The following is a 144,179-nucleotide window of genomic DNA, read 5'->3' as shown; positions in this document are numbered from 1 at the left end:
ATGGCTGCACCAGGGTCCATGGAGCCCCAGTCTGGCTCATTGCTGGCAGCAGGTACAGGTGCGCCTTGGGGTGGGTGGCGAGGAAGGGAACAGGGCTGAACGGTCACAGCAAAGATCAGGCCCTTTACAGCTTCCTCGCCATCCACCCCTGGCACACCAATATCTTACAAGTTAAGGTTGTGGAGTTTTTTGGCACTTTGCCCAAAAACTTTGCTAACCTGCTTTACAGGCTCCCTGGCTACCGGAAACACAAGTCTGCACGGACTGGCTAAGTGACTACCCACAACACTCCCTCCTTCCTTCCTTCATAGATTCCAGGGTTAGAGAGGACCTCAGTGGGCCATCTAGTCTGACCCCCTGCTCCTGGCAGGCAAGAAAAGGGTCACCAAACCTGGGATCATGTGATCCCAGCCAGGTGCTTGTCCAGTCTCCTCTTGAAGACCCCCAAGGATAGGGCGAGAACCACCTCCCTTGGAAGCCCGTTCCAGATCCTGGAAACCCTGACCATGAAGAGCTTTTTTCTAGTATCCAGTCTAAATCTACTCTCCAGTAGCTTATGGAGATTGTTCTTTGTTGTTCCAGGGGGTGCCCTGGTAAACAGATCATCGCCTACTTTGTGTTGCTCTCCCCTTATGAATTTGTATGCTGCCACAAGGTCCTCTCTCAGCCTTCTCTTGGAGAGGCTGAAGAGGTTAAGGTCCCTGCCCATCTGAAGTCTGAGATGGGACGGACTTGCCACCCCTACCCCTGAATGAGATGCCTGGGCTCAGAGAAAGGGGGTTCAGATATATCCCTCTCCTATTGGCTCCTTCTAGGCACCTGCCTACCGAGCACCTTGGCACACTGGCTCATCTTTAGAGGCAGCCAGCTTTCCCCATGATTGTATAGAGATCTTAAGCACCCGATTCCTTTTTATGAAAAGCAAAATCTCTTTTAATTGTCTTAGTAGAAGTCATATTGGCCATGTAAAGTTACACAAGGGTGCAAGAGTATTAGGTTTTTTAAATCCTGAGATGGTGTCCACAAGGGGTCTACTGTGTGGAGTATTTCATGGATTATGTGAATTCTATTACATGATGATTCCATGATAGCTCTTCCAGTGTAGTCAAATTCTTTATTTTAACTGAATTTAGCTGAAAGTGTTGGAAAAATATTCACAGAATTAATTGATTGGTCTGGAAAGGTTGTTTTTCAGGATGCTTGGATTTTTTTTTCAAAGTTGGATATATTTTTTAGATAGACTTGCTGAAGTCACTGTTTGATATTATTTTGTTAGCTCTACAATTCTTGCCTTGCCTTCTATTCTGAATTTGTACAGTGGTAATCACTTAAAAATCTGACAAGTGCTGATGAATTGAAGACATGTTAACATGACGGTCTAAGTACAAAATGGTACATACCATGGGACTGTTGTAGTGCTTTCTATGCATAAATGCTGTCTAGAGAAGAAACCACAGAAGCAGCTGACCTTGTGCCAAGGAGCTCGCACACTACAGATAAACTGACAAGTAGACAAACAAATGCGAAACAAAAGCTGTTAAACGTCTTCTTTTACCTTCAAATGATCATTTCCTTCTCATAAAAGATGCTGTCTCAGTGCAGGGTCCACTGAGACAAAGGCCTGAATGCGCCAAAACTTCTCTCCATCCCAAATTTTGGATACCCTAGTGTGACAGGAGTATCACTATCACAGCCTTTCCGGGAGTGGCTCCACCCTCCTGTAATGGGCCAACCGCCTGCTTACTTGCCTGCCACACCTTGATCTTACTTGATTAGTAGGTTGTTGTAATCAGCAGGAGGCTGCCCATTTTTCACGCCCTGGTGACAGGGGGAGCTGCAGGTAGCACAGCCCAAGCCTTGCAGATGGTGTTGATGTAGTTTGACCTGGGCCATGTTATATCTTGCCCCTCCTCTTTACTCCTGGGGCTCCTCGCTGCCCCCCTCTCGCTCTGGGGCTGGGGCCAATGCACCCCGCAAATGCTGCACCCTCTCTGGCACCAGGAACCCCCACACTACTGGGGAGTCCCTATGAGGCCTCCTCCAACCCCTAATGGCCTCACCCGGTCCTCTGGTCAAAACGGTGAACAAAAAAGACACAAAGCCCCTGGGCTACAACATAAAAACTAGACCGTCCGGTCAAACCAGATTCACTCCCTACTAGAGAGTGAGGGAGAGTGGGAGGGAGGGCTTCCCAACCCCAGCAGTGACCGGGGGTTGTTCACACCACCAGAGTTCTTTCCTCTGTCTGTCCTAGCTGAGTTCCTACTCCCAAGGCCGCTGGAGAGGAACTGCTCTCCTGGCCTCCTACCTGGGCTTAAGAAGGGCTAAGCCCTGCCCCTTCCTGTCAGCTGGTTTTACTGGTTGCCCCTGGCAACCAGCACCTGCACAGCCCTGGAGACTGGCAGCTGAGCCTCCCACTTCCTGCCACCAGGGATCTCTCCCGAGCTGTCTCCACTTTCAGGCGCAGGGTACCTGAGTGCACTGCGACACCTACCTTGACAAGACTTGCTGTCCCTGAAAAAAATTTTATTCAGTAAAGACAAAACTTGACCCACTGCATTTCTCAGACCATGCTAGCGCTGGTGGAACCTGATTCACCTCAGCAGGCACAAGGCCATGACAGGATTTGCACAAAAACCAGCAGGAACATCTATACCAGCCAACTTTCTCAATGGGTTCTACCCAGGGAAATAGATTTAGTCTCCGTGTGATTACATAACAGCATGTCTACTGAGTGCTCTGGTTTCACAGATGTCTTGGCTATCTCTACCCATTGCATGAGCACCATTAGCCAGCTGCCCTACTGTGCCTGGCTTCGTGTAGACTTCCTGTCTCTAAGACCAACAACTCAGACTGTAGTCTGTCCTTTTATCTGTAGAATGGAATTATTTACACACTCAGTTTGCTTACTTCACATAGAAAGATGCCCTATAAAAATTTTTTTTAAAAAGTGCTCATTACTAGCTGAATGGCACATAAGCTGGTGAGTACAGGGTTGGCCTCAGTAAAAGATCTGTAGTTTTTCAAGTGGACACAAAAGTTTATAGTGGCTTCAATTCAACCTGATCAGATATATACTGTGTAGTTAGTATATTTTCTGTATTTGTTTATGACCAACTAGGCAGAATACATTTTAGAGCACCTTTGCCATATAAATATAATATGTAGCATGGCATATACTATCTTCCCGTTTTCCTCTTTAGTTTTTAGTAAGCACAAGTCAATCAGAATAACTTACTGTAATTCATTAATGATGACACCTTGTGGTTTTTACAGGCAATCTCCAAATTATTTTTCTGATACAACACTGAAATTATCATTTGACTTAAGAGGCCACTGCATTGTTATAAAAACTGCATGTTGTAAAATTCTTGCTTATATATGTAATTGACAGTGTATTGATCCCAATGATTTAAAAATCTGTTTAATATATCTCCAATTTGAGCTGTATCAAAAGGGAGCTGAGAAGAAAACTTTAACTCAGTTTCAATACTCATTTATATTTTTCTTCAAAGCTCTATTTGCTTTCCAAACTGGAACATCTGCTCATTCTTACTATTTCAAATAATTAGCTCTGTAACAATGTTTTAGATGTAGATATGTATCCACTTAAATATGTTAAAAAATATTATTTTAAAGGGATCCAAAACAAACTGTAATAGTATACTGCCTGCTCCTTTACACTATGTCTTTACATACTTTGTGAACTTTCCAGTGATACTGTGTCCAATAAGAGCAGCAGCAGGTAGGAAACTAGGCCTCCCATGTTTGGATTTTTTTAGTATATACAGTTATTTGAGACCCAGCTGTGGCTCCTAGGTTTCTTTGTATTCTTTGCTGGTGTTTAAAGAGTACAACTTATAACAAACCACTAATGTTTGCAAAATGGGATCTATTTCAGAGCATGGAATACTATCTTAGAACAAACTGAACAGAAATTGTTACACATTTTCTAATCCCAGGGCTGGTTTAATGCAATGGAGTTATATCTTTACACTTTGCTGAAGCCTGATGGAGCAAATTTCCTCTCCTTGACAGTAATATAGTCATTAGATGTAGCTATATACCTTGACTGGATACCACTCTCAAGGCTTGTATTCACCTTCTAGTAATACTATTAGTCACTTCAGTTTCTGGAGAAATATCTAATAGCAGGATTAGGAGAGCAGAGGGAGTCCATTTGGAAGGTAGCACTGATTAGTGCCAGAAGAATACAGTAAATAAAGTATACTATTTTCAGCTAATATTCTCTAGGCCAGGGGTCAGCAACCCCTGGCACACATGCCAGCATGGCACACGAGGCCATTTTGCTTGGCACACCACCGCCAGCCCAGGCTCTAAGTAGCTGCTGCCAGCCATGGAGCCCAGGGTGCTCCCAGCAGGCAGCTGGGAGGCTGCAAGTCCTTCTGCAAACAGACTGGGCTCCGTGGGCCAGCTGTAGTCAGGAGGCTGCAAACAGCTGCTCCAGGCTCCAGCATGTTGGCACTCCAGCACCTTCCAAGGTAGACGTAGTTTTTTTGGCACTCCAGCCAAAAAACATTGGCTTCCCCTGCTCTAGGTAGAGATTGAGTCAATATTTTGGGACACATTTTAATTTATAAAATGGTGATTGCCTTTTTGGTAGCACTCATTCAATTAGAGAATCCTCCTTATCCTATCATTAGCCCAATTTCAATCCATTTTCAAAGAGGGAAATTAGTAACTCAGTAATGAAGGACTGAATTCTGCTCAAGATTTCAAAATAAAAATTATGTATGGAATGACAAAGCCCTAGCAGCCCAAATCTGTTATTTTAATAAATTAATTAGCCCTAAAATAGGGGTTTGTAATTAAAAATTAAAATAATAATTTTACGAACACCGTTCCATTGAGACTTTAAAGTATTTAGGTTGTTCTCTAAAATTGAAAATAAAGTTAATACTTGTGCCTTATTCATTTTGCAGTTTTCCCGATTGCCACCTCTGTGGAAGTGCAATGATAGTGAATTACAAGGCTAAACAATACCTATTTTATGCAGGCGTCTAAACAAGACGTTTACTGCACAGTAGACTAATTAGATAGTAAATGTCTTGGCATCTACATGTGTGCCCCTATTAGGCTGGAGTAAACCAATTCACTCTGCAGTAGGATTGTACTTGTATGTACAAGTACTATCCTGCTGTAGAGTAAAAAAACCCCAAACAAACAGATGCTACCCTGGCTGGCTGGGGCATGAGGGGGCTTTAGTGCAGGGGCTGCCAGCTGCTTAGCCCAGGGATGGGCAATTTTGGGCGGAGGGCTGCTTACTGAGTTTTGGCAAGCCATCAAGGGCCGCATGACAGGCAGCCGGGGCAGATAAATATTAATTTTCTGTTCTAAATTTGTTAGGGGCCCCGCAGACCAGATAGAATGGCCTGGTGGGCTGCATTCAGCCTGTGGCCCACATTTTGCCCACCCCTTTGGCTAGCCCCATGCTGAAGCACCCTCATACCCCAGCCAAGCCTGCCACCGTACATTGAGCCAGGTGGGGAGCAACCTTGGGCTGGCAGGCTGATCCTTTGGACCCCCTGCCAGCTGGGGCTGCTCTAACCCGACTTACGTTAAAATGGTATGCCTGGGAGCAATAAACTAACCTATTCCTGTAGTAGGTTATATTTAGGTCTATATTGAGCAGATTCTTTTTGGTATTGGGTGGTGGAACCGGAGCGTGCTCCATCCACTCCATGCATTGACCTGGTATTGCAATGCTTCCAGGACCGGTGCAAAAAAACCCAGAAAAACTCCCAGTGTAATAAACGCCAGAGTTTGCTTTGCATTAATTGCACATGTAGATGTGCCCTGTATCTCTGATTTAGTTGATAAGGTGCAAATCTACTTTGCCTTATGGCTAAATATGCTAAAGTAAATACAATTTAAGTATGCTTAACACCACAGCTGAGTCAGAACATATAGTACACAGCAATTGCCAAAATGAACTTGGAAACACCTGAGACTACTGTATTTCTATGGACACTGGGGAAAAAAGTGAAAACTAAATTAACCAAAGAAAGAGGTGGGGAAAGATGATAACTAGTATTAGATTATAAATTAGTGAAAACAGAATTATCATAATCACCATCACTATTATTATAGCCAAAGTCACTAGGGGGAGAACCACTATGTGCATCAGATTGCCAAACTGAAAATTTTATTTAGTACTTGGCAGTAAAATAATTTCTAATTGAGCAAACAAGCTAGATAGTTTAGTTAATCTCTATATACTCTAAATCTGATTTTGCAAAGATAGGTAGTGGCATCTGTTCTTACCATGTCATAATATATGAACAAGGGGACACATAGCAGAATCCAATTTCACTTTGTGTTCAAATGGCACTTAGCCATGTAACTGCTATTTTTGGCACTTACACATAGTTTTCCATCTTATTACACATACAGCATGGACATGCAAGTGTTTACATGGCTACTAAGTATGTGTAGTAGGCCTAGCACTAGTGGGACAACTACTGGGCAGTTCTGTACATGTGTACCTGGAGGACTGCAAGTCCCCAAAATGTAGCCAAGCAAAAAACCAAGATGGGCAGAAGAGGACTTTCTTGTATTTTAGGCTAGGAGCCTGGTGGTTGGGGCACTTGTGCAGGAAAGAGAAAACTCGGGTTCTAGACCCGCTCTTACACCCATGTGGGGTGTTAACATTCATTTCTCTGACCTCCCAGTGCAGTGCTTCATTGCCAGGCTACAGATTAGGCATTATCCAGATGGTCACTTGGAGCTGCCCCCATTAGGCAGTCTCAACAAAAAGATATGTGGGACCAGGAAGAAGACAGCAAGTTCAAGGTATGTGGCTCAATGGGATGGTTGCTGGCTTAAAAGATGGGGCCTAAGGGAGCTGTGCTCAGATACGGGGTTTCAACCTCTTTCCCGGCTCAACACTGTCTGGTTCCTTGTCTCAAGTATCTTTCTCAGCCTTTCCTCTTACATTTTCCTTCCTACTTTTTTGTAAAAAGCCTTTTATAGTAAGTTGCCAAAAAAAAAAAAAAAGATTGCCTAAAAATTGAATCCACTAAAATTTCTCAGGATATTTTCATAGCTCTTCACTTTTGTTTCCTACATGAAATTTATTTCCTGCGCAGAGCATGAGGTTTTGAATGGGGAAATACAGGAGATGTGTTATCTACCTCCTCATCTTTGAGTAGAGATATTCTGCAGCCTTTGCCTGCCAAACCCCTACATTCTTCTCTGTACTAGTCTATGTGGTGCTGTCCTTGTAGTATTCAGTTTGTGAGACTTTTGTTTGTTTTTTTAAATTTGTACCCAGGGTCAAATTAGCCAAAACTAATTCCAAATGCAATAGTGCAGAACCTTAAGTGGCCCTACTACTGGCAAACATCCTCCACCCACACCTGGAGTTTCAGATATTTCCAAATCCTTTGGCAGGCAGCCTACTTGCAGGCCCAGAGGCTTGGGGTTCATATGCCCCAGAGTTTTGCTTGCCCTTAGCCATAAGGCCCTTGGAGCAAGCTGGAATGGAGACTTCCATTTCCATAAAGTTGGCTTAAAGCTGTTACACCTTAGCGGGTACTGAACCATGCCAGAAGAAGAGCAGTTCTTCTGGGGTACGCTTCTGAAAAACTGCCTTCATGGACACAGATACACAGTATTTCCCCTGCCAAGTTAAGAAACCACTACGCTTGTCCTGAGCCGAAAAGTAGTTTGTGAGACTTCCTCTTGTATTAGTTCAAAACCACTCACGCACAGTTGCTGAAATCCTAGCAATTCTATTGTCCTGAGGGCACTAGCTAATCCCAAACTTGGAGTGAAGTTCAGTCCTTTTAATTGAAATCAAATCCCAATAGGTGTACTTTGCTTCCAACTAGACTTTAATACTAATGTAGTTACTAGATTTGTCCATTTAGCAGAGGGCACTAAAACCAGCTTATGAAATCAAATTTGTACAAGATACAAAAATTACACTTTTCAGATACCATTTTCCTCAGCAACATGGCCAGAGATATAAATACTAGGGGTGTGAGAAATGGGCCGTATTCAGTTAGGATTCAGCCTGAATCGGGGGGGCAGTGACTCGATTAGTGGATTTGGATCACTGTCCCTGATTCAATTCAGCCAAATCCAAATCTGAAGATTTGATGCCAATTTGGAGAATCAGTGATTTGGCCATAGACACAGCTTTAAACATTTTTTCTACATGCCTCAAGGTACCAAGCATGGCTCATGAAGGCTGTGATGGAGGGGTGGATGCTGCAGGAGTGTGGGGAGGACAGGGGGCCCTGCGTGCTTGGCAGCGAACCCAGAAGTGGACCAGAAATACTTCCAGTCCACTTCTGAGTCCACTGGGGAGCATGCGGGGGCCCCCCTGCCTCAGCAATAGGCCATGGGGGGACCCCAGGTTCCCCCCAGACCCAAGAGGCACCAATTGATGAGCCGGGGCACACGGGGGGCACTCCCCCTGCAGTCCCTGGTGGACCTGGAAGTGGACCGGAAGTGCTTCTGGTCCACTTTTGGGTCTGTTGCTGAGTGCACTAGGGACCTCTCCCTCCCCCCCACCCATGCTCCTGTGGGATGCTCTATCTGCCCCACCATCACAGCATTCATGAGCTGCCTGCTACCTTGAGGTATGTAGAAAAATCATTTAAAGCTGTCTATCTGAATTACTGAGTCTTTTTTAATCGATTTGGAGGGTTCTGATTTGATTCGGAGAGATTAACAGGTCTTCCGATTCCATTCAGATTCGGAGATTCAGTCACTGAATTGGGCCGAATCTCTGCCAAACTGGATTAGGGACCAAAGCTTCACACAGCCCTAATAAATACATTGTCTATTGTTAGATAGTAGCAACACATAATAACACTGGCATTTATATCACAAATACAGTAATAAGAACAAGAGCTTAAGTCTAAGAATAGATCAGATTTCTCTTAACAATATAACTGAACAAGGGCATACATAGCTCATATTAATAGTTAATTTTGTTAAATATGTCCCACTGACAATAGAGTAAGATTTCATTGATTTTATTTAAGATGGATATGTAAATTAAGTAACTGATTCTTAGTCAGAATCACAGAGAACACTGAAACAGCTGAATGCTGCATTTTCATGTCATCAATATTATTTACAGCAAGATTAAAGGTAGATTTGGGAACAGAATGAAAAGCATCTGGAATAACAAGGAATTGTACATGTAAGTCAATTTATCAAGTTGTTATAATAACCAAGCAGTATAATTTGAGAAGGTTACCGTATAGTGAACAGTGGTAATGTTTTACACTGCCAGATGCACTGAAGTATGACAACATGAATATGTGCATTGTATACATACACAAATTTATTACAGTGTTGAACTTCCCAATAATATACATATGGTCATCATTATTCTTTTCATTGGGATTAGGCATGGTTCTCTTTCTGGAAAGATTTGATCACGTTTCCTCAATTCCAAGAAAAATCTAGCCAGTGAAACAAATATGTAGTATCTTAATAGCCAAAGGGACAAAAGCTACTGACTGAGTTCTGTTTGGTCTTATTCTTTGTTAGTGTATCAATGTGTTTGACTAGTAGAAACCGTGAGACATCCCTCACTTGAAATAGGTATCTGGCAAACCATCTCTTTCAGAGCTGTCCTAAGCAATGAATAGACTTATCTGATACCCAACGGGCATGTCAACACGTGCCATTAATGAGAAGCAATAAACTCTGGAGTTAAATGCCATTTGAACATGTGCCCAGGAATGCAGCATGTTGAGCTAGGTTAGAGCAGCCCTGGCTGGCAGGGGTACAGGGAGGTCAACCTGCTAGCATGGGACTGCTCCCCTGACTCAGTGTGTAGTGGATGGGCTGGCTGGGGCACGAGGGTGCTTCACTGAAGGGGCTGCCTGTTGGCTAAGCCTATAATGAAGCACTGTTGTGCCTCAGCCAGTATCTACACATGCACTGCTGTATTATTTTTTCCTCTGCAACAGGTTAGTACTTGTATTTGCTAGTACTATCCTGCTGTGGAGTAAGTTAGTTAACTCCAGCCTAAGAGGGACACGTGTAGATGCCGAGATGTTTAATGCACAGCTTATTAGTCTATTGTGCAGTACATGTCTCACATAAACGCACCCAATACAATTTAATTAAAAACTCTTCTAGTATATAAGCAAGACTGAGTCTTGAGTGTCACAGAGCTGGCTGACAGGGTAAACAGAGGTATGGAATTCATTAACAGGACCCAGAATAAGCCAATACAGTCTGCAGCATAGATGCAGTTGGTTGTAGAAGTGGATTTGGCACATCCAGACAACATACTACATCCAAATTTATTGGCTAGACCCTATCCAACCCAGAGATACAAAAAAGCTTCAATGCAGTGACAGACAGCTGTTTGGAAAAAGAATGTCTCTGTTGGAAGAGTGGTGTCCATTGGCATAAAGGGGTTTAAGTGGCACATGTACACCCTGGGCCTGGGGAGGTAAATGAACTCTGATAGAATTGGTTCAATTAATCTAATTCCGGTAACTCATAAAAATTCCAGTAATGAAAACTTCAGATTTCTCAACCTTTTTAGACAGCAGGCACCCCTGAATAGACATGAGGCACTGCTGGATATCCTGGAGGCATCCCTCAAAATGCCAGCTCTTAGTTTTACAAAAAAATAGAGTTCTTGGTTCCAAAATAATACCTTTTAATAGACCAGCTGGAAAATGGCAAGAAAACTGTCTTTTTCTGCAAGCTTTTGAGATCAAAGTTCTTTCATCAGCCTCTGGGAAAAGTTTTAGTTTTTGCTTTTTTTGGCTACAGAAAAATAGAGCAGTTTCTTTGTTGCAAAGAGCTCAGAAAGACCACAACAATGGATTTCCATTTGATATCTCTGGGTTTATCTTATCAGTCATGTTTGCAAACCTAACCATGTTAACATTGTTAAGAGCACCCTTGAAAGGATCTTAATATACCTCTGGGTGTTGTGGCACCCTGGCTGAGAATCACCACTGTAGATCTTGAAGAGACACTGGCAACCTTCTTTCTTCTCTCAGTATAAATGGCAGACCAAAAAAGAGAGCTATCCTATTTTACCCATTTCAAAACTCTCAATGATATTTCTGTCATCCAAGGAGACTTGATTTTTCTTTCCTTTCAAAGAAGACTCCTTCCTGTTTTATTGTCTGTCAGTGCTTGGATACAGGTTACTGCTCTGAGCCAGAAACTTGGAAGATATTTCCAAATAACAGAAACTAACCTGCTGATAATCTGTAACATTTCTTATAGTCAATCCTTGGTTCAATTACTGCTTTTTGTTTTAATGAGCCATTCCAACTTCTTCATGAAACGTATGTCTCTAAAAGGTATATATCAGGTAGGAGTTGAAAAAAAAATATTTCCGACACATTAAATTTGTTACTGTGTTTATATTACTGAAGTATCCAAAGGCCTCAATTAGAATTGGCACCCTTTGCATGAAGCACTGTATAAACATGACCCCTGCCTGAAGAGCTAACAATCTAATAAAAGACAAGATGAAATGACAGTCTGATATAAAGCCCACAGAAGTCTTCCTGTCCATATGGCCCCCATCACATAAATATCTGTGCACCTCCTATTTAAAAACAGAAATAACAATATCAATTTCTTTCCTTCTTCCTTCCCTGTCTGTAGGATAAATGTCTTAATGAGTTTATAATTTTGTCTGCCTGTTTTAGGAAGGCACTGAGAAAAAGCTAAGTCAAAGTGCTAGGGTTTATGAATTTTTTAAAATTCCCTCTCTGACAACAAGCTGTCTTTCAAACCTGTCTGAAATAATACCAATGATTATTTCAATTTTTCTTTAAAAAATTATCTCTGAAATAAAGGTTGAAACAAAAAGTTCAACAAGCTCCTTTGTTATAATTGTCCTGATACTATCTTTCAGCAGATAGATGTAATCCCCTCTCCAGTTATATGGAAGGTCATAGGCAATGAACTTACTGGAAAAATCTAAGAACAATATTTCTTTCACACTAAAAACCAACTTGACTTCATTTATTATGAAAGACTAACTTCAACCAGTCCTTTTGTGCTTGGATATGACATCTTCAGTTATCATGGTAGGTTGCATAGATATAACATCTGTGTAGCTCAGTGTTGAACTCCTCAATTGCATTCAAAAAGAGTAAAATACATAAGAGCTTTTGATAAGCTGGGAATCAGTAGCATAAATGTGGGCTTGGCAAATGGGCCACTGGCCCTGGGTGCTGTCTTACAGGCACCAGAATGGCGGCTCCCCTGGGGAGTTGACATTATGGCAACAGCAGCAGCCCCACGCTACTCCTGTTGCAACAGCAACCAGATACATGGACACCATGCTGCTGCTGTAGCTGCCGCAACTAGAGTGGGCAGACCATGTGGCAAAAGCATCTGGGGACTTGAACTTCCAGACTCTCAGCAGCCCCTCCCCTCTACCTAGTGGCACCTCACCTCCTGTTTTTTTTCCCCCTCCACTAACTCTCCAGCAGTGTTTGCCCAAGGCACAAACCTTATAGAATCACAGAATCATAGAAGTAGGGTCGGAAGGACCTTGTAGATCTTCAAGTCCAGCCTGGGCGGGAGAAAAAACTGGACTCAACTGAGTCCAGCCAGGTAGTCATCAAGCCTCTTCTTAAAGACCCCCAGGGTAGAAGCCAGCACCACTTCCCTAGGAAGTTGGTTCCAGCTCCTAGCCGCCCTAACTGTGAAGTAGTTCTTGCAGATGTCTAATCTAAACCTACTCTCCAATAATTTGTGTCCATTGTTCCTTGTCATGCCAGGGGGCGCTCGGGGAAACAGTGTCTCCCCCAAACCCTTCTGGTCCCCCCTAGTGAGTTTATAGACAGTCACCAGGTCCTTTGGTGACCTTGCTAGTTTATGCTTCTGCCAGGAATCTTGATCTTTCATTGATACAACATCTTTTCACTCTAACACTTGGGAAGTTTATGAAATTCTGAAACAGTATTAATAAACTTTGCATTTGATGTTTATCATTTGTATTCTGCAGAAAGACGTACACAGTTCAGCCTGTCAGCAGCCTAATCCAATCTAATTTTTGTATTTGGGTCTTAACAAAAAAGAGTTTAACATAATGTTCAATTAATATTCCGTTCTTCCTCCTTAGAAGGGTGATTTAGAGGTCATCTTATTCTTATATTGAGTGTACATCAAATACAAGTGACTATTCATGCAATGTTCTATGGCTCATTGAAACCCTCATTTTAGACATATTAACATTAACATCAGGATAAAGTTGGCGAGTTCAGGCTATGCCATGCTCTTCCTCTTCTGATGCACCTTGATCAGCAAGGGTTCTTGCAGATTACTGGTTGCAAGTGGCTTATTGCAGCAGTGACATAGACCCCGTTAAAGTGGAAGAGCTCTCACACCAGGTGGGCACAAGACTAATCAGCCATGAGCAACTCTATGTATGCACCTTGGCATAAATTCTTTGTAAGTATACATGTGGTCAGAGACTTCTGCCATGAAACTGAGGGGTGCATGCGGTATCTTGCATGGTTTCCTGAGGTTATTTTATTAATATGGCATATAGGCAGTGTCAGGTTGTGTTCAGTCTTATTGTTCTTGGACACTTTTACATGTGCTCCAGAGGTGGGGCAGGTAGTGCTTTAATTAGAGTGGTTTCAAATGCTGCTTTAATTAAAGTGCTTTTGTGTCTTGTGTGTATTAGCATCCCCATGCTTATAAATGGCAGCAGAGGTGCTTGAACTAAAGCTCATTTGACAAGCTTTAGTTCAAGAGACCCCACTGCCATTTTTAAGTGTGGGGATACTGATACACAAGACACAGGAGGCTCTGCTCCAATGCACTGTAGTTACAGGGCATTGGAACAGCCTTTGTGCTTGTGTACAAGCACCCTGTAACAGGGTGCCATCCCCAGGGTGGTCAAGAACCCCTGGAGGTGCCCCAGAGTCCCCTTGATTTCAATCCACTTCTGGGAACAGTTTCCTCTTCACTCACCTTCCATGTCTTGATGTTTCTTTTTGTTTCACAAAGGGGAGGCTACCCCAGGGCTTCCCAGATTGGGTCTTCACTCCTGCAGGTGAGGGGCTCCTTTCTTTAGGGCTAATCACACAGTTCCATACCATCCTTACACTGTGCCCCATGCCTTGCAGATGTTACTCAACTGTTGTCACCTCTGTTGGGGCCTCAGCCTATTTGGCCACTGGCCCTTTAATGTGGCTAGGACTTCTAGCCTAGGTCTACTGTGTTGGACCTGGTTTTGAGGTGCTAGCTCTGGCAGGGCTCAAGGCAGTTATGTACCTCTGGGCAATAATGAGGCCTCCAAACCTCCCCCTCAAACCTCATCCCAAACCTCTGGTTTAAAGTACAACATAAACACTAGGCCACTGGGCTATAACAAAGAAAAATAATAGAGGTTACCCCATGGCTCCTTGTTCCCAGGTCACTCTGTCCTGTACTTGCAGAGCTGTTTTCTTCCAGTCTCCTGGCCACTCACAAGCTCACACTCTGCCCCCACCTGGGCTGGCTGCTCACATTGGATCCACCCAGGGTTTATATAGCTCTAGCTTGAGCTCTCTCCTGGTCATGTGACATCCCCCCAGTCAGCTGACTGGCCTGCAGGGCAACCCTTTAACCCCTGCTCTGCTGGCAGACTGTACCCTGAAGACTCAGTCCTTAAAGGGGCCACCCCGCTTTCTAGTAACAGGATTAGGGTTCCCTGTTATACACCCCTTATGCCCCTTATTTGATATCAATATAATTTAGATATATCTTGATATTACAGCCAAAAGTGCTTTAGTGGGGCAGTGATTAACTTAAGTGGTCCTTACCTATTCATGTTCAAAAGAAGCAATTCCTTAAAATCAGCATTTGACAGGAGTCAGTTACTCACGCGTCATCTCCCTTGTGGATGGGCTGTGATGGACAGGATCCAGGCCCTTACACACAATGGTGAATTTACATTCTAAAAGAAGGGGTTGTAAGACTAACACCTGACCATTCAGACTACTGGGGGAAGAGAGACAGTATATTGGATTAGTATTTCACATCTCTGAAAGGATGCCCACATTCTCCCAGTCAGGAGAAAACTTCCCTTATATCAGGAAAAAACTTTTAGTCTGGTAAATACCTGCACCCTTTGTAGGGGCAGAAAGTAATATGCATGGATTCCTTAGAATCTAGTGGGGAGGTATGTTAATGGCCAGATAAGAAACTATATTTCAGCTTTACCTTGAGAGCAGGGTATTGTCTCTAGTCTTCTTGGGTATGTTGGCCTTCAGCCAGGGGCTGAGTAAAGCAAGCTGCCAGGAGAGGCTGGGGCTGCTTTCTAATATGTTGAGCTGGGTAAGAACAGCAGTCCTGGATTGAAGTTGCAGGGTAAGAACAGGGTATTGTTCTGATATTTTCTTTGTTTATTCTTATACCTCTTGTATATTCTTACACCATTTCAACATATGGTTGTGATTGCTTCTGCTTGTTCTTATTTTTATAATAAATCACTTTGTCACCTTTCATAACCACTTAGTGTCAGTGATCATTGTGATTACAGAGCATTTGACCAGATGGACAAGCCTCTTCTAAGGAAGGGAGGGGGAGTGGTCTATTTTTTCTGAACACAGGGCCAGACAAGGATGTGATTCTTCTAGCTGGAAAAATCTCCTTTACTAGGAGCTGACAGGTCCTGGGTGAGATGGTATAACAGAGAGCCTGGGGCTCTCTGTTCATTTAAGGCAGAAACAGGGCAGCCATGGAGCTCTGCAGGCCAGCAGGGTGCAGGTCACCATGGCAACAGGGCAATTAGGCCAATTAGTAGGCACTGCAGGCAGTCCAGGGAATCTGCTGACCCGAAGGGGGTGGACCCTGGGAGGATATAAGCCGGAGGCTCAGGCTAGCAAGCTAGTCTGTCCCTAGCAGCCACAGGGTGAAGAGCTCCTGGAGGGACTGTGGTGCTGGTTATAAATCCCTGGGGAAGCTAGGGGAGCTCACTCTGATGTAGCCCAGGGCTGGGAGGTTCTGCTAGCTGAGCAGTGTGGGACAGTTTTCTGTCTTAAAGGGGAAGAGGGCTGCTTTCTCTTCTCTTGTTTATGTTATAGCCTGGGGGCTTATGGCTTATGTTGCAGTTTATGCTGGCGGTTTGGGTTGGGACTGTAGGGGTAGTATATGGAGGTCCCATTAGTGCCTGTGGGGCATGTGACTGTTTGCCTTGAGCGACTGTTGAACCTAGAGAGAGGCAGAGTGCAAGGCTACAGGGCCACCCAGGGAACCAGTGCCTGAGAGGGGCATGACCAGATGGGGCCGGGGGCCTGGCACCCAAGAGGGCCAAACCAGAGCTAGTGCTTCAAAGCCAGGTCTGGCACAGTGGGGCCTAGCCAGAGTAAAGGGGTGGAGGCCAAGGAGGATGAAGCCTCAACAGGAGAGAACAATACTACAGTAACGCCTGTGAGGCTTGGGGTATGGTGCAGGGAAGGAATGGAGCCCTGCAATTAGCCCTTAAGGCTGTAGGTGCACCACACTGGCACTGTCTAGTGAGGCCGAGCAAGCCACCTGGGATCAGTAGCGGCCAGTAGGGTGCCAAGGAACCCTAGTGAGGTGTTCTTCTAGGCAGGGGCTCATGCCAAGGCTTGTGCGTAGCCTCCCTGTTAATAATCTTCTTATCCCATCAAGGCAGGGTGGGTGAGAAGGGAAGGCACTCTAGGGGCAGAGCGGTGCATGGTTGTGGAGCTACCAGGGGGTGTCACGGCTGCCCCAGGTCCCCATTGTGCTGAGGATGGGTAAAGCTGAAGTTCCACAGACCTGGGAGTTGGCCCCTGGCACATTTCATCCCTTTCTCAGGGCTCAAGCAGCAGACAGGAGAGTGGGGTTTGAGGCAGAAGGGCAACCCTGAAGGTGTGAAAACACCCTGGCAGTGTGTCAGAGGTGTACCTGGCCACATCTGGGGTCAGGGCATGTGACCACTTCTTTGCTATCTTGTTCTGTTTTAATGTATTTAAAAATATGTAGACTGTCAAGGAAAGCTTTATACAGTAGGACTAACATTACTGCTAATTCTAAAAAAAAAAATCACTTGAAAGTAAACCTCATGAAATGTCATCAGTTTGAGTAAGCTTTGGTGCCAATCATAAGCAGCCAAACTCAGATTATTTCTCCTTAGGTCCTTATGTTGAGGGGATCCTTTCCATAACTGCCCTATGCCCACATGATAAGGGAAACAGGAAAAGCTATCTCCCTGCAGCAACATTTTCCCCCTTCCCAACTCCAGCACAGTGCTCACTGATAACTGCAGAAGGTGAATGGGTGGGATAACTGGACTGGGGAAAATTCATATTACACACAATCTATTCATGAGATACTGAGTTTTGTGCAATGGATTCTTACATTAAGGCAGTGGTTCTCAACTTCGATAGATTCAAGACAACCCTTAGGAGCTGCCAGCTCTTAGCTTTCAGCTAGCTAGGTCAAGCTGACTGGCAGTCGGGTGGAGTTGCAGTGGCCAAAGAGCTTATCTTGGGAAATGCAGGTGTCCAGTTCATCCCTATGATGCAGTATTTTCTGAGACAATTTTAGAACTATAGAACTGTCATAGATCCTTATAATACCATTGTCTGACACAATTATATTGTCAGGGATTCATTGTTAAAGGATATTGTACACCAGCAGTGATGAACATAGTTCAACAGCATATTTTAGTTGCCAGATTCCATACTTCAAACTGAAAAAATATGCACTAATTTATCTTCAGAAGCTTCTTAAGTCAGGGCTGATTAACTTCCTAAGCAAAATATTTACCTCTAGTGGAGTGAATCTGTGGAAATCATGTCAAATTAATGTTCTGGGAAGAGCCAAGTAAATCTTAAATTAAACCCAAACAAATTGCTCCATGCCACTCTTCTGCAAAGCTCTGGCAGTTAATCAACATCCTAGCTGTGTTTGTAATACTGCAGTGAGAGTGAACAAGCTGTTTTGTTATTTTTCCACTGACTCCTCTACCTCCAGTGACCTTTCTGCCTGACTGACTGCAGGTCACAGTGCACCTATGATTGAATGTAAAACATCCTCCATTTAAAATGAAGTTAACTAAGGATTTTATATCATTGCTGTGATAATGCTAGAATTCTAAATGCATCTTAAATGTTACATTCATTTAAAAACATGTCCTCCTCTACTTTTGAAAGGTTTATACCTTTGGTATGGTATTATCTCAAGTTGAATATTTAAGAGCTTTCAGCAAAATGCAGGATAAAAAAAATTACTTACCCACATGATTTAAAAAAAATTGAAATATTTAGACTTCCATAGAAGAGTTGAATCAATTCCACCCCAGATTTTCATTTTGTTTTGCTTTCAAAAGATTGCACTTCCTAAGAGGACCACTTCTGGCAGTGTGCCCAGGGATGAAAGCCTTTCAAAATGCATTAATTTTGCTCCTCTCTTCTGTAATGATTATTATGAAAAATGGAAATCAAGAGTTCTGCTGCTTATGCATGTTGTAGTTCCTGCGTATACATGTTGTCTCCAACCTTCCCTTGTTAGCATGGTCATCAAGAAGTTGGCAATGAACAAGCAGAAGTAGTTCTCACAACCCTTACTGTTCTTGACCCTTCAAACTGAGTTTTAGATCAGGGAATAAAATAAAAACAGCACTGGAGTGCTGGTGAATCACCTCTGTTTTGTAGATTCCTAATACTATTTAATTTTAAGAGCAGCAGCAGAGTTGAACATCAGGTACTACTGACATTTCTATAAGCCCAGTTTAGGGTGGGTGGAGTTGTACTGCATTGCTTATTTTTCTTTAGAAGAAGTTGGAGGATTGAGATACTTTATTTTTCTAAAGAGTTGTCTGTCCTGCAGGGCTTATTCCTTCCTTTTTTTAATTTAATCTGTCTCTTAGACCATTAAGGCAGATTGTGATAGTCTTCAATTCCAAGAATAGAACGATGATACTCAGATTCATACTGGGTGCCATACTAATTCTTTACAAAGTGGTTGCAGACAATGTCATTTCCTATTCAGAACCTAGGGAAAAAACAAAAAGCAATTGGCTAAAGCTAAGCTGAGGTAAGATATGGATGCTAAAGATTAATATTGCTCCTGAACACCATCATAACAGTATACCCAGAAATGCCTCTTCCCATTTCAGCTGACAAAACGATTGCACCATTTTCTTTGGTATGTGACATTGTCTCAGGTAATAGTGTTTGCTGCATATTTTGACGCTTACTATGAACAAGAGACCATAATCATATGGAAGGAGAGTGGGGGCTGGCAAATATGATAAAGTTCAGATGAATGAATCAGATGGATGAGCAAAGGTGTTGCTGCTATATTTACTGTATTTCTAAGGAAGGGGACTTGTGGCCTCCTAGGAGACTGCACAGACATCCATATAGATCCAGACTTGAGCACCTAGACAAGCCTTTTAGCTTCATTTCCAGTTGTCGTCCTCCTGAGTTTCATTGGTTGCCATCTTCTGCCTTCAAGGTTCTGAGGTCACAGTGGCTATGATACATTTTTCTTCTTCTTTTTTGCATGTTGCTGGAGACTTGGTATTGTCCACAATTTGCTTTGATTCTATGGATGGCCAAGTGTTGAGACTCTTCTCAAACTCACTGTAAAAAGTACAAGTTTTTCTCCTGGCTCCTTAGTTAATTGTTTAAGCCTCAGGATTTTATGTAGTACATGTACAAGCCTTAGATATTTTCTCCTGAGCTGTATCACAGAGTGCATCATAGTTATCTGTGCCAGATGCTCAGACATTGAGTCATAGACAAGGCTATTTCTTATCTGGATCTGCTTCTGGTCTGAATCTTTTTGTCACCCAGAAACTGTCCTCTAGCTCTGACCAGCTTTTTTTGAGGAGTGATAAAGCATGAATGAAAAAGCTTGCAATGGAAAATGAGAACACAAAGATGGCCATGTGGAGCCCACTTTGCATATGTGAGGAACTTTCTGAAAACCTGAATATTGTATTTTCTCACATACAATGTGCCCTCCCAAATAGGATATTCATCTTGTTTTTGAAAGGCCGAATGAAAGACAGACAGGTAAATGTTTAAGCTACAGGCTGCTGTTACTGTATTTTAGGAAAAAGTTGCATGTTGTTCGCAAGAAAATATGGTATTAGGCATTAAGGTCCATGAGTGTAAGGTGAAGTGCCACCTAAGTGAAGTTTGGGGTACTGTGGGACATCCATTTGAACTGATGCAACTGCTATGCCAGTTCCAGTACTTCATATCTACGCAAGCAGTGAGGTATAGATGACACTCAGAGCAAGTGCTGCTGTAACAGTGCTATGAATGCCTGTGTTCTACTGCAACCACTTTTGTGTGGCTACATTTTGTTATAATGCTTGAGAGTTGCTGCGGTATTGAAAATAACAAAGTTCTCTAGTAAAAAATAATTCTCTGGGTGCTTTGGCTTGACAGATATCTAACAACACCACTTGATAAATCTTGCTGCTTTTCACTGAGTTAGACAATCCTTTCAGCATTGTGACATTCATTAATTGAATTCAAGTAAAAAATAAACAGTAAGACTTGGTGCAATTAAAGTTCCTTCTCTTTTTTTGTTTAAAATATTCAGGCTTTCAAGAGATACTCATTTCACTTAAGAGCTTCAAAATATCTAATTCTGGTTTTGAATTCCTGTCATTTGGATAACTCTAGAATAAAGTGTAAATTTAAACTTCAAATTCAGCCCAAGAAATCTAAAATATTAAAGTACTTAGAGTGGATAAAACACCTGAGCCTCTGTCTGTTATTGCAATATATTCTATATTGATTTTAATATATTTATATTATGCAGTTGGTCAAATATTTGTAAGCATTCTGTATGATTGCTCAAATGAAATACAACTAATAGTATCTGTTGAATGTATAACAATAGAGCAGTATTATTTTTAATTGCTGATTTTTTAGTTGTTTTCAAAGGAATCCTAAAAGTCATAGAGCTATTTGCCCCTCAGGTGGAATAAATTATCCTTATTTACACAGTTTTTGAGCATCCTTAGTGTATGTAGCCTGACAGTCCTCCCAGATAGAGGTGAAGAACTGAGGTATAAAGGGGACTTGCCCAAGGACAGCCAGGACGTCTCGGATGCAACATGTATTGAATCAGAATTGAATCATTCTGTCCCAAATTTCATAGATTTCATAGATTTCATAGACATTAGGGCTGGAAGGGACCTCAGGAGATCATCGAGTCCAGCCCCCTGCCCAAAGGGCAGGAAGTCAGCTGGGGTCATAGGATCCCAGCAAGATAAGCATCCAATTTACTCTTGAAGGTGGTCAATGTAGGTGCTTGAACCACCTCCACTGGCAGACTGTTCCAGACCTTGGGGGCTCGGACAGTAAAGAAATTCTTCCTTATGTCCAGCCTGAAACGGTCTTGCAGGAGTTTGTGACCGTTCGACCTCGTCATCCCTTGGGGCGCTCTGGTGAACAGACGTTCCCCCAGATCCTGGTGGTCACCCCTGATAAACTTATAGGTGGCCATCAGATCACCCCTGAGCCTGCACTTTTCCAGGCTAAAGAGTCCCATGGCTCTCAGCCTGTCATCGTAAAATCTGTTTTCCTGACCTCTGATCAGCCTGTCATCGTAAGATCTGTTTTCCTGACCTCTGACAGGCTAGTACTCTACAACAGCTCTGCTGAAATCATGACTCTTAATTTCAGGGATGGATTTGGCACAACGTATAAATAGGTCTATGTTGCTCAATGCACAGAATATATAGCTGTACTATAGCTCTTCAGCTCTGGAGGTCCTCTTGAGGCCTACCAGAGCCCAAGCCTGGATATCTTTTGGAAGCGACATTAGACCTTCTTCTCCGGGCAAGCATTAAGCAAACAAAACTAAGCTAAAATATTGTTTGGGGGGGCTCAGCTCCATGTGGATATTCTAGTTTCCATGTTGTTTTGTTTTCTTGTCGTATTTCTGTTTTATGAGTTATTCTGTCCTCCTCTTGAAAGTTATTTTATCCTCTTACTGTACTAAGCCTTTGTTGGGAATGGTGACATATAAATCAAATGAATAGGAAAATAAATAACTGGACAAGAGAATATAGAAACCACACATTGCTTACAAAGGTAACATTTCCATAAGTTTCTCAAGAGAAACAAGTAAGCATATATCTGTGTTTGCCAGATTAGAGACTGAAAGAGGACACCCTTAACTGAACATTTTAGTGTACAAAAATACCAACTTTTCATGTCTGAGGGAACATGCCCTCATCTATTAAATGAGAAATAAAACTAAATCAAACACTCCTATTGCCTATCAGGCAAATGAGAAAATGGAGGGTGTATGTACCATGCCTTGAATATCAAGATTCAGGCTGTCATTCCAATTAGGATAGTGAATTTTAGTGCTGAAAATCTTCCACTGTGCACACCACAATCATTATAATTAAGGGACTTTCAGATGACATATGTCAATGACTGTCCGGTGGGAAGAGAGACTGTCTCCAAGGTAGATAGAAGCTTTTTGAGGATTAGGAAGTATTATTGTATTTTTAGGTATGTTGGCAAGTTTGCTTTCCTTTTCAGCAACTCTGATCCTTCATCTGATTTCTACTGTTTTTCTCTTGTGGAAGGCAGTCTTCAGAATTTAAACAACTAATCTATTTTTTATCTATTATCTGTAAACCAAGACTGAGCTCTAGGAAGTGCAAACTTCCCTTATTCATCATCTATGGGGTATTAAGTGTAAAGTCCTGCCTGCACAATCAACATCTCAATTACCTTTTAAAAACACTGTGAAAAAATAAATTTGATACTAGAACTGGAAGCTATCTGATAATTTCTAAGAGTAGACTGGAGTCTGGCCACCATATCAGTAACAGGTATTCACTTGAGACAGGATCTGATTGATACAGGATACCGTAATCTTTCCTTTTATTCAGGCTGATCAAAAATGTAAACTTAATTTAAGCAGATTTTAAAATTGGCCTCACAAACAGTTCTGGAGGGACAGCTGATTACTCCTAACTTATTAAAATATTCACTGTAAACATTCTAATTAGCTATATACATCTAGCTAAGAAGCTGATATTCTATCTGTGTGATAACTAATTTTCCTGAGTCAACTGTGATTATGCCTTGTTCACAGCTATTACATTTATATCCATAATTATCTGGCTACATCTATTATTAAGTTTAACATTTTCAAAATAGCTTATGTACAACTAATTGACTACAAATGTATTATATACTTTTTTACAAAGCCGTGAATTTTTGATTTATTGATAAACAGAAGGGGTTTTTTTTCCATTGCCATTACAACTTATTTTTTTGAAAAATGACATCATATGTGCTTAACTACCATATGACAACATGTGTATTCCCTCATTACTTCTATAATTCTTAAATACATTTTCCTCAGATCTTTAGATTCTTTTTTTGGTTTGCATCCACTGACTGCTTTACAGCTGCTTGAAATCTCTAGCAGATATTGTCATAAATAAGTCATACATATTTATAGTTTTCAAAGTAGAGCTATCTTCATCTGTTTGGCTTTCATGTTTACTATTGGTAGACCCTGCTGGTTTAATAACCACAACACCTGCTAAGCCATCCCTTTCCTTTCTACAGTACAACTACTTGTCAAGTCAGGCAAAATGTAGGGCAGAGTGACCTTTTGGATGACTGTCAAATCAGGATAGGATGATTATCCAACCATTTTTAGATGATCATCATTTACTTTTTTCTCTTTAAGCTCCTTAATTTTTGGCATTAAAGCTTTTCACCTGTTTGTGAAGATTTACCTCTCTCAACATTTGGGGGATACCTTCAGGTCTAGGCCAGAACTACAGGCCCAAGGCTGCAGACCTGCATGTGTTAAAACCAGGAGTTTTTACCCATCTGGCCCCCTGGGCCAGAACCAGATTGTGGGGCTCTTTGCACACTGGATTCAGATGCAGCAGCGCCTGCAAGATGGGCAACAGCAGGTGCCACAGAACTACAGGATTTAATGCAGCAATCACAGCCTTCCCACACCTGCCCTTGGCTCCATTCTCTGCATTTTGGTGTTGGGTCCTGCCCACACTAACCCCACCCCTTGGATGCCTGGTTCCTCCTGGAATGCTGCAGGCTGAAAGAAACACCTGTTTTAAAACTTTACAAGCTGATATATCCCCATATTTCCTTAGCACAAAACTCAAACTCTGAGCTGCCATTCAGCCACTACTCAAATCCTTGGGTCAGCTATGCAGATCTGCTTTAAAAAAAGGGCAGGAGATTTTGCAAATAGATTCAATGTTTGAAGTGGTTTTATCCCACAGATTTCAACACAGAATCTTTCTGGTTTGATTTTGGCACTCAAGCTGTGAGGCCCGAGGGAAGGTTTATTATTATATGAATCTTTTAGTGATCTACTGTCATGTTCCCTCTACTTTTGTTTTGTTTCCTTGGCTTCCCTCCCCTTATATTTTCCCATGGAAAACAGGGAAGAAATTGCGGGGTGCGAGGGAGGAGGGAGAAGAATGAGGCCAGGAAAAAGAAGTGTGTTGGGGGGAAGAATATAGATTTGGGGTTTCATTAAAAGAAATAACCTCAGGAATCAAACTGGTTTATTGTTTCTGTGGTTCCCTCCCCGAAGGTCAAGCCTGGACACGCCAGATTGGGAGGCTCCACATCCTTCCTTCCTCCTGCTGCACCTGGAGGGCCCCTGTCCTGTGGCCCTTTGCTGGCTGCCCTATCCTGTCCACCTTGAGCTTCCTGTCCTGTCACCCAACTGCCCAATTCCGGGCCCTTCTGCTCAGGAAAGCTGAGGCCTTTTCGAATTAGTTATCCTAGATGGGGCAAAAGTTATAGCTGTGTTGGTCTAAAAGTACAAGCAGTCAGTGTGATAGAGGTGAGATCTTTTATTAGACCAACTAGATAATTGCAAAAAAAAAAAAAATCTTTTATTTGCAAGCTTCCAGGCACATAGGCCCTTCCTTAGGCATTGGAGAAATTTTAAAAATTGTAAATTGTAAAATTTCTCCCAGACAGAAGTGAAAATGTGTATTGCATATAAGTGCTGGAGGGCAGTATGAGTTTTCCTGGTTGGGAAAGTCCTTTGCCTTCTCCTATGTCCCAGAAAGGCCACGTGTGCCCGAAACCATGCAAATAAAGATTTTTTTTGGTTGCAGCTGTCTAGTTTGTCTAATAATATGGTGCTATCTTTTAATAATGGGCTCAAGGGGATATCTTTTAACAAAATCTAAATCATGATACTGCACTAGAAGTATCAATTCAAGACAAGGTCTTATTATATTTGAGTCCAGGACCATTTTCTAGTTCACAGCCAGACTAGGAATGTAAAAGTGTAGAGAGCTGAACCAAAAGTTATTTTAATCTTATCATTAGAATCTTATGGAATGAAAGTGCCTGCTGACTGCTTGGTCTAGAAGGTGCATCTACTCTGCATCCTGCCTGGCTTCAGCCCCAGAGGGCTGCCTACCCATCAGCCACCCCCACTCCCTGCACCCAGCACAGCCCCAGGGGAAGCAGAACCCCCCGCCCCCAACATCCAGCCTCATCAGGCCCCGCCCCCAACACTGAGGGCAAAGCGGGCTGGCGGCGGCGCCGTGTCCCTGTGGTGAGCATGCGCCCCGGGTGGCGCATGCGCGCCACGCGTCCTCCAGCATGGGCGCAGGCGGGGCAGCGGGGTGAGGCCGGGTGCGGGGTCTGCTCCGCCGCCGTCGCCGCCATGGGCTGAGGGGCCGCGGCGCGGGGGGGCGCGGGGCGAGCGCCCCTAGGATGGAGAGAGCCATGGAGCAGCTGAACCGGCTCACGAGGTCTCTGCGCCGCGCCCGCACCGTGGAGCTGCCCGACGGTAGGAGCCGCCGGCGCCGGGACGGGGGTCCCCGCGTCGGGTCAGCCCGGAGGGCGGCACGTGCACGTGTGTGGGGCCGGGGCTTGTGCACGTGTGCGGGGGTGAAACAATGCAGGGTAATAATCACAGTAATGCAAAACGCTTAAGTCATACAAGGAAGTCGCACTTTTGAATGTCAGCGGCTAGTTCAGTCCAGGACCCATGTGTCTGTCTGTCTTCCAGCCGCCCTGCGGGACTCGGTCACTAAGGGCTGTCTGTTTGCTTGTGCCTTCCTCTCCCCCAAGCCCCCTTTTTTTAAAAAAAAAAAAAGAAGAGAGGTAGGTGTGTTAGGGAAGAAGGCGGAATAAGTTGTTTCGTGGGGTAACTCAGTGCACGCACGCAGTTAGTGGGGTAACTCAGTGAGACCAAGGCCACGGTGAGCTAATGTTGCATGTGGCAGAGAGGAAAGCATGCACAGAGCTGCTGTCTGGGTAGGGAAACGTACCCAGAGCGGCTGTGCAGGCATGCAGGTGGCAAGGCCCTGCAGAGTGGGGAGGTGACTGTGCAGCTATGGGAGGGCCTGGTGTGCACCTCTTGGCGTGCTCTGGAGGCTCCGTTAGTCTTGCTGGTGACAGATGGCGGCAGTGCATAGGGCAGCCCTGATTGGCTGACCCAGACTGCCTGAGGTCAGCATGGGTTTCCTTGCAGTGCAGTGAGGGGATGGCAAAGGGGAGTCCTCTGGAGCAGTAGAGTCCAGCAAGTAACACTCTCCTGGGGGCAGGGAGAAGGGGAAAGGCTGGGGGGACTGTTCTCCTTTGACAGAAGTCACAGAATGGGCAGATGTTTGCTGTCCCAGCAGAAGTTCCCCCAGGAGAGCTTTAAGTCTGGTTGTGGCCGGGTTATTTTTCTTCCTTTTTGACTCTGGGAGAAAAAGTCTGAACATGTGTATACTTGTGGTTTCTCCTGAGAGAGCAGTTACTTTCCCAGGAGACATTGAATGTCTGTACAAAGCCAAAAAGAGAGAGTACAGACTTTGGTGAGGTTAAAATTCACTTCATTGGGTGCATCGCCCAAACCTGCTTCTCCACTCGAGTTCATTTGATGAGATGCGTTTGATGTAGTGAACTCGAGTTCACAAAAGCTTGTGTGCGTGCTCTCACGCTCTTATATATAGATAGGTGTATGTGAGTCATATCATCTACCAGATGCCATGACTCCGCACTCTGTAACCAGCTCATGAAGTGGCTCTTCTATTCAATGAGCTCTGCATGGGTCAGGTGAGTTTGACACCCCATAGATTGAAGCTGCTGGTGAGGAAGGGGAGCCGTTCGTCATGATGCTTTGCAGTCGAGGGATATGCATCACCGGTTTCGTGCTCTTTCCTGTCCCTGTCAAGTTCTGTAGGCAAATATATCTGTGTAGAGATACCTATATAAAGATACATGCACACAAATCAATAGATATAGGTATAAAGATAGAGAAAATGTGTGTGTGTATATATGTAACTGTAACTGCATGTGTATTACAGGGCAGTGTGCATGTCTGCCTATATTGGGGAAACTGGATCAAGAACTGTGGGTATAGCTAAGTGTTAACTGTTGAGCCAAGTTTAAATATTTGCTGAAAAGCATTGGTACTGGTCTGTTTCATGCTTTTTCCTCACTCCCTTTTTTTCTGCTTGTTATTCCTGGGTTCTTTTACAGGGAGCTGTTGTGAAGATGCTTAAAATTTGTCTTGGAGACTTAACTTATACTCCAGTTTTTCCCCCAGCTTTTCAAAGGCTTTACTCTTCTCTGCTTACCAGGAGGGAAGAGCAAGAAACAGAATCTTTTTTCCAGCTCTTTACACTCTTATATTGCTAGTCTGGCTTTAAATTAGAAAATGGTCCGGGACTCATTTTTTTCAAAAATGATAAGAACTTTTCTTGAATTGATACTTCTAGTTTAGTATCATGATTTGAATTCTGTTTTCAGCATTTTGATTCCATCTTCAAGGTATGCAAGAAGTTAGTGATCAGTCAGTGCATGCTGAGGTTTGCCTTGAAGAACCAGTAGAAAGCCAGCAAGCTTTGAAAAATCTGATTTTGTTTTGCATGTGCTGGTGGCTAAAGATTCACTGTAGTTTTGAATTGAGCAAAGTCATTCTTCACTGCCCTCTGAGATGCTTCTAATTCCTCCGCCCCTCCACATACTAATGTTGTAAGCCACAACTTTGAGTCATCTACTTTATAATGTTCTAAAAGTGATGTTTATTTATGTTCATATTTGCAAGATCCTGCATTTCAGAATTCTGGTGCATGTAGAAGCAGAAAATGGATTATGAAACGATGTAAAAAGCACAATTGAGTAGTGTGGTTGTAGTGCAATTTAGATTTATATTTTTCTTTTCTATTCATAACTTTTATGTAATTGCTTGCCCAAGACTGTAGTGCATCTGTTTGTATGCTTTAGTTGAAGTGCAGTGCACATGCACAAGAATATTCAGAATAAGAAACATTAACTTCCACTTGTTCTGAAGGTGTTAATTCTGATTACTTCATATCTTGTAATAACCAATTAAATTGATTGATTTAAAAAAAATGAAGATCAGCCACTTCTGCTCTCCCTCTCCCCTCTGTGTTTCTTCATGTCTAGATTTATGGTTTCCTCTCTCTTACATGATAAGTATATATTGCCACTGTCTATATGATATTCATCCCTGATCTAACATCTGGCAGTTGGTTAGACTGAGCATATAAGGAAGTTCTGCAGTCAGGCACCTGAGAGATCTTTTGATATTCTTAGGAATACCAGTGCAACCAAATACTTTAGAAAAAGGTGAAAAACAACCCCCCAAAGGCAAATGATATCCTTGGGGAGGGGAAAGAATTATTTGGGCCCCTAACAGGCTACTAGCAGATGCTCTGAAGCCTGAGATAATTCAATTTTAGGAGCATTAGACATCTGCACTTGTCAGTATTGAAACGCATCCTTTTTTTGTTAGCCCACCCCTGTAACCTATCCAGGTTTTGCTGCAGTCTTTCCCTCCCTACTAGTGTGCTTACCTCACCCCAAATTTTGGTATCATCAGTGAATTTAAACAGGTTGCTTTTCACCTCGTCATCCAAATCGCTGATAAAGAAATTGAACAGCGTGGGCCCAAGGACCGAGCCCTGGGGGACTCCACTGCCCACTTCCCCCCAGGTCAAATATGACCTATCCACCACCACCCTCTGAGTACAACCCTTCAGCCAATCTGCAACTCATCTGACTGTGTAGGCATCAATGCCACAGTCACCTAGTTTTTTAATGAGGATGGGGTGGGAGACGGTGTCAAAGGCCAGGCTGAAGTCCAGAAAGACTACGTCCCCAGTGACACCAGCATTAAATGCTTTTGTGACCTGATTATAAAAGGCAATCGGGTTGGTCTGACGTGATCTGCCCCTAATGAAACCATGCTGTTTGCCGTTGAGCATCATCCCTGAAGCCGGCCCATCTCAGATGTGCTCCTTGAGGATCTTCTCAAAGAGTTTCCCTAGGATTGAGGTAAGACTGACGGGCCTATAGTTGCCCATGTCCTCTCTCCTCCCTTTTTTAAAGATGGGGACCACATTGGCAGAATGGACAGTAAAGAAATTCTTCCTCGTGTCCAGCCTGAAATGGTCTTGTAGTAGTTTATAACCGTTAGACCTTGTCATCCCTTGGGGTGCTCTGGTGAACAAACATCCCCCCAGATACTGGTGGTCACCCCTGATAAACTTATAGGTGGCCATCAGATCACCCCTGAGCCTGCGCTTTTCCAGGCTAAAGAGCCCCATGGCTCTCAGGCTATCATCATAAGTTCTGTTTTCTTGACCTCTGATCACGTGCGTGGCTGATCTGTGGACTCTCAAGCTTCTCCATATCCTTTTTGAATTGTGGAGCCCAAAACTGGACGCAGTACTCCAGCTGCGGCCTCACCAAGGCTGAGTACAAGGGGAGAATTACGTCCCGGGATTTGCTTGAGAAGCATCTATGGATGCAGGGTTTTGGTTGCTTTACTAGCTGCTGCATTGCATTGCAGGCTCACGTTCATCTTGTAATCAATGATGACCCCTAAGTCTCTTTCTTCCGTAGTGCTAACTATCGTAGTACTGCCGAGCCTATAAGGATGCTGCAGGTTTTTCCTCCCAAGGTGGAGAACCTTGCATTTTTTGGTGTTAAATACCATGAGGTTCTCGTCCACGCATTTGCTGAGCCTGTCCAGGTCAGCCTGGACCACCTGCCTGTCTTCTGGCATGGATGCTTTGCCCCAAAGTTAGGTGTCATCGGTGAGCTTGACCAGTCCACTCCTGACTCCAGTGTCCACATCATCTTCATTAATGTTGAACAATATGGGTCTAAGGACAGAGCCTTGGGGGACCCGCTGGTCACAGGGCACCATGATGATTGACTTCCATCAATTACCACCCTCTGGGTCCGACCATGGAGCCAGTTTCCCAGCCAGTGGATTGTGGTGGACCCAAGGCCACAATTGGCCAGTTTTGCCAAGAGGTGATCATGGGTTACCAGATCGAAGGCTTTTTTGAAGTGAAGATATAGGACATCAATCTCTTCTCCCTTGCCCAGGTGATAGGACACCTGGTTGTAGAAGGAAATGAGATTGGTCAAGCAAGACCTACCTGCAGCAAACCTGTGCTAGCTATCCCTTAGCCAGCATGAGTTGGCTAGTCCATTAAGGATGGCCTCTTTAAACTTTTCTAAGATCTTCCCCGGGATAGAAGTCATAGGCTGATGGGCCTATAGTTAGCTGGATCCACCCTCCTCCCTTTCTTGAAGACAGGCACCACATTGGCCTTCTTCCAGTCTTTGGGCACTACACCAGAGCACCAGGAGATTTCAAAGATCCATGCCAGAGGCTGGGCTATGATGCTCGCCAGCTCCTTGAGTACCCTGGGGTGTAGATTGTCAGAACCGGCTGACTTGAAGGTATCCAGCTTCTCAAGAAGTTCTTTCACGAGGTCAGCATTGATGGAGGGCAGGGGATCTCCCTCACCCAGACCTCCCTGTCCCGTAGCAGGCATGGGCGTCCCATGGGACTGATGAAAGACCGATGCAAAGTACCCATTTAATAGGTTGGCTTTTTCCTGGGGGTCAGTTGTCAGTTACCCAGTCTGGTTCAGCAGGGGTCCAGTGTTGCCCTTGCTTTTCCTCCAGCTGCCCACATATCTGAAAAAGGACTTTTTATTGTCCTTGATGCTTGAAGCTAGTTGGACTGCCAGGTACATGGAGTTCAGTTGCAGCCTTGGCTTTCCTGGTTTGCTCCCTACAGGACTGGACCAGTGTGGAATATTCCTCCTTGGAGGTGAATCCCATCCTCCATCCTTTGTAGGCCTTTCTTTTTAGCTTCAGGAGGTCTGCTAGATTCCTGGAGAGCCAGGGGAGCTGCTGTGCCCTCTTCCTGCCTTTCCTCCGAGATGGAATAGAATTAGCTTGTGCACTGAGGATTGCTCCCTTGAGGAGCAACCACTCTTCCTGAACTCCCCTCCTCCTGAGGTCGTGGTCCCTTAGGGTCTCACTGACAAGCCTCCTGAGCTTGTCAGAGTTGGCTTTCCTGAGGTCAAGGACTTCCGTGTTGCTGACTGACTTGCTAGCTTTATGGCTGATGGTGAAGGAGATCAGCTCGTGGTTGCTGTCACCCAGCTTCCCATCGATCACTAGGTTGCCGATTAGGTCATCTCCAGTAGCAGGTCATTTCGTTGGCCTATAGACTTGTTGAGTTAGGTATAGGTCAACCACACACGAGAGAAATCTTTGTGACCTCTCTCTCGGATTTTGGTGAGTGATCCTTCCACAATATTTCCGGGTAATTGAAGTCACCCATGACAACCATGGTCCTGGAGCAATGCGGCCTCAGGCAGTTCCTGGGCGAACTCTTGGTCATAAGATTGCTTCTCTATTTCACTGATTTTTTTTAAACGGCTCTCCTTTGTACCATTCTAGTTTAAATTCATTATTTCTATTAGCCCCCAATTGCTACACCGTATCCCTTTTAAACGTATCTTCACATTAACAGTAGTAACTTTCCCCCTTGAATTTAATTTAAACTCTTAGATAAGAGCAGGAGTATCAAGAATACAGGCCATATCCAGGCTGTGGAGTCACTATTTTTGGCTTGCCAGGCTACTGGGACACCAGAAATTGGGGTTGTGGCCTGGTATAGAATCTGGGATCCTTGGACTCCCAGGTACATGGTGATTGTCAGGAGGAGGGCAAGGAAGGGCTGTTACAGCCCTGGTCACCCTCTAACTGCTTCACCCTTTGCCAGTGCTGCAGTCCCATGTCTTTGGTTGCTGTTCTGTTGCCACTCCATGCTGGAGCCACTGCTGCTATTGCTGTGTGTCCTGTGCAGGAGCTAGAGGTGCCATGGCACAATGATGCATGTGGCAGCCACAGCAGCTTTAGCTCCAGTATTGGGTATGTAGAGGGAGCCAGAGCTGCTCCCGCTGTGTGCCCTGGCCTGAATGTACCCCCAAAGGACCTCTGTGGTCCAGATCCAGTTTGGGGCACAAAGTGTTTGACATCCCTGAATTAGACAATTTGTGTGGTTTTTTTTCCAGCATAGGAACTTTAAAAATCGAGTACTTACTAATGGATAAACCTAATGCATGAAGAAGTTTTTATAGTGACTAGCTCATTTTAATTTCTACACAGATAATGAAACTGCTGTCTACACCTTAATGCCAATGGTTATGGCTGACCAGCACAGGTGAGCCTTCTGCAAGTTTGTGTAAGGTACAGTGGTGTACTGATGGAGGGGAGGGGGCCATGGCCCCTAGGTGCTAGCCTGGGGGTGGGGGGCACTAGCTAGAGAGACCACAGTGCTTCCTGCATTTGATGTATGGTCCACGCACCTGCCTGGCGGGCTTTAAATTTTTTTACGTGTTCTGGCCATAATTCTGGCCACCACCCCTCCCCTGGTGTCTGGTGTGCTGTGATCTTAATTTTCCCGTGGGAGAGGGGGACAGCGCACCCTGCTCGGCTCATCCCCAGGGGTGCAAATTTAGGCATTGACTCCTGGGCACCGGAGACCCACAGTATGCCACTGGGAAGGTACTTCTTAAATTTCCTTATGTGTAAGGTTGCAATCTCTAATATGTTGTATAAACATTAAAGTGTTAAGTTTGTACTGCAAGCACTCCACATAGCACATTCTACAACTTTCTTGGTTTAAGGATATAGGCAGCAGTGTGTCTTGTAGGGTGTAATTAATTATCTGTCAGAGGTTCTGTTGCTACCATGCAGGGTCATAGAGTTTATTTTAGGTTGGCACCATTTCTGTGGGCTGGCCCATCTTAATATATCGAAGTAGCATTATAGAATTCAGGCTTATGTGTGGTCTATGTACATACATAAGACCAGAATCTGCTGAGGGAAAGGAGGCTAGTATGCCATTTGTTCTTGGCAGAGTAATGGTATGGCATTCTGTCTCTGTTGAGATACATATATATGAGAGAGAGAGACCATGCCATTTACTCTGCCCAGCACAAATGACAATAGTATATATAAATATAGATGTATAAATATGAGAGGGGGAATAGATTAGGGGCAGGCAATTATTTTGGGCGGAGGGCCGTTTACTGAGTCTTGGCAAGCCATTGAGGGCCACATGACAGGCAGTCAGGGGCAGATTAATATTAATTTTCTAAATTTTTAGGGGCCCCATGGGCCGGATGGAATGTCCTGGCAGGCCACATTTTGCCCACCCCTGGAATAAGTGCTTGAGTAGTCTCCCCTAATGCATGTTGGCTAAGAGTTGGGCAACAAGATTGATGCTTTAGGATTCTGTAGATCAGGAGTGTTAATGATGTGGCCTGCAGGCCATATTTGGACTGAGGAACCATGCCATCTGGCCCATAGGGCTGAGAATTTGGTGGCAGGATGAACAGTGGCCCACACCAATTACTACTACTGCCACTTGCCTTATCACCAAATTTCCATCCCCCAGCGAGCCCTTCATGGGTTAGATGAGTTTGATACCCCTGTCATATATGACAGCTGTTGGTGAGAAAGCAGAGCTGTTCATTCTGATGCTTTGGGATTAATATGAGGGATGCACATAACCAGTTTCATGCCTCTTCTCTGTCCCTGTTGAGTTTTGAAGGTAATTGAGAAGCATCTTCTTACCATGTTCAAATTTTTTGATTTGTTACTTGAATAGATGTGTGTCCTTCTGTACAATATCTTTTTTTGGTGGGGTTTTGTCTGATATTACATATGAAACTCAGTTTGAACAGTTGTATCTGAATTAATTCCATGATCTGTCAAGGACTGTAGGATCCTAGTGAAGTTTCACGTATTATTGATGCTTCATATGTCTTGCATTAAAATTGCAATTCAGAAATTCAGAAAAATGTTCCTCCCTAATTTTGTTCCATTAGCACTTTCTCTAAATTTGGCATATGTTTAAGAAATTTGCCAGATATATGAATAGAAGTGTGAGAAAAGGAGGAATTGGTTTAGATGAAACTTACAGTTGTCTAAAGAAAGCCATTATAATGGTTGCCTTAGTTTGCAGTAAGGAAATGCTTTGGATGTCTTGTCCTCATTCTCCTCAGTTACTTATGTACAAAACAACCACGCAGTATGGTATGTTTGTCCATGCCATATTGAACTCAGAAGTGGAAGAGAAAGGCAGGCATCCTAGTTAGTAGCTGTGAAATCCTGCCTCTTATAACCAGTAAGGGAAAAAGGGTGGTCTGTTTTGATGATGATAAAATAGATATATACCTGATCACAAAATAGCATGTATTGTAATGTGTGTGAAAGTTGACAAAATTCTTTTTTGACTTTCTTTCCTCGTTTCTGTTTAAGGTCTGTTTCAGAGCTGCTGTCAAATTCAAAATTCGATGTTAATTATGCTTTTGGAAGGGTGAAGAGGAGCTTGCTTCATATTGCAGCAAAGTAAGATTTAATGTGGTGTTTGTCTAAGAGATGACATTTGGAAAAAAATATACCTGTTTTCTAGACTTATCCTTCCTTAGTTTCAATGTATTTTACTGTTAGATGTTTCTTCTAAAGTTTTTTCTTAAACAATTTACTGGTATAATTAAAGTTGATTGTAACATAGAACTGGCCAGACTAAATGCACAATTTTAGTGTAGTGTCTGTCTTCCATATCCTAATGAAAGGAAATGTTGGCTGCTGTTTATTGCTTTGTACTTTCTCAGAAATGGGAATATTGGGTGAGAAATAAAGCCTGTATGGAGTTAGGTGAGTCATGTAACTATTCCTTTTTTTGGCTTTGCTTAATTTCGTGTGCTTACGTTTGTTGGGAAAACGAAACCTCTTAAACTTTTTATAAAAATAATATTATAATAAAAATGGTTTGGATGTCTGCTGCCAAGTCTGATGCTGTGAAAGGGCAAGTTGGATGGGGGGAAAATAAGCATAATGTCAAGGAAGAGCAAATTAAACAGTTTGATACTTCTCTGTACTTAACCAAAACTATTGTATTTACTTAAGCAGAAGATGACTTTAATTATGAGATGACCTCCCCATTATTAGATTCTATATATGAAAATGTATACATTTTCATATACCTTTCCACGTATCAAATCTAATTATTGGAGGTATTGAATTTGTCCCCCTTCAGTGCTATAGCAGGGAAAATAAATCTGGAGGGGTCAAATAGCCCCTTGCTCTCTGCTTCCCCCCATCTTTTTCCCTTAGCAGCCCCTTCCCCCTCTTTACTGTCAGACCGTGCTGCGCCTTAGCACATGGATACAAGGCTCAAATTTGAAAAGAATAACCTTAAAATTAAACACGGCTGTAGCAATTCGATGCACATAGTATCCCTGCACTTGTTTTTTCTTTAAGGTAATATCAGTTCTGGATAAACTAACTGATGCATGTTCTATCACATAAACATGCTTCTGATCTACTGATATGTAGCATAAGTTCCAAACAATATTAATCCAAAGCCAAAGACTTGTGATTTATTGCATAGTGTATTGGGCTGGGCCCCAGCAGAGTGAACAGCATTTCAAGCCATGGTGACCCCACAGGTCAGCACTGCTTGGTATGTGCATGTGCTCCAGATTACCCTCCACACACCTCAAAGGATCCATATGTTAATTAGCCTCCACTCAAGACTGGAACTGGGTGTTCTTGTCACAAGTGCTGGGATTGTCCAAATATATATATGCAGATGAAGGTCAGGGTAACCTGGTCCAGCTTTATCTGATGGAGGGTGGGACCACAACTAATCATATGTACCTGGTTGGGAGGAGGGGTAATAGAGGGATTCAGGGTGAACTGTTTGGGGTCCTGTTAGTATTTAATACTGGTAAAAAACTGGAATAATTGGAAAAGTGGAAGAAAGGCACAGCTCAGCTGTGGAAACAAAGAGGAAGTAAAAATATATGCGGTGTTGTGGCTCACCAGGATTTGAAAATGAGTTGGCACTGAGGGCAACTGTGCTTAGAGGGTACTATCGTATGTCTTATTCAAATGGGCTATGCCAGTCTATTCTTGTGGTAAGTTCAGTTTTTCCCTAGCTTGCTTTTGTGGCCATATGGTTGAGGGCAAGGAAAGCTCAGGGGCATCTGAACCCCAAGTCTCTGGGCTTGGGCCTGCACTTAGGATGCCTGCTAAAGGATATGGATGTATCTGAAGCCCCAGGCTGGGGTGGAAGATACTTGCTGGTAGCAGGGCTACATATGGTTCTTGGATGATTCAAATGGATTTAGATCTGATCTGGTTAATTTGACCTGGGACACAAAAACATTTCTTTAAAATAAATAAAAAAAATGTAGGTTTCAATTATGGACCAATGTGGGCCAAGTGTTTTACAGTCATGCTCAGTGTTGGCTACATTTCATCAACTTTGTAGTTGTTTTCCGTTGCTGAGCACATGCTGCTTTTGACAGCAGTTTAATCGTAGACAATGTATTTAGTAAGATTTCCTTGTATGCAGTTACAAGAAGAGGGGCTTTTCCTCCCATGACAATTGAGGGGGGAGGGAGAACCTAGTCTTGTATCTGAGTAAATATGATACTTGCATTTGAAAGGCCCCAACAGTTGTATTTAAGCTTAGTAAGTCTTCTGTAAATTTAATGAAAACACTTCAGTGCAATGTCTTTTTTTTGTTTTTTTGTCTTTGTTTTAAATCAAGGGAAAAAAAAGATATAAATTCTGCATTTTGTGGTGCCTTTAATTTATGGAAATGAGTGAAGTTGCATGCAAATGTGTATCAGTGCTAGTTTGTCTTTTAAGCCTCTTGTCTGCTTGCTATGACTCAACTGTAAATTCATTTGATTGAGATTATTTGTGCGTGTATTGTATGTATGTATATAACTTTTTTTCTTTCTGTCTTTCTTTTCTCTTTCTCTTATCAGCTGTGGATCAGTTGAATGTCTAGTTCTGTTGTTGAAGAAAGGGGCAAATCCCAACTATCAAGATATCTCTGGATGCACACCACTTCATTTAGCTGCAAGAAATGGGTAAGGAAAATAATTACCTTCTGAAAGGCATCCCAGACTTAGTTAATACTATTATTTTTTTCATGCAAGTTAAATTGTGGTTTTTTTTCTTTTCATTTTCAAAGCAAAACCATAGAAAGTGTATTTACCTTGAGTTTGTGTGTATAAATTTTTATTTGAAAGAAGATAACATTAAATATTAATTGCTATGTAAATATAAGTAATATATGTGAATTGCTATAACCATTTAAGCACTTTTTTTTCTAATTACCAGTTTAACAGTTGAAGAAATTGTCAACAGTTCTTGCAAAGAATCACAGGTGTTCAATACTGTAATCATTTGTGATACTCTTAATAAACCAGGTTAATGAACTGAAGGAGTAAAGTGTGAACTGGTTTATTCAGGATCTGGAAAAGGAAGTTGAAGTGGTTTCACATTTGACATAACTTCTTGTTACCTGAGTAGCAAATTGTGTTCTCCATAGGAATTGTCTGTTAGGAAGACTAATATTACATGCGTGTGTGCATGCATATGCATATAAGTGTGCACTAATAGGATAAAACAAGGCTTAGGCTTATTGCTGCTCTTAATATCTGGTTTTGGACTTCTCTGGTAATTCTGTTAATGGTTAAAAGTGTATATATGGCCTGCTTGGGAGCAGTAGAGCTCTAGAATGTTGACTTGTACCTTTCCACTTGATCCTTTTACCCTCTCTATACATGCTGCTTTAGTGCCTCTTCTGTGTCACTTTTTTTTTTTTTTTCTGGCTCTCGTGACTGATGGATTTAATTGCGAAAGGAAGAATATGCATGAGGTCTCTACAGCAGTTGTTCTCAACCTTTTTGGATTCAGGGCATCCCTTGGAACATGCCAGCTCTTAGCTTTCACCCATTTTTTTGACCCTGGTAAAATAATAGAGTAATTTTTCTGCTGCAAAGAACTCAGACTACCACAGGTCAGAATGTTTTTGATACCAGGGATTCGTCTTTGACAGCTTTCAGTATCTTGTGACTCATATATGGGTGTTTGCTCATCCAAAAGTGGTAATATTGCGTAGCACCCCTTGGCATCCATAAAAGGGTATCATAGCACCCCAGGGTACTGTGTCATCCTGATTTGAGCATAATTGCCCTAAAACAGTGGCTGTTAGTAATATGCAAGTGCATATTACAGTTGATCAGCAGAGAAGTGAGACTGAATATACATAATATGAACAGAAAGAAATCTGGAGGGGTCTGTTGTAATAACTGTATTATTTTCATATGGGAATGTGACTTTTTTTTTCAGGTTGTGTCTTTAAACAGCTGTAATATTAGCAGCAATCCTAGAGTTGGGTTCTATTTTAAAATGTGTTATGGTTGTTAATTATGACACTATTACTAAAATTCCCATGAAATTATCTGATGTGTCTGACTTCTCTTTCTCAATCCTGTCCCCATCCCTCTTTTGTCTTTGTATGGTGTAAGTTGTACAGGAAGTGGATCGTGCATGTCCGTATGGGGTGGATTTGATTTAAATCAAATTGATTAAATCATGGTTTAAATAACAATTTAAATCACTGGTCAGGAAGCTTTGATTTAATCATTGTTTTCTACAAAAAGTCCATTCTTGCTGTTTGATATCTTTTATTCATTCAACTTCTTGAAACTTTGCACCTTTTACAGACTAAAGGCTTGACTGTGTGTACACAGACTTGCAGAGAGACAATAGGGCTGATGGGTGGGTAATCAGGTCTATTATCTCTTATTTCCATATACTGCCCTTAACAAGATTGTTATGTCTGGAGACAACAGACTCTCCCTATGCCTGAAGAAGGGTGTTTGTGCCTGAAAGCTTGCAAAGAACCCATTTTCAAACTATTTAGTTGGTCTAATAAAAGAGATCATATTTACGCCAAAGAACTTTGTCTGCCTATGATATCTCTGGAGACACAAATCCACAGTTTAAGAACTGAAATGAAGCATCACAGAGATAGTTTCATAGTTGGTACGGTCAGAAGGGACCTGAGCAGATCATCGAGTCTGACCCCCTGCCGTGGCAGGAAAGAGTAGATGCTTAATGGGATCTTCTAAACTGAGCACTGAGTCCCATTGGGTAGAGTGGTTTTCTTTAATCTTTACTAACCCATAGAGGAGCCTCTAGGAGGCCCAGCAATTTGGGCCCCTAATATAGTCCATGGCCTGTTGTGACCTATTTATAAAACTTTTAAAAAGCTTACATGAATATAGTGTCTCAAATAGTCTATAACTGGAAGTTTATAATCTTTGTTCCTAGATGATATATTTGAGCTTTAACATATTTTAAATTAAAACCATCTTTATATAAGTTTATTTTTTATAGCATCTTAAAGACTAAAAATATTTTAATCGGCTTTTTTATGTAATTACAAAAAAAAATCCATTTTTATATTTTTTTTTTAAATCGTTGATTTTATCCATCCTGGTCCCTATTCTGTGTATTGCATCTTGGATGCTATTCCTTATACAAATCGTAGCAGTGAGTGCATTACCAAAAAGCTTTCAAGTGCTGGGGGTCTTGTAAGCTGTCAATCTCTAGTTCCAGTTAACACTTATAAAATTCTTTACTGGAAAAGGAGAAAAAAGGAAGTCCTAATTTTTTATTACCCCTAGATTTTTCTAGTTAAAAATACAATGGCATTGTCACTTGAGGGACCATAAGTATTGTCAAATGGAAATTTAAATGTCCAGTTAGCAGTATGTTTAAAATGGCAGTTTAGCTTCCCCAGGTGAGTTGACATTAAATTAAACACATGGATTAACCTATCAAATGTGCAGAGCCATGTTGCAGTCACACCATCCTCATTGACACTGCACTCGCCTGCCTGCATTTCATGTCTTTGGGGAAATATACAAGGGCTCATGTGCAGCAGCAGATTGAGCTATTCTCATCCTTTCCCAGTGACTTGTGAATGAACATTTTTGAGTGCACTGGAGGAATTGAAGGAATGCACAAGAAATCTCTTGAATTTCAGGTGGTTTGGCTTGCTTCAGTCTCTGATGAAAGGAGGTAACTTAAATCTCCCTTAACACCCCAGGGTATTGAGGGAATTGGCAGGGGGTTATCGTGGGGGGCCCCTGGCATGGCTTTACAGGCACTTACGGTGATCTGGCCAGGTGCTGGACGACTGGAAGAGGGCAAATGTGGTCCCCATCTTTAAAAAAGGGAAGTGGAAGGAACCAGGCAACTGTAGCCCCGTTAGTCTTACATCAATCCTGGGGAAGCTCTTTGAGAAGATTATCAAGGAGCAAATCTGTGATGGGCCAACAATGGGGATGATGCTCAAGGACAACCAGCATGGTTTAATTAGGGGCAGGTCCTGTCAGACCAACCTGATTGCCTTCGATCAGGTCACAAAATCACTGAACACTGGTGTCGCGATGGAAGTAGTCTTTCTGGACTTCAGGAAGGCTTTTGACACTGTCTCCCACCCCATTCTCATTAAAAAGTTAGGTGACCGTGGCATTGATGCCTATACAGTTGGATGGATTGCAAATTGGCTGAGGGGTTGTGCTCAGAGAGTGGTGGCGGACAAGTCATTTTCGACTTGGAGGGAAGTAGGCAGTGGGGTCCCCCAGGGCTTGGTTCTTGGGCCCGCACTGTTCAATTTCTTTATTAGCAACTTGGATGAATGGGGTGAAGAGCAGCGTGTTTAAATTCGCAGACACCAAGATTTGGGATGAGGTGGGTAGGCTAGAAGGGAAGGACAGATTACAGCAGGATCTGGACAGGTTACAGGGGTGGGCAAATGAAAATAGGATGGGATTCAGTACTGACAAGTGCAGGGTGCTCCACTTAGGCAGTAGGAACCAGCAGCATACCTACAGGCTGGGGAATTCCCTTCTCGAAAGCATGGTGGCAGAAAAATCTTGGAGTCATTATTGACTCCAAGATGAACATGGAGGGACAATGCAAGAACAGAGTCAGTAGGGCTAACCGTACCTTGTCCTGCATCCACAGATGCATCTCAGGCAGGTCCAAGGAGGTGATCCTTCCCCTCTATGGGACACTGGTCAGGCTGCAGCTGGAGTACTGCGTCCAGTACTGGGCGCCACACTTCAGGAGGGATGTAGACAACATTGAGAGGGTCCAGAGGAGGGCCACTTGCATGATCTGGGACAGCAGGGCAGACCCTATGAGGAGAGGCTACGGGACCTTAACTTGTTCAGCCTTTGCAAGAGAAGGCTGAGAAGGGACCTGGTGGTAGTCTATAAACTTACTAGGGGGGACCACCGGGGTTTGGAAGAGACCTTGTTCCCCCCCAGTGCCTCTCGGAGTAACAAAGAATAACAGCCATAAGTTGCTAGAGACTAGGTTTAGACTAGACATCAAGAGGCACTACTTCACAGTCAGGGCAACTAGGATCCAGAACCAACTTCCAAGGGAAGTGGTGATGGCTCCTACCCTGGGGGTCTTTAAGAGGGGGGCTTGACATTTACCTGGCTAGGGTCATTTGAGCCCAGATTTCTCTCCTGTCTAGGGCAGGGGGTCGGACTAGAAGATCTATTTAGGTCCCTTCCGACCCTGAATCTATGAAATCTGATTAAACTCAAACTCCCGGTTTGATCACTTTAACTACATCAATAAAAAGTGTCTTTTTTTAGTTTTACCAAGCTGCTACATTAAAAACATCAGTGTCTCCTCCTCCTGCCTTGTGTGAACGTCAGCAAAGCTGTTCTTTGGTAACATGCGTTTCTTTTTTGGCAAGGTTTGGCAGCATTGTGTGCAAGGAAAGAGAACTGGTCATAATGCTGGGTTTTTTTGGTTTTTGTGGTGTTTCAAGGATAGAAGTTTGTGAAAAGTACTGGGGAAGAGGTAAAGGTAGCTTAATTGCCTCTAGGATCATTTGCTGCTTCACATGACAGGAAACAGGAGACGCTGGACAAACAAGCTAAATGGAAAAGAAGTGTGATTTATCCTTTTTTATGAACAGCAAAATGCTTGCAGTATTAAAAGTTACTTAAAGAGTCTTTAAAAAGTTTTTCTAGTACTTTTTAATGAAATAATTGCTGTGTTTGCCATATAGTTATGTGATTGCAAAAGTAAATGGTGTTTTAAACAACGGATGAGTAGTGTAAGCTGATATACCTCTATTGAAACCACTGGAGCTTTATCAGTTTACATCAATTGAAGAGCTGGCCAGTTCTCTTAGATATAGTCCATGCTGTCATGTTAACTATATATAAGACTAAGACACTTAAGTACTGTGATACCTGTAACACAGAAACCTGTCTGTACAATCCGTCATTTTCCCTCTCTGTGCCCTAAGATAAACCTCTAAGCTGTATAAGTTTTCTATCCTGTTGGTTACCATTTGCTTTTTAAAAAATATATCAGGGTTACTTTGTAATGAATCAAGTTTACTTGCTGTAGTTTATACATGTTATTAAATACTCTGTACAAGTGGCCGGAGCAAGCTATTTGCAGGTCCTCTCTCATTTTGCATGGCTGGAATTTAATATGTTCTTCCCTTTACAGTCAGAAGAAATGTATGAGCAAGCTGTTAGAATACAGTGCAGATGTCAACATTTGTAATAATGAAGGTCTGACTGCAGTAAGTGCTATAAATTTCAGTGCTGTTCTTGAAATGAATTATTTAATGACATGCTGAATTTAGTAGAAGTGACAATCAGTTTTGCCTACAGAGTACTTGGCCAGCCTGCCATTGGCAAAACTATCATAATTTTGAAGTTTATTTAAAAAAAAAAAAATAAAAAAAATTCATTTCAGTGACAAAACCAATTTCTATTTTTTTTAAAGCAGTAAAATCTGTAATTCAAATAACATATTGTTTCAGAAACTGCTTTCCATTCTCAAAGTGACTTTTTTTATTTGCCTTGACAGTCTGACAGATTTTCATGTTTTGAAGTCGAATTTTGATTTACTTCCCTATGGTCTGCATAGTTCTGTCAAACTGCATTGACCTCAAATCAGCGAGAGTACATTTGTGGCATTAAATGATAGTATATTTGTGACTGATATCTATATAGGCCGGAGCTGAGTGAGATAGGGCTCTCACGAATCCGATTTTTCTTGTACGCTTGTTGGAGCACCAAGTCCTTTTCTACGTGTCTGTCCCCTGGTTGCTGCCTCTATCACTGAGGTATTTAGGAAATCTCTACTTACTGTGTTTTTTGGCAGATACAAAGAGATGGAAGGTATTTTTCTTAACCCATCTACCAGAGATCAAAGGGAGTTGTTCTGCACTCAGTGTCTTTGAATATTAGGCCATGTTATCTAGTTGTCTAAATGTGCACTTAAGTCCAGTTTTGTGCTTCTGTTCATAAAATTTTTGGTTGTACACCTTCAGGCTTTTATATTTGTTTATGAAATACTAATATTTTTCATAGTCATTGTGATATATAATTGTATGTCTTTTTATTTAGATTCACTGGCTTGCTGTCAATGGGAGAACAGAATTGCTTCATGATCTTGTACAACATGTCAGTAATGTAGACGTTGAAGATGCCATGGGACAGACAGCACTTCATGTGGCATGCCAAAATGGCCACAAGACTGTAAGTTCTTAAAACTAATTTGAATTTATTGTAATTAAAAAGTTGGCAAAACTCTTTAGTGTTTCAGAAAATGTACCCTTCCAAAAAGCAGTTCAGGCTAGTCATGCACTTTTACAAAGGTTAGGAATGCTAAGAATCTATCATTTATCTTAGTAAATGATCTCAACTGGATATACTTGTATGGGAATAAGTGGTTTATTCCTGTGGGGATGATTGATCTTGCAGTTTTCTGGAGGGGTTTAAATGATTTAATGTATGCCCTGCAGCTGTTTCTGTAGTTGATTAATGTGTATTGTTATTACATAGTTGATTGCAGGTTTTGATGTCATGTTTTAATGTTTTTTCATCCATTACTCATTATAACGTGTTTGGATTCACATTTATAACTTTTTAACAATATTTTCTTATTGTGATGTGTTTGAAATAAAATCTAAATTGGTAAATTCTTAATAATTCAAAAAATCAAATGAGCCTGTGGACTGTGCCAGTGCACAACATAGTTACTTAAATTAGGAAGTCTAGAAGCATGATTGGTTTTTATTAGATATAGTCGTGTGTGCACAGTCTTTGAAACCGAGCTTGCATTAAAAGTAAGCATGCTGCTTTGGAAAAACATGAACAATTATAAATTCTTTGTTTGAATTGCATTTGGATAGATTTATGTGATTCAGTTAGAGTTATAGTGACCACTTTGAATATGTAATGGTTCTCATGTACAGTCTGCTGGTATAAGTCCATTCTCCTGGTGGTAAAGAATGAACCACCCGGAAGGGTTCTGAAGTTACAAGAAACAGGTTTCAAGATAGCAACAAGCCGTGTGACTGATTATTATAGTCTCAGCTGTCTCAGATGAATGGGATAGTGTGGGACTCTGATTCCCTTTTTTTAATGCCAAATATTCAGAGAGGTTGTTAGCTATGTTAGTTTGAAGTTGGCAGAAGGTAAGGCAGGGTGGCATTAGAGACTAGCTGATTCAGAGAAGCATGAGCTTTCCTAGGCAACAGCCTACTTCATCTGATGCTACGGCCTGACAAAATAGATTGTTTCCTTTTGAAAGCTCATGTCCCTTGAAACCAGTAGTTTTTGACTTTACATATACACAAAAGAACACATTAAGAATGAAAATATAATTAAAACTTCAGAATGTGTTAACCTCAAGTTACTGACAAATATGTACAGCTTTAACTTTGTTATAAGTTTATCTAGGATCTGATTTCAGGGGTCTTACCAAATGACTAATGTCCTATAAAAGGCCTTTGTATTAAAACACTAACTCTTGAGAAATTGAGCATGTGAAAGCTTTATGAGGTATAACAATTACAGTCACTTTCCAAGTGCTTAGGAATTTTGTTTTTGAGATTCACTACTGGAAATGAAATCCTTTTGCATGACTAAACAGATGGATAAACTAAACAGTTTCAAGCTTAGAGACATTTTGACTTCTTTCATAGCTGACTTATTTTTTTTCTCTCTTCCCAAAAGACGGTACAATGTTTGCTAGACAGTGGTGCGGATATTAACAGGCCCAATGTGTCGGGAGCAACTCCACTCTATTTTGCGTGCAGGTATGGCATATTTGACTTCCAAATGCTAAATAAAAAATAATTTATAAGCACACAACTACAGGAATCCAGTGCATAGCAAAGTACTTACATTGGGAAGTATGAAACCTTACTTTGCATTTAATCTTTCTCTTGAATGTGATATTAGCGGTGTATGCATGTGGTTTTTCCCTGTCTGAGTAATACATACTATATACAAGTCGCATACTGCAAACTAATATGTACCTGTGATTCTATTAATATGTGAGGCATAACTTGAAAACTGCTGAATTGAAAACTAATTAAATGTCTTAAATTATGGCTTGATTTTTTTGGTCAAAGCAAGAAATATGAAACTGGCCCAGATTTGACTAAATTTATCTTTTGTTCTATGAGTGTTTTAAACCAGATGATTAAAGTAAGCATTTAACCAACTGTTTGCGAGTTCAGTTTTCTTTGTATACAGCTGTCCATAACCAATACTAAGGACAAAGAAATGTTAAAACCATCTGAAGGTAATAGTCTGCCAGGAATATAGGCAGGTTATATTCTTTCCAAGTTTTGATATCACTAATCTTGTTCTACTTTTTTAAATCTTTTAATTTTTCTTGCAAAAAGGTTGAGAGTGTAATGGAAATATTTTGTGAACCATAACTATGAGGGGTGCTAGCATATAATGTGGTCAAACACTAAATCATGCACTTCTATAAGTTGGCAAATGTAACGTAGATTGGTTTTAAGTAATCAATCATGTAAGATGTACATGCAGGACCTAAAGACTTAATATTGGAATGAAATTAAGTTGTTTAGTCGATTTTGTTTTATTTATTGTTTGTTTTTATTTCTAAATTAATCACATATGATGAATAACTTTTTATTTTTATTTAGAGTGTTTCAGCTATTTGTTAGAACATTTATAATAGTATAATGCCGGTGTTTTGGTTACAGGTTAAATGGTTCATCTGTGATTAAAATGTTAATGTAAACAAAGGGAGAATGGGCTAACTTGGTGGCCTGATGTAGGAGACAAAGTCTGTTTGAGCTTAAATACTTTGACTGGACAGTTGAGTAGAGAATAATAGATAGCTACTAGTTAATTGAACATGTCTTGACACTTAGTTTAGGCACTGGCATTGGCACTACCTTTAGAAGAAGTAGCTTGCTCCAGATTGGAGCCAGGTTTTTAGAAAAGAAAATAATGCACAGGGGGCAGAATGGTAATTTCTTGAAATGAACAGTTCTTGTTTGGGACTCAGAAAGGCAAGGAGAGAACCCTAGGTGCTAATTCTAGAAACCAGTTGTATATTAGTGTTCATCTTCCCAAGATAGCCATGAAATAAGATTTTCATTGTTTTTAGATTTATAGGGCTTAACAAAAGTATATTATTTCAATGAAATTCATATAATGTACATAAATCAGATTACCTGGGGTTTTGTGTCAGATCAGAGCATGGTAACGCAGCATATGTTTTGTATTGCTGGAGTTGTAGCAGCAGCCCTAGTGTCATGGAAATTGGATCTGGGTAGTGGGCTGTCCAGTAATTCCTGCCCTGTGTGCCTGCTCTGTTTGTAGAGGAGAAAATACAATTGCTGTTTAATTGGTGTAGAAACCTTTGTGTCAGTCCTTCAAGAGCTAATTTTCCTTTCTTCTGTCTTGCAAGTTAGGGTATGTGCAGATAAGCAATATTTGTAAAATACTAGTGTGAATATGTGTACACCCCCCCAAAGCAGTATATGTATTCTAGTGAGTATAGGCCTCAAACTGCATGGTTGATAGAAGCATGCCTGTCTATTTTTTGCCTTTTTTAATTTTAAAAAATTGGGTTGCTAAAGTGGTTGTTGGGATTTGTGGCATATTATTGGTATTTCACTTTTTGGTTTCATTTTGTTTCAGCTAGTGGTGACCCATTAAAGTAGCTAACTGTACATTGCATGAAGCAGTTATATTTGACAGTTAGTTTGGGGGAGAGCTGCTGCATTAGGGGCCCTAAGATTTTCACTCTGCACATTTAAATCCTAGATTAGACAAATCAGAAAAACTTACTGTACAAAAATATATTGCCGGAGTAATATGCTGAATGACAGAATTCTTTTTTTTATCTATGCAACCTCAGTAATACAGAAATAGTGTATATGACATGAATTTATTAATGACCATTTCTGTTTCCTTATCCTTTTAAATCTATTGCAAACCCATCCACATAAGTTATGGATAGCTAGAACATTAAATAAGAATGCATGATGACAGGTAATCGGGGTAGCTTCTAGGCACTGAAAGCAACCATAATTTCTCATTCAACAAGTATATTTTTTGTCCCGTGAAAGTTACTGTGGAGTAATCCATGGTGTAAATTTATAATGCACTAATCACTCTGCACTAATTCCTTGCAGTAAGTGCAAAGTATGTTACTCTGCTTCCAGTTTCATAGCATACCCTCCTTTGCTGGGTAGACTCAAAATTACATGGAAGAATGTCTGTAGTCCATTAGAGAAGTACTATGAAGATCCTATTTATACTTCCAAGGTCAGTGTTTCTTGGAAACTATTTTTCATGGCCAGCCATACGGCACTTTGGGCTGGAGCCACACCTCCCTGCCTGGCTGGAGCCATGCTCCCTGTCTCTCTGTGTCCACAGCAGCAGCAGGCAGGGGCTTGGCTCCAGCCAGGCAGGGGGTGTGGCTTCAGGCCCAAATGCTGTGGCACACCTGGATGTATCTGACAGCACACTGGTTGGGAAACACTGATCTGGGCCAGTCATTTTAGTTCACCTCTTGTTATTTCAAGCTTATTCCAATAGGTGTGGAATGCAGATTCTCAGTAGTGTCAAAAGAACAAGAAATGGAGCTCTCTTCTAACCTTTCTTCCTCTTTAAAGGTTTTTATGGGATCTTGCTGTTGAAATCAGTTTGGGAAGAATACGTGCTGCTCTGCTGATTAGCTGTTTCATCTAAACTGTTTGTTTGTAACTCTCATGAACAAAATGTTTGTAAAGTGTTTTTTTTTTTTTTTTTTTTTTTTTCCCCTTTATGCTCTGTACAGCCATGGTCAGAGAGACACTGCACAAATCCTTTTGATGAGAGGAGCCAAATATTTACCAGACAAAAATGGAGTTACCCCACTGGATCTCTGTGTCCAGGTATACATTTTATTTATGTTAAATTAAAATAGCCTACAATAATTTGAAATGAATTGTATTGTCTTTGATTGCTTTTACTGTTTGAAAACCATGACTTTATTCCTAGGAGTGAGAGAACTGTGAACTAATTTTTAGGGGGTTCAAGGAAGCAGTTTTTTCTTATTCTTTTAGCTTCTTGTCCTTTTAAATATTATATAAGTCCATCCACATGGGTTTTATTTCTTGAAGTAGTTCAGTTTAGCACAGCTTTCCCTATTTTTGTTTAGTATGTATTTAGAATAATTTCTGCTCTCCTCCCCTCCTCCCCCCATAATTACAACAATGGATAGCAGCCAAGGCGTTCTTCTTAACGTGAATGCCTACCAAAGATTGAAGCTTCTTCTAAAAACAAAATAACTGTTTGAAAGATTATGGTTGCTCTGTTTTTTCCAAGACCCTAAGTGCCCTTTTTGAAGGCCACATTTATTCATACAATGGCTTACATTGTCTAGTTATAACAAATTCTCTCAGGCATTTGTGTGAAACTGCTAAAACAGTAAAGACGTAAGGGCCTCTAGATAAGAGTAATTCATTTTTTCCTTTACTTTAGACTAATATGCTTTCCCTGATGGAATGTTTTCAAGAGAACTTTATCAGCTGCTGATCCTTTTACTGTATGGTACCTCTGAAACATTAACTTTCAGGCCACTCTTTTTAATGCAGTGGGGGCTAACCTTTTGGGTAGGTGTGCCACAAATTAAACCTCACATCCTTTCCACAGGCCCTGCAGATCTGTTGCTCTGCTTTCTACCCTATTTGTTACTGTGTTCTGAGCTTCTTTGATCTGTTGTGTGTCACTAATGCAACACATTCTGCGAGTTGGCCATTCCTGTTTTAAAGGCCCTGAGCCTTTGTTGGAAAGGGTGCTACATAAATTAATAACTGTTTTAAAATGCTTTCTTACAGGGTGGGTATGGAGAGACTTGTGAAGTTTTAATACAGCATCATCCTAGACTTTTTCAGACAATTATTCAGATGACACAGAATGAAGATCTACGGGAAAACATGGTATTATAGATTTTTGCCAAATGTCCCTGATATTTTAGGATCTGTACTCTGATTTGATTACATCAATGAACATTGTATCCCAATGAGTATATTCTGATTAGTATAAAATGTAGCATAGGGTAGCACAATCATTATTAAATATGAACCAGTTTCTACCATGGAGAGATGGTGTAAAATTAGATGTGGAGGCATCATTAAATGGTTTGAGTTCTAGCTCATACCCTGTTAATATTGTCAGAACTTAGCAATTTTGGCAGATAGGTCTGAGCATCATGAGAGCTGAAAGAACAAATTGTTGCAAGCTTTTAACAAAATCACTTCAAAGTACTGAAAACATATAGTTGCATTACAGAAAAAAGGCTATTCTGCTTCAGTATTGGCTTCTGCAGATATCCGCTGTAGGCAGTGTCTGCTAGGAACCTTGACTTCCTCGGAAGACAGTTACTTGCATGATGCCTTCATGCATTTTTCCCTCTATAATTCACATTTTGTATTACAATGTAGAGACCACAGCTACCTGTATTCTATTTCTTCAAGTTGTCATGGGTCTTGAAATTCTATCCAGCCCATTCACTTGTCAGTGATTAGCATTTTCCTTGTTTCCTTTGACGTTTAACTAGTTTAATGTAGTTTTTCTTTCAAAAAGGTTTTGCCATCTCATTTATACAATGAGATGTCCATCCACATTTGTCTTGATCATGATTTAATCATTAGGTAGTAGCTGTAAATCTTCCTGAGATTCTGGATTTTAAGACAAAAAGTCTACAAAAAGCACATGTAATGTTGCAATATGTGGGTGCAACTTCACTGAGTCTGGCTTATTAAATATGAAATGGTTAATTTGAATGGGAGGTGCAGTTAACTAGACAGAGGAAACAAGTTTGAGGACTTGTAGATCTGCATACGGTAGTAGTCATAATACTGGGAAAGGAAGAGGTTTTGTAAGTACAAAGATTGAGAAAGCTACTTAATAGAAGGATAAGGAGCTACTTTAGGGGAGTTTAGCTAGTAGAAGGGGAAAAACAAGAGAACCCAATTGTGGAAGCCAAGACGGAGTGAAAAAAAGCATATGACCAACTTAAATAGTTGGAAAAAAATTTTAAGCAAGCTTTGGGTTTTTTTCAACTTTTTAAGTTGATCTAATAAAAGATGCTAGATTCTCCCAAAGAACCTTGTCTGCCTATAATATCATATTTATTCATAAGTGATAAGTGACTGCCAACACAGATTCATTAAAAACACAAGTCATGCCTAACCAAGGTGACCAGTCTTTTGGAATGAGAAGCAATGGATGTGATGCACCTCAAATTTAAAAAGACTTCAGACACCGTTGCATGACTCTCTCATAGTAAACTAGTTTTATTTTACCTTCTCATAACTAAAAAAAACCCAAAAGTCTAAGGGCATAGGCAGACAAGGTTCTTTGGGTGAATCGGATTCACCCAAAGAACCTTGTCTGCCTATGTCCTTAGACCAACACAGCTATAACCTACACCCCTATGAAATTATATGCATGTAAATTATATAACCATGAATGACTGTTTCTGTGCGGTTAACAGTTTTGCTAGCTAGATGTTGTAGATTAGGTAGAGTGTAACACTTAGTAAGGTTACATATTATTTTCTTTTATTATTTCCTATTTTAATGTAACTAGTTGCGGCAGGTTCTAGAACACTTGTCCCAGCAGAGTGAAAGCCAATACCTTAAGATCCTAACAAGCCTTGCTGAAGTTGCTACAACAAATGGTCATAAACTGCTTAGGTAAGTGTGAAAATGTAAATGAGTCAATAATGAAAAAGATGTTTTTACTAATGTGCTTAGTTCCACTTGTTTATCTAGTCTAGATTTCTAGTCACACTGGACTGAAGACATAATGTCAGTTACTTATGCTTTTTATGTATGGAGAAAGCCTCAGCCACTGGGACTTTCCTCTTAATAAGTCTCTTTAAAAAAAACAACCCCAAAACAATTTCCTGCTGGAGTAGATTGACCTCAGATCAGATCTTGTATTATTCTTTAGATATGCCACTGTTTCACTTGCACTTCTCTGGAAGTCCTCATTCATACTCTCATTTTGTCTTGTTTATAGTAGCCCTGAAAGAATTTCTGACATCTGTGCTGCTCAAACTGGTATGTGCAGCCATCTTGCATAAAGAAGTGTACTCATTTGTCATTTTACAGTTACTCGAGCTTCTTGATACTGGATTTGATTCCAAGTGGATTTGGTCTTTAGAAGCCTATATGAAACTTTCTGGAGACTCTTGCCCTATCCTATGCATCTGTTGTTACCATGAAGCAGGGAGTAGATATTTTGGTTGGGGAATCCAGGAAAAAGATGACAATGTTGAGATGGAAATACAAAGCGCCCGAGCGAGGGACTAACAATCCAGGGTGGGGGAGAGGAGTGGGACGCGACTAGGTTACATATCATACAATGTTAGCATAGTACATTTTGTTTCTTCCTGTAGCTATAGCTATTTGTAGTATCTTTCCTGCACTTCTCAGCATTTCATTCCTTTTTTTTTTTCTTTCTACTATTCTAAACCTTTTAATCCTTATATGTAATGTTTTTTGGGATATATCTGGAAGTAACTGGGATACCTTAGACCTCGTCTCCCACTTGTAAGTTTTGTCACTGACTGACTATCATGTCATACAATGTCTTCATTTGTGGTATGAAACACCTCTCTTAGGGTATCTGAGAAAGTTAAACAGGTATTACTCCTTTCAGTATTAGAATCAACTAAGTTAGATGATAGTGAGAGAGTTTCCTTGAATCATTTTGGAGATGCAGAAGATGCTAAGGGATAGATAGCTTTCATGTTAGCTTCATGATAGCTTTCTGGAAAAGAGAAGGGAAGGTTTAGTGACAGGATATTAATTGGAGAGATTATCAGTCTCAAGAAAAGGAAAACACTTCTGGAGTATTTCTCTGACAGTCTGGGATAAGCTACTATCTTACTCTATCAGCAGCATGACCAATTAGCCATTCCTTCACACCCAACAAAATGACTTTATGTCAGTTATGTTGAGTATACATCCAACTTCCAGGTAGCCTGGCAGAACTCCCCATGTAACTCATTCTTCCACAAACTCATTTGTTGTCTTCTCCTTTGACATGGTTTTGCTTTAATAGATAAATATTAATATTGTTCTAAAAACAATCCCAGATTTAAATAAAATAAATTTTAATTGTATGTTTTGTGTTGCAAAGATGAACCTTTTCTCAAAAAAGAAAAAAGAAACAAAACCACCAACCTCCTAGCCTCAAATGAGCATGGAAAAAAGCACCACTGTTAGGGTTGGATACTTGTACATTTGCAACTCTTTCAAAAGGAGGAAGTTTCGAAAGGGCTGCATCTGTTACATATTGTTATGTGTGAACAAGCAGGGGACAATTCACATGTAACAACATTGCTTTAACTTTAACAGTGCTTCATCCAGGTTTGATGTTGGAGCGGTTTGGCTACATTTGAATCATTCTCACACAACAATTAAGGTGTCTTCATGAGACGTTTACTGTAGAGCTGCCTAATTAGTTTCACAGTAAACGTTTTCATGTCTACATGTATGCCCCTATTAGGGTGTGAAAAACTAATAAACTCTGGAGCAAGCTAGTACTTGTAAAAACAAGTGCTAGCCTGCTTTGGAATTATTTTTTTGTGTGTGTGTGCAGCAGCACACATAGATGCTACCCGGCTGGCTGAGGCACTAGGGTGCTTCAGTGTGCAGGCTACCTGCCCTGTGCTGAAACACTTTCATGCCCCTGGCAGCCCCTCCACAGCACATTGAGCCCAGTCAGAGCAGTCCTTGGCTGCTGTCAGCTGGAGCTGCTCCAACCAGGCTCAATGTGCTGAACATGAATGCACTCTGGAGCAATATACTCAAGAGTTCTGGTTTTTTTTTTGCTCATGGTGTACGTTCAAGTGGTGTGCCCAGGAGCAAAACATTCTAAAATAATAAGCTCTGGAGTTTATTCATGCACATTAATTACAGGTGTAGATGCACCCAGTATGTACAAGTTGCTGCTCTTTTGGAACATTTCCCTTTTTAAAGGGTTCCAAATGTGCATGTATCCATGTCCTTGGTTTAGGATAGGATTGGGTCTCCAAACTTGTGGAATGCTCACAAATGCTCCAGTATGTAAAATGGTAAAATCACAAATGGCTCAGACTTCTGCTAAGGTGCCAAAGGATACAGGGTTTTCTTTTATACTCTATAAAGATCTAAAATTAATTTTATGAAACAAGTTTTATATCTCAAACTTGCTATAATCCTGTAAATAGATTCAAAAGCTCAGCTTCCTACTTCTCTTCCTTGTAGTCCATCTCTATCCTTCAATAAAGTTTTTATTAGTGGTTATATTTGGATATGGTTTTTGGCCACAATCTTTGTGTGTGACCTGGGCAAATTGTTTATTTACTCTTGCTGTGTCCACATGAGCACAGAAGTTTATTTCCCTGGGGACAAGAAGCAGCTGCACAAAGTCCCTGGGGAACACCTGTAACATGCCCTCTGTTGCGCAGTAGATTAGGTGGGGTAGGGGAGACTGGGACCAGCAACTGTGCTGGCTCCAGCAGCCGTCTCTGGGATTCTGGGGGCCTCGGGGTGCTCAAGCTGTGTGTGTTGCTTCTGCAGCTAGGAGCCTGGCCGGTAGCCAGAATATGGCTCTGGCAGGCCAGGCTCTGGTTTTGTGCAGTGAGTGCTGCTGCTTTTTCTGCATGGGATTTTTTTGACCATGGGATTTTCCAAGGTCACCCCCCCCCCCCCAAGCATTGCAAGGTAGGAGCACAGGGAACACCTGAATGTGTGGTGCTTCAGACAGGTCTGTGGCAGCACATACTGCATGGATGCACTTGTCTGGATGTGGCCTCTGTTTTCATTCTTGTTATGTAAAATGATTAGTCGTCTTAACCTCACAGAGGGACTGAGAATAAAATGTGAAGTACAGTATGTGCTTATAATTAGGGGTGTAGTGGAGGAGTGGTTATGATGTCCTACCACAGATCCAGAGTTGTGAGTTAGGCATCACTCCAGACTTCCACTGAAAGTTGCCTCAAGTCGGCTGCAAATGGGTATCTGGTCATTCAGGCTGAATGAGGGGGAGGGTCAAAGATGGCTGGTTTTGATGCCTTAACCATGCTAATATGATGAATCACCTAGGCTTTGGATGGATTTTTGACCCTTCCATACTTGAGTGAAGCATTAGGAGCTTCTAGGTATGGTGAGCTTACTTATGCTAGTATAATTGGACTTCTTGTAAAAGAGAGGATGGCTTTGTAGTTGGAGCACTGCAAAAAACACTGATGTTTTAAATTCAAGTTGTATAAAAACTGCTTTGCATTATCACTGTGTTAAAGAAATGTTTCACAGTGATGGGGTACAGAGTGAGGACTGGCTGGAAGTTAGTCTTGAGTCCATTAAGCTGGCATTATCCCAGCATTCATTCTTCCTGAGAATTGATCATATTCTTTCTAAAAGCATTCTCAACCTGGAACATAAGAGATTGGAACTAAAAACTATAGTGTAATCAACATCTGATATTACGTTTTTCTCAAAAAATTTAATTAGTTACTTATGTTTGCAAGAGGTAAATAACAAGAAGATGTGAGCTCATCTAATAAGGCGCTAATTTAAAACTATTTCAGAAGTACTTTAAATACTCTTTTTATTTAAAAAGGCAGTCTAAAAAGTGAGTTTTCTTTTGTGGTTCCTTTCTTAAAGAAGATGTACAAATTGCCTGTACTCTTGACACTGTCATGTCTGGACCCTTTTGCAAATCAAGGCTGAACACAAAGTTGTTGGAACCAGTTTAAATATAGCACATTTTTGCCTTGATTTTTGTGTTTTGTATTGCAGACAAATATGAATCTAAGTATTAAAAATTCCTAGACTTGACTGAATGCCAAATTAAGCACACAATTGCTATCCATACTTTAGGTCTTCAAATGTGCAAAATGCCAGCCAGTGCCTCTACAATGAAAAAATCACAAACAGCTTAGCATTCTGCTAAAGCATAAATTCGGGATGCTTCTGCAAATCTGCTTGAAAGAATATTATGCTTTTGTGGGGATGTTATTTTTGCATGGCATTATTTGGTCTCACCTGCATAGGTGGAATCTGACCGTGTTATAACCCTGTTAATAAACAGTTCAGTAACTTAATTGGGAAACTTAATTGGGCAATACCCTCTAAGGGTTTTCAGAGTGGAGGACTTATGTACTGGGTGAGATGCGTAATTCACAGCCTGTAATGTCAGATTTGAAACTTATCAATAGTGGTAAAATAATAATGTCTTGCAGTTGCTTAAGATTAGTGACTTACAGGCTGTTCAGTTTTCAACGTTCCTTTTATCAGACTTTGAGAACTTTTGGATGAAAGACCCTTTCACAGAAAACGGGCTGAACTTGACTAACTCCGTACCAGAGCTTTGTATAGAAAGGCTATTGCCATGGCAGGGTATTTTATCCCTCTTCTAAACTGGCTTATACAAATCTTTTTTGAGGGTGCACATATGTGTGTTCTTTCTTCCTTGCATTTTATTCTATTCCTACCTGCTGCAACCAGAATCCAACTTAATACTATTCTGGGGCAGACTTTGTTAGTTTTCATAAATAAGTCTATAAAGTCTGTTCCTACTAATTTTTGCAAGTTGAAATTTTTTTTGTATCTGATTCTGCTTTGCTTACAACTGAGTATATTTTTCTACTTCCCATTAGCATAGGGGTCAGCAAAATGCGGCCCAGGGACCAGATGTGGCCTGCTGGGCCATTCTATCTGGCCCACGGGGCCCCTAAAAAAAATGAGAAAATTTAATATTTATCTGCCCCTGGCTGCCTATCATGCAGCCCTTGATGGCTTGCCAAAACTCAGTAAGCAGCCTTCCACCCAAAATAATTGCCCACCCCTACATTAGCATGTCAGCAGGTTCCATTGCATCCTGGTCACATTGCAGAGCTCTAGTCAGTGCTACTTGTCAATTAATTCATGACCATCTAGATTTTATATTAATTTTCCAGATGTTGCAGGGACACTTACTGCATCTAGTGAGTCTAGATGGGTGCTGTCCCATTTAGATACACAGGTATTAAACATTTTTTATTCAGTAGGAGTTATAATTAATAACTTCTAACATTTACCAGTAATACTGCATGGGACAGTATATGCGACTTAGTATGCTGTGCAACACTTTTATTTATTTATTTTTTGAAGACATGGTAGTATTTCTGTCATTTTAATGAGTTGAAGAAGGCAGATGGTTCTTAATGAATATACTTGGGATGGTACTAGATCAGTGGTTCTCATCCTTTTTAGATTCAGGGCACCCCTCCATAACTTCTCATATTTGGAACTCCAGTTGAGAATCCCTGCTGTAATGTCTCTGTTTACCTTAGTAGTTCCTGTCTAGGATATTGCTGCCTCTTGTGTCTCATGCAGAGTCAGATAAGCCTAAACCAAGCAGATGTGCCTACTCTTGCCACAGCTCTTCATTGTCTCCAAGACCCCCATGTTTCTCCTGGAAACTTAGGTGCATGGAACAGTTCAACTTGCCCTGCATGACTGTTTCCAGGAAGAGAAAGAGGTCTTTGACCAGGAAGGGTTGTAGCAGGACTGAGCATTTCTGCCTGGTATAGGTTTATCAGATAACCCTAATGCAAGCAAGAGTATTTGCTTGTGTGGCAGCCCTTCTTGTTCTGGCTGTGCAGAAGCTTGTGGGGCAGTTCTACCTAGCCATGGCAATAACAGCACCGTGGAAACCCAGTTGAGAAACCACTGTACTAGACTCTAGCAAGATACATATTTATCACAGTTCTAGTAGCAGATTGAAAGGTATTTTCATTTTTGGATGAGAAAATCTTTCTGAATCATCCTAATCTAGATGTTCACCAGAGCGCCTCAAGGGATGATGAGGTCGAATGGTCATAAACTACTGCAAGACCATTTCAGGCTGGACATAAGGAAGAATTCCTTTACTGTCCGAGTCCTCAAGGTCTGGAACAGCCTGCTATCGGAGATGGTTCAAGCACCTACATTGAACACCTTCAAGAGTAAATTGGATGCTTATCTTGCTGGGATCCTATGACCCCAGCTGACTTCCTGCTCTTTGGGCAGGGGGCTGGACTCAATCTTCCAAGGTCCCTTCCAGCCCTAATGTCTATGAAATGTATGGTTAGTAGTGTTTCAGGGCCTTGTTGTAGGACTACTCCTGTATTGTCTACAAATTTAATTTCTTATGATTCATTAGAGATGAACACAAAAGAACTTCTATTTGCTATTTTGCATTCAATTGCTCATGCTAAATGTGTAGACCTGTGCAATAAAGCCTATAGCAGGTGTGCTTAATCTTGTGGGTGGGTGGAAAATGGGTATATTCATGTTTGTTAGGCACGTGTTTTTTTTTGTTTTGTTTTGTTTTCTTGCCCACGTACATCAGAGGGATGTAACCTTTGGCGATCTGAATCATAACATTTAAAGAAAAGTGTCTTTTTAAATAGTATCATTTAAAAAAAATTGAAAGAATACTTAAATATTCCATTTTTTCCCCCAGCTTGTCAAGTAATTATGAAGCTCAAATGAAGAGTCTCTTAAGGATCGTGAGGATATTTTGTCATGTCTTTCGAATTGGCCCATCCTCTCCCAATAATGGAAATGACATGGGCTACAATGGAAATAAAACTCCAAGAAGTCAGGTGTTCAAGGTCAGAAAAGTATATGATGTTGTTAGGAAGATAGACATGAAAGTGATAAATTTCACAAAGCATTTATTCATTAATCAGACATCTCATGAACAGGAAGTAAGTTTGTTTGATTACGCTACTAATTTTTAAGTTAGATGCAGCTCTTTGCTTTTTGTGTAATGATTTTTACATGAGCTCTATTTAACCATGGCTTACATCTCATCTTGTTCTTCTTGTTCTTTATGTGTTCTAATATGTCATTTTATACGGCGTATAAATGCTTTTATACCTTGGCTTTAGCAAGACTTTGATATGGTCTCTTGCAACTTTCTCTTAAGCAACCTATGGAAGTATGGGTTGGATGAAATGGACTGTAAGAGAGAATGGCTGGATTGTCTAGTTGCCAGCCTGAGTGCTCTAGGGTTCGGTCGTGTGGCCAGTTTTGTTCAATGTCTTCATCAGTGATCAGGAAGATGGGATGGAGTGCATCCTTAACAAGTTTGTGGTTGACACCAAGCTGGGTGGAATAGCTGAAGGCAAGCATTCAGAGCGACCTAGACAAATTGGAGGATTGGACCAAAACAAATCTCATGAAGTTGAATAAGGTCAAGTACAAAGTCCTGCACTTAGGATGGAACAATCCCATGCACTGGTCGAGGCTGGGACTGACTGGCTAAGAGCAGCTCTGCAGAAAAGGACCTGGGAGTTACAGTGGACAATAAGCTGAATATGAGCCAACAGTGTGTCCTTGTTGAGAAGCAGGCTAAGGGCAAAGTGGACTGCATTAGTAGGAGCATTGTCAGCAGATCGAGGGAAGAGTTTCTTCCCCTCTACTTGGCATTGGTGAGGCCAAATAGTTTTGGGCCCCCTACTACAGAAAGGATGTAGACAAATTGGAGAGTCCAGCAGAAAGCAACAAAAATGGTTAGAGGGCTGGGGTCCATTACTTACGAGGAGAGGCTGAGGGAACTGGGCTGAGGGAATTTGGAGAGGAAAAGAGGGAGAGGGGATTTAATAGCAGCCTTTAACTACCTGAAGTATGGTTGCAAAGAGCATAGAATTAGACTGTTCTCAGTAGTGGAAGATAACAGAACAAGGAGTAATGGTCTCATGTGGCAGCAAGGGAAGTTTAGGTTAGATATTAGGAAAAACTTCCTCATGCGGAGTGTAGTAAAGCACTGGAACAGATTAGTTACCCAGAGAGGTGGTGGAATCTCTGTCCTTAAAAGTTTTTAAGACCCAGCTAAACAAAGCCTTGGCTGGGATGATCTAGTTGGGGATGGTCCTGCTTTGAGCAGGGGGTTGGACTAGATGTCCTCCTGAGGTCCTTTCCAGCTCAAGTGTTCTATGATTCTATAATTACCAAGCTATGTTTGTGAAATTAATTGCTTTTCTTTCTGTTTTTAGTAGTATTTCTGAGTATTCTAAGTGTTCTAAAACAGATCTTCTAAGTGACTGGGGGCCACATTCCCCTGAATCCATAGTAAAGGCTGCACCAGTGTGGTGGGGACCATGGGTTTTGGGGACCTCATGTCCTACCACCTTCTCCTGTTCCTTCCTGCTCCTTTCTTCCCTGTTGCACTTCTTGCCTAGGAAGCTTCCCATTGCACTACCTTCCTGGCCCCTCTGCTGTACCACATACCTCACTGCTGCTGCCCACCCACTGTACCAGGCACTCACCTCTCTGCTGCTCCCTATATCTCCCCACTGCACTGTGCACCCCAACTCATTCTTAGCCCTTCTGAAGCAAGTTTCCCTACACTCACCACTTGGGCACTCTTGGCCATAGGCTCCCTGGAGACTGCTATGCTGTACTGTTCTGCTCCCTGGAGCAGGGGTAGGAGGAGGAAGGGAAAGCCAGAGGGATGGGGAGCCTGGAGCTCCTGCCTGCTGCTACAGCTGCAGCAGTAGAGGGCAACAGCAGCTGTGTGGGAGCCCTGGGCTACAGTTTAACCCCTTGCAGGCCTCTTATGGCCCGTGGACTGACAGTTGGACAGCCATGCTCTAAAACATGGTAGATTCAGTATCTGTAACTCTAAATTAATATTTGGAAGAAATTGAAGTTTTATTGTTTTATTTGATCCAACTTCTTGAAGTAGATGCAATTTTAAGTCAGTTCTTAATTTATGGGTTATTTTTAATTTAATCATTTTCCAGAGGCAGTATTATTTAAGAATATTAATATTCAATGAATTAAAATTTATTGTTTCACTCCTGCCTTTAAACCTTTCCTGTAGCTACTGGCTTGTAAAAAATTTCATCTTTGAAGGTATGTTATTACACATGCTACATGTATGATGGTTTGTTTTGTACAGCGTTTCAATTTGCTGTTGACCCGATGCCTTCCTTTTAAAACAACTGTTTTAAAAAAAAAAAGTGTCAGCTGTATTTTCTTTCATGTGCATGTCATTTTAGCATTAAGCAGTATATTTATGGTGTAAGATTAATACACTAACAGGGATACAGCAGTCCCAAAACTGGATATTCAGTTGCACTTTGTAAGGGTTAAGTATTAGTTTATTTTATTTTGTTGAACAGCTTCTGCTGAAACAAGGAAAGAAATTGGATAGTTTAAGAAGATATTTCTTAGTAATATTTTAAAACCTGGTTTTCAAATAGGTTGTTTAATTCTTGATAGTAATACAGTTAGAAGCAGGGTGAATCATGACTTTTGTCATGAATTAAAACAACATTAAATCAAATTGTGTATACTTTAATTTTGCTTTACCTTTGTACTACTTCAAATTTTCGTCAATTGGTAACTACTAAACCACCTTGGTAGTTTTTTGCATTAAATTGGCAGCTTTTTACTAACCAAAAGGAAACAAACACTTATCCATGCACATCTGTTTAAGCAGCTAGACACAATTTTTCAGGAACAGGAATGTTTGGAACTGAGAGTAGTACATATCTTTTACTAGATGATCATTAATATTTTTATTTGTGATATTTTTCAGGCTGATTTGGATGGGAGATAGGCATTCATTTAAAATCCATAAATGCGGTGTTACAGAAATTGCTTATTAAATTTTTACTTAGCTTGATCTCCCTCCTTTTTTCTGTATGGGCTGTGTTGGAAAATATGAGAGTCTTTGTAAAACGATTGCTAATGCAACTATACTCTCTTCTTCAATTAAATCCTATTTCACTTGAATATTTTGATTATGTAGCTGAACATTTCATCCCATATTTGTTTCACATACTCAATTACCTCCCTTTTCAGCTAAGTTTAGTAGCAGTGTGTAATATGTAAGGCTTATATTACAGAGTTGACAATATTTTCTGAAAGTAAACTAATACATGCTTTATAAAGTATGTATGATCAATCTACACTTTCCAAAGAAATGACCAAAATATATTTAAGTAGGTAATGTCATAGGTTTTTGATTAATTGACAACACTGAATTTTCATTATATTTTTTTTTTTTGCTTGGGGGTTTAATGAAATTTATCTAAATTAAAATCTTAAAATTAGAAGGAACAGTTCTTTCTTGGATTTTGCTTGGTCTCTTTAGTACTTTTAAGACTAGCTGACCTCCAGTTTTCAAGGTGTTAAATATAAATTACAGGAAAGGGTTGAGTTTGCCCTAGCAAGAGAGAGTACTGAATTAAAAATCCTGACTTGTAAGTTGCAAACAGTGTCCCCCTTTTGGACTTGAAGTATTTGTGTTACTGGAGTCCCAAGAAACCTTTGGGTCCTCCCTACGTATTGATTTTTGACTGTTTCTTATCCTTAGCTTAAAGTACTGCCATCGATCTTAGAGTTTGGTTCTAAGGGATAGAGGCCAAAATGTTCTGACTTTGTTACAGAAGTATTAGTAGTCTCTTAAGTAGTTGATTTGCAGACCAATTGGGTCTTTGCAGATACAAAACATAGAAGAAGAGGGAACAAATGCAAAGGACTTGAATGTTGTGCTCCTTTTAGGACCTGTGCAGAGCTTTGATCATGGGTGTTACAAACAGCCTACCATGTTCTTTGCAAGATTTGTTTTACAGCAGATACCTTCTTCATGGGATAAAGCAGTTAAGTGTCCTCTGGGAAAGGTAGTTGTGGAAACTTCTGTTTGGGAAAAACAGGTGTCTTATGCCATGTTGTATTTCACAGTCGATACAAACCATGTGTTGCAGTGTGCTGAAGCTGAGGACATAAATTTGATTGTTGGTGCCTAGGCTGTTCACCACTTTTTTCTTAGGCTAGTGGAAAGTGAAGGTGAATATATTTAATAGAAATATACACAGCAGTGGGCTGTCTTTGGCATTTAATAACATTGATGCCTGACTCAAGGAAAGTTGTTTTTAGATAATATAACAAAGGGGAAAAGAAACCTTTCCTGAAATCAAATTAACCATTAGAATAATTTAAAAAAATATATATGACAGCCTTCATTTGACAGTCCATATGACAGCCTTCAATATGACAGACAAAGCTAAGCAGGTACCTTAGCTTTGTCTTGGTTGAAGATGTCCAGACAGCTAACCTGCCTAGGCGTGCTCATTGATGCTAGAATAAAATATGGACAGCCTTGAATGAGGATGGCAGGATTATGTATATAAAATGCCAAGTTAAAAAGCTGTACTAGCAGAACAATAATTTAAACTGTCTAATCATGACATTGAGTACATCCCTTGAATTTAATTAAGATCCTGAGAGATACTGAGTTGAAAAATGGAAATAATTTAGTATGGCAAGTCAGATGCGTATATGTATAAGGCATGGTAGGAATTAAAAGAAGAGTCCTCAGACAACAGCAGAGAAAGGAGTCTCACAAGCTTAACATCTGAAAAGTGTAGAGGAAGAGATGAGAAAAAAAATAAAGGTGTTCCAGGAAATGCCTGTCTGTCTTAGTCTTGGTGAATCTCTCTTTTCATACTTTTTTTGTACATTCATTACATCTTGTATTTCAGTTAGAACCTTTGTTTACATTATGTTGTGGTAAAGTTTGATTGTGCATCTTTGTAGGGAAGCCAGCCTTTTTTGATCTTATGTCAGATGCAGCTGGGGAGAAAATGGTACCTATACTGGCAGACTCAGTTGAGGTAACCCCAAAGAAGTACCATCCAGTTATTGGTGTGATAAGTAGGGAAACAGGAGGAAAAAGAGTAAGTTTTAGAAATGGAGTACTAAAAAAATTCAGGGAGGGAAATCTGAATTCTTTGAATACTCCTATAAAGAATGCTTTAAAGTGTGGGAATGACCTGATACATGTGATAACATGTTTGTATTCAAGAGGTGTCCATCATTCAGTAGGAGTTCAATTGTCAAATCATAGTGTCTGTTAAGTAAACCCTCTATCAGCTTTTGAGGCCTAGACTGGTCTTCTGCCAAACCTGTGCCAAATTTCGATTGAAAAGTAACCTCTGTAATTTCTTGAGTACCAGGATACAGAATAAAGATTTAACATTCTAAAGGGGTAGGCTTGTATTACGTGCTGTGCTCATAGCTGGAAAGAGGTTTGTACCCCATAGCTTGGTCAGACCAGTAGAACAGCCAGTCTTTAATGTTTATGGATAGCTTTTTGCATTTGCGATTATTATTAGAGGTGCACCGATGCATCGGTCCAATATCGGATTGGTACCAACATAAAGAAAACTGGCTGCATTAGATATTGGCCTGATGGGGCTGATAATTTGGTTGATAAAATGCGCGTGCTGTGTGCAGCCGCAGTGCAGCACTCAGGTAGTGTGGAGAGCTGCCTCCAGGTGGTAAGTCCGGTGTGGCGGAAGGCATGTGGGGTGGGGGGAGATCAATGCCCCCCGTGGTGAGGAAGGGGGCAGGTGCTGCCTGGGCAGGGTGGGTTTGTGGGGGCAGCTCCCACCACTGCTTGTACCCGGGGGGGCAGGGTGTGTGCTGCCAGATCTGCGTGGGATGGGTTGGGCTGCAGCTGGGGCTGCGTGGGGCTCTTCTCGGTGGGGGCTGGGCTTGGAGTGGGCTCCAGCAGCCCTGGGAGGATGTTGCATCCACGCCAAATTTCACCTCCACACCCAGTAGTGCCACAGTCAGCTGCCCGGCACAGCCCTGGCTCTTCCCAGTGTGTGGGTAGAGACAGGTCATTGAGGTGGAGCAGTGTTGGGTGCTTGGCAGTGCTGGGAGCTGAGCTGCGGTGAAATTTGGGGTGGATGCGGAATCTTCCCACCAGCGCTGCAGCCTGTCCTGCCCTGCGCAGGTCTGGGGGCACCCCCTCCATGCCCTCCCAAGCCGCAGCTCTGCTGCCGCTGCCCCACCTGGGCAGCGCCTGCCCCCCTCCCTCACTGGGGGTGGGGGGGGGTGTTGATTTGCTCCCTCCATGCCCCTTACCTCCCTTCTCCCTTTCCAGCACACCGGACTTGTCAACTGGAGGCAGCTGTATTGGAAATCAGATTGGTATCAGCCGATATGCCTCCTTAAATATTGGCTATCGGTATTGGCCCTAAATCTCTTTAAACCCCTAATTACTATGTACTAAATATGAGTTGCATATATATGTTAATTGTGAACTGAATTTACAGAACTTGTTAAGCTTAAGGTATTCCTGCCAACTGATGGTTTAGTTTAACACAGCAGGTAAAAACTCCCTTGTCTTGAAATTGAGTACAAAGTGGCTGGGCGGGGAGAGGGGTAGGGGAAATGGCAGGTAGCTGCCGCAGCCCCAGCCCTGCCTCTAGGCTGCTGCCTGTGCCTCACCACCTCTGCACCCCCTGCGTCTTTCTGTCCGCTGTGGCCTTGTGTCCCTTTGCCCTATCCTCATCTTCACCCCTGCTCTTGCCCCTCCTCAGCATATCCTTGCTTGCCTGTGCTCCAGCCTGGGGCATAAAGCACATCCCCAGTCCAACTCTGTAGCAGCACTGTAGTGCCAGCACTTGCTGCTACTGGACCAGGCTGGGGCTGTGCTTTGTGCCTCTGGCTGGAGCCTGCTGGAGTAGGCAGAGGCTGCACAAGTGTGGGGAGAAGGGCAGATCCTGAGTCAGGGAATAGTGGGGTGGAAGGGAGATTGTGGGGGAGATGGGGGCCCAAGTCTGTGGGGAGATGGGGTGCGGGGGAAGACAGGGCCAGTAGAATAATTCTTCTGTTGCAAAGAACTCAGAAACACCACAGCAGGTCCAAATACTTTTGACACTGGATTCTTCTCTGAAATCTGTGGATTTATCATGTGAATTTTGGAGGTGTTTGTATGCCTAATGCTGCTAGTATTGCACAACACCCTGCAGCATGCTTAAAAGTATTTTATGGCACCCTATGGTGTCATGGCACCCTGGTTGTGAACCACTTCACTAAAAGCAAAGATTAAAAAAATAAGCTTTTGTTTACTATGCTGGATTGATAGATTGTATTTTGCTTTTTATTTAATTTTATGTAGTTTTCTAAATGCCTTTTGGATATAAAAAAATAATTTACACGAACAAATACTTGTTCTCATTTCTAAGATGACTTATTAGAATTTCATGTAGCAGTTTAATTATGTGCATGGAACTAATGTTGTATTTATGTATTTTATCAGTTGCATGCTATCCCCATTGTAAACATTCATAAAAATGCCCGGTTATGTTTTTGTTGCCTCTTTGTTCATTGCAGCCCCTGGAATTACTGTGGCACTCATTAGATGAATGGCTTGTTCTGATAGCTACAGAACTGATGAAGAACAAAAGAGACTCTACCAACATTACTTCCATCTTACTAAAGCAAAAAGGGCCAGAGCAGCAGGATGCTACGCCTACGCCTTCCTTTGACACTGAAGGAACTGAGAGTGGAGAAGAGCTATCCATTGATGTAAAGGATTCTAAAGCATATGATGCTGCCGGGAAGCAGGAAGCTTGTGCTGATTGCCAGGATGTTATCTCCATGACAGCAAACAGGCTAAGTGCTGTCATTCAGGCATTTTATATATGCTGCTCCTGTCAGATGCCTCAGGGGTAAGAAGAATTCTGCTTGTTACCTGGACTATTACTTTTTTTTTTTTTTTTTTTTCAAACATCTATACTTTCCTGGGAAAACATTAATGCTGACCAGCTTAAGCTAATGACAATCAAGAGATCACTTCCTAGTGCTTTCACTAGTTCAATTATTGGAATGTTTTTTTTCCTGCTCTAATGACATCTACCTCTAGACAATGCAGCCTATTTTCCTTAATCATGTGATTGCAGTTCTGTTCATATCGACTGTCTAGGGGTTTCTTTTCTTTCATTTTGTCTTAACCACATGGGATATTTGCAGAAAAATACCAGTTTGACATCTTGGAATTCATGTGAAGAATAAGCCGCCAAAGCAGCTGAAGTTTTGCCTAATTTGACATTTTCTCCGACTACCACTGTAACTGTGATGTCCAGAAAACTACATGTAGAACTGTCATTTAATTTAAAAATAGATAGTGGAAGCCAAACTCACCTGACTATTATTGCTGAGTATTGTAATAAGATATGATGCTTTTCAATTGTAGGTCACTGGAGTGCAGTCACTTTGAATTCAGTCTTAAATTGGCAGATACTAGTTTGTAGGTGGGAGGGCCGTCTTTGCTTGACAAGGCAAAGACGCCTCTCAGATAACTGGCACATTCGGTTATCCGGCACTCAGATACTTACTGGGCAAAATGTCCTCTTATGTACAGCAACAACTAATCTTTAGTTTCCCACCCTTGTAATAGATTCAGTTTATTTTGGAAAATATATTTAAAGCAACCTAGGAAGGAAGTTAAAGATGGTGTAATTATAAATGAAGATTATAATTACAGGGAAGTGTAACTGGTCACCATTGTTAATAAATTACTCAATATGCAAATGGTGTAGACTTAAATCTTTAAAAACATTAATTTAAATAAATTTCCTTACTTGGCAAAATGGGAATGCAGGATTTAATTTTTCTCTGTAAGAGCTGATAGACATCTAAAATAGTATAAAGAAAACAGTTCCATATCCAGCTTTAAACATTTACTGTCACCTGCTTTTGGAAGGAAAATACATTTCTGAATTTAGTTGTGAGGAAATAAATCATGCAAGTGGCATTGCATCAGACTTACATTTCAGTAAATATTTAATTCACCTTCTATGTTAATAGCTTTGCTTTTGGAGGTATAAATTAAAATCTTAACATTTATAATGAGTTGGGTGGGGAGCTTTTAGTATCTTTTGTCAAAAAAAAGACATTACTAAAATAGAGATCCATTTATACATATTTGTGTATGTGTGTAATATATAAACTTCTGTCGCAATCAGTGTAGTAACAAGAGTAGTTTGTTAGACTTGTGCCTCCTAGTGGTCTGAAAAATCACAGAAAAGAGCATTGTCAAAACTTTTAGGAGCTCCTGCATGCTTTGAGAGCCATATGAGCTAATTCAGCGCTTGATGAACACAAGTCCTTCAGAATAAACCTGGCTCTGCAAAATGTTTTGCCCCAATATATTTGGGATGGCCATATAGTGGCTTGCAAGTCGCGTGTAGATTCTAGGTAGTTTAAAAGTGGCTCCAGGAGACAGTCATTCTTAATTATTATGTGTAGTGGGCACTGTGCATAGATCATTGATTTTTGGGGCATGTATATCTCAAACGTTTGGTGTCAAGATTTTGGTTTGCTGCTAGACAGGTTAGAAAATTTAGCCACTCATGGAAGTATGCAGGATAATAAATTTACTAAATAGCACTATCATTCTATGTAAGGGATTCCTTTTTTCAGTCTCTTCCACCCTCCTTTTTTGTTTAAAAAAGAAATCACAAATTAAACTAATTAGGTTTTCAATATTGTTTTCTCATAGTTATTTTCTCATTCCGTATGCAACTTAAAAAAGCGCAAGGTGAATGAGTCCATGTTCCATTCATTGGACAGAAAACTGTTTAACACCTGCATCACAGGGATGTGGGCACTGTGTGTATCTGCATTCTGAAAGAGGCAAAAGTCCTGCAGAAAGTTACTTATGCAGTCCATTCACAATCATGTGCTCTGTTAAGTTGAAGAGCAGTTTCCAGTCAGGTTATGTCTTGTTCTTGCCTTTATTTCTGGATTCTTTTGGGACTGATTTATGTAACTTTATGGATATTAATTTTCATACCAGATCTAGATTTGTTTTATGACCTGCTGTTTTTGCCTGTTTTTGTTCTTTAACTGAAGAAAACTGCTTTATGAAACATGCATTTACTTGTATTACAGGATGACATCACCTCGTTTCATAGAATTTGTCTGCAAACATGATGATGTTCTGAAGTGTTTTGTTAACAGGTAGGCCTTCACATTTTAAATGTTTTTATTCCAAATGTTACTCTGAAACCATATTTAATGGTCTTTCAGAGATATGTGGCTGGGTGCCGTCTTGGCAGGTACTCGCACTTTGTTTCAGTTTCCCCATGCCAGTGGTCCCACTGAGCCCTGTTGAACTACTCCTGCTCCTAAGCAATGTATGGTTGAATGTAAGCAGGTAAAGGACTGAGGCTTACATGAGGCTGTTCTCGTTATGTAAACGAGTATGGTCTATGTTTCAGATCTCCAAATATGTTAAGATGGAAATCAGGCTTTTGGTCTGTGAGCAGGTCCTTTTCCTTACTCTCTTCCAAACAGAGACTAGAGGTCAAAATTTACCCCCTTTCTGAAGTTTGTTTTTCTCACAAAAGGACCTTTAAAAGAAATGCAAAATCTAGCTTAAGCATTATGCCAGCATTTGGCTCTTCCCACAGAATCCTCCAAGGACTACTCAGCTCACAACCTTGCATATTCTTTAGAGAACCCCTCTTGCTTCTCTAAAATAAAAGATGAGGTAAAATTCACTATTTGGGGCAGAGAGTCAAGAAAACACACTTTACACTATGGTGGTGTTTTGGGGTTTTTTTTGAAAATGTACTGTACTCTGCCATTTTTTAAAATGTATTTTAGGTATGTTTATTTCTGTCACTAGAATGTTTCATTAGTTGTTCGTACTTTTTACATTCTAATTTAAAACATTTTCTTTCAGAAATCCTAAAATAATTTTTGACCACTTCCATTTTCTTCTGGAGTGTCCTGAACTGATGTCCAGATTTATGCACATTATAAAAGCACAGGTAAATGTTAAGCACAGCTTAGTTAAACCTTTAACGCAACATTCATTTTCCTTGGCTCTGTATGAGTAGAATAAAGTTTAGTTGTCTGTAAGAACTGTATTAGAGCAGTGGTGTTCACACTCTGTTCTGGGAAACCATGGGGTTCTGCAATAGGTCGTCCAGGGATTCTGCAAAGAGATTTGGGGTAATAGAACAGGCCTGGAGGCAGTGCATCCCCGTTGCCAGGCTGCGTTGCCTCGCTCCATGGATATGGGTAAGAGTTCTGCAGCAGCAGAAGTGATATAAAAAGGTTCTGTGGCTTTAGGAAGTTTGAAAACCTCTAGTTGGAACTTAAAGAAATACACTGTGACATTGGTTGATAAAGTAAAATTTTAAAATTCTGTTTCTTTCCTTTTAAAGCTAAGGCATTTCTATATGATGCAAGGCAGCTTCCTGCAGATGCACATCCCAAGCTAGCTCTCCTTCCAGAACCAGTACTAGTACAGCCATGTTTATGTAGCTTTGGTTCTCGGGTATCAGCTGACCATATCACACTAACATAGTTATATTCCCTTTGCTTCCAATGCACAGAACTAGTTTGGGGGATCTCTGTACAGCTCTGCCTTCAACCTTATACATATACCTTATTGATTTTTGTATTTTAGGAGAATTGTGGCCAAATATCTGTGGTACACAGCTGCACAATATTTTGCATTAGTCTTTGAGTTATAATTCTCTTGCAGCTTGCCTTATTCATACTTTCAGGAATCTTGCATGTTCTCTGTATTTGTTTCCTGCTAACTGTCAAATGCTATTTGAAGGTAAAATACTCTGAGGGTTTGGCTAAAGAGGGAAGTAAACACTTGATCTTAACCCACAAAAGACTGAGAAGCGATTAAGGTAGGATCTAATTAAGATAGGATTCCAATTTAAAGCTGAATAACTATCCGGCAGTAACTTCCCATGTCGACAGAGTGCTAACATGGTATTCTTGATATCACTTATTGCCATCTTTTCTCTTTCAGGCAATTAAGTGAGAAATCTGGACGTTAAACCTAGCATACCCAGTTACTAAATAACGTAAGCACTGCCCATGTGTAAATGAGCATCTGCTGCACAATGGTCATTATTATCCAAGGACTGCTGGTGGGCAACAGGTGGCTTATGGAGAGAATTTTGTTCTTCAGTAAATAGAAACAAATTTGAACAAGGGACACCTTTATTAGGAAGCCTTTCACTTATCCCCAGTAGTAGTCATTATAGCTTTGCTTCTTCCTCATTGGAAAGACCTCCTGCATTTAAAAAAATATATATTTTGTTGGTATTTTGAGACGAGGTTCTTTGTAAAGATTTTCTGAAATCTGACCATCTTAGGTTGAACATAAGGAAAAATTCCTTTACTGTCTGAGCCCCAGGGACTGGAATAGACTCCCACCAGAAGTAGTGCAGGCACCTACTCTGAACTCTTTCAAGAAACATTTGGATGCTTATCTCGCTGGGGTCCTTTGACCCTAACTGACTTCCTGCCCCTGAGGTAGGGGGCTGGACTTGATGATCTTCAAGGTCCCTTCCAGCCCTAATGTCTATGAAATCTGAGGAAGCAGTGGAAGTTGTCCCTGAGACCTGCTCATTTGTAGTCTTGTTGAAAAAATTCATATATGGAGGGTTTATAGGTATAGAGAACTACCCCTGTCCTCTACTGTCCACAGTATTAGGCAGTTTGTATGTAGACTTGAAGAGACTGTTTAACCCTTATTCCTACTTATGCAATTAATTTTTCAGGGTGGGATACTGAGGATTTTTTTCATTCATTGGTTGATTTTTTTTTCAATCCATTCCAGATTTTATTTAGCAAAGCTCCATATTTTGTCCTGTATATGAAGTAAAGGTGTATTGTATTCAGCCTGACTGATGATCAGTGAAGGAAAAGCAGACCTGCATGTCAGGTCTTGCTCTCAGCAAAATACTCTAAAATTACTGAGATTATATTAAATTAAATATTCAGAGTCTAAAAGAAGAAACCATCTGATCAGTTCAGCTAGTGTCTGCTGAAAAAGGGCTGTGTTTTGGTATAGATTTCTAGGGAATTCTAATCTTTTTGTAAGTCTTTATTTGCTATTGAATTAGAGCTCTCAAAAGTACTTTAAAGTGCAGTAAATTATATGTTTTGTTGTTGCTATCATTTTGCCCATGCTCTGGTCAGATAATTTTTATCCAGGGCCTTTCATTTGAAAAATTGTTTCAGTTTCAGCATGTTACAGGAAAAACCTTCCACTTCTAGTGTTAAGACATGCTTATGATAGTGAACAAAGCATCAGATGACTAAGGATTTAGAACATCAAATCTGAATTTCAAAGCCAGTGATTCTCATGATAGTCTGTGATGTAAATGGAGCTTTCAGTGGGGGATTTGGGTGTTGGGACAAAGGGTGAGTTCTTGAGACATTCCTTTATTGGACGGTTGCCTGAAGGAGGCATTTAAAAAAAAAAAAAAAAATCAGTGGGCTAATGCTCTTTCATTAAACATCTTAAATCTTGAAAGTTCTAGATTAAATTTCTCTGTGCACTACAGAGAGGTAGTTAGCTATTTTAGTGTGAAGTCAGGCAGAAGACCAGGAAGGGTGGCACCTGAAAGACTAACCAGTTTAGGGAAGCGCATAGGCTTTTATAGGTGATAGCCTACTTTTTCAGATGCCATGAATTGGCTTGTTTAACTGTATTTATAACCAAACAGTGGCATGGTTTGCTGTAAACTTGTTTTATCTACATAACTTGTGCTTCATATTCAGCTGCCATGTTTGCAATAAATCAACAGTGTGTCACCCTACCAGTTATTTACTCTGTGTCTCAGTTTCTTCCTGTAACCTGTTCTGTGCTCCTTTCTTCCCTTCTGGAGACCAGATGCCAGTAACCTCTCTCGGTAATCTCTGCATAACTAGTTTAACTAATGTCCCAGCATCTTAGAACATATGCCATCTAGTGCTCCTGTGACACTTTTACCTTTCTGGTGCTCTGTCACCTGTTGAGATGATGTACGTTAGTGGTTTTCAACCTTTTTTTTTCTTTTGTGAACCCCTAAAAAATTTTGAATGGCGGTGCAGACCCCTTTGATTTGTAAGTGTGGATATTCTTATACTTTTGATTGATCGTAGTCCTTTCTTGCAGACCATAGGTTAAAAACCACTGATGTAGGAGAATAGCCCATGTTTCCTAGGATGCACTGATACATAAGCACAAGTATTTTTCAGCTCTGGTCATGAGGCAGAAAGGATATGGAAAAGGCAAACCTGTATGCATGTGTCATGACCGAGTTACAGAAATATATCTGTGCTTTTAGTGTGGACAAGGTCAGTTTTGGATCAAAAATCAAATGTATTAAATTGTTCACAGTTGAGAGTAGAATAAAATAAGGCTTTTTTGTTAGCAGTTTTTGTTTACAAATATCTCTTTAATTTTTTATTCAGTGAGGTCCTTTAATTGTCAGATACTATTGGTTATGAAATTGGGGATGAAAAATGCCAGAAGGATGTTTGTGTGCAATATACTAAGTGAGGATGTGAAGGGTTGCTTCAAAGAAAACTTTGTTCATAAGAATCCATTATTGTAAGCTTTGTTGAACTTGAAAGTGAACTAATTGGTTGCAAATGTATTCAATGACGGATATAACATTCAAAGTGTCTGGACATAAGCTTTAAATTGTCAAGGGTCTTCTTTTCCAAATGCAAAAATGAGCTATAGAAAATGTGCTTTGAGTATTTTTATTAGTAAGATATGTGCTTGGTTTTACTCTTATTCCCTTTGTGAAATCTTGTTAAAATGCATGCATATTGTCTACTAATTGCTTATTATTAGAGTCCCTCATTGGAGCTTAATATCTGAAGTGCATTTAACTTAATGATACATTACCAGGCTCAAGAAATGACTAATACATTGCACATGTCATATCTTTTGCAGCCATTTAAAGATCGTTGTGAATGGTTCTATGAACACTTGCATTTGGGACAGCCAGATTCAGACATGGTACACAGGCCAGTCAATGAAAATGACATCCTCTTGGTTCACAGAGGTATTGCATGACCAGGAGAAAATGCACCTACAAAATGTATACTATTTTTGTTGTTATGAGATTAAGACTGCAACATTAATTGTTTCATATTTAGATTCTATTTTTAGGAGCAGCTGTGAAGTTGTGTCTAAAGCAAATTGTGCAAAGTTAAAGCAGGGGATTGCTGTACGTTTCCATGGAGAAGAAGGCATGGTGGGTAAAAATACTGGAAACTGCCTTAGAAAATGCTTTAAGATATACACATAAATAGTATTGTTACAGTAATGGAACTGTTATTAAATTTAACTCGCAATTTAATAGTACTCTTAAACTCAATTGTTAAGCTATTTATATGATTGATTGTTCTGCTTACCATACTGTGTTATCCATTTGACATGCAGGGTCAAGGTGTGGTACGCGAATGGTTTGATATCTTATCCAGTGAGATAGTTAACCCAGATTATGCACTATTTACCCAGTCGGCAGATGGTACGTTCGTATTTCTTATTGTTTCTAATCTTAAAAAAAGGGTCAGCAAATATTCATAATCCAAGTAAAAGACATCTTACAATGTAAGTAGACTCTGCAGCAGTGATTCTTAATCATTGTACCATAAAATCCTTTCAAGGGTTACAATGTTAGTACTATTAGGTGTGCAAACAACAGTCACAAAATAAAGCCAGAGACTTGAAATACAAGTCCATCATGTTAAAAACATGCTCACCTGTTGTGTTCTTTCTGAATTCTTTGCAACAGAAAAATCAATCTATTTTTCCAGTCAAAAAAAAGAATGAAAACTAAGTGTTAGCATTTTCTCAGGGGTGCTTTGAGTATTAAAAAATGGAGAACAACTACTCTAAAGTAAAACCAGCTGGTATTCTCCATGGAACAGCTCTTCTGTAAGTGGATTCTGGTTGCTAGGGTATATTTATATTTTATCCCAGAAACTTTCTAGATGCAAAGCTTTCTACCTCCCCATCCCTTTCTACTTTAACAGTGCTTAGGGGTCTGCAGATAACTCTATTGATAAACAGGAGCAGTCTGGGATTACTTCTTGAGAATTAAAAGAAAAAGTTCTGGGTGCATGGAGGATTCTGTAGACTGTTTAAAAAGACTAAGACTGAAATGTCTTTACTATAGCCACCTATGGAGTAGAAGTGGGTAGGCGCTGATTAAGCAAACACTTTTGTATGGTCATAGTTCAAGTCTGTGAGTAGCCAGTTAGTTTTGGAACCCCTTATGTGTATACCCAAATACTACAAAACCAGGGCCTATATTACCATTAATATATAACCTAGTAAAATTTGGATACTTCACAGGGTTATGTTGTGTACCTCCTTGGAAAGATAAGGGTTTGTGAACTAGCTTGGAGTGAAGATGCAGAGCCACAGCTAACAGCTCTGTGGGGCCACTGATGTGTTTCAACTTTTTGCTGACCTTTTATTTCAAAGAACACTGCTGCTGAGTTCCAGCTATGTGGAGATAGGGCACCCATTGAACTAATAACTGGAGAAAACAGTTGCATGGTTAGCTTTTATTTTGTCCATTTACTGCAAATTAAATTGGTTGTGAACCATCCAGACATGAATGATCCAGGTTCTAACCATATTAGCATCATACTGAAGGCATAAGTTAGTGATCGCTGGTGACGGTCTTAGTATACCATTTTAACTTGATTCTTTGTTAAGCCTCTTTGAAATGTTTTTCAGAAAGAAAAAAATTACAACCTAAGTTAAAAGAAAAGGGAAACTTGTCAAATTTTGCGCATGGTTTGGTGTTTCAGAATCTGCAGCTAGCTAATTGCTTTTTCAAAGTAGAAGAATAGGAGGAAAAATAGCTTTGAAGTGGACCACAGATAAAAGTATAACTATGTTGAAGAAAATTGTCTGGTTCTTGTTATAGTACTCTGAACAGTGAACATTATATAAATTCCCTCAGCCTGTAACATACAGTTGAAAGCTTGAAGCTACATAATCCACCTTAATTATATAGAGAAACATCCTTCTGTTCTTTCGTAATGTGAGATCTTGCCTATTACAAGTTTTGGTGATGTGCACTTACGTGTACCACCCAGGAAGGCCCTTAACTTGTATTTTAAAACCATTACACTTCTAACTTCTGTCTTTTAAGAAGGAACTTCCAAGGCTAAACACAGGCATTGGATTTCTCCCAAGGCGAAGCCTTTTATTCGGGGGTCCTACAGATGGCCAACCCTTTTGTCCTATGTTAAGTTCTTGAAGTAACTGAATTAAAATTTTGCTCTAGGACAGTCAGGATTAACTTGAATCATTGCCATACAGGCCTGTGTCTGTAAAAGACTCTATCCTGCATCTTGCTTAATGCAAGTCAAGATTTAATCCGATGTCTCTTGCTCAGTTGATAATTGTAAAGGAGATAACTACAGCTTGGTGGCCCTGAACTGAAAGGGGACTTGTCTGCTGGTGGAGCTATTCAGGGCTAGCTGCTCCTGAATAATTCCCTTTATGGATGCTTATTTCAGAACAGGAGCACCTTTTTCTGGTTTAACTTAATCCACATCATAAATTTCAGTCTTTCTCTTCCAGAACAAGTTTGTCTAAGCACAGAGTTATTCTGAAATAGCTATTGTTTAAACTCACTCCAATGTTAATCCAAAATAACTTGAAAATATAAATAAGGCCTAATTTTTTTAAAAATAAAAACGTGTACAACTCCCTCCCCCGCTGAAAAAAAAATCAGCTTGTCACAACTTTTTAAAATTGAGTTTTAACTTCTCTCATTCTCATATTGGCGATACCAGGGGAGCCTACTAAATGGTTGCTGCTCTTGGTTTTCTACAAACAAATTGTGACTGTTCAGTGTATTTGAGAAGTACAAGTTGGAGTTAAAAACAAAACAAAAAAAAAACAGCAGTGGCAAAGTCCAGGCTAACAACAAAAATCTAATAAATCCTTTGTTTTACAGGAACAACTTTCCAGCCAAACAGTAACTCTTCTGTGAATCCTGATCACTTGAACTACTTTAGGTTTGCTGGACAGATCTTGGGTTTAGCTCTGAACCACAGGCAGTTGGTGAACATTTACTTCACAAGGTCTTTCTACAAGCATATTCTTGGTATAGTAATTAAATTCCTATTTTGGAGAGTTAGATAATTTAGTTTGCACCAGTAAGTGGAGTTAGGTGGTGCAGTTGCTTGTGTGCTAATCTTTCATCTTTGGTGAACTATACTTAGGTTTGGTAGAATTTGATTTTTATTTTTTAAATAATTTTGACTGATAATATCAATGTTTTTTATTTTTAAGCATTTATTTAGCTTTTTATCAATTTTTTTTTTAAATTTCAGGATTGCATTAAATTAAGGGTGTGGGAGGCAAAGTTTATTAATAGCAATTGTAACCACTGTTTCAGTAATATATAATTTTGTTTCTTTTCTCTCATGTTCTAGAAGGGGGAGAGTTTTGAGGTTCCACGCTTATGCTGGCCAGGCTTATTAATAACACGGTGATTAGGGATGTGCAAAGCATCAGTCACCAATTCAATTCGGAGAAGATTTGGCCCAATTTTGGAGGCTGAATCACCGAATCCCAATCAAATTGGGAGACCAAATAAACTCTGAATTGATTTGGAAAAGATTTGGGAAAGTTTTGGAGGTTCAGAAGGCAGTCTTTCAGGGGAACAAACTGAGAAGAGGGAGGGGGAGCAGGGGGGAAAAGACTGACATCTGTAGCTGGTCACTGACTGTGATCTTTCCCTGAGTCCCCTTCCAATCACAGTGCTCTGGGGGAGGGACGTAGTAATAGCATATAAGCCTCTGTCTGCAGCCTTCTGTCCCTTTTTGTGAGCTGTTTCTGCCTGAGCAAGATAGGGGCAGGTAGCTGGCCCAGAAACAGGTGGGTGGGCAGAGATCTAATGGGTACTGGGAAGGCCCCCTGTTACAGGCTACCATCCCTGCTGTCTTCATCCAAATCTGCCTTAACACGCACAAGTGACACAAGTTTTGCTTTCGGCAGTTTGGGTTGCAGTTTCCCAAAAACCAATGCACTTATCTCCTTGAAACTTGACTGGCTTCATGCCCTTAGAATGGGCTACCATCCCTGCTGTTTTCATTCAAATCTGCCAAAAAAAAATGACAAGGTTTATAGGTATTTCAGTGATTCCCCATTATAGTCTATGGCCAGATCACCGAATCTCTCAGCTCTGAATCTTCTGAAGCCAATTTGGCTGACTTGATTCGGGACAGTGATCCGAATTTCTGAATGGAATCACTGTCCTCCAAATTGGCCATATCCAAATCAAATACTTCCCTATTCACACAGGCCTACTGGGGTACCAAGATTCTTTTAAATAGGATCAGATGTATGCTACTGTTCTGACCACCACATTGCCTTCTTTCATGAGCTTGAAACCAGGATTTCTTTGGTCCCATGTTGTTAAATAAATTGGCGCTAGTGATTCTGAAGTGGCGTTAAGTTACAAGTTGGCACTGCTTTGAAATCTGCTTCCATTCTTGATGCTGTCACAAGAAAACCTGTATAATGGCTTTGTTTCTTGGAGCCATTTAGTACTTTGTGGATTTGTCCCTTGACATATGGTCAGATAGAGAGCCTAGTACTCGGAGAATCATTTGGGTGAAAAGGGGGAGAGTACACAGCTGTGTGTGTGTGTGTGTGTGTGTGTGTATCATATATAAAAAAACAAAAAACCCACAACAAGGGGAAAAAAAGAATTGTCCTCTCTCCTTTATTCTCCGATGCCATGTATGTTTCAGTGGGCATGTCTACACGAGACACTGATTGTTCAGTAGCTAAAAATACTGTGCAGTAGTGTGTCACAGCATGCTACTGCTCAGTATTAGGCTGCTGTGCAATAGCATCACTTAAAAGATGTTTGTCGATGCTACTGCGAAGTAACTCCTGCCAGGTACAAGTACTAAATAAATGCTCAGTAACCACTGTGCAGGAGTGTCTCGTGTAGACATGCCCAGTGATTCTCAAATAGTGCTCCTATTGCAGGAGTAAATTACACTCCTATTGCAGGAGTCCTGTTGCACCCTGCTGTCCATGCTGAGGTGGCTGTGCAGTCACCGCCAGCACAAAGCTGATGCCGGAGCTTTGGAGACTGGTGCAGCTGTTTGCACTCTGCTTGCTGCAGCTGCCCAGATCCTGGGCTGGCTACAAACAGCTGCGCTGGGCTCATCACCTCCGTACCGGGAGCTGAGGAGAGGCCAGGGCTGCGCTGCCTCGGGCCCCTCCCCCACCGCCCGCTCCAAGGTGTGCCTGCTCATGCCAGTGCGGAGCTGATCCCAGAGCCTGGCACAGCTGTTTGGAGCCTCCCAGCTGCAGCCGGCCCTGGCTCTGGGGAGCTGCTGCCAGCCAGGACCACAGGCTGCTCCCAGCAGGCAGCTGGGACACTGCAAGCTCTGCTGGGCTCTGTTGCTGGCAGCAGCTCCCCGGAGCCGGGGCTGGCTGTGGCATTCGAAGCAAAATGGCCTCGCGTGCCATGCTGGACATGTGTTCCAGGGGTTGCTGATCCCTGGGATAGACTTTCAAGATGGATTAAGAGAGATATGGACCATTACTGCATCTTACCTAGAAAAACAGTACCTTACAATATAGAAGTCTTTCTTCACAACACAGCATGGGTATAGCAGGAACCCATCGATAGGTTCCCATGGTGTTGAGCTGCAAAGCAACAGCTTGAGTTTAGGACATTATACTCTGTTTTGCAGTGTGCTCAAATGCCCAGTGTGAAGGAATGCTGATGCAGTCCATAGTTAGGCAGAGCTCTTCGTCCCCATGATTCATACTACATGTTACTCTTCCATGCATGGAGGACTTGGAAAGAGAAGGATTACTTAAATATAACTAGTTCTCAGCCTTCTTTATGCTGTTGCTGTACTTGTTGTATACTCTGTTCTCTTGTTTTGGATTTCTACATAACTTCACGAGTAAGTAGCGTGCTGTGAGAGTTATGACATACTGTGCTAGTTGGGAAGAAGTAATGGGAGTGGAGGTTTGGATGGAATTCCTTGCTGCAGTGTTGTGCTCTCACAAGACATTCCATGAACTGTCTCGGTGGATGGGGATAGTTCTGTAGCTCAATACCATCACATTTTAGGTGTGTGAATGGACAGAAATGACTCTAAGAATAACAGAGACTAATAAAGTGCCTTTCCTGTTATAGAACACAAGGCGAAGAAAGTTGTTCCTAGAAATGGAAGAGGTCTCTATGGCTTTGGCTGGTTGAAAGGCAAAGAAGAGCTTGGAGGGCCTTTCTTACCTCCCCTTGTTCATAGTGGGGAAAATATAGGGGCAGGTCTAGTTATCAGCAGTGTTTGCATAATATAAACACTACAAAGGGGATACTTGTTTGTGGAGATGGATGAAAATAAGCAGTTCTAAAATTGCTTTCTATGCTTGGCTGAGCACCTAGCAATTTTATGTGCCCTTCAGCCTCTTTACATTACATGAAAGTTAATTTGGAAGTTGCTTAAAAGTTTCACAATTTAGTTTTTGTATTAGAAGTGAGTTAGCATAGCTGAAACAGATTGCTGCTGAAAGGATGGCAAGGAAAAAAGGAGAAACTTAAAAAGCCAAGGACATTAACATGTATTTCAAGTATAGAAAAAATCTTCATAATAACTTCATTGGTATTTTCTTCCAGTTGCAAAGTGCTTTTTAGTGGGCAGAGAGGGTGTATATCAGAGATGGTTGTACCTGTAAAGTGTTACAGAATGCAAATTCCTGTAGCATAGGCTTATTTTTTTTAGGAGACTGAAGGAGCAGGGTGATTATTCTTTGCCCTCCATGATGAACTCAAGGCTTGAATCAATGTCACAGAAAGGCACAACTTCTGGTGGCTTTGGTCCACCAGGAGACCAAATATTTAAAATGACTCTCTGTGGATTCTTTCCAAATGATAAAGAGGTAAATTACATTGTGTTGTGGATCAGGCCTCCTGGGGTTTTTTTTCTTTTATCACTGCATTCTTTTAGACTATCTCTAGAGGGCAGTCTTCTACCACAGAACAAGCAGAATAGAGAAAATAACTTTATGTGGATTTTGGTTTTATTTTTTCCAGGTATTCCGGTAAATTATCAGGATGTAGCATCTATTGATCCAGAGTATGCCAAGAACTTGCAGTGGATTTTAGATAATGATATCAGTGATCTGGGTCTGGAACTGACTTTCTCAGTTGAGACTGATGTGTTTGGAGCAATGGAAGAAGTGCCACTGAAACCGGGGGGAGCAAGTATTCTTGTTACTCAGGAAAACAAAGTGAGTTTTATCCAAAATTTATTGGAAAAAAAAGTTAGACTGAAATATAAGCAACTAGAAGCATCAATTATATACAGTACTTAAAGCAAAGTATGGCCATAATTTCTAAAAGGTACCTGGCAAAATGATCCCCAGATTCAACCACTGCTGTGAGGAAAGTTCTTTAAGGAGCTCATAGATTCAGTGGTATTATTATTATTTTTTTTTAATCAAATGAAGATTTCTAAAAGTGACAGTATATAGTATGGCATATGATTAAGCTGTCCTGAAGAATACTAGCAAGAGAAAACAGCAAGCATTGCCACAAATGCAGATAATGCTGTGCAAGTTTTCCAAAACACACCAATTTCACTAAGTAATGGAATAATTAAGATATGTAAGTAGATGATATTTACAAGTGCAAAGCACCAGAAACCTCATTAGAAATCAAGATCTTTGTGCATGGGGGCCTTGCATTAGTACAGAAAAATATGGTATAAATTTATTTGCTAAGGGGAAAAGGAATAAGATTTTAAACAAAATGATTTAAGGCAGGGAATTGTTGAAACCTTAAATTGTTAACAGTCAAGACTGGAGCTTTTTTACATGTAGCATTTTGGTTTAATGTAATAGAATATGCCAGAGTTATAACTGGGATTACAAAAAACCCAAACAAATGTGTGTACTAGACTTTGTTTAAAAGTCTAAACAATAGACTTTGTTTTAGAACTATGTTAATTAACTGAAGCATATTTGCTCTAGTTTGACTTCAGTAGTGTACGGTATGTATACAATAGTAATTCAGCTTCTTGCTGGTGAAATACTAGGCTGTTATACTGGCAGATAGCCACTTGGTGTCATCATTTATTTTAAAATTTTCTTAGCTTGCCTTGAAGACTTTGTCTGTGAGTCTTCATATGCCTAATCCTCCTTTTTATTAAGGCAGAAATGTCATTCAAATAACTACCGTATATAATATAACCTTGATTCCCCTGCCATCTTGTACTGTTTATACTTGTTTTTTCATTTAATTTGTAGTGTTATAAGGGACTATGGAGTACAGGGCAATAGGGAATCAATCCAATGTCAGTTTTTACATTGGAGGGGAGCTACAATACTTGTTTCCAGTCTCTCAATGTTTCTTGTTTTGAAATAGATGTATGTTGCAATAATTTTTTTATTTGTGTTGCCATTAAAAAACTTACTGCTGAGACTCTATGGTGTTTCTTCAGTTTTCATGAAGTTAAAAATTTGCTAACATGTCAACTTTAACATTATTTAAATATTTATGTATATGTGTGTTCTTGGGTATATTACTAAGGAATTCAAGCTAAATCCTTCTCAGTTTGAACTCTTAAAGGAGACCTTATTAGTGACACAGGGTTACTAGGACATCTCCAAAGGTCAAAATTCTTGTTAGAAGTGTTGATGTACATTTCTGAATCACGTTTCCACACTAGCTCACCAACATGCCTCAGTTCTAATATGACAGGACCACATCTAGAGTTTTATATAGACTCAATTTCTATTTGGTCCTTAGCATTTTGGGGGTGATAATAAAATGACTAATTGGCAGCCTTTGAAGTATGAACTTTAATCCACTAGGAAGAAAAAGATTATCAAACCATGACTATCTAAAGAACAGCTTTTAGATTACTTTTTTTTATTAATGTTCAGGGGTAGAGACAGTTCAGTGATTGAGAAGTAAAAGTATATATCATGATGTGAGTTTTTGAAGATATCTGTGAACTATTAAACAAAAGTTATGTTAAGAAAATATTTAAAGTGTATAATTTAATAGCTCCAGTAGATTTAAAAATACCTTTTAAGAAAGGACTTTAAATACATGACTTTGGTTTTTTGCAGTAAAGTCTCTGCCCCAGTAGTTATAGAGAAACTTTTTAATTGAAGAACAAACTTCTGTCTAATAATTCATTGTACCTACTACATTTGTGGTAGGAGAAATTTTATCTTCTAAAATTTGCATTTTGTTGGGTGTACATGTAAAAAGGCAACATGCACAGCCAGTCCAACCAACTCAAAAGTCATGGAGAACAATGGGAAAAATCGCATGCTATTTTAGTCAAGCAGAAAAGCATTGCCAATTGGAAATGCCACCTAAGTATTTAAAACAAAGTTGGCTTGGGAACTAAAAGTAGGAAAGCTGGCTAGATTGTGTTGCATATGTAAATATAATTTGTAAACTCTTGGAGAATACCTAAGTGACTCTGCCTGTTTAGAGAAAAAAAGTATTTAAATTGAAAGTAAAACAGTAAATCTATTCCAACATGGAGGAAAGGCAGCAAGAAGACACAGCAGCCCTCCTGACTCTCCAGGGACCTAGCGGACCTCCTGCGGCTAAAAAGGAAAGCCTACAAAGGATGGAGGACAGGATTCACCTCCAAGGAGGATTATTCTGCACTGGTCCGGTCCTGTAGGGAGCAAACCAGGAAAGCCAAGGCTGCAGCTGAACTCCAACTAGCTTCAAGCATCAAGGACAACAAAAAGTCCTTCAGATATGTGGGGAGCGGGAGGAAAAGCAAGGGCAATGTTGGACCCCTGCTTAACCAGATGGGGCAACTGGCAACTGACACCCAGGAAAAAGCCAACCTATTAAATAGGTACTTTGCGTCAGTCTTTCATCAGTCCCATGGGACGCCCCTGCCTGCTATGGGACAGGGAGATCCGGGTGATGGGGATCCCCTCCCCTCCATAAATGCTGACCTCGTGAAGGAACTTCTTGAGAAGCTGGATACCTTCAAGTCAGCCGGCCCTGACAATCTGCACCCCAGGGTACTCAAGGAGCTGGTGAGCGTCATAGCCCAGCCTCTGGCATGGATCTTTGAAAACTCCTGGCGCTCTGGTGTAGTGCCCGAAGACTGGAAGAAGGCCAATGTGGTGCCGATCTTCAAGAAAGGGAGGAGAGTGGATCCAGCTAACTACAGGCCCATTAGCCTGACTTCTATCCTCGGGAAGATCTTAGAAAAGTTTATTAAGGAGGCCATCCCTGAGGGACTGGCCCAGGCTAACATCCTAAGGGACAGACAGCACGGGTTTGTTGCGGGTAGGTCTTGTTTGACCAATGTCATTTCCTTCTATGACCAGGTGACCTATCACCTGGACGAGGGAGAAGAGATTGATGTCATATATCTTGACTTCAAAAAAGCTTTTGATCTGGTATCCCATGATCACCTGTTGGCCAAACTGGTCAGTTGTGGCCTTGGCTCCACCATGATCCGCTGGCTGGGAAATTGGCTCCGTGTTTGGACCCAGAGGGTTGTGATTGATGGTAGTCACTCATCATGGTGCCCTGTGACCAGTGGGGTCCCTCAAGGCTCTGTCCTTGGACCCATACTGTTCAACATCTTCATTAACGATGTGGACATTGGAGTCAGGAGTGGACTGGCCAAGTTCACCAATGACACCAAACTTTGGGGCAAAGCATCCACACCAGAAGATAGGCGGGTGATCCAGGCTGACCTGGACAGGCTCAGCAAATGGGCGGACGAGAACCTCATGGTGTTTAACACCGAAACATGCAAGGTTCTCCACCTTGGGAGGAAAAACCTGCAGCATCCTTATAGGCTCGGCAGTGCTACGTTGGATAGCACTGCAGAAGAAAGAGACTTGGGGGTCATCATTGACCACAAGATGAACATGAGCCTGCAATGCGATGCTGCGGCTAGTAAAGCGACCAAAACGCTGGCTTGCATCCATAGATGCTTCTCGAGCAAGTCCCGGGATGTCATTCTCCCCTTGTACTCTGCCTTGGTGAGGTCGCAGCTGGAGTACTGCGCCCAGTTTTGGGCTCCACAATTCAAAAAGGATATGGAGAAGCTTGAGAGAGTCCAGAGGAGAGCCACGCGCATGATCAGAGGTCAGGAAAACAGATCTTACGATGATAGGCTGAGAGACATGGGACTCTTTAGCCTGGAAAAGCGTAGGCTCAGGGGTGATCTGATGGCCACCTATAAGTTTATCAGGGGTGACCACCAGGATCTGGGGGAACGTTTGTTCACTAGAGTGCCCCAAGGGTTGACTAGGTCGAATGGTCACAAACTCCTGCAAGATCGTTTCAGGCTGGACATAAGGAAGAATTTCTTTACTGTTCGAGCCCCCAAGGTCTAGAACAGTCTGCCAGCAGAGGTGGTTCAAGCACCTACATGGAACATCTTCAAGAGCAAATTGGATGCTTATCTTGCTGGGATCCTATGACCCCAGCTGGCTTCCTGCCCTTTGGGCAGGGGGCTGGACTCAATGATCTCCCGAGGTCCCTTCCAGCCCTGACGTCTATGAAATCTATGAAATGTTCCGCAAAAGATTTATAATGACACCTGCTCATAAACTAATGGAAGAAAAATGTCCCTTTATACTCAACTAGTACAGTTGGTGAATAGTTTGTGTGACACAAGATGCAAATGGGGTCTTTGGCCACCTGGCTTGAATTGCAATGTTGGATCTGTAGCGTGATAGTTAAATGGGCTATTGTTATAATTAAGGAGTTGAAACAGGAAAACATCTTTCATGCATTACAACTTTGCCATTAGCCTCAGCATTTTTTTCTTGTTACGTTTTTTGAATAGTTGTTACTTCTTATAACCTTAATTCAAAAACTACGGAAAGAACAGACTTTGACCATGAGCTATCATTAACATAGTCCAGGAGCTCAACTCTTCAGTGAAGTTTATCTCTGTCCCCCAGGAAATTTTCCCTTTTTAATTTTTTCTATTAAATATTTAGTGGGACTGCCATGCTATTTGACTCTAAACTTTTTTTCAAACAGCTTAGAATACAGCTGTCTTGCAAATGTAAACGTCATAACAAACATAGATTCTTGTCTTGCAGCAGGTGCAGTGTGAAATCAGGGAAGTCGTATTTTGAATTAGCAAGGTCATTTTTTTTATTTGATTTTTACATCAAAGCAAAAAGGTTTAATTTAGCCATATGTAAAGTTACCTATGTGTTGTTCATTCTCTTGTGCAATGTGGATGTAAATCTCTGTTTGTGGTAAGGCTGTTTGTTTTGCATGGTGTAGCTCAGGCTTCTGAGGGAGGGAGCATATGAATGTAGAGAGCTAAACTTCATTTCTAACTTTCCCTATGAAAGCCATCATATCTGAAATATATTGTGCTTTCCTTATTGTATTCCTGTCACTAGTCAAGGTACCTCTATAATCTATAGAGAGAGGTACCTATATTAGTCTGAAATTAGGCAGAAGGCAGGGCAGGGTGACACCTTATAAGCTAAGACTAGGTACAGATATTCAGAAAGCCATAGGTAGAATCTAAGTTATGTGATTTTTTTTTTTTTTTCTGTAAGCGGCATAGCTTAGCTCACAAGTGAACAGAAAACACATTTGCTCATTGATGATGGGGGCAAATCTTAGACCAGGTTCTGTCATTCTTTAAACCAGTCTGTGCGCTCTTCTGTTCTGTTATGGTACAGACTAGGGCTGTGCGAAACGGCTAGGTTTCATTTTGGTTTTGGATTCGGCTGTTCCGGAGGGACAGCGACTCATTTTGGTGTTTCAGATCACTGTTTCATTTCCATTTGGCTGAATCTGTTTCAGAGTTTTGGCGCTGAGTTGGCGTTTCGGATCAGCTGGGGAGAGGCAGGCACAGCCAAGTGACTGCAGGTTCTCCTGTGGCTCCTCTGGCTGTGCCTGCCTCTCCCAGGGCAGAGGGAGTCGTGGGAGAAGCCCCCATGGCTGCCTGGCCCCAGACTTCCAGCACTTAAAAACCCATACTTACTGGCTGTAGCAGCGGCAATCGGGGCCTCTGACGGCTCATGGCAGAGCCCCCCTGTGCAGTGGGGGGCAATAAGGATTGCCCCCCTGCCTGGCATCTGTGCAGCAGCTGCTCTATGGCATGAGTGCAGTGTAGATTGGCAGGGCGCTGCACGCTGTCTGGGAGCTGGGGCAGTTCTAGCAGTGAGCTGGAGCCTGACACTGCTCACCCCAAGTGGCCCCAGCTCCTAGACAGCGTGCAGCGTCCTGCCGAACAACACTGCACCCGCATTATGGGGCAGCTGCTGCACGGGTGCCAAGCGGTGGGAGTGATCCTTGGTGCTCCCTGCCGGGGGGGAGGGGAGGGCTCTGCCACAAGACCTCAGAGGCCCTGATCGCCGCTGCTATAGCCAGTGACTGGGGTTTTTTTTTAAGTGCCGGGAGGATGGTGCCAGGTGGGGGCTGGGGCTGGGGCTGGGGCTGGGCAGGGCAGGGCAGCTATGGGGGCTTCTCCCACAGCTCCCCTCTCCTGGGGAGAAGCAGGCACTGCTGTGGGAGAACCTGTAGCTGTCTGTTTGTCCCTGTCTCTCCCCAGTGAACCAAATCTTTTCTGAATCAATTCAGAGGCTTCAGATTTGATTCTGACCTTTTAATGGGTCTCCTGATCAGTTTTGATTTGGATATTCAGCCACCGAATCGGGCTGAATCTCCTCCGAATCAAATTGGCAACCAAAGCTTTTCGCAGCCCTAGTACAAGTCAGTTTTGTGTGCCAAGCTTCTCTTCTGTGTTCTACATATAAATTGGTTTCTGATCACTGATACTGGTAAAAGCGTGATATCTGGAACTGGCCTTACTTGTTCAGAGAGGGATGAACTTTTTTAGGTTACAGCTTGCTTCATCAGATGCTATGAAAGGAGTCTCAAGGGTACTAAATAGAAAGGAATTAAGTCATTTGAATAGAAAGGATATGGAAAGGCGGGTTGAAAGGAGGGGGTGTCTGGCTGCTGATGGGCAAAAGTGGATTGGAGAGAGAAACAATGCAATTAGCTTATTGAGGGACATAGGGGTTTTAAAAGCTAGCCCAGTTAATGGGGTAAGGATCTGGAGTCTCTGTTAAGAACACGTATAACAATCTAGTCTGTGGATGATTTCTTGTTTTGCAGTTTTGCTTCCAGGTTCGTTTTTCAAGTGTTGTTTAGTAACAACTACTCTGAGGTCAATGATGGAATGTCCAGGGAAGTTAGAGTTCTGCCACAGGCTTTTGTGTCTTTCTAGAGTTGATGTCAGATAGGTATCCATTCATTCCTTCATGTGGAGATTGCCTCATATGTCCAACAGGAGAGGGCCATTGTAAGCAGGTAGTGGCATATATCATGGTGGTAGAGGAGCAGGTGAGTGGACCCTGGATGCTATTATTAGTCATGTTTGATCCAGTCTCAGCAGCACTCTCTTCTCTCCATTTCCCTAAATTTTTGCATTTAAATGTGTTTATCTCTTTCTTTTTAGGACTCCAGTTCTCTACAAGTCTGTTCATAGCATCTGATGACAGGCTCATACCTCTCTGTATGAGTATTGTGATTATATTAAAAAAAAAAAAGGGGGGGGGGGGAAAAGGGAGGAAAAAACAGAGTCACTTCTTATACTGATACATAGTATGTACATTCTTATGTACAGGTTTCTTATTCTCTGTTAAGGTCTCTTTATTTTCTGTTATTCCAGGCTGTTAATGAAAGGTTTTCAGTTTTGCCATGTAGCAAGATTTTTATTTTATTTTTTTTAGAGTAGAGGTATCCATTCCAGTTGCTACAGTTACACTACTAAATACTTTTACTGTTTACCAATTTTGTATTAGAATTTGGGTCTCTAAAGTTTGAAGGCTTTTATAATACTAAACTCACTGTAATGATAATCACAAGCACCTTCTATTCTTGGAATAGGCTAAATTTAAATAAGTTTAAGCAGCTTACAACTTTCATAAAGGGGAAGTTAGATAATTGTTGTCTATTCCACATTTTCTGTTTGCATTTTTTTCATAGCACAGTTCAACTCTTTAGCCCTTACAAGCCATATTTCCTACTGGCTGAAGGTACACAACAGATCTTTTTTTGAGACTTTGGAAAGCATGGAATTTGATCTAAAGATCAAAGACAAAAGTAGTTCTGTTAGAAATATTAGGTTAAAGCTAATGTCTCTTGAAATCATTGTCTCCTCCCAAAACACAGAGATGTTAGCTGAAGATATTTCATAAACATAACTATTTCTTTTTGCTGTTATAAGCACTAGTAACACACGATATTGTTTTCTGGTTTCAGTGAATATGTCTCTTCCTGTGACTTTTTTTTTTTTTTCAAATTAGTGGAATCTTAAAACAAAAAAAAGCTTTAAACATAACCCCCACAAAACTTTAAACATAACCTAACTACATAGCATGAGATTGGAGAAGTAGAGGCACAAAGTTAATTGATTTGCTCCCAACCAGTGATTAGATAGGACACTGGGTATAGTATTAAAAAATGAGGTCTAATATGAATCAAAACCCATTGTCTTGAAGCGAAACAGTGACTGAGTTAATCTGTTCAGCATGTTAGCATGAAAGCACAACCTATCATTTCATAATTAGAAATCATGCATCATTGGGAGTCTAAAATGATTTAATATCCTTAGCTTTGAAGTAGTCTTGGCATAAGATCCAAGTTCTAAATTCGAAGGGTGTCAGCCTTGAGTAAAGAGAATGTGTTAGAATTTTGTAGTGGGCATAATGGTGAGATGGAGCACACTGGCACGTATGAGGCCAGTTTCATCTCGGCAACTTAATGCTAGGAGAGAGACTTTTCTGTCTCAGTTGGTAGCCTTTTTCGTTTCTGATTGGTCATGGGAATAAAATTTTGAATGATAGAAAAGAATGCGGTAAGACCTTTCTTCATTCACTATGTATCTTCTAAAGTGGACAAAGAACCTTCCACTTCAAAATTTCAAAGTATGTGGTACTGCATTTTAATGTTTAATCAAATATTGTAGTTTTTAAAACTTTTTTAAAGTTTTTCCTCCCATTTTTAAAAAGCAAGAAAAGGAAATTACATGCGAAGTTTCATTAGGGATGTTGAAGTTGTGTTTTTACTGACAGGTAAAAGGAAAAAATTAAGGTTTCATCCTTGGTCTTAATCATAACCCATGTTCTGACTGCCCTTTTTTGCTACTCCCCAAAACAGCTTCCAAAATATGCCTTTGTTAAACAAGTGGGGACAAAAAGGAAAATAGTTGAGCGCCCTGTGTGCTGGAGTAGGGCATAGACTTTATTTAGGTGAGGAAAGAATGCATTGAAGGCCTTAGTGAGAACTTACCTGGAATAATAATAATAATGAATTCAGGATTATGTGCATATATTTATACTATATAGTGTCTCATGTTGTAATCTCATAAACTTCTTCTATTTTAGGCAGAGTATGTCCAACTGGTTACTGAACTTCGAATGACAAGAGCTATTCAACCTCAGATAAATGCTTTTTTACAAGGTTTTCATATGTTCATACCACCTTCTCTTATACAACTTTTTGATGAATATGAACTGGTGAGTAGCAGTATGCGTGCATTATTTGTAACTGACAGCACTCAGCAATTGTTGTAGATCACTAATGTAATAATATAGAAGTAAAGGCTCCGTTCTGTGGAAGATAAATACTTGGTATCCATGACTTTGGTTTTTTTTTTTTAGATCTAGCCCCAGATGTACTACGTCTTGTGTTAAATTCAGGTGTGTGCGCTCAGGCACATAGGTCTATCTATGAACTGAATAGAGAAACGTCACCATTTGCACATAACTAGAATCATGAGTGGATCCAAGGAAAGGCATGTGTGATGGGGATGTGGGTACCCTCCATTCCCTTGGTAGTGCAGTAATGCCCTTATTGAATGCTAATACTGCATGTCACCCCTGCCCTTGGCTATGGCAGAACTCGGCAACAGGGGAAAAAGGGGCAGTGAAATCCCCTTGGATTTCAGAGCTGTGTCAGTACAGGTTCTGGCAGCACTCATGCTGATGAGTTGGTAAGTTCAGAGAGCTCACTGTGCATGTGCTGTACAGCTTTTCAGCGGAAGGGGGAAGCAGATGAAACAGCTGCGCTCTCCAACCATCCCTGGTGCAGCTTGTAAGGGGAAGGAGTACCAATTTTCTCCTCTTCTCTGCTTTCCTCCTCCACTTTCAATATGATGTTAACACAGTCCTACTCCCTACCAGACAGGTGGCAGTCCTGCATCCTTTAATTAGATGTTTCTATTGATGTGGAATCTACACTGAAATACCCTACTCTGCCTGGGCTTAGCTGCATAAGTCTGTGCCTTTTGAACTGCAGATGGACAGTGGGAGCAGGAGGAGTCCACTGCCTGCCAGTTAGAGCACTTGCCCAAAAAGTGCCAGCCTGGCAGTGGGGCCAGGTTACAAGCTGGTGTTGAGCGCAGTGGGGTGGGGAAAGCAGCCCTTCCCCACCCAGTGCCCCATGCTGCAGCCACTCGCAGCCTGCCTGGGACTGCCTGTGCCTGCTCCGGACAGCCCCGTGTGGTCTGTGAGCACCTGCAGCAGGGAGCACCGCCCATGGGGTGGGTAAGGGAAGGGAAGGAACCCAGGGAAAAGCTGAGCGTGGGGGGGAAGCGGCCCCTCCCCCACCCCACAGCCCAAGCGCCCGCGCTGCAGGTGCTCGCAGCCCACGTGGGGCAGTCCGGAGCAGACACAGGCAGCCCCATGCGGGCTGCAAGTAGCTGCAGCATGGGACACCAGGCGTGGGGTGGGGAGGGGCTGTTTCCCCCCACTGCGCTCCTTCTTTGCCCAGGGTCCCCTCTGCCCCCACTTACCTGAGCTTCCCATGCTGGGGTAGCCACATAGTCCCAGCCCAGAAACCCTGGCTGGGGGGTGGGGCCGGGCAGGCCTGCTGTTTTTGGAGCCTGCTGGGCTTCCCCTGGGTCCTGCTGCCCTTGGTTCGTGTCATTTTTGACAGGAACCAAGAGCACAGAAATATTAATTTTCTACATCTTTTTAGGGGCCCAGCAGGCCGGATAGAATGGTCTTGTGGGCCGGATCTGGCCCGTGGGCCGTATTTTGCCCACCCTGGCTTTAGTCTCATCAGCATGATGGGATTTTCACATTTTCCAGGTGCCAGGACAGTGCTACGCTTTTTTTTGGCTGAAGGTTCCTTCCATTATTCTTTGAAGATGGCCCACTGGCAGCCAAGGGTCCAAAATTCATGGGGCAAGAAGGGCAGCAAGCAGGGGAGAACCTGGTTCTGAAGTCCCTGTGAGTAGGGAGCCCTTGTGGAGTTCTGCTTTCTGCTTCCATGGCTACCTATCCTTTTGCATTAAAGTTACTGGATAAAATGCAAAACAGCACTGGGTTTGAACCCTGGAGTGAGAGAGAGCAAGTGTGCTTCGCATCTTTTGGTTTCTTTCCCCTGAGTTTTTTTTTTTTTTTCATGGTTTTTCTGTCTTCATGAGATATGGGTACTTGAGTAGGATTTTCAAAAGCCCCCAATTTCAAAAAGACATAGGCAAATAAGAACACAGGGATGTGTATGTTGGCTTTTTAGTGTACCTAGTAGTGTTGCAAAGCCCACTTGCTCTCATTCCAGGTTTCAGTCCTAGAACTAAGACATGTTAGCTTCCTTATTGTCACAGAGCATAGGCCAGTTAATATGTCTGAGACAGCTGAAGCATAGTACTTGAGGACATGTATAGTGCTGCTTTCAGGCATCTATATTGCTTCATTTATGAGATTTTGGCAGATACAAGTGGGGGCAAGTGTGCAAGACATGCTGCTTGGTGGCATTCCCAGGAATGGCAGTGAGACAATGTAGATGCTCTCTGTGTTGTTGAAAGTAAAAGATAAACAAGATGATATGGATCTATCTAAAAAAAAAATTGTGAAAATGGGTAATCTGACTCAACAAAACCCCTCTCTGGAGCAGAGTAGCTTAATAGAACACCTTATCATAAAACCAGAAAGCAGAGTAGAAGCTCTATAAAACACCCCTGCCCATTTACTTTTACTAGGAAGTCTGAACTTCAGACTCCACTTTTGTATATATATTTAAGTCAGTGATTCTCAGTCAGGGTGTCACAGCCCTTGGGACACTTGAGTTCCTTTTGAAGGTGCTGCAGGGTGCCACATAATGTTACCCCTATTAGGTGTGCAAACGTGATTCATAGGATAAACCCAGAGATTTCAAATGTGAATCCCTAGTTGGGATTTAAGTTCTTTGGAATAAAAGAACTGTTCTATTATTAGTCAAACAAAGAGTGAAAACTAAGAGCTGGCATTTTCCCAGGTGTGGTAGGGGTCTATAAAAAGTTTGAGAAACACTGACTGAAACTGCTTGATATATGCAGGTATAAGATGTATTAACTCTTAAAACATTTTTTTACTGGTGAAATGTAACATAGGAATGTGTTTTTTGCACGTCTTCTTCAAAGTACATTTCAGCACAAAAGGGTGGTGTCATAGGATAAAGAGCTGAGAAGCAACCCTGTATCTGTTATTTCTTTTCTTGCTTTTTGAGATTGTCCTGCAAGAACTATGTAAACTTGTAATTTAATCTCTTCTGTCAAACAGACTTGTCACATGTCCACTCTGTGGTTCCTATCCAGTAGTGTAAGTAGTAGTGCATAACCAGGGCTTAATCATAGAGTCATAGAAATAGGTTCAGAAGGGACCTTGAAGACCTACAAGTCTGATCCCCTGCCTGGGCAGGAGAAAAACTGGGCTCAAATGACTCCAGCCAGGTAGGCGTCAAGCCTCTTCTTAAGACGCCCAGGGTAGGAGCCAGCACCACTTCTCTTGGAAGTTGGTTCCAGATCCTAGTCACCCTGCAAGTGAAGTAGTTCTTACGGATGTCTAAGCTAAACCTACTGTCTAACAACTTGTGGCTATTATTCCTTGTTATGCCAGAGGGCGCTAGGAGAAACAAGGTCTCTCCCAAACCCTTCTGGTCCCCCCTAGTGAGTTTATAAATGGTCACCAGGTCCCCCCTCAGCCCTGTCTTGTGAAGGCTGAACAGGTTTAGGTCCCGCAGTCTCTCATTGAAGGGTCTGCCCTGTTGTCCCCGGATCATGTGGGTGGCCCTCCTCTGGACCCTCTGTGTTGTCCACATCCTTACTGACGTGGGGTGCAGAGAACTGGACAAAGTCCTCCAGCTGTGGCCTGAACAGTGTTGCGTAAAGGGGGAGGATCACCTCCTTGCCCTACTTGAGATGCACCTGTGGATGCGCAATGAGGTCTGGTTAGCCCTGCCAACCGTGACCTCGCATTGTTGGCCCATGTTCATCTTGGAGTCAGTGACTCCAAGATCCCTTTCTGCCTCCTTGCTCTCAGGAAGGGAGTTTCCCATCTTATTCGTGTGCTGCTGGTTAGTACTGCCCATGTCAGTATTGAAATGCATCCTGTTTGTTAGCCCCCCCTGCAACCTATCGAGGTCTTGCTGCAGTCTTTCCTTCCCTACTAGCATGCTCACCTCACCCCAAATTTGGGTATCATCAGCAAATTTTCACCCTGTCGTCCAAATCGCTGATAAAGAGATTGAACAGCGCGGGCCCAAGGACCAAGCCCTGGGGGACTCCGCTGCCCACTTCCCCCCAGGTTGAATATGACCCGTCCACCACCCACTGAGTATGAAATTTTCAGCCAATCTGCAATCCATCTGACTGTGTAGGCATCAATGCCACAGTTGCCTAGTTTTTTAATAAGGATGGGATGGGAGATGGTGTCAAAGGCCTTGCTGAAGTCCAGAAAGACTACATCCACAGCAACACCTGCATCCATTGCTTTTGTGACCTGATCATAAAAGGCAATCAGGTTGGTCTGACATGACCTGCCCCTAATGAAACGATGTTGGTCGCCTTTGAGTATCATCCCTGAAGCCCGCCTATCGCAGATGTGCTCCTTGATGATCTTCTCAGAGAGTTTCCCTAGGATTGAGGTAAGACTGATGAGCCTATAGTTGCCTGGGTCCTCCCTCCTCCCTTTTTTAAAGATGGGGACCACGTTGGCTATCTTACAAAGATCTGGCACCTGGTCCAAGCACCACGAGCGCTTGTAAAGCTGTGCCAAAGGTCCTGCAATAACCCCTGCTAGCTTCCTCAACACCTTGGGGTAGAGGGCATCTGGACCCACTGATTTGAACACATCCAGCCCCTTCAGAAGCTCTCTAACCCAGTCCTCCCCAACCTGAGGTCTGAAGGCATTTCCCTCAAGTCCATCTTGCATCACGGTGGGGAAGTCCTGGTCTCTGCCCAAGAAAACGGAGGTGAAGAATTGGTTAAAGAAGTCTGCTTTCTCCTCTGGCGCAACCACCAGATTGCCCAGAGAATCTTGCAGGGGCCCCACATTTCCCCATGCTTTCTTCATCCTCCCTATATATTTGAAAAGAACTTTTTGTTATCTTTGATCTTAGATGCTAGTCCTAGCTCTATGTCCGCCTTACCTTTCCTGACAGCCCCACTACAGGCCCGAGCAGAGGAGGTATACTCCTCTTTGGAGAGAGCACCTCCCTTCCACTGGTTGTACACCGCCTTTTTGGCAATCGGGCATTCCCAGACGCCCTTGGTGAGCTGGGGGGGCTTTTGGGCACTCTTGTCCCCCTTGCTTCTTGTTGGGATGGTCACGCTTTGGGCCCTGAGTATTGTCTCCTTAAGGAACAACCACTCATCTTGGGCACTGAGTTCCTCTGCTCTTGAGAACCCCAGCGCCTCTCCCACTAATCTCAACTCGTTGAAGTTGGTCCTCTTGAAATCTAGGGCTACTGCCTTGCTGCAGGCCCTTGACACCCTGCACTGGATGGTGAATTAGCAAACGATGATTGCTATCACCCAGGTGGTCAAGAATGTGGAGGCCCCTTACCAGGTCATTACCTGCGGCCAGGACCAGGTCCAACAGGGCATTTCCTCTGGTGGGACTGCACCTCCTGAATTAAGTGGAGGTCCTGTCTCTCGTCCAGGAACCTCCTGGAACAGGCCGACTTGGCTGACTTTCTCCCAGCAGATGTCTGGGTAATTTGAATCACCCATGACAGCTACGTCCCTTGCCTTAAGTGCCTCTGCAAGCTAGCCCGAAAATTCCTGGTCCAGCTCCTCCCCTTGGTTGGGGGGTCAGTTAGATCGCACGGCCCCGTTCTATCTTGATCCAGAGCACTTCAGCTTACCCCTCCTCTGACCCCATTCTGCTGGCAGAGGATGTGTATTGCTCCTTGACATAGAGCACCACACCCCCACCTTTCCTTCCATCTCTATCCCACCTGTAAAGCCTATAGCCCCTATATGCTAACTGCCCAGTCATGGGATGAATCCCACCACATTTCTGTAAGCCTTATTATGTCTGGGTCTGAACTGGCTATTCTGAGGGCGAGTTCCTCCTATTTGTTCCCCATACTATGAGCATTGGTAGATAGGCATTTAAGGCCTTGCCTAGCTGCACTTACCTGGGCACTCCTTACATGTGTCACCTGTCTTGCTCGGGTGGTGTCTCCTCGTCTTCCTGCAGCCCCCTCCCCCGGTGAGGCTAGTTTTAAAGCTCACCGTATGAGATTAGCCAACCTGGAAGAGAAGACATTCTTGCCTTGAGGAGAGAGGTGAAGCCCATCCCACCCCAGCATGTCGCTCGCTTCTTCAAATAATGTGTATTTAGAATAGAATTAAATCCCAAAAAGTACTTGACCAGTACTTACAGTAATGCATTTATAATGCATCGCATATATTAACATGACAAAAGCTCCTATATTATAATTATCACATCAGGAAATTCACTTGATATCTTGGTAGGCTCTTTCAACGTGATATGTTGAAAGAAAGCATCAGAAGACTTAGATTATGGTATCAGGCCAATGACTGACTTAGATGCTACAAAGTGAATTAGACAAGTACAATTTTTTTATTGATTTCTTTTATGACAGTGTAATGGGGGCTACTGGGGCCGATGTCCACAAGGCCTGCCCACCTGTTCTTGGGCTAACTGCCCGTCTTCTCGCCCGCCATGCCTTGGTCTTAATTGATTAATTAATAGATGCAATTAGGCGGGAGGCTGCCCTTTTCCTGCCCCACTGCTAGGGAGTACTATCTGCAGCTACATTCCTCCCCCATACCATAGCCCAAGCCTTGCTGATGACATCATGATGTTCTTATATGCGCCAGTCTGCCATGATGGGGCTCAGAATCCTACTGTAGGCCCCCACCTGGGTTCCACCCTTCAGGCGGACTCTGCCGCCTTCATACCAGGCCATATATCGCCCTGCCATTGGTTCCCCTTCAGGTGTGGTCCCCTCACTGAGACCTTCAGCTCACAGTAGCCACGGCCCACCTTCAGGCCAGTCGGGACCCCAGGCCCCTGGCTCTTGGGCATCCCTCTCGGTGGGCCTCCTTGCCCTTCTGACTCTCCTGGTCCTGGCCCCTGCCTGGGCCAATCGGGGGAAGCTCTGGCAGGCCCTGATGTATGACTCATACTCTTATCCTGGGGTCCCCCTCTCCGGGTCCTCCTTTATGGATGTGGGGAGCTGGGGTACCTCACACCATGGCTGGTGCCTCAGGGTCTCACAGAGGACTCTCACTCCCCCCTGGGCAGCAGGTCGTGGTGCTATGACTGGTGTTATCTTTGACCCACACTCTGCCTCCCAACAGTGGAGGACTTATTGGGGCCAGGACTCAGCTCTCTTGCCCTCTGGCTGACCCCCCTCTCCCTTCACAGGGCTCCACATTGCCCTCTTTCTGGGGCTTCTGATCACTGCCCCGTCTTGCTGTGGTTCCACAGTGCTGGCCCCCCTCACACTGGAGGCTTTATGCTGCTCGTAATGCCCCCTTTACTCGGGGTCTTGGGGCTTCCCTCCACAGGTGGGTGGCTGTAGCTGTGCCCGGCCCCAACTCTCCTCCTCAGGCTCTCAAACCTCCACAACTACCTCCGGTGTACCGCGACCCACCCTAAGGTGAGGGCTAGGGGTTAAGGCACCCCGACCCACCTTTCACCAGGGTAACCACTGGCCTGGCCTTTCCTAGGGGCTCCCATGCCACTGGGAGCCCCACCAGGCCACCCACTCCTGGCAGGGTGTAGTTGCCGGTCATACCCAGGACCAGGAGCCTCCTACTATCCCCTACAGCTCCTCCCTTACCTCCTGATGAAACTTGGCAGCCCTCAGGCCAGGTGATGTTGTTGCCTACCTTCCAGCTGCCAAACTGCCTCGTTTATATAAGCAGCCTTGAGCCTAAAACGGCTGCCCTCATTAGGCACCTGGAGGCTGCTAGCTCCAGGGCCTTAAAGTGGCAGGCACACATAGTGCCCTGCCACAGACAGGATGCAGAAAAACACTAAGAAATGTTTCATAGTTTCTAGGGTCGGAAGGGACCTGAGCAGATCATCTAGTCCGACCCCCTGCCATGGCAGGAAAGAATACTGGGGTCAAACAACCCCAACAAGATGTGCATCTAACCTCCTTTTAAACACCCCCGGGGTAGGAGCCTGCACTGCTTCTCATGGAAGCTGGTTCCAGACCCTAGCTGCCCTGACAGTGAAGTAGTGCCTCCTGATATCTAACCTAAACCTACCCTCTGCCAGCTTGTGACCGTTATTCCTGGTTACTCCTGGCGGTGCTCAGGGGAACATCTGCTGTATTTTGAAGTTATCAGTAAATAGCTTGTATGATAACTAACCTTAAATATATTAAATCACCTCAACAAACAAGAAATGCTTTATTTTTTAAAATGAAAAATTGTCATTTCAGCTGTTCACTTCAATACTTACAGTTTTTACCTACCAAATTTGTAGCCAGCTTTATTGTAGAGATACAAGGATACTTCCCTTTTAGAACAAATATTAGGGAAAGCTTAAAGGGTTGGTGTCTTCCACTAGTGCAGATTTTTGTTTTAAGTATCCCAAAGTACAAAAACTTTGGAGAACTCTTCCTTTTTCAAAGATCTGTAAAATAATAAAAGCACAGAAAATATTTTTAAGGTTTATTCCAAGGGATTCCAATATCCCTTATTTTAAGTTTTGTATGTTGGCAGCACGATTCAGTGTAGGTAAACTTGGCAGTTCTTATGTACTTAATTTATTATTTGGAGGCTTCCTTCTATCATAATGCTTTTATTTGCCCTTTTGAAATCTAGATCTTTAACTTCCACTTTTATTTAATCTAAAAGATTAAGTTATTTTAGTTGGGAGCAAATGGATTGGTTGAACTATCCTTAAAGAAACTTTCAGCATTGGTAGATTCTTTAATTCACTGGATCTTTAATATCCCAATATTAAGGTTTACCTGCTTTACTGGATATAAGTCTCTTGTACCCAAAACCAGAACAAATGTGGATTTTGTTGTCTTTACAGAAATGAAAGTTGTTTCCTCTCTCATGAGGAGAGAAAGCCAAGGGAGGAGGAGGGGCTCAGCTGTGGCACTAGGTTAATCCCAACAAAAACTGGTTCTTTTGCCAGTAATGCTCTGAGCAAATTTCTCTGCATTTGATATCATGGTGTCATCAGAAATCCACTTTATCTAGAGAATGAGTGGTAGCTTAAGTCTAGTAGGACACGGAGCAGATCCAGGATGTTGCGAAGGAGGGATGCAGGTGCAGTGACTAGTGCTACAGAGGTGCCTGCACCCTGCCCTCCAGCTTCCAGCTCCCACCTCTTCCCCTTGCTGGCAAACAGCAGTCAGGGATCAGTCCTTAAAGCTGATAAGAATCCCTTGCCCCTTTCTGTCCAGCTCAAAGGCATGTTCCCCTCACTCCCTTTTCCATTTCCTCCACCTGCCACTATCACCACTCTTCTGGGGGTGAGAGGAGTACCTGTCCTTTTCCAGCCAGGTTGCACAGGGGTTGGGCTGGATTCAGTTTGGGACACTGGTGGCAGCAGCAGTCTTCCTCCTCCCTGCCTGGTCCCTCCTTTATTTCGGAACATAAAAAAGTCTACACCTGTTGCTTCTGCTGTGTGGTCATAAAGGGGATGCAATCATACTACTGCATCCCTTCTGGGTCTGCCCCAGTCTAGTATTAGGACATGTCTTTTTTGACCTCATTCATACCTGGGTACTTTTATATAAGTGTTGCCGGCACAAGGTGCCCGAGGGAGGCAACAATTAGGTTCATTGCCTGGTGTGGGTCGCGCCAGTAAACACACTGGGGGGAGAAGTGGGTACTTTTATATAAATAACATCATTAGTTCTCAGTTTTCTATTCTAAGTGCTCAGATAATTCCCAAAAGAAGGTTGAAAGTTCTATCTGTCTGAGTTAAATATTTTGCTGGGGAGGATCTGCTATATCTTATTTAAAAAACAAAACAAAACTCAAGAATCCTAAAACAATGAATGGGAGGTATAGCAGGAAGGAAAAACTGGTCAGTAACAATTTCCTCTAACCTAGTGGTTGTCAACTAGGGATATGTGCACCCCTAGGGGTACTTAAAAGGGTTGTAGGGGCTACACAGAACTGATATGGCTGGTAATTGCTATGTGTGTATGTGCAGCTGCAATGCAGCTTGTGGGCGGCCAGGAGTGTTGCCTGGCCCCATGGAGAGCAGCCAGGTCCAGCCGGTAAGTCTGTTGTGGAGGAGGGAGTGGGGCTGGGGCCGGGGCAAGGACTGCCTAGCCAGGTTGGGGCACAGGACTGAGCTGTGTGCGGTGGGGATTGCTCTGTGCACAGATCCGAGGGCACATGCTCACCATGCCTTCCCAGGGTACATATAGCATCAGGAGCTGCCCCCACATCCCCCGGATGTGCGGCTCCGTTCCACTCTCTGCCCTAGCTGTGTGGACCCTCAAGCTGCCCATCCTCTTTAAAAACAATAAAAAAATATAAAGGGGTACATGAGATGAAACTTTGAGACAGAAGTGGTACACTTGTTTAAAAAGGTTGAAAACCTCTGCTCTAAGATGAAGGGAAATGCCACCCTCAGCCTTTTAGTGTGAACCCATAAGCTTACCCTTGGAGACAAACTCCTTTTCCTCAAAACCTGTTTATAGGCGTCCCTTCAGGTCTCTTGATGAATGTGTGCAGTATGAAAGGTGGGAGACTGCGGTAGGATATTTTGTAGTTTAAAAATCTTAACTTTGCTCTTAATACATTTACTCAGAAGTCCATAAGGGAGCGAAAAACAGTTCTAGCCTAAAATGGCTTTTCAGTCTTTTGTATTTTAAAAGTGGAGGCCATGTCTGTCGTCTTGGCAAAACTAAGAACTAAGTTTCATAGCTGAGACACTCTACAATTTGAAGAGTTTTTTGTTATATTCAGTTGAAATTCAATGTTGTTTGTTTCACAGTATACTTGATCGTTATTATTTTTACTTTTGAGAACTGACAGTTGGACTTGAGCATAAATTTGTGAACTCTCCTTTTTTGAATATGGGAGACTTATTGTAAGATTTAATCTTTTTTCTGTTATTAAGAATACAATATTGAAGCAGGCTGAAACTGAACAGAAAAGGCATTTTGGCTTTGTACAGGGTTATTTTTTAATTGAGGTAAATAAACTTTTAAAATTAACAGTTTGAAAGACTAATCAAGGGTTTGGTTTTTTTTTTCTTTTTTTTTCCTGAAGGAACTTTTGCTCTCTGGTATGCCAGAAATAGATGTGAATGATTGGCTAAAAAATACAGAATACACAAGTGGTTATGAAAGAGGAGACCAAGTTATTCAGGTAAAGTCCCTTCTGAATGGATGTAAAATACTGTATTTTAATTCCTCAGAATTTTTGTTTTGCCATTCATTGGTAAAAACTTAGGTTAACCAGAGTTTTGCTGTAAATTATTCATGTGGGCATGGAGCATAGTAAAGCTGTCTATGGATTTTGTGCCAGAGGTAGTAACTTCCATAGTTTAAATTACAGATAAGCAAATGTGCCATTTTTGTATTCGCTATTTTGGTTTCAAAAAAGATTAATGGGAAATGTAAACTAACTTTTTGTTTTGTTTTGTTTAGTGGTTTTGGGATGTTGTGGAAGAACTCACTCAGGAGGAGAGAGTACTGTTGTTACAGTTTGTTACTGGCAGGTGAGAAGTGTTTCATGTACCATATATATAGTTATCTAAGGGTGCTGACAGAAATGGAAAAAAAACAATGATTTACTGGAAGAAATCTTAGTTTCGACCTAGCTCTGCAGCATCTGAATGGATCAGGTGCTTCAGTGGGTCTTTTTGGTGCTTTTATTGTTTGAATTAACTATTGGATAAAAGTGCCAAAAAGTTACATGGAAGCACCTGATCTATATAGATGTTGGGCTAGCTGGGTCCAACTAACGTAATGCCTCTTCTGGGCATATGCTCTGCTTGGTGCAGGGGTGCCCCGAGCTTAAAGTGCCTGTTTTCCCCCTTCTCCCCAATACCTGTAAATGGCCTAAAACTTGCCTTAACTAGGTAGGACATTGTTATAAGGAATAACTCAAACAAGAGCTGTTTTATTTAATTGGGTAACCTATATACTCATAAAGTACCTAGGTAATATGTTTTGCTAACATTTATATTGCCAACAGTATACTACTTGTCAGTATTTACCTGAATTTAAGATTAGATTCTATATTTTGCCAGCGATGCTGGTGGAAAAATGTCCAAGTTTGTTATAATTTGCAGGTATAGCGTCTAATTATTGGAGGGTCATCTTAAAATTGTTCTCCCTACTTCTACAGTTGGGAAAGCAGAGGGACAAGTGGGTATGGGGGGATCAGGTGGCCCTCTTGCCCTCTGCCCCTCCCCCCATTTCTTTGCCCTGCAGCCTGCCTGCTCCTAGCAGCTTCTGCACTACTACCTACCACCCCACAGCCTCTGGCATGACTGAACTCTGACTCCATTCATTCCTGGGTCATGGAGCGTACAGAAATGTGGCCCAGCCACTCAGCACCATCCCAGCAGTGCCACTGCTGTTCATCCAGGCAGGGAACAGAGTTCCATGCTTTGGGAAGAAATGAAGCTGGAGCCAACCTAATCCTGAGTGGGGGGGTAGAAGTTAGAGGGCGTAGGTGTCTGCTGCAGCTCTGACTGACCCTGATGCAGGCTTGGGGCCAGAGTCAGAGCTGCTGCAGCCCTCAGTTTCCCCTCCCCTACCTCCTATTTAAATCCAAAGATGAGCTTTTTTCCCCCATGCTGAATGGGGAAGAAACCACATCTTGGATATGAGTAAATATGGTGTGTTTTGGTACTCGCTTACTGCTGTGATTTCACTACTGTCTCCTATTTGATCTGTAGTTAATCTTTAGTTCCAGTTATTTAACAAGGCTAAATTTGAAGATCAAGTCACAAAACAAATGATTTTACTTTTTTTTTTGCAGACCTTGTTACAACAAGAGGTTTTTGATATTGACTGAATAGTTATCTGGCTATCATAGATACTCAATTCTGCACCGATTACTGATGTATCTGAAAGCTTTGAAAATATGTATGTGAATCCATACCTGAATGGGCATAGTCATTATATACTGCTCTAGCCCATAACACACTTGAGTGCCCAAACTCATCTTTCTTCTTAAATTGTTTCTTTGATTGGCATTTAAAATAAGCATAAAGCAACATAAAGTTAAGCCTTAGAATTTATCATCAAGCTAGGCAGTTCTTAAGGTTATCCTTCCAAGATGTCTGTCCCAAATTCTGGTTCTCATTGTCTTAAAAGCTGCTTTTCTTATCCTCATAGTCAAGATTGACTCACTAATTCATGCTGTTCATAATGGCAAGCATGGCTAAGTAAGCCTATCAGGATTTCCATATGCCTATTTGCAAGATATAGCAATATAAAATTTTATTACAAAATAATGTGGTCTTTGTAGATCTAATTTTTCTCTCTTGTTCCTTTTTTTTTGGAGGGGATAAAATTTATTCTACTTGTTCCTTTCTTTCTGTCTTTTCTCTCATTTTGGGAATGGCAAAATTTGGCAATTTTTTCTTTCCTTTTACTTTAGTGAGCAAGAAATAGCGTAGAGGTTTTTGGCCATCCTTGTTCTTGTAACAAATAATTTCACAGTATGAACAAAATACCAAAATGGCTTTGCCCCCAACTTCCAATAGTCTTTCCTTATCTGTTAAGAATATTGTCCCTGAAGAACATGGCAGTTTTAGTTTATATGTGAATTTTGATCCATTTCTCCAAGGCTTGCAGAATTGGGTAGTGTATTTTAACTGTACTTTTTCATGACTTGGTTTTTCAGCTTCTTAAGGAAATCTGCTTTCTTATCTTAGTTCAGTTTGCTATTTCTCAGTCCGATGGCAGACAACATTCTTTTAAGTTACAGGGTCATGTTTCAAACTCTCCATAGAGCATGTCACCAGAGTAAGTTCAAAGTTGGACTGTAGCAAGCACTGGGCCCTAAGGATGGCCATGATGCCCCCTGCTAGCCCCGTAGCATCTGCTTCACCCTGGCTCTCTAGGTACACCCCCCCTTTCTTTCCTGCCATGCCCTGGTGTAATTATTTAACTTGGAAAAGGGAGGCTGCCCAGGGGTCCCGGAGTGAGCCCGTGTCCACTAACAAGCTGTACTCTAGCACATTAAGTGCCTCAAGGGCAAATTTTCATAGCCTTCATCCTCCCCTGCAGTCATGTGCATGCCTCACAGATGTTGCTATCCTTTCATTTTACCTTGTTGGGACCGCAGCTTTTCTGATTTTTTTTTTTTTTTTTTTTTTTTTTTCCTGCCCCTTCCCTTTTCCTAGGCCTTCCAGCCCTTGTCATACCTGCTTTGGCTCAGGTCTCTTGACCTCAGTATCTCTGACCTGCTCAGGCGTTGCCCACTGGCCCCATCTTTGCCATGCTCGGGCACTGGGCCCCCTCCCCTCAGCCCCATCTCTGCCCTGCTTAGGTGCTACCCCCTCTGCCCCTGGTCCTATCTCTGCCCTGCTTGGGTGCTACTGTGACCTCCTCCACCCCTGGAAGTCCCAATCTAGTCTGCTGATATAAATCCAAAATGGAAACAAACACACTTGCTGTAACTAAAACCCTTAGCCTACCCGTTATATAATCAAACGTCACCCCCTGCCCTGGGTCATAAGCTGCTGCTTGCCTTCAGCACCTTACTTGAATTTCCAGGGCACTTCAGGAGTCAGCTAGGCACTATCCTGCAGGAGCTCTTTCCTCTGCAGTCTTCAGGGCCAGACTGCCTGTCCGGGCTTATATGCTTCCTAACCCCTGCTGCCTTCCAGTCATGAGGCTTCCCTTGGCTGGCTGCAGGCGTGCCCTTAGCTAAATGAGAAGCTCACTGCCTAGGCAGCAGTGTTTCTTTGTTACCTTCCCTCTTGCAGCCAGCCCCTGTTCAGGTGCCTGGGTGCTATCTGCTATTGTTTCTCTCTCAAAGTAACAAGAGCATTTTGGCTCCTTGTTACAGGGATCCACTTCGTTCAGAGCATTCTTAATGAACTGTTGACCCTCAGCAGGATTCTTTGACTATAAGTCTTGCATGAGACTTGTGTGAACATACTCATATATGCTTTTTGCAACAGGAATTGCATTCTTTTCATCAGTACCTTTTTAAAGCTCTGTACTGGAACTTGGTAGAAATTAATTAGATTAATGTTACTTGTCTCCTATAATGCATCTAGTTATGACCGAAGTTTTGCCTTGGGTATATCTCATGGCAGAAAAGTTTTTTTGTTTTTCAATTAGCAATAGATCTGTTACTTTGAGCATTATAGTTTTCCAAACTTCATCTTTTACATTTGCATGTAGCTATGAGCACATACAAGTAAATCCTTTGCATGTACACATGTAACTGCAGTGACATCCTTGGAAATCTGGTTGTCTAAGCACAAAAAAAAATAGAGTTGGGTTGAGATCTACAAGTTTCTACAAGTATGTCCATGGCAAGAGGAGGATCAGGGAAAGTGTGGGGCCCTTACTGAATGGGGGAGGCAACTTTGTGATAAAGGAGGCAGAAAAGGCTGAAATGCTCAGTGCCTTTTTCACCTCAGTTTTCACAAGCAAGGTCAGCTCCCAAAGTACTGCACCAGGCAGCACCGTTTGGGGAGGAGGTGAGCAGCCAACACTGGCAAAAGAACAGGCTAGGGACTATATAGAAAAGCTGGATGTGTACAAGTCTGTGGGGCTGGATGGGATGCACCCAGGGTGCTGAGAGAGTTGGCTGATGTGATTGCAGATATACTGGCCATCATCTTTGAAAACTCATGGTGATTAGGAGATTCTCAGATGATTGGAAAAGGGCAAACATAATTTCCATATTTAAGAAAGGGAAAAAGGCAGATCCAGGAAATTACAGATCAGTCAGCCTCACCTCAGTCCCTGGAAAAATCATGGAGCAGATCCTCAATGACTCTATTTCTAAGCACTTGGAGGAGAAGGTGATTAGGAACAGACAACATGGATTCTCCAAAGGGCAAATCATGCTTGACCAACCTGATTGTAGGACTGTGCAAAGCTTCAGTCACTGATGTGATTCAGCGGAGATTCGGCCCGATTCAGTGGCCGAATCTGAATTGAATTGGGAGACCCTTTAATCTCTGCAAATCAAATCTGAACCCTCCAAATTGATTCCGAAAGATTTGGATATTCAAACATAGACACAGCTTTAAATGTTTTTTCTACATACCTCAAGGTAGCAGGCAGCTCATGAATGCTGTGATACTGGGGCGGATGGAACTTCCCACAGGAGCATGGGGGGCTCCCCAGCGTGCTTGGCAGCAGACCTGGAAGTGGACCAGGAGTGCTTCTGGTCCACTTCCAAGTCTTCCGGGGAGCGTGTGGGGGGGCCCCCCTGTGTCCCCCAAGTTGGTAACTTGTGCCTCCTGGGTCTAGGGGGACCTGGGGTCCCCCCACAGCTGATCACTGAGCTAAGGGGGTGTGTGTGGGGGGGGGGTGCCTGCATGCTCCCCAGTGGACCTGGAAGTGGACTGCAAGTATTGCTGGGTTTGCTGCTGAACACACGGGGGGGCCCCACTGCACTCCCATGGGACGCTCCATTCCTCCCAGCATTGCAGCATTCACGAGTCATGCTTGGTACCATGAGGTATGTAGAAAAAACATTTTAAGTTGGTTCTGTGTCTGAATTGTTGATTCTCTGAATTGGCATCGAATCTTCAGATTTGGATTCGGCCTAATCGAACCAGGGACTGATCCGAATCAATGATTCGGCCCTGATTTGGGCTGACTCTGAATCCGAATCGAATAGGGCCCATCTCGCACACCCCTGCCTGATTGCCTTCACTAATGAGATGACTGGCTCGGTGGATGTGGTGTACCTTGATTTTAGCTAGGCTTTTGATACAGTTTCTCACAACATTCTTGCAGGCAAACTAAGGAAAAACAGACTGGATAAATGGACCCTAAGGTGGACAGAAAACTGGTTGGAGCATTGGGCTCAGAGGGTAGTAGTCAATGGCTCCATGTCTAGTTGGCAGCCAATTTCAAGTGGAGTGCCCCAGGGGTTGGTTCTGGGGTCAGTGTTGTTCAGTGGCATCTTCAGCAATGACCTAAAAGGTAGCATAGAGTGCACCCTCCACAAGTTTGCCTATGAGACCAAGCTGGGGGGGAATAGTAGATACGCTTGAGGGTAGGGCTAGCAGTCAGAGAGACGTAGACAAATTGGAGGATGGAACCAAAAGAAATCTCATGAGGTTCAACAAGGGCAAGTGCAAAGTCCTACACTTAGGGTGGAACAATCCCACGCACAGTACAGGCTGGGGGATGACTGGCTGGGCAGCAGCTTTGCAGAAAAAGACCTGAGGGTTACAGTGGACAGTAAGCTGAATATGAGCCAGCAGTGTGCCCTTGTTGCCAAGAAGGCTAATGACATTGGTAGGAGTGTTGCCAGCAGGGCAAAGGAAGTGATTCTTCCCCTCTATTCAGCATGGGTGAGGCCACATCTGGAGTACTGTATTCAGTTTTGGGCCCCCCACTACAGAAAGCATGTGAACAAATTGGAGAGAGTCCACCAGAGGGCAGTGTAAGTAGTGAGGGGGCTGGGGCACATGACTTATGAGCAGAGGTTGAGGGAACTGGGCTTTAGTGTAGAGAAGACTGAGAGGGGATTTAATAATAATCTTCAATTACCAGAAGGTGGGTTTGAAAGAAGATGGAGCTAGACTGACAAATCTCAAGTTGGAGTGGGGCGGGGGGGGGGAGTTTAGGTTAGATTTTAGAAAGAATTTTCTCCCTAGGAGGGTAGTAAAACACTGGAACAGGTTACCCAGAGACATCATGGAAGCTCCATCCTTGGAGGTTTTTAAGATCTGGTTAGACAAAACCTTGGCTGGGATGATCTAGTTGTGGTTAGTCCTGCTTTGAGCAGGGGGTTGGACTAGATGTCCTCCTGAGGTCCTTTCCAATCCTAATTTTCTATGATCTGTTAGTGAAAATTATCTGTAATTTGTCAGAATATGCAAAGCGGAAATGAGTACTGAAGTATAATTCTGTATTTATAAAGCATGCCTATAAACAAACTTAACATTTTTTTTCAGTTGAATGCTTTGTATTTTCCTGATGTGTTAAGGTTCTGCATGTGTTGGTTGGTACTCTGTATTCAGAATTTACATGATCTTTTCATTCTTCTCATTCCAGCCTGAATATACCTTTAGTGCCACTTCAATGAAAAATCAAATATTCTTTTTTCCAACCAAGGACCATAAAATTAATTTAATGGATCGAGTAAAACAAATACATTTATGATAGTGGCATTACTATTTCTTTGAAGTCTTTTAAGCATTATCTTAACTGTCTTTTCCCCCTTGCAATTTTGCATTCTCTTAAACGTCATGAAAACGTAACTCATGATGATTTCAGCATCTATAAAACAGAGTAGTGTTAAATATGTTAGAAAATCCGTTTTATATGGTGCTTTTCATAAGTTCTGTAACATTTGATTTTCACAGATTTTGTGCAGAAATCTCCAGGTGATATGCATTCAAGAAAAGGTGGTTGGTTGGTTCCTGGTTAAAAGCGAGAGGCACGGCTTAACCTGTTTTACTAGATCTTTCCACAAGAAACAACTAAATTTCTATTAAGGCTATTAAATAGTTGAACATTTTGATATTTCAGTTCTTAAACTTCCTGTTTGAATCTCATGTAAGTGAATAGGAGCAGTTCATACCTACTGAGCCTGGGAAGATAATAGCACCATTTTAGCTTTTGTTTGACACCCATCTGGAAGGATATATATATTTTTTCATCATAAAGACTCAAATGTTTTTACAATGAAAGTTTATACACTGAAGCAGAATTCTGCAGCAGGTGATATATTCTTCTTTAGCAGAATATACAGGGCTCTGATCATATGGTATCATTTTGACCTGGTAATATGACATGACTTTTGTAAGACATCCTATACAAATGTTAACTAAATGGTGGATGAATGAGAGGCTTACAAATGAATTAAAATATCTTTGTTTAATTTTTAAATTGAATGGAGCTCTGTTTAGTTGATAGAGTAAATCACATGGAGAGAAAATTGTGGTAAAAATAAAAGCCATAAACCTTTTGGCTTACAACTTACAAGTTACGTACAGCAGTTTTGAATTGTAGTTCTGAGCTCAGCTCTTAAGACACTTTTGGGTCCTCAGAAGTTGCATGATAAAATCATCACATGATCCTACTGATGGGAAAATTATTTGGTCTGCCAAATTTCACTGTGATCATTTATAATTTTCATTGGTTACGTGTAGGGATTGGTAAGTAAGTGTGTCCATGAATATTTAAAAAGTATTGTTAGAGACCACAAGATCCTTTTTATCTAGCCACAGAATGCACATGACCATGCTGGCTTCTACCCTCTACTCTTTCACCTAGTGTGTCTTAATAGTTAGTGAAAGAGACTCCTACCTAGAACAAACAAGCTGTTTCATTTTCCTTCCCCACTCAAACCTTTCTGCATTGCTTCTGCAAATACTGAGGCTGTTTTCACTATCTTGCAAGCATATTTTAAAAACAAAACCTGAAATTAGGAATTCTAACAGTCTTTTTTTTTTTTTTTTTTAATATTTTTAATGTCACTAAAGAACATTGTAACCTGTTTTATCAGCTTTTTTTCTGCTAGCTCCTCTCCAGAACAGTTTTTAACGTTCTGTATGAAATGTAAGAGTGTTCCACTACGTTTTAACACGGGATAGGCAGTGGCTGGAGGGCCACCTAACAAGTTTTGGTGAGATGTTGATGGCCAGTGATGCACATGAAATCTTTTAAAAGATATAATTTGTTAAATTGATATATAAAAACCATATGCTAAAAATCAAACATCTACTATAATGCATTTAAATTTTATTTCAAAAATATTTTTTGTCCTGATTTATGGTTTTGTTTTTGGGTTTTTTTAAGTAGCATATGTAGAAGTGATTTCATAATCTCAAAATAAAGTCTTATCCTTGTATATTGTGTGAGGTGTGTGCGTGCGGGTGGGGTAGGTAGAGGGTGTGTGAATGGACGGCCACTTTCTACGTGTATGTGGGGGGCCTCCCTCGCACTAGGTCCCAGGAGCCAGTTTTGGGAAGAGAGGGGCAGGAGGGGGTATTGCAGCAGACCTGGCTGGGGCATGGTAGTCTGCTCCCCTACCCTCCACCCATCAGACCTGCAGCTGCCCCAGTGGCGCATGGGGCCCAGCCCCGCCCAGAGCAGTCCATGGCCCCCATTCCAGCCAAGGTGCACGGCTTCCTGGGAGGGCTGCTCTTGTTGCAGCTGCAGCTGCTTGGGTACTGGTTGGCTCCCCCTGCATCCAATGGCTTGTCCTCCTTCTGCCCTGCTGTGCCACTCCAGGCAGGGAGAAGCTGCAGCTGGGTGGCTCCTGTGCAGCATGAGGGGCTCCAGCTTCAGCTTCTGGTTGCCTTCCACCCACTCTGCCTGCCTGGCTCGATTAAACGGTCACTTGCAGATAGCTGAGTGAGTCAAAGTTGGCCAGGAGCTGGCGCTGGAGCCCTGTGTGCTGGGGCAGGAGCTGCCACCCAACTGCAGCTTCCTCAGTACCTGGAGCAGAGCAGCAGCGGCAGGAGGAACTACTGGAGGCGGGGGGAACTAAGCAGTACCTGGATGTCTGCAGCTTTGCTGGGAAGTTTACCATGGGGGAAGCCAAGGGCCAGATCCAACCATTTTGTAGGTGCCCATCTGCGAGCCATGTCCAGTCAGTTGAAGGGCCATATATGGCTTGTGAGCCATATTTTGCCCATTCCTGCTTTAACATCTTCATGTATGTTACAGGCTAAAATGAAAGTATAAGTTGATATTGTTAAAATGAATGGTTGTACGTTACAATAGTTGACCGTCCTGTAAATTGTCTTTGAATTCTGCACAAGAGGTTGTCACTTACACTTTTAGGAGATTTTTTTTTTGTAAATGTGGTCACTTACTGTGTAGATACTGTGGTTTTTTATTATTACAAAAATACTTTTTATAGACAAGTTTATGGTCATTCTTAGGTATTTAACATTTCACAGCATTGCAAAAGATAATTACTGTATTAAATCACCTTCTTTAATATATTTACTTCATTGTAAGAAGTACCACAGTATTTAATTTTGAGTCTTTTAAATGATACAGAGACATCAAGAACATTTTGATCAGATTCTTAACAAGTCATGGGAAGGGAAGTTTTTAACCTACAGTATTTCTTAACTATTAATACCAAATTTAGTCTGCACTAAGAAAAGGACCAGTTGCTAAGAACGAGTCTCTTGAGAAAGTACAAAGCCTCTCTTAATAGTAGCTAAATAGTTTAACAACTAATGTTAATGAGAGAAACCCACTTTTAATGTAATGGTATAATTGCATTTTGACAATGGGACTTGCAAAGCCATTAGCAATTGGATACTATATGTGACAGATTTTTCTGTACAAGCTATGTTTTTGGACTGTAATTGCCCTTTTCATGTTTTTATAATCTGTGGATGTTTTCAGTTCCAGGGTGCCTCACGGTGGCTTTGCTCATATAATGGGTGGCAGTGGACTGCAAAATTTTACAATAGCTGCTGTACCATACACTCCAAATTTGCTCCCAACATCGAGCACGTGGTATGTTAAATAGCCTCATTTAAATGCATTAAGAAAATGAACGCATTCCTTTCATTGTTTTCATTAACTTTTTTACACCCCCAAAAATGGAAGGTGTAACCCTTTGGTATCATCTCATTAAAAGGAGACCCTCTGGTCAGTTTGCAATGTATCTACTCTCTAATAGAAAACTAGTTATTACAAGCAATAGGTAGTTACATTTTCTTCCCTGTTGTTGAAGGAAAAAATTCTACCTATTCTATTGTATTTTAATGGAAAGCAGTACAATATCACTAAGGGACACTTGAAGCTAAATTACTGTATTGCTTTTTATTTTAAGCCAAAAGGAACTTATTTTCTTGCAGTGCATTTGAATGCTGAAAGGTACTGCAATGCAGCAATGCGTTTTTTCATAAATATGACATCTTTGGGGTTTTCTGATTCTAATGCAAATCTGGGAGGACAATTTCACGTTAATTACTTAATACAAAGCAGTCAGAAAATTTTATTCTTAGATCTCATATTTAATTGTGATGCTTTCTTCCCTTCTTTTCAGTATCAACATGCTCAAGTTACCTGAATATCCAAGTAAAGAAATCCTTAAGGACAGGCTTCTTGTAGCGTTACACTGTGGAAGCTATGGTTACACAATGGCATAATGAAGTGTAGAAAACTCATCTGACTACCGATGCGCAATTCAGAGTGGCAGAAGTAATTTAGGAAACTGTCAACAGAAAAGCAGCCTAGATGCTGCAGTCCACAGGAGAGGCTGACTTTTAAAATTCATAAAAGACCAGTTTTTCTTCTCCATTATGTTGTTTAAGTAAGTTTGTGAACTGTTAACATAACTCAAATTTCATAGTATGTTCTATTTTCATTGGTTTATTGGTAGCTTTATATGGAAAATAGTGTACTTTCTTCTTTATGTTAGTTTAATCTTAATCAGAGGGTTTGTCAGAATCTGTTTAAACCAGTCTTCATTTTAGATTTTCAGGTATGTGGTTGAATGGACATTTTGCATTTTAGTTTACCTTTCACTGAAATGGTATACTGGTAACATACAGACTCGTATTATATGCCTTGATGCATGTAAGAGTGCCATTTATTTTTTCACAGAACAGTGTAGAAAGTTTAACTTAGTGTATAAAATAGCAAATCTGAGGTATTTTCCCATATATTGCATAGTACCTATATCAAAAAGATTTTTTTAACTTTTTAGTATTTTAATGTATATAACATGTAAAGAATAGACTATTGTCACTAAAGTAAGCAAATGGAATTTAATATCTAATTTATATTAAAATTTACACTATATTGTACCAAATATTTAAGTATTCGTGACTTCATGGTCAGTTTGCAGTTAGAATTTGTATATATTGTTTTAGACATATACCAGTTTGTTTGAATACTTTTTCTCATGCTTTCATATAGTTATATGTGAAGCAGATATAATTAAATTTTAATATTTTACCAGAATCCATGATTGAGTTATTTTGTCAAGACTAAATGTAAATGTTAATTGTATCAACAGTTGTATTGAAAATTATCTGAATGGACATGCATCTACTATGTTGACAAAAGTTATTTGCATTTAGTGGACATCAACAATACACAGGCAAGAAGCTTAAGTTGGTTGAGAAGTAAACTGAGGGGACTGTAATTGTTGGAAATCCTGAGTGGCATCTTGTAGAATACAGTACAATCCCTGTTATCTGGGATTTTACTAACCAGCATACTCTAGTAGCCAGAATTTCCAGCCAACTGGACATGGTGGGGCAGGGAGGGAAAACTTGCATGTGGCCACCACCACCCACCACGCTGCACTGTTGCCACTGTGCGAGCAGCCACCGCCCTCCCCTCTTGCTTCTGCTCCTGCTCCTGCTCCTGCTCCGTGAGCGGCCAGCACTACCCATCCTCCACCCCTGCTCTACACCTAGCCAGGAATCTTGTGCTCTCAGGTAACCAGCATTTTTACATTATTGGCACTCCCTATTCCCCACTTGTGCCAGATATCAGGGATTTTAGTGTATTAGCAAAAAAACCCCCCACCATTCCTGAAATGCAACACCTTGAAAAAGAGCTTAATGAAATGATTGGAACTCACCTACTTGCTTGCTTTCCCCTCCTCTACCATAAGATACTCATGGAGAAGATCGCTAACACCTACACACGGGAACATAGTTTAAAAATTATTTCCCTGTTTGCATATAGAGTCTAATAGTGTTCAGTAAACTTATGATAGTATGGTTTTTTTTTTCACTTCTTCCTGCAAAATAGGTTGTTAGAAGGAAAGCATTTTGAGTAATGTAATCATTACTTCCTCAGTCTGCCGTTTTTTGTTTAGTTGGGATTCTTTTGGCTTCAGTTGGGGATGTTTACTTGTAAATGCTTTTCTTCTGAACTGCCCATGCTAGTGGGCAACATTTGGTAGTAGCAGGCCAGAATAGCCCAGCTCAGGTCCTGGGTGGGCTGGCACTGCTCTTCTCCCCGCGGCCTAGCTTCAGTGCAGCACAGAAAACCTCCCCCCCATCAAACGCAGCTGAAGCCCCAGTTCCATGGGCTGTAGGTTGCTGATTCCTGGCATAGACAGTTTCCTTCAAACACTTCACATGTCTTTTTGTTTCGTTGTAAGCTCTACAGTCTTTTACAAAGAACATCAAACCTTCCTACTAAAAGATAGTATCCAAAACATGAACTGTCAAATGGCATAAGACATGTTTCAAACTTGTATTTTTTCTTGACTATTGTGCATTCCCATGAAGGATTGTTGCAGTCTGCTTCTGGAGAAGTTTACAGTGAAGTATATGGGGAGAAGACTGACAGACCTTCAAATACATTTTTACATTCTCTAAATCCTAGTAGTAAGATGTGGTCTTATAAAGAAAGGAATTTAGGTGGGTAAGAAAGGAGGGACAGAAGCCCAAGCAAAGTAAAAAAAACCCAAAACAACCTTTCCCCAGTTTTTTTGTTTTTGTTTTTTTAAGAAGTTGCTTTTGCTCCGAAGTAATTAAATACTTTGGCGCGCAGAAATACCTAACCATTTTGTACAAAATCTAGCCCTGTACAGAGCTATTTATTAAAGGGATTTTACTAACTGGCATAATGATATGTAGAATAGTAGATTCTGTTTTAAAATAATTGAGTTGTATACAGATTTTCTTGTAGGTTGCTGGACAGCTGATGCAATTTTATTTACCAGAGACAGACTATATTTTCCATGGTGTGTTTTCTCTTGCTGATACTCACTTAAATATCTTGTTTAATAAGATTATGATTGGCAGTAAAATATGATAATCTAAAGTTGGCAGCCCTAGCACCTTTTAAGTTTAGAGTTATTGGTGTTTATCAACAATATTTTATATTTTAGACCAGAATTACTTCAGCTAAACTGAACATATACTCTTCTTGGATCAGTATTTGGAAGGTGGTATATATGTATAATGAGTTTTAAATGGTGGAAAGAGTTTGGTGTAGTACATAGTTTTGGGTTTTTTGTTACTAATACAGTAAAAGTTGTTATCTGGCATCTTACAAGCTGGCATGCTCCACTAACTGGCATGCCAGCTTGTAAGATAAAGTGAACATATACATGCATTAGGGAACAGAGCTTTTGTTTTTGTCATACTAAGAACTCCATGTCCTTGCTTTTGTAGCTTTCAACATTCAGCCTTAAATATGCATTAACTTGGGGGGGGGGAGCAGGGGCGGGGGAGGAGGGGATGTCTTTAATATACATAACGAGGATTACCTGCTGAAGCTGATCATGTGATGAAAACAGGATTTAATAATAATACCGAAAAGACTGCTTTAGGACTTTAGGACACCTGCAGCCTATTAAGAGCACTGTATGACAGGCCTGTTGAGAAGCTATAACTTAATATAGCTTATAGTTTAGAATGATTAATTGGATTGTATCTGTTCTCTCCCGCTATGCCAGAACAAGGCAGGGTGGGTGTTTCTCTCAAGCAGAAAAGAGCAGATGTCTCGTCACTGCATAGATCATGAGCGCTCATTAACTTTTATTATCTTTATAAAAATGTTAGATAGCAAGACCCTAGTTTTAGATGCACAACATATTTTCAGACATCAAATGTTGCAAAACTAGTAAAACCATGACCTGTGCAGTGTACTAATGACTACTACTGTATATCCCACATGAATTAAAACAGTCCATAGATAAAGGAGGACAGGAAATTAAATCTTCTGCAGGCTTAACTTTGGAGACTCCAGTGGTGAAATACAAAAATATTAATGCAAGCTCTGCTTTAAAATGTGGTTATTTCTGTTTCAAACAGACTGCAGCTTTAGTTCTGTCCACCTATTTTCCAGAACAGAGTAAGCAGAAATGGAAGACATTGTGCCCAATGATATTGTAGCATGTACTGTACGGACAAGGAAGCAGGGTGGGGTTGCTTTCACAAGGGAACTGATTGAAAACTTGAAATACCATTTGCCTCCACCATATCACCATATATGCATATGGAAATATTGTGCCCAAATATGGAACTATGTGCCCCTTATCTCCTCCCTCCCAGTAGATTCTTAATATTATTGTAGAATTGTTAAGTCAGAATTTGATGGCAACATAATCATTTGTAGGATCTGAATCAGATGTTCCTTGCTCTCAAACACTAGCATAAACGTCCATCTTGCATTACTGTGTTGTATTGTATTTGCTCAGTCCTACCAAAATGAACCTTTGTTTCTGCTGACTATACTTAGACAATCTTTTATTGCTTGCTGTCCACGTAGCTTGAAGCCTTTTACTGCAATGCTTCCTCACCTGGTTCCCACAAGAGCTTAAATTTTTAACATCTCACTCTGCAGCCTAAGATTGAATTTGTGAAATTTCTGAACAGCCATGATTTTTCTTTTTTAAAATTGAACTGAATTCATATGTCTTAATATGGCCTTCTCGCTTGTGAGAGCTAAACATTATTTACATTTTATTTAAATAGAATTGCTCAGCTCTTTTAAGTTTTGGCTTCGGTAGATTCTGTGTTTAATTTATCAATTTACGTTCAGAACACACCATGACAGATTCTGATCAATTTCCTTTAACCTTCCCCTCTTTGCAGCATTAGCCTAAGTTCGGTTTTCTGCACATTTCTGAAGAATACAGTTAAACCCCAGCATTATTGTATTAAAAAACTTGACTGTATGTCTAAAAGCTCCAAGTCATTTCTTCTAAAAGCTCCAAGTCATTTCTTAAAGAGCGTTCTAAATAACTACTTTGTATATATTTAGTTTTAATGCAGACATTAATATTTAAAATGGTCTTAATTTTTTGTTTATACAAAAGTTTTGAAGTGTATTTATATGTTCTTTCCATCAGTCTCCAAATTGTGCTGCTGTAATGATAGAATGAAAGTACCTGCATCCCAAGATAGAACTTCAGAATGACATTTATCTTTTTAATGGATTCACATTCTTTTTCCTTTGAACTTCAAGCACAGTTTCCGCTTTTTATATTTAGAGTTGCATTGGTTTAGTTTGCTACATCAGCAAACAGAAAATGTAGTAAGTAGGTCCTCGTTGCTAGCAACATTCAGTCCTCTGTTAGTAGCTAATGTATTCTTAGGTTGCATGGTCAGATAAGAAACCACATATGTTGCCAAAATATTATAACCACCATGGTAGCAGATAACTACTATCTTGGTCAATGATTAAGGCAGGAACTTACAGAGCTGAAAATATAAGTTCTTGAAGTATGAACTAAAGACCAGGGTTCTGTTGCTGGGAATGGTAAAAATACTCATTCTACAATATATTAGGCAATATATTACGCAAGGAGATTAGTCAGGGAGGCATTGAGGTCACAGAAGGGAGGGGAGTTGAGAGTCCAAGGTGAGCGGTCGTTCCTTAAGGAGACGATTCTCTGAGCCCAAAGGGTGACAGTCCCAACGTGAGTTAAAGGGGGCAAGAGTGCTCAAAAGCCCCCACGGCTAACCAAAGGCATTCAGAATCGCCTGAAAGCTAAAGAGGAGGCGTACACCCAATAGAAGGGAAGGGCCATCACCAAGAAGGTTTATACTTCCATTGCTCGAGGCTGTAGCGGGGCTGTTAGGAAGGCTAACGCACAGACAGAACTGGGACTAGCGACCTGCATCAAAGACAACAAGAAGTCCTTTTCTAAATATATACAGAGTAAAAAGAAGGCACTGGGTGATGTGGGGCCCCTTCAGGACATGCTTGGCAATCTGGTGGTTCCACCAGATGATAAAGCTGACCTCATTAACAAATTCTTTGCCTCCATATTTCTGGATGTCTTCAAATAGTTTCATAGTTTGTAGGGTCGGAAGGGACCTGAGCAGATCATTGAGTCCGACCCCCTGCCATGGCAGGAAAGAGTACTGGGGTCAAATGACCCCAGCAAGGTATACATCCAGCCTCCTCTTAAAGACCCTCGGAGTAGGAGCCAGCATCACTTCTCTTGGAAGTTGGTTCCAGACTCTAGCCGCCCTGACTGTGAAGTAGCACCTCCTGATATCTAGCCTAAATCTACCCTCTGCCAGCTTGTGACCGTTATTCCTAGTCACTCCTGGTAGTACTCAGGGGAACAGGGACTCCCCCAATGCCTCTGACTAGTTTGTAACAGGCCACTAGATCCCCCCAGAGCCTTCTTTTGTGGAGGCTGAACAGGTACAGGTCCCGTAGCCTCTCCTCATAGGGCCTGCCCTGCTGCCCTCGATTACACGAGTGGCCCTCCTCTGGACCCTCTCCATGTTGTCCACATCCCTCTTGAAGTGTAGCTTCCAGAACTGGATGCAGTACTCCAGCTGCGGCCTGACCAGTGTCGCATAGAGGGAGAGGATCACCTCCTTGGATCTGCTTAATATGCATCTGTGGATGCATGACAAGGTGTGGTTGGCCTTCCTGACCGCATCCCCACACTGCTGGCCTATGTTCATCTTGGCATCAATGATGACTCCAAGATCCTTTTCTGCCTCTGCATTGATGAGAAGGGAGTTCCCCAGTCTGTAGTTATGGTGCTGGTTCTTCCTCCCCAAGTGCATCCCCTTGCACTTGTCAGTGTTGAATCCCATCCTATTATCATCTGCCCACCCCTGTAACCTGTCTAGGTCTGATTGCAGCCTATTGCTCCCTTCTAGCATGCCCACATCCCCCCACATCTTCGTGTCATCAGCAAATTTGAACAGGGTGCCTTTTACCCCCTCGTCCAAGTCTCTGATAAAGATGTTGAACAGTGCAGGCCCGAGGACTGAGCCCTGTGGAACCCCACTGCCCACATCCCTCCAGGTTGAAAATGACCCATCCACCACCACTCTCTGGGTGTGGCCCTCCAGCCAGTTGGTGACCCATTTGACTGTGTAGGTGTCGACACCTCAGTCCCCCAGTTTCTTAATAAGGGGGTGAGAGACAGTGTCGAAGGCCTTCCAAAAGTCCAGGAAGACTATGTCCATTGCTACCCCTGCTTCTAAGGATTTGGTGAACTGGTCGTAGAAGGCCACCAGGTTGGTTTGCCAGGACCTGCATCTAATGAACCCATGTTGGTTGCCCCTAAGCATAATCTTCCCTGCTGGCCCTTTGTAGACATGTGCCAGAATAATTTTCTCAAAAAGCTTGCCCAGGATCGAGGTAAAACTAACTGACCTATAGTTTCCCAGGTCCTCCTTCCTCCCCTTTTTGAAGATGGGAACCACATGGGCCCGTTTCCAATCTTCTAGCACCACACCAGAGCACCACGAGAGCTCGTAAAGCCGTGCCAGGGGTCCTGCAGTGACCTCAGCCAATTCCCTCAGTACTCTAGGGTGGAGATTGTCTGGACCAGCTGATTTGAATACATCCAGTCCTTCCAGAAGTTCCCTAACTAGTTCCTCACTAACCCTTGGCCTAGGTGTGCCTCCCCGGGGCTCTAAGGGGGACCGAGGAGGGGGTGGCTGTTCTGGTTCCTGCTCAGGAAAATGGAGGCAATGAAATCATTAAATATGTTGGCTTTGTTGTCTGGTGTGACAACCAAATTTCCTAGCGTGTCCTGCAGGGGCCCCGTGTAACCCGGAACCTTCTTTTTGCCCCCTATGTATTTAAAAAAGGACTTCTTGTTGTCCTTGATCCGGGAAGCTAGTCCAAGTTCCATCTCCACCTTGGCCTTCCTGACTGCCCCCCTGCATCCCTGAGCAGCTGCAATATAATCCTCCCTGGTGATAGCCCCTCCCTTCAATTAGGTGTACACCTCCCTTTTAGCTAGGAGACATCCCTGGATGCTTTTGGTGAGCCATGGGGGCTTTTGCATCCTCCTGCTTCCTTTGATTCATGTTGAGATTACCTCCCTTTGGGCTTGGAGGATTGTCTCCTTAAGGAACGACCACTCTTCTTGGACACCTGGCTCCCCTCCCCTCTGGGACTTCAGTGCTTCCCTGACTATTCTCCTTAGCTCATTGAAGTCCGCCCTCCTGAAATCTAGGGCTGCTGCCTTGCTGTAGGCCTTTGCCACCTTGCGCTGGATGGTGAATTCCAGCAGGTGACGATCGCTGTCACCCAGGTGGTAGAGCGCCTGCAAGCCCCCTCACCAGGACGTCGCTGGTGGTCAGCACCAGGTCCAACAAGGCGTCTCCCCTGGTGGGGCTGTGCATTTCCTGGGTTAGATGGAGGTCCTGCATTTGGGCTAGGAACCTACATGAGCAGTCAGACCTGGCTGACTGCTCTTCCCAGCAGATGTCTGGAAGGTTCAGGTCACCCATGATGACCACGTCCTTTGACCTAACTACCTCCGTGAGCTGACTTAAGAATTCCTGGTCTTGCTCTTCCCCTTGGTTGGGTGGTCTGTAGTAGACCCCCACCGTTAAATCTCTTTCCCCTCATCTGCCTTGTATTCTAACCCAGAGTAATTCAGAGTGCCTCCCCCCCTCTGATTCTTGGCTAATTGATGAGGGTATGTATTCCTCCTTAATGTAGAGCGCCACACCCCCACTTTTCCTTCCTGTCCTATCCCCCCTCTACAGCCTATAGCCCTTGATATTCACCGCCCAGTCATGCATTGGGTCCCACCATGTTTCAGTAAGCCCCACTTTGTTTGGGTTGGTGTCAGCTAGTAGAAGGGTAAGTTCCTCCTGCTTGTTTCCCATACTATGAGCGTTTGTGTAGAGGCATTTGAAGCCTCCTGAGGATGTGTGCACCGGCCCTCTAATCTCAGCATTACCCTGTTGCTTACCTGTGTATATGTTACGCTCGTCAGTCTAGGCTGGGCTGTTTTTGTGGGTGTTGCTTGGTTTGGCAGTCCAAGGCTTCCTCTGCCCTTGTCTTCCCCTTCCCCCAATGAGCCTAGTTTAAAGCCCGCCGGAGGAGAGCTGCCAACCTAGAAGATAACACATGCTTACCTTAAGGGGAAAGGTGCAGCCCATCCCATCCGAGCATGTCTCTTGTCATGATTTGCGGGTCTTTGTCGAGGAAGCCAAAGCCCACCTCAAGACACCATTCCCGAAGCTGCCAGTTGGTCTCTGCAATGCATGTCGCATGCCATCTTCCACGTACACTCACTGGTAGGACAGAAGAGACAACCATCTGTGCGCCTATCTCTTTCAGCATGCCTCCCAGAGCATGGTAGTCCTCCATCAGGTGATCAGGGCATCTCCTGGCCGCATCATTAGTATCCACATGGATTAGGACCATTGGGTAGTAATCAGTGGGCAGCAGGTCCAGATGATTTCCATTCAAGGGTGCTGAGGGAATTGGCAGAGGCCATTGTGGGACCCCTGGCACAGCTCTATGAGTACTTGTGGTGCTCTAGCGAGGTACCTGAGGATTGGAAAAGGGCCAGTGTGGTCCCCATTTTCAAAAAAGGGAGGAAGGAGGACCCAGGAAACTATAGGTCCTTTACTCTTACCTCAGTCCTGGGGAAGCTCTTTGAGAAAATTATCCAAAAACTCATCTGCGAGGGACCAGCAGGGGAGATTATGCTTAGGAGCAACCAACATGGGTTCATTAGAGGGAGGTCCTGTCACACCAACCTGGTTGCCTTCTATGACCAGATCACAAAATCCTTGGATGCAGGTGTCGTGGTGGATGTAGTCTTTCTGGACTTTTGGAAGGCCTTCAACACTGTCTCTCACCACATTCTCATTAAAAAATTAGGCAACTGTGGTGTTGATGCCTACACAGTCGGATGTGTCACAAATTGACTGGAGGGCCGCACCCAGAGAGTGGTGATGGATGGGTCATTTTCGACCTTCAGGGTTGTGGGCAGTGGGGTTCCCCAGGGCTTGGTCCTGGGGCCTACACTGTTCAACATCTTCATCAGTGACTTGGATGAGGGGGTAAAAAGCACCTTGTTCAAGTTCTCAGATGACACTAAGATGTGGGGACAAGTGGGCACATTAGAAGGGAGGAACAGGCTACAACTAGATCTGGACAGGTTACAGGGGTGGACAGATGATAATAGGATGGAATTCAATACTGACAAGTGCAGAGTACTGCATCTGGGGAGGAACAACCAGCAGCATACCTACAGGCTGGGGAACTCCCTTTTCATCAGTGCAGAGGCAGAAAAGGATCTTGGAGTCATTATAGATTCCAAGATGAACACAGGCCACCAATGTGAGAACGCGGTCAGTAAGGCCAACCACACCTTGTCATGCATCCACAGATGCAACGCGAGCAGGTCCAAGGTAGTGATCCTCCCCCTCTATGCAACATTGTGACCGATGTTGGAGTGCTGCATCCAGTTCTGGGTGTGGACAGCATTGAGAGGGTCCAAATGAGGGCCACTTGCATGATCGGGGAGCAGCAGTGCAGGCCCTATGGGGGGAGGCTATGGGACTTGAACCTGTTCAGCCTCCACAAGAGAAGGCTGAGAGGGGATCTGGTGGCCATCTATAAACTTATGAAGGGGGACCAGCAGGGAACAGGAGAGACCTTGTTCCCCTGAGCACTACCAGGATTAACTAGGAATAATGGCCAGAAGTTGACTAAGAGGAGGTTCAGGAGGCGCTACTTCACAGGGTGGCTAGGATCTGGAACCAACTTCCAAGAGAAGTGGTGCTTGCCCCTACCCTGCAGGTCTTCAAAAGGAGGCTAGATAATCACCTTGCCAGGGTCGTTTGACCCCAGCATTCTTTCCTGACCATGGCAGGGGGGCAGACTTTCTGATCTGCTCAGGTGCCTTCTGACTCTACCAACTATGAAACTATTTGTTGACTCTGAAGATTTAAGGACTTTGACCATTTCAGTACACCATGCTTCTAATTGAAACCATGATTTTCAAAATTATTATCCTAATCTAGCATTATCTTGATTTTTATGGATTGTCTCCTGCATGAAAACAGGTTAAATGTCTTTAGGGGCTCTCTTACTATGTATTTGTGCAGATCCTAGAACAATCTGGACCAGATCTTGCTAGTGGTCTTTAAAAAAAATAAATAAAGTAAAGGGATTTAGAAGGAAAACATCAAAACTGCAAGACATCTTGTGGTTGTTCATAGCTTCCGGTTTGATTATGTTTTGAGAGAGGCCATCCAGAGCACTTTCTTTCTGTAGGCTGTGTAGGAGAACTTGGCTAGTTAGAAGGTCTAGGCCAGAGGTTCACAACCACCAGGCCACAGCCTGGTACTGGACTATGGTGGGCTGGCTGCTGGGTCATAGCACGAGCCCCCGCCCCTTGGCCCCTTGTCTGTCTGCCAGGGTGAGTGGTGTCTGCTGCCGGTGCTCACACGCAGGATTAAAGCTGGGGGGCAGGTCAATCGCAGGAGGAAGGCAGCTGGCTCCGCTGCTCCCATGCCAGTCTGCAGCACGGAAATGGTTGGGAACCACTGCTCTAGGCAATGCCAGAAAAGACGGGTCCATTGGCTAGATTCTAACTGCTAGAGTTCCATTAATTCATTTCTCTGCTATAGACTGTACAATTTTAAGTTTCCCCGGGGAGCTCTCCAAAGGATGCCAACGCACAGATGGTTTAAGTGGTTGATATAAGGATCTTCCATTTTTTAGTCATACATATGAAGATTTCCTACATACAATGGTTAAATAAATGAGGCCTTTTCTAGAAAGTCATGTCCAGTTTCACCAATGCTGTAGTGATAGATCAAGAGCAGGACCCTTCCTTCCTTCCTAATATATACAAAATGAAAGCTGTTGGTTCAGTAAGGATGCTAACTTCAGCCACTTATCAACTTATGCAGACCTTGGCCTGATATGGTCTGAGAGAAACCACCAAACCTGTAAAATTTACCAAAGAAATCAAAAAAAGGGTGATACAGTGATGGCCAGTGACATGCACAAAATAACTCTTTGTCTAAGAGTATTTTCCTTTCACTGCTTGGTCCCTGCTAACCTTTAGCATTGTGAAGTTATCCTCTGATACAAACTTTTTTCCTCAGTAAGCCTTTCTGGAGCAGGCTCTTTACCTGTGATAGGGCTGTAGGTGCTTGACTCTTAACAAGGCTATTTTAGAGCCTGTGACAGCTGAGAGTTGTGTCTGTGTGGTGAAGGTGGTTGCTGAATGCTCTGTGAGGATTAGACCAGGTGTTTCTTCTGTTTGTTCATGCATTGTGAGCTGTATGTTGCAGCTAAGAGTTTAATTGAAGTAGAAGATTAGTGAGGCCTTGTAAGTAGTGAGGCCTTGTATGTAGTGACATAGTTACAGTTTATCAGGAAAATGCAAAGGCCTGTACTGCTATTGGTCAGTCATAAGGAAAGTTCATAGTGTAAGAGTGCAAGTGGCTGTGAGTCAACAGTGTAGCTCAGAAGTTATAAATTGGCTAGCACATCCGGAAATCCACAGAAGGAAAACGCAGCATTGTGAGAGAAGCTACTAATTTAAAGATTAGCTGCTGAACGGGTTTCTGTGAGCCAATGGATCTCAAGGAGCTCAAGGACTGAATACCAGTGTCCTTCCCAGTACCCCTCGGAGAGCGCAAATCAGGGATGCCTGACTTCACTGACCTTTATAGAAGAGGAACTTGTCATGCATCAGGCATCAGAGGGGACTGCCGATAAGTTGCTGACGTGAATTGTTATTGTTTATCATTGTTGTCTTGTTATACTACACATAGTTGTGTGTTTGTTAAGTCAATAAACCTTTCTTACCTTTTTACTCCCGACCACTCTCTCAATCATGAACCCTCCCGCTGGCAGCTGGGACAAGGGCCCAATCCTATTTCCTTTATATGCATAAGTGGTACTTATATAGCTACATAACTGCAGTTTTTGGCACTGATGCAGAGTTTGGCATTCAGTGTAGAAATAGTAAACCTGTGTTCCCATCATAAACATGCTCAGAAGGCTGCACTATGGTAGCATAGTTGGCAAAGAATTTCCAGGCATTCATGTAATGCCACAAGATTCTGAACTTTTAATTGCAGAAAAAACTACGAAGTGTTAGAGATTGGAGGGAAGGTCTTTCCATGTGTTATTAGAAGTTTTATTAGAATGGCCTCATGGCTAGGGTATTTGCTAGGGTCCTAGCTCCCCCTTAGCAGAGATTTGAACCTAAGTTTTCTGATTCCTTCAAAATTCTTTGAGTCCCTGACCACAGGCTAGGCATTTCCCAGAGTGCTCTCCAGCCCTCCACTTGAAGCTGATCCACTGCATCTTGCATTTGATAGTTCTTGGACAACTACATTTCGGATATTTTCTACCCCATTAGGAGCAGGGGCAAAAACTGATTGGAGTGTGCCAATGATCAGTGTGCCAATGTTCTTGTTGGGAATTAAAGCTGGAGGTTCTTGCCTAGAAGGTCTTGCCCTTCACTCAGTCAGACTGATTGATTGACATATTTGGGTCAGATAGGAATTTTACTCCATGGTCAGATTGGTATGGGCTGTGGGGTTTTTTGCCTTTCTCTAGCAGGCAAGTGGAGGCAAGTAGCCTTCTTTGCAGGATCTTTTGAGTGTATATTAACCTTTGCAGCAGCAAGGTGTTGGCTGTCATGGTTCCCCTGCTTTATCCATGACAGGTTAGGGTTTTATGTCTTGGGTTTTGTTAGGGTTGATTGTAATTTTGCTAAAAGATTAGACAATAGATTAGTATAGGGTGGATTGGATAGGGGTGATCCTGCCTGAGACAGGGGGTTGGATTAGATGATCTCTAGGGGATATCCAGGGGTCAATAAAAGGGGGAGGGTGGGAGGTAAATGGTGCAGCGCATGCTTGAGCAGCGTGCGCTGCTGAAAAGTGGAACCAGGTCGATCAGAGTTGTGCTGTGGCTGCTGGCCAGGCTCTACGTGGCAGAATCACCATGGCTGCAGCCCCAGGAGGCCCCCAGGACCCTGGGTAAGGCTTCTGGAGCCAGCACAGTGCTGGTCCCAGCCTCCCCTACCCCCATCCAGGGCAACTTGCCATGTGCCAAAGCACGTGTGGCACACGCATTCCCGGGGACAAGTAGCTGTGGCATAAGGTGCATTACTGCTACTTTTCCCTGAGGAACCAAATGTCTACTCACATCTGGATGTACCCTAGAGGTCCTTTCCATTCCTACTTTTCTGTGATCTTCTTTCTCCACTTTCCCATTTTCCTTCTGGCAAATACACAAGTAGGGTGATCTTATTATGCCACAGAAATAGAATCCCTAAATGTAAAAGCCAGAAAGTGTAGGTACATGGCTACATGTATGCCACTGAGGTACATGAAAAGTAACTTTGCAATTATCAAATGGTTTTGGTATCTTTCTTTTCTACCTGATAAGTACTCGGGTCCTTCTATATTTTCTCTTTCTAATTAATTACTCCAAAGGCGATTCAGTCTTACAAAGACCTTTCTTTATGTTTCAGAAAAATGTTTGGAGAAAAAAATAGTTGTGTAGTTCTTTCCAAAGCCAATCAATAGGCTGATCAATATGAATCAAAGAGGAAAGACCACTGCATGTCCCTGTCTTTGTGGCAGGCTAGACAGCTCTGGTAGCTTGTGACTTTTTCTGAGTGTTTTAAATCGGTCCAGAGCCCTAAGTAGCTTCACAAAGGGGCAGCCTGTTCTGTTTCTTTTAAGCTAGGTTTCTACTGTTAGACTGAAATAAATATGTTAATAATATAAAATATTGTTGGTATTACTGTAGCAAAATACTGTAAATTTGTTTTTGTTTTGTTCTATCCTGTGGGTCTCCAGTCTTTTTATTGCTTCTAATTGAGCTATTTTTGCACAGAGGAAAGGAGGCTTTCAGTTTTAAGTATGGGCTAAAAGATTTTTGCAATGATTTTATGCCTTTGTTTAGCTTGTTTTGGAACTAGAAATTAGATAGACATTTAATGATCCCTTTAAAATCACTGGCACTTTTGTAAGCCCTAGAGCAATTTATTTATGCACGAGCTGGTACAAAGAATTTTGAGCATGGACCCAGCAGAGTCAGTTGTCCAGTTAAAAATAAAATTAGTCACCTACAGCTGTTTATTGATGTTGGGAGTCAAACCTTTAAATCAAATGAATTAAACTTCCTCAGGGGTTCTTGAGCTGTAAAAATAAAAGTACTCTTTTCAGGTTAGCACATCTGTTTGTACCCATGCACGGGTGGCATGACAGGTAACCACACAGCATATAAGCTAGAGACTGTGATATACATTTTCTAGGCATAGAGTACATATACCAATTGAACACGTTCTTTCCAGTTTCTCTGTCAACAATAACACAATTTAAATCAAGGACTGACTTTGGTATAATCTATGCACAATCTACAGGCAATAGGATCCAATGCATGATGAGGGGAGGGAAAAGAAATTGTAAAAAACAATTCATCATGTATTTCGTGATTTTTTTGTTTTACTTAAAAATAGCTCAGTAAAGTTAAGCTGCTTGCTCGAATGGCCGAAACAGATTTCTGTTTGTACTTGTGGAAGTTTAGCATGTTATTTATACTCTGTTCTAAACTTCTGGGCCAGATTTGGGCAAATTTGGCTTGAAGGTCAACACTTTTACATTCTGTTTTGAATTCAAATAGTCAGTGGATGCCCATTGCCACCAATCTGTCTCTTGGAATCATATAATAAGCATTCTCTTTCAAGAATTTTGTAACGTCCTTAGAGTTGAAATGTGTGCAAAAGTGTTTTTTTTTTGGGGGGGGGGGTTTGTTTGTTTGTTTTGGGGGGGTTTTTTTGCACAATTTGGACTTACCTGTAGAGTATTATGATGATCCATCAAAAGATGTTTCCTCTCTGAAACCAGTTATCCATCCATTTTGTCTTCCTGCCCATCAAATTGATTTGTTTCCAAATTCTCACTCCCAATAAAAATGCCCTCAAATTCTTTTTGAACATTAACCAGGTTAGTAGATGTGTTTGTTTGGATATAAATAACAGGTAATATCTTGCTATTAAATATGTACACTGAATTTTCCCTAAGAAATTCTTGAAGAGCCTTATGATCTTAATACAAGTAATGACAAATATCAAAGAGATGCATTTGTTTAAGCAGAACTAGTGTGTTAGGCACAAGTGAGTGTACAGTTTTGTGTCGAAACATGGTACAGCCATGTATACTTACTGCATTAAGTGATTGTGGCATTCTGTGCTGAGAGTTCAACTGTTGAGTTTCATACGGAGCAGGATGATTCATCTGGATTATTAGGATTCTCATGGGATAACATCACTATACTGATTGCCTTTGACAGATCAGTTTGCTTGTATTAAAACGCAATTGCTACTGCCTAGTCAAATTTAAACACTCTGGTGACAGGAAGCAAAATCCTAGCAGTGTCCAGTATATAAAGACACCTTAGTTTACAAATTACATGGATGAGAAAAAGAGCTATGGAATATGTGAAGAGTGGTACTGCGGGCTGTCTGTGCAAAGGTTTTGGCAAATGCACAAGCATCTAACATGACTGTCTCTGCTTTTAATGTTAGCTGTTCTGGGATGCACTCTATATGAGTTTATTATAAAAATGAAACAAAAAGCCTAACTCATGACTTGCCCTTAGTGAAAGTAAAGCCAATAAATACTGGTTCACAATGATTGGGACTCATTCTATATATTTTGTGCTACTGCACATCCGAGATCTAGAAGCATATAACCAAGCTGGTGCAAAATGAGAGTGTAGGCTGAGGGTGAGCTGAAATAGATTAATGAGCCTGACCCACAGATTTCACAACACTGCAGTTAGCTCCACCTTGACTGCACCTGCCAGTAATTCTCCAGGCGGAAAATGTTAGGACCCTTACATTTTCCCCGCCCTTTTCCTCTGCTGATTTATGGTGAGCCTGGACACTGAAGGACTTGGTCTTGCAGCTGATATGTTGCTTACCTATGCCCAAGTTAGAGATTTGACTGGGCATAAGGCTTAAGACACTAAAGTTAGCAGAAGTGTAATGCTTATTCTAACTAACATCAGCAAAATGACATGTTTGTTTACTTAGTGGAATGCAGGGCTTTAAATGGTTAATTATTTGTCTCATCATTTGACTGTTTGTTTAGTGTGGAATAGAGGAACTCAAACCAGACAGGGGAGGAAACCAGTGGTATATCAAGAGGAAAAAGGCAAAAGTATGCTTTTAAGATGATTAACAGCAAGTAAACAAAGGTAGTAGTGGTGACAACCTCATGCAGGTGCAGAGTGGACATGTTCATGGTAATGGACTAATGCATAGCCAATTCCATGTAAATGTAGGGGTGGAGCCATGGGCATAATGGGAGGAGACTGGGCATGGTTTAATGCTAATGAGTGTAAACTGGAAGGTATATATGTATGAATGCAATGATGTTCTGGGTCACTCCTCAGTTTGGTGGGGACCCGCCTGAAGTTGCCTCCACTTCAATAAAGTTGTTGAGCGCAGTGTGTGCTTGTGTTTGCTCCACAAGCGGTCGTGCTCATGATTCAATGGGCAATTGGTTCGTCACTCCTTAGTCGTTGGGCCTCACGTGGAGTTGGGGTTTAACAGAAGACATGATCAAGAAATAAAAGGAAGGAAGCAGAGTTTAGAAGGCTGTTTGTTGTAGTGTCAGCTGGTGTCCAGGGGAAGGGAGTTTCCATGAGGATTATGATGAAGAGCCATGGTCAAGTAGGGAGTGAGGACATATAATGGTTGTTAGAAAGATGGCTTTTATTGAACAAGCAGTACAAAGGGGCTAATTGATTTTTTTTAAAGTTCCAACAAAAGGAAAATAAGAGGAGCAGTTGAGTTCTGGCTGTGTAGCAGAACAGCTGGTTGGTGCATGCATGTGTGTGTGGGAGGAGGGAGGATTGATACACTATGCAATTCCTGGAGCACTGACTAGATCCATTGCACAGAACACTATCCATACATAACACTGAACTAGTGCACTGTGAACCAGCTCAAAAGAGTACTTGATTTTCCAGGTATGCTTTTAAACCATGAAAGGTGACTTTTAACCCATTTAATAGACTTCTATGTTTAGAATCATAGAAAATTAGGGTTGGAAGGGACCTCAGGAGGTCATCTAATCCAACCCCTTGCTCAAAGCAGGACCATCTCCAACTAGATCATTCCAACCAGGGCTTTGTTAAGCCAGGCCTTAAAAACCTCCAAGGATAGACAGTCCAACACCTATGTGGTGTTTGTTAGGCCCCTGATGGACACTACACTTAAAACCTGATTAAAGATATATGTTTCCCCTCTGGGAGGTCCAATCAGCAGGTGGGCTCCCAGCCATGGGAGCACATGGTATGCTCTCCTGGCTGGGAGCTCTGACCAGCTGACAGGGAGCCCAGCCACAGTACAAGAAACCCTTGCTATTTGCGGGCTCATCAAATATTTGTGAATGCCAAACCTACATCTTAAATACACTTACAGGAGCTCCTTGGGAGCTCTGTGCTTGCCACCGCTGGGCTCCCAGCATCTCCAGGGGAGCCATCCCTGTTCCGCACCAGCACCCCAAACCGCCGCGGGCACTGTGTTCATGAATGCATTGCCATATTCACAGATTTTGCCATTCGCAGGGATCTCAAGAACGTATCCCCTGCGAATGGCGAGGGTTGCCTGTAATGCATTGTATGCTTCCCCATATGGGAGCCAAGTTTGCTACTTGCCAGTGCAGAGGAGCCCAGGACTGGCTCTGTCTGCACCACCAATATGGCATAATGGGGATCTGATGTGAGATCCCACAATTGCATCTCCTACCATGCATGTGTAGCATGGCAGGAAGTGTGATAGTTGGGATCCCACATTAAATCCCATTGCACCTTTATTTTAACATCTGTCAAGGACCTCAGTGTAAGGTTTAAACCACATTAAACTGGTTATGTGTATCCATGTCCTTAATTTCACTGAGAGCGCAAAGTCCATAAATTATGGTTGGTACATAAGCATCTTTTGTTCCTTTTCCATTTGACTCTAATCCACAGCAAGCCTTTGGATCAGTGATTTTACTGCTTAATGTCTTCTCCCTACCCTCCAATCCAAGGTGTGTTTTCTTTACAGAATGTGCTTGATTCCTTTTGGGCTTCTTCCGATGGGCCAGCTCTATAGGGTGTGTGGAAGAAAGAGCTCTGTTTCTTAGCAAAGGCAAGATGCTCTCTGTTTGGATAGGGATATTTTATAAAAGATTACTTAATCATTTAAGGTAACTCAGATGTTATCTTAAATGATCTTACGTAGCACATTACAACACTTATGCCCTTGGCCCTTCTCAAACCTAATCAATCTTCCCAACTTAAACTGAAATTTTCCAAGAGCGTTACCTATATGTGCTTTGTTTTAAACCTATTTAAAATAGTGGTTATGCTTATTTTAAAGAGGAAAGTCTCTGTTATAACCTTACCCTAAAGTAATTTCTGTTCAATGACTTAATGTAACTGAATTGCATATAGCCCTTCCTTCTTGAAATTTTAAGAGTTGGAATCTGTCTCCTTGAATGGGTTCTACTGACTCAAGAATTACATTTGAAAGGATGCACAAACATACTTACATTTTTCTTTCATTAAGACTTCTTTTACTATTTGATCTACTGCAACTCCTTTTCAAAGAAAAGGTGGACTGAGAAAATGAAAAAGTGCATTAATAATTGTGATAGCCCTTTTAATGTACAAAGTCATGCTTTCCCAATGCGTTGTAGTATTTTGAATTCGTAATTTATTTTGATTTCAACTATTCAAGAGATCATTAAACTACTTAAGTTACAGCTCTTAGCTTAGTGTACTTTATATTAACAGTATAAAAATAAAATACTGTTCTCAGCATGGTTTCATTTCCGCAGAAACCAATCCTGGCTTTGTCTTGTAATGCAAAGCTGTGGATTATGCTTCTACTTGAAATCAGCCCACACAGTTTGATTGGCCTCCAGAACTGAATGTTCTGGTTGCATAGCTCCTAATCATAGAATCATAGAAGTAGGATCGGAAGGGACCTTATAGATCTTCAAGTCCAACCTGGGTGGGAGAAAAACTGGACTCAAATGACTCCAGCCAGGTAGGCATCAAGCCTCTTCTTAAAGACCCCCAGGGTAGGAGCCAGCACCACTTCCCTAGGAAGTTGGTTCCAGCTCCTAGCCACCCTAACTGTGAAGTAGTTCTTGCAGATGTCTAATCTAAACCTACTCTCCAATAACTTCTGTCCATTATTCCTTGTTATGCCAGGGGGTGCTCGGGGAAACAATGTCTTTCCCAAACCCTTCTGGTCCCCCCTAGTGAGTTTATAGACGGTCACCAGGTCCCCCCTCAGCCTTCTCTTGTGAAGGCTGAACGGGTTCAGGTCCCACAGTCTCTCATTGTAGGGTTTGCCCTGTTGTCCCCGGATCATGCAGGTGGCCCTCCTCTGGACCCTTTCAATGTTGTCCACATCCCTCCTGAAATGGGGCGCACAGAACTGGATGCAGTATTCCAGCTGTGGCCTGACCAGCGTCACATAAAGGGGGAGGATCACCTCCTTGGCTGTACTTGAGATGCACCTGTGGATGCACGACAAGGTCCGGTTAGCCCTGCCTACCGTCACCTCGCATTGTCGGCCCATGTTCATCTCAGAGTCAATAATGACTCCAAGATCCCTTTCTGCCTCCGTGCTCTCAAGAAGGGAGCGTCCCATTGTATAAGTGTGCTGCTGGTTTCTACAGCCTAAGTGCAGCACCCTGCACTTGTCAGTATTGAAACGCATCTTGTTTATGTCAGCCCACTCCTGTAACCTATCCAGGTCTTGTTGCAGTCTTTCCCTCCCTACTAGTGTGCTCACCTCGCCCCAAAGTTTGGTATCATCAGCAAATTTAAACAGGGTGCTTTTCACCTCATTGTCCAAATCGCTGAATGAAGAAATTGAACAGCGCAGGCCCCAGGACCGAGCCCTGTGGGACTCCACTGCCCACTTTCCCCCAGGTCGAATATGACCTGTCCACCACCACACTCTGAATACAACCCTTGAGCCAATCTACAATCCATCTGACTGTGTGGGCATCAATGCCACAGTCACCTAGATTTTAATGAGGATGGGGTGGGAGATGGTGTCAAAGGCCTTGCTGAAGTCTAGAAAGACTACGTCCATGGCAACACCTGCATCCATTGCCTTTGTGACCTGATCATAAAAGGCAATCAGGTTGGTCTGACATGACCTGCCCCTAATGAAACCATGCTGGTTGCCCTTGAGCATCATCCCTGAAGCCTGCCCATCACAGATGTGCTCCTTGAGGATCTTCTCAAAGAGTTTCCCTAGGATTGAGGTAAGACTGATAGGCCTATAGTTTCCCGGGTCCTCTCTCTTCCCTTTTTTGAAGATGGGGACCACGTTAGCTATCTTCCAATCATCTGGCACCTGGCCTGAGCACCACAAGCACTCGTAAAGCCATGCCAAGAGCCCTGCAATAACCCCAGCTAGCTCCCTCAACACCCTGGGGTGGAGAGCATCTGGACCCGCTGACTTGAACATGTCCAGCCCCTCCAGAAGCTCTCTAACCCGGTCCTCCCCAACCTGAGGTCTGGAGGCATTCCCCTCGAGTCCGTCTTGCATCACAGCGGGGAAGTCCCGGTCCCTGCACAAGAAAACGGAGGTGAAGAATTGGTTAAAGAGGTCTGCTTTCTCCTCTGGCACAACCACCAGATTTCCTAGTATATTTTTCAGGGGCCCCACATTACTCGGTGCCTTCTTCATGCTCCCTATATATTTGAAAAAGGACTTTTTATTATCCTTGATCTTGGACGCTAGTCCTAGCTCTATGTCCGCCTTAGCTTTCCTAACAGCCTCCCTACAGGCTGGAGCTGAGGAAGTATACTCCTCTTTGGATATAGCACCCCCCTTCCACCAGGTGTACACCGCCTTTTTGGAAATCAGGCATTCCCCGACACCCTTGGTGAGCCAGGGGGGCTTTAGGGCACTCTTGCCCGCCCCCCTTGCTTCTTGTTGGGATGGACACCCCTTGGGCTCAGAATATCGTTTCCTTAAGGAACAACCACTCGTCCTGGACACTGAGTTCCCCTGCCCTCAAGGACCCCAGCGCCTCTCCCACCAGTCTCCTCAACTTGTTGAAGTTGGCCCTCCTAAAGTCTAGGGCTACCGTCTTGCTGCAGGCCCTTGACACCCTGAGCTGGATGGTGAATTCCAGCAAGCAATGATTGCTATTGCCCAGGTGGTCAAGAACCTGGAGGCCCCTTACCAGGTCATTGCCTGTGGCCAGGACCAGGTCCAACAGGGCATTTCCTCTGATGGGACTGTGCACCTCCTGAATTAAGTGGAGGTCCTGTATCTCAGCCAGGAACCTCCTGGAACAGTCCATCCTGGCTGACTGTTCCTCCCAGCAGATGTCCGGGTAATTAAAATCACCCATGACAACTATATCCCTTGCCTTAAGTGCCTCTGCAAGCTGGCCCAAAAATTCCTGGTCCAGCTCCTCCCCTTTGTTGAGGGGTCTGTAGTAGACCCCTACCGTCAAATCGCTCTCCCCACAGCCTCCTTGAATCTTGACACAGAGCACTTCAGCCTGCCCTTCCTCTGACCCCTAATGTTTTTGTCTCCTCAAGTACAGTAAGGCCTCTTGTGTAAGTCACAGCCCCCTCAGCCCTGGTGGTGCCCCTAACTCCCAAACTGTAGGCCCCTGCTCCTCCCAGCCCTGCAGCATCTCTTGGCTGCCCTGCCCTTGCAAGCAAGGGCACTGGCTCTGGTGCTGCCAGCCCAGCCAGGCAGCTCTCTGCTGCCACCGTAGGGCCCTTGTGCCCCCTTCCCCTGCTGGAAGGGCAGGCACCTCCCCCCCACACTTTCTGTAGCACCAGTATCTGGACATTTTCCCCCAGAACCGGCAGGCACTCCTTTCCCCATACACCCATCCCTTCCCCCATCCCTGCAGCACACATGCACGTGCATGCACCTCCCCCCCACTCCAGACAGTCCCCAAGTCCTGCCCCTCCAACCCCCACCCCCCACAGACTTGCCTGCATCCAGCTGCTAGGGCTGCTTCCACAACCCTGTGTGGCTGTATGCCAGCCATGTGCATGTGCACCTTGCCTCCAATTGCTCTCCCCCTGCTCCCCCCAATCCCAAGCAGTTTCTTGCTAGGGCAAGCCAGGAAGTGCTGGGGAAAACTTTGAAGCTGAGCAGAGCAAAATCCCAGACATTTGATCATATTTCAAAAAATCAGCCCAGATGGAGATGGAAGGATCCAGAAAGAGGATATGTCTGGGAAAGCCCAGACGTATGGTAACCCTACTCTTGTGCTCTCTCATGTACTTTTATGCTTTGAGGGGCAGTATGGTTCCTGGGTAGGGGAGCTCTACCATACTCAGAATCTGGGTCCTGTATTTAGCTCTGCTACAGTCCTGCTGTGTTACCCCATGACCAAATGACTTTACCTTTCTGTGTCCCTTTTCTTCTAATCCGTGCTATCAAGTTTGATAGCAAGACGTGTGTTGGGCAGGAGCTGTCTTACGTGTCTGAGTTGATTCTGCCTCAGGGGTAGGGCCACAAACTAGATAAACCTGAGTTTCTTCCATCCCCATCTTTTGCGAACAGGGAAGGATAAGGTGGATGTAACCTGGACATTTTCACTTGCTCCGTGGAGTGCACCCTGTTGATAGTTTCTATCCTTTATTTCTTGGAGGTGCCTAATAGCAGTACCTTAGGAACTATAGTTGAAATATAAAAATACCTCTGTCTTCATGATTTTAAGTCAGTAAATTCAAAGGTATATAGGGTTTTATGGGTTAAAACTGAGGCCTTAACCTTCAGGTCACAGGTGTAATGTGCTTCTGTGAGGAAATATTACCTGATAAGCAGTCAGCTGCATTTGTATTATCTACACTTTCCACATTGCCTGAAGGTTTAGCTCCATGTGGAGCACACTGCAATAATCTGACCTCAAGGTGACAGAGATGGATAACAATGCTGAGCTTCCCACCCAAAAGAAAAGGACACTAGTTAATTGGCAAGTGAATCAATGTCCATAGCACTCTGTCCTGTTTCCCTTTCTGGATGCAATTAATGGACCTTTTTATCTTACTTTCCATTAAACTCATTTTGTATTTGACACAAAATTCAAGCGTTCTTTCATATATTGTCTTGTCTAGCCACCTCTGTGACTCAGACCATAGCATTTCATTCAGCAATTCCTGCACTGAGACCAAGAAATTATGATCAAACTGGATAATATTTTTAGATACTTTTTAGGTATTTGAAAATCTGCTACCAATACAATCTATGACTACAAAAGTCTTGGATCTTTGCCTGTTTTTCCAGAATGATGGACCTAAATGCAATACAAGACAATTGAGGCTTTTGCAAAACATGGTCACTTGTATTGGAATTGCTCAGGGAGAGTCATTGTAAATACTCTGAAAGTAAGTATTCTGGACTTCTGGCTATTTATCATATAGAAAATGAAACAATTTTTTCACTGTTTAAAACTGTAAATTTTCCAGGGCCATAAAAAGAATAAAAAAAAAAAAAAAAATATTTATGTACGGGCCTGGACCACCGTAGCTGCAACATCACCGCAACATTACCATATTCTTGCACTGCTCTCCACACTGCAGCTTAAATGTCTTATGTAAATATAGTATTACTTTTGTCAGGTGTGTTTAGGGACTCCATAGCAGGTATAACAGGGTGACTGGGTCTCCTGTTACTTTAAGGAGAGAAACTACAACCAACAGAGTCCAGGCAGCTGAATGTCAAGGCTGTGTGAAGCAGGCCCTATTCAATTTGGATTTGGATTTGGATTCAGCCCAAATCAAGGACAGTGATTTGATTAGTTGATTCAGATCACTGTCCCTGATTCAACTTGGTCAAATCCAGATCTGAAGATTCGATGCTGATTCACAGAATCAGCAATTTGGACAGACACAGCTTTAAAAGTTTTTTATACGTACCTTGAGGTAGCAGGCATGGCTCATGATTGCTGTGATGCTAGGGCACATGGAGCGTCCCACAGGAGTGTGGGGGGGCCCTCCATGTGCTTGGCGATGAAACAGGAAGTGAACCAGAAGTGCTTCTGGTCCACTTCTGGGTCTGCTGGGGAGCGCATCAGGGCCCCTCCTCACATCCTCTTGGCTTGGGAATCAGCTGTGGGGGCCCTGGGGGCCCCCCCAGACCTGGGAGGCACCAGTCACTGAGCTGGGGGGGGGGCCCAGCATGCTCCCTGGCAGACCTGGAAGTGGACCAGAAGTGCTTCTGGTCCACTTCTGGGTCTGCTTCTGAGAGCATTGGGGAGCCCTCTGCACTCCTGTGGGATGCTCCATGCACCCCAGCATTGCAGTGGTCACAAGCCCCTGCTATCTAGGTATATAGAAAAAAAACATTTAAACCTGTCTTTATGTTCAAATCTCTGAATCTTTCTGAATCGATTCGGAGGGTTCCTATTTGATTTGGAGAAATTAAAGGGTCCTCTGATTCAGTTTGGATTCTGGGATTTGGCCACCAAATTGGGCTGAATCAAATCAGGGACTGAAGCTTTGCACAGCCCAACTGAATACAGACCAGCTAAAGAGGAAAAGCAGCAAAGCAAACTGCTTCCTAGTTAGGGAGCTGCTCATTAAAGGGACACATCTGCTGCCTGGTCAGGAAAACTCTGCCTAAGGCAAGTTAGCTGCTAAGAAATAGGCAGCTTAGGTCAAAAGTTAGCTACTAGTCCAGAAGGACAGAGCCTAGAGGGGCAGCGCCAGTCATTAGCTGCCCTGGAACAAGCTATCGGCACTACCTGATCAGAAGGGGCAGGGCTTAGACAGCATATAAGCCTGAGCCAGGTCAGGCAGTCTGTCCCCTGCAAGTCACAAGGAGGGGAGCTCCTGGTCAGGAGCATTGTAGGAGGCCACTTAGCTGACTTCTGAGCTGCCCTAAGGATTGCCAGTAAAGCACTGATCACATGCAGAGAGATACAACCTAGGATAAGGGGAAGACTTGCTGCCCTGACAGTGAGTTCCTATTAATGTTTGGACTTAGAACAGGTTTAATTTGTGTTATGGCCATCAGGCTTATTCTTTTGTTACAGTTCATACTGGCTTTTTGGGTTGGGATTATTAGGAGTTAAGGAGATCCCAAAAATGCCTGCAGGCATGAGAGCATTTTGAGCACCGCCAAAAGGGCTGGGTGTCCAGGGCATGTAGTACATGGAGCAAAAACAGGATCAGCACCCAGAGTAGGGTAGAGACAGGGCCAGGGGTCCAGACAGAACCAAAGCACGCTCACTGCCCAGAGCGGGGTTGTGACACGGCCAGGAGGCCTAGAGTGAGCCAAAAGCAGGCTCACTGCACAAGGTAGGGCAAGGAGCTGAAGACCAAAGTGATCGAGACAAATTGGAGCCCAGAAGCCAGGTCCAGCACAGTGGGCCTAGGCTAGAAGCCCCAGCTAAAGGAAGGGAGCAGAGGCTAAGAGGGCTGAGGTCTTGACAAGGAAGTAATTGTACAGTAACACCCTCTCTTTCAATCAAATAAGTACATCAAAGCATGGCAGGCAAATGAGGAGAGGGTACCTTAGAGCTGGAGCAAGGCAAGGATTGTGTAGTTACCATACGGTAACCTGAGCAATGGCTGTCCTCAAACTTGGTATAGCGGGGAAGAGTCTGATTATCTGGAACTACATTTTTACCAAGCATTTTGGATTTCTGCAAAATTTGGTTTACCCTGTATGTCAGGGCACAGAATTATCAAACCTTTACTGTAAATAAAAGTATGCTTCTTCCATAAGTGAAAGGATCCTTTCCATCCTGGAGCATTTCCAATGGAATACAGAAAAGAGCTTCAAAATACCAGGCTCCAAAGGGAAGAGTTATATGCATAGAAAGCCTATGTTATTTTTAAGCCCATGTTTAAACAGACACCACTATTACCTAAGAAAAAATGCTTTCTTAGAGTCTAAGAGATTTGGGATTTTGATATGAAAACCCTAGGCTTTCCAGGTGGGAAGATGCAACAAAGCTGTTACAATAGTTTTTAAAATATTTTACATTGCTCTCAAATTGAAAGCAATTCTTGGTGTGCAAAGTCAGTGGAAGGATAAACATCTGGTTTTGCTTTTCTGTCTGGTTTTATGCAGAGTTGTCAGGCCATGGGAATGCATTTAAGTATAATTATCATGAATTATTTGCTGCTACCTCTTGCTTGCCAGTGGCATAAAGCTCTGATTTCTATCCTCTCAGGATGTCAGGCCTTAAACCTGTCACTGCCACAGGGCAGGACTAATACTAGACATCCTACACCACAAACCAGTGTAACTAGATGGATGATGGGAAGGTTTCTTATGAAGTTTAATTTTGACAGGAAGGTTTCTTATGAAGTTTAATTTTGCCTACTAACTTGTGTAGGAAAGTGCCCCTATACTAGCAATCAGAATGAGGTTTTTTTTTCTTATAGGAGTACATGTCAGTTGGAGGATTCTGGCACACGATATTGCATTCACACTAAGGGACTTTCATCAGGGTCTGGTTGTCTTAAGTACTATATAGACCTGAATAACATAGTCCTCACTCAAATTAATTTAGCTTGAGTCAGATGAGTGACAGTAATCCATATATCAGGCAGGTGAGGGAAGCACAAGGTACCAAAGAAATGGTTACAAACAATATTTCTACCTTTAAAGAGCATGTTTCCCCTTGAGAAACATTTAAACTAGTTCTAGCAAATGCTTCATGTTTTGTCCAAAGTATTCCAGCATTTGTTTCCTGCTTGCTTATGAATATATCCAAATAAAGAGATGTAGCTTAGTGTTTTATAATTAAATTGGCATACCATTGTCTTGACCATTATTTGTCATATGGGTTTTTGTAAACTTGTTAGAGTCTCTTTGAACACTATCTCATTTAGAAAGGAGCTTTGAAAAACCCAAAAATGTACCTGAGGCAATATAATTTAAAAGGCATGATGGAGTGGCTCCTTTAGTTGCAACTTCCAGAGGAGTATATGGTCTAAGAAGATATTCCTTTTCTGTTTTGTAGACATTGGTTAGTATAGAAAAAGATGCCAATCTGGGTCTTATAAGAAAAGTGTAAAAAATTCTGAATGGAGTTTCCTCTCAGTAATTGAGAAGTACCTATTGCAAACTAACCGGTTGAGTAGGGGGTACCATAGAAATGTGATACAACCTCCTGAATGGGCAGAGTATATAATACATTGACATTGGTGGTTGGACTGCAAACTCCTCCTTAAAGTGCTTTTTTTGGGTGGAAGGTGATGACTGTGATTGCTACAGTGAATAAGCAGCCAAAAGGGCAAGTAAAAAGACCATAATAGTTGCTTTCAGATTCTCTGGAAAGAAAAATCTCCTTTTGATTACTCTGCATACAGGAAAGGTGGCCTGATGCTTAGGATACTAGCCTAGGACTTAAAAGACCTGGTTTCCATTCCTTGTTCCTTCCCAGACTTCCTTGGACAAGTGATTCAGGGTGCCTGTAGACATGTGGGACATGTGCTCTGATACACTGTAATTACAGCACATAAGAGCAGACTTGATTTTATTAGTTAATCGAGTCTGCTGGAGCATGCTAATTAACATGTTGCAGCAGCCTTGGCATCTTGTGTATTCAGCATCCCCACACTTCAAAATGGTGGTGGGGGCGCTTTAACTAATGCATTGTTATTCTTTAACAAAAATGTTTCATCAAAAATGTTTCGTCAAAAAACTTTTGTTATTCTGTAGCGATGTTAAATGCATCAACAATTGTGAAGTGCGCCAATACTGCAAAAGCAAAAGCCATAACAGTAGCTATGATAGACTCTAAAGGTCATTGATTTAAGAGCAAGAGCTTGCCTATTTAAATTTCTATAATGCCTACAAAGCAAGCCAGTCATGATTATTACTTTACTGGAATAGCAAATAGGAGCACCAAATTGAGTCAGAGTGCAATTACCTTGCTTAACACTTCACTCCTTACCTATTGTTTCTTTCATCATATCACGTCACAGCTAAATTTAGATTTGAAAGTTCTTTGTGGCAATGCTTGTATAGTCTCTTGTCTATAAAATACCACTCTGCTACTAGTAGATGGGGAATCTATAACTATCTAATGCTTATGAAAAATTAATTTCAGTTGGATACAATCCAAAGCTAATAAAGTAAATGTATATTTTCATTCATTTCAATTGGCTTTGCATCTGGCCCTCATCTGTTGCATGCATGTACCAGCATCCATAACACAAGTCAGAATGATTTAGTTAATTCAGCAATGGAAATAGAAATGATTTATCATTCATAGGTGCATATTTGTACTTTGTGGCTACCATTATGGAATCCTGTAGAAGCTGCCTTTGCTTTAAACTTGTGTAACCCTTCTGCTGAGCACCTGTCAGCAGTAACAAGGGCTGGGTTCAGTTTTGGGGCACTAAATATATTTCATCTTGGCTTGAGCACCCTGAGAAACACTAAATGAATTGCTAGGTTGTTCAATAAAGCCAGCAACCTTTCCCTTGCACGCAGTATGGACACAACCCCCTGATTTATTACAGAGGAAAACATCAGAATACAACGTACAGTCAAGGAAAACAGAAACAGTCTTGGTTCAAAGTATACCCCATATCACCCCTACCCCTATTGCGGAGCCTTTGACCCCAGGCTCGGCAGTCTGAGAGTGGGGGAGTCTTGACCCAAAAGAGGTTAGTCCCTGGGAATTTGGGTGTGTAGTCTTCCTCGCCATCACTGTCCTCTGAGGGCACCGGTTCTGTCTGCATTGTGAAGGGCCCTTCAGTGAGTTGAGATAATTTTGCTGAGCTTCTGGGGAGTGCCAATCTCTGCTCCTGCCCTGGATTCCTGCTGATGTGACTCCATCGAGCTACTGTGGAGCACTGATCTCTGCTCCTGCCTCAGTGGCTGTGGGGGTGAGCTACCAGTTCCTGCCCTGGGCTCCTAGTCCAAAAACCCTGCACAGCTTCTTGACTTGAAACCCTGGTTCTCTATACTACCTGGCCTCAGGCTCTAGCAAGCTTTCCAGCTTTCCCCCTCCCCTCCACAGAGGGGACCCAGGGGAAAAATGGAGTGAGTAATGTCCAGGTGGCGTGAACTTTAAATAACTTTTCTGACCTCATCACAGCATCACTGGAACACTGCTAATGCAGACCAATCAATTCAAAGGTGGTCAGCACTCCAGGATTTGGCCAGAGTCGCTAAACTGGTTTAACAGGTTTGGTTGAGGAATCTTAAGACAATGGTCTGGACGCAATGAGGGAGATGGGAGGTGGTCCTCTTCATGCCTCACAACAATTATATTACACAAAAAACATGATCATGTTTTACAGCCAAACACGATGCACAGCAACATGAAACACACTTTATAGCACAGACTGACTTGTACATTTTGGGTGTGCTACACTTGTATTTGACATCACTCTGACTGATGCTTTTTAATTAGGGTTACCATATTTCCAATTTAAAAAAAGAGGACACCTGTGGGGGAAGGGAGAGAGGTGAGGGGGAAGGGTTTTGTTTGTGGGGGGGCAGTGATATGCCTCCTGTCCCCCCCAGCCCTGCTGGTGCTCCTCACTCCTGACCCTCAGCTCCCTGCTCCACCTCACTCCTGGCCAGCAGGCTCCTGCCCCCCAGCCCTGCCAGCGTCCCGCACTCCTGACCCGCAGCCCCCTGCTCCCTCTCAGCCCTGCTGCCCGTGCAGCTTGGTCACAGGCCAACACATACATATACCTGCTGGGGCCTGCAGGCAGAGTACCTGATCTTCCAACAGCTAATCGGCTTCCCTGCTGCCACCAACCCCAAGCAAAAGCAGAGGCAAAGCAAAAACCCAGACATTTGCTTGCATTTTTAAAAACCCACCTGGAAAAAGGACAAGGGGCCAGAAAAGAGGACATGTCTGGGAAAACCTGGATGTACGGTAACCCTAGTTTAGTAACACTCAGCAAAATGGTAATGTTGTATAATAGATAAGATCCAAAGAATTCTGTAGGATGAATCTATTTAAACATCTGAAATCGCTGAAGTGTTTTCCGGGGTTGATAGGGAGGTACACAATTTATCAAGGCTGCTGTAGCTTCCAGTGCATTCTGCTGAATACTGACATCCGCACTGTTGCCCTATTACTTGTCTCAAAACAAAGTTGTTCTGTTGCGTGTAGTTATACATTTTAGTCCTAGAACAATAAATTTAACTCAGCCATTTACTTACTGTAAATTAGTCTTCCCTGAAATAGAGGGGCCTAGGCTCCAATAAACAGTATCAGTTTCTATTACTGGTAGTGACTGCAAGTTGGAACATTTTGTAGAGCAAGCATATGCACTAAGAATCAATAAGTGTTTTATCAATGCTAGAAGATTGGTTATAAAGTTTTTGTTTTTTTTGTTTTTTGTTTTAAAAAAAACAAAAAACAATTCAACCAATTGCTATGAAGAGGTAAATTACAAGGTTGGTCATCTACTGCCTCACTCTTCATTTAAAATCCTGTATTTGATTGCTCCTTCCTAGATAATCAGTGCCCCCTATTTTGTTATAACATAGATACTTGGAAGTAAGTGGCTTTAATTTATGGCTTTTATTTATTCAAAGGTATTGTCAGAGTCTCAGCTCTTACACATCCTATTAACAGTTTGGAAAATATTTCTTACTATGCTGAAACAGAACAAAATTCAATTTAGAAATATAATTTCCTGCCACTGAGACACTTGATAATGTGGGAGAGATTAATGGAGCCTTATGACAAACTTGATTTAAAGCAGGAGATTAATACTGCTTTATCGGCCCATACCGCCAGTGAATTAGCTCAACAATCTGTTTGAAGTTGCTGAGTTGTCTGTTAGGAAAAGGTCTCTGGACATTTATTTGATTATTGCTGAGTACTTGCTACCAGCTTGTCTATCTGACAACACAGGAACAAACTTCACACAACACCAGGCTCGCTTATTTTACAGTAACATGTTTCTTATTATTCCTTGTTATCCCACAGGAAGCTACAATGTTTTGGAGGTCAGCTACTGACTCAAGGGGATTATTCCTAGTAAATCAAGTTAAAATTAACACATGGAATTATGCTGACACTCTGGTTTCATTGATAGTTAGGGGGAAAATGTTTAAACGGCATTTTTAATTGCAAAGCTTCTGTCCATAACCTCAGTTGTAAATCATATTTTTATCAGCAAAAGAATGCCTTAATTTCCTCTTCTAAGTATAAGAGTGTTTATCTTTTGGAACACATTAAAGCAGTCCAGAAATCTGGCCTGACAGGTTGATATGTCCACAGATGTGCACTGAAAACAGAGCAAGCTGAGCAAATGGTATGAAGCCTCAAGCCAACTCCAGTCTACAGTAGCATTGTAGCACTCAAATTCACGTAATTGGTATGAAAATAGAGTGCTTGAATTTACCTCACTTATCTTGCCATTAGAGGTTATTTTGTGCACAAAGAAAACACAACATACTTAAATGCATAAGAAGACAAATCCATTCCTTTATATGACTTAGTAGGGTTGGACTGTTGTCGTTGTGATGGTCCAGGAAGTGTATGAGAAGTAAGGATTTTCTGTGATATCTTTTATTGGAGCAACAGTATATGATCCTCTGAACTGTATAGAGCTCTTGGACATGTTTTCAGGCATCAAGTGCCCTTTCTCAGGCCTGAAAGCTTGTCCAATAGTCATCTATACAGTTTGTATGATTTGGCAGATGTGAAAAATCTGAAAGTGGTGTCAGAACCCATAGTTACTAAATTGATTGCTAGTGCTGAGAATCCAATGTGTGCCTGCACTTAATGAAAAAGAAAGCTTTCTGGGTGTATAGGTATTTTTAGTCAAATGGAAGAAAATGTACATGGATGTAAAAAATAACACAAGATTCTTGTAAATTGAGCTAGGCCAAGTGATCAAATAGCTTTTTGTGCTTCTTGCTTTTAAGGTTGTGATACAAACAGGATTTAAAATATCTTTCCCTTTAATACTTGT

The 144,179-nt window shown here is 42.3% G+C and overlaps 1 protein-coding gene and 1 pseudogene across 2 annotated transcripts; both read left to right on the top strand.

Moving 5' to 3' along the window:
• Positions 1-5,607: 5,607 nt before the first annotated feature.
• On the top strand, positions 5,608-5,749 carry LOC149872980 (U2 spliceosomal RNA; annotated as a pseudogene).
• A 19,788-nt stretch (positions 5,750-25,537) lies between these two features.
• On the top strand, positions 25,538-112,487 carry HACE1 (HECT domain and ankyrin repeat containing E3 ubiquitin protein ligase 1). 2 transcript variants are annotated; one of them, XM_090037238.1, is made up of 24 exons: positions 25,538-25,770; positions 32,421-32,475; positions 34,581-34,670; positions 37,106-37,210; positions 42,687-42,762; positions 43,595-43,726; positions 45,209-45,291; positions 48,306-48,402; positions 49,348-49,449; positions 51,104-51,210; positions 57,998-58,244; positions 65,677-66,014; positions 68,239-68,307; positions 69,035-69,122; positions 73,055-73,166; positions 73,261-73,358; positions 73,547-73,634; positions 76,089-76,238; positions 80,205-80,401; positions 89,543-89,674; positions 100,654-100,752; positions 101,034-101,104; positions 110,919-111,032; positions 111,568-112,487. In XM_090037238.1, the coding sequence occupies exons 1-24, from the start codon at positions 25,695-25,697 to the stop codon at positions 111,668-111,670; spliced, it is 2,829 nt and encodes a 942-aa protein (XP_089893364.1). In that variant the 5' UTR covers positions 25,538-25,694; the 3' UTR covers positions 111,671-112,487. The 2 variants fall into 2 exon arrangements, with proteins under 2 accessions (XP_089893364.1, XP_089893370.1); XM_090037244.1 differs by having other exon boundaries at positions 25,540-25,770; positions 57,998-58,148.
• The last annotated feature ends 31,692 nt before the right edge of the window (positions 112,488-144,179 follow it).

Source organism: Crocodylus siamensis, chromosome 1, assembly GCF_052110815.1.
Source record: "Crocodylus siamensis isolate JL-2025a chromosome 1, ASM5211081v1, whole genome shotgun sequence".
Lineage (NCBI taxonomy): Eukaryota > Metazoa > Chordata > Crocodylia > Crocodylidae > Crocodylus > Crocodylus siamensis.
Note: the sequence above shows the minus strand (reverse complement) of the source record. Positions and strands in the feature narration are given on the sequence as shown.

Coding starts and splice junctions, on each gene's coding strand:
- HACE1 (XM_090037238.1), top strand. CDS start 25,695: ATGGAGAGAGCCATGGAGCAGCTGAACCGGCTCACGAGGTCTCTGCGC. Junction 25,771..32,420: donor CACCGTGGAGCTGCCCGACG/GTAGGAGCCGCC, acceptor ATTTCTACACAG/ATAATGAAACTGCTGTCTAC. Junction 42,763..43,594: donor ATAATGAAGGTCTGACTGCA/GTAAGTGCTATA, acceptor CTTTTTATTTAG/ATTCACTGGCTTGCTGTCAA.